Raw genomic sequence first — 144,179 nt, forward strand, 5'->3', positions numbered from 1 at the left:
CTCCCTTAATCCTCTTATTTCTCTGTTAGGTTTCTGTTTGATTGACCTGTCCATTGGTGAGAGAGGAGTGTTGAAATCTCCTACTATTAGTGTGTGTGGTTTGATGACTGCCTTGAGTTTTAGTAACGTTTCTTTTACATAAGTGGGTGCTTTTATATTAGGGGCATATATATTCAGGATTGAGATTTCATCCTGGTGAATTGTTCCTGTTATGAGTAAAAAATGTCCATCTCCATCTCTTTTGATTGATTTTAGTTTGAAGTCAACTTTCTTAGAAATTAGTATGGCCACACCTGCTTGTTTCTTAGGTCCGTTTGCTTGATAAACCTTTTCCCAGCCCTTTACTCTGAGTAGATGTCTGTCTTTGTGGTTGAGGTGTGTTTCTTGTAAGCAGCAGAATGTTGGATCCTGTTTTCGTATCCAATCTCTTAGCCTGTGCCTCTTTATAGGTGAGTTGAGTCCATTGATATTAAGTGATATTAATGACCAGTGGTTGTTAACTCCGGTCATTTTTCCTTTCTTTCTTTCTTTCCTTTGGTAGTAGAGTTTGTGTGTTTCCCTTCTTCAAGTTGTGCTGGTGAAGGGTCTTTAGATGTCTGAGTTATTGTGGGCATTGTTGGACTCCTTGGCTTGTGATTTTCCTTCAATTACTTTCTGAAGGGCTGGATTTGTGGCTACGTATTGTTTAAATTTGTTTTTATCCTGGAAAACTTTGTTTTCTCCATTTATAGTGAACGAAAGCTTGGCTGGGTATAGTAGTCTGGGCTTGCATCCATGGTCTCGTAGTTTCTGCAGTATATCTATCCAGGACCTTCTGGCTTTCATGGTTTCCATAGAGAAATCAGGTGTAAGTCTGATAGGTTTACCTTTATAGGTAACTTGACCTTTTTCCTTTGCAGCTCTTAATATTCTTTCTTTATTCTGTATGTTTTGTGTTTTGATTATTATATGACGAGGAGATGTTTTTTTTTGATCCAGTCGATTTGGTGTTCTGTATGCTTCTTGGACCTTCAAAGGAATATCTTTCTTAAGGTTGGGAAAGTTTTCTTCTATAATTTTATTAAATATATTTTCTGGACCATTGAGCTGTACTTCTTCTCCTTCTTCTATCCCTATTATTCTTAGGTTTGGTCTTTTTATTGTGTCCCAGATTTCCTGAATGTTTTGTGATGAGAATTTGTTGGTTATGCTGTTTTCTTTGATGAGAGTGTTTATTTTCTCTATGGTATCTTCAGTGTCTGAGATTCTTTCTTCTATCTCTTGTAATCTGTTGGTGGTACTTGTCTCTGTAGTTCCTGTTCGTTTATTCAAATTTTCCATCTCCATCCTTCCCTCGGTTTGTGTTTTCTTTATTACTTCCACTTCGTTCTTCAAGTCTTGAACCGTTTCCCTTACCTGTTTGATTACTTTTTCTTGTTTCTCTTGGTTTTCTTGGGTATCTTTGAGATATTTATTCATTTCCTCTACCTTTTTGTTTGTAATCTCTAATTGGTTGTGGCAGTTTTTCACCTCCTGTTTAAGGTCCTGTATTATTTTCATAAAATTCACTTTTGAGTCGAATTCTTCTAATTCTTCTGTATTAGGGTTTAGACTTCTCATTTCGGGATTCCTGGATCCTGGTGATGTCACGTTGCCTTTCAAGTTGTTGGGGGAATTCTTGCATTGGCGCCTGCCCATCTTTTCCTTCAAATGGAGCCAGGAGAGGCCTGATGTCTTGGACCAGTCTTTGCTGTGACTAACTCTCTAGGTGTATCTCCTCAGTGTAGGGGCAGGAACCGTTCCCTTCCAGGTGAACTCCTCAACACCAAAACATGGATGCGTGGTATTCCAATGACCCGCGTAAAGAAGGCCGAATGCAAGGGGTCGGGCGGGGTCCAGTAGAACACAGGCGACACTGCAGTACAAGCTGGAGGTGCCTGCGCTCCCTTTCGGGGGTTGCTGAGGCCTGCCCGCTGCTCTGGTTGGGTAGCCTTAGTGTAGGGGCGTTTGTGCTCTCTACCGGGACCGTCCGCCCCAGGATAGTACACACTCACCCGTCCCGATGAAACTTCTTGGCACCTACACAGGAACTCCTGGATGCCCCAATGAGCCAGGGACTAATGGAAGTAGGGCGCAGGCAGAGCAGGTCCAGCAGATCACAGCAGAGACTGCAGCCCCAGCAGCAGGGGCCTGCTTTCCCTGGCGGGGACCTTGAGGCCTGCCCTCTAGTCAGGGACTCACTGCTCTGGGTTGGTAGCCTTAGTGAAATGGCAGGAAACTGTTCCACAGCTAAGGACCTTGCAGACAAGGCAGGTTTGGGGGTGGGGGTGGGGGCGGGTGTGTAGGAGAGCAAGCCCTGCAGCAGGAGCTGGGGGAGGGGTGTTTGTGCTCTCTACCTGGACAGTCCGCCCCAGGATAGCACACACTCACCCGTCCCGATGAAACTTCTCGGCACCTACACAGGAACTCCTGGATGCCCCAATGAGCCAGGGACTAAGGGAAGTAGGGCGCAGGCAGAGCAGGTCCAGCAGATCACAGCAGAGACTGCAGCCCCAGCAGCCGGGAGTGGTTTTCTTGCATGAAACTTTCTAACCCAGCGTTGGGTTCTGCCATGTCTGTACTTTGTTGTTTGAGTGATAATCAGAAATACAATTAACAAGTTTTGTCAGAAAAAAAAAAAACGGAGAGACAGGAGGAGAAATTGATTATTTTTTCGACTATTCATAAGTTTGATGGGGTGGTAAGACAAGAATTTAAAACAACATGAAAGCCACTGATAAAAATAAAGTCACCATGCTTGCTGTTGCTTTCAAGCCACCATGACTGTGGTAGTGACTTTAAGGAGAACATGGGACGTTACTCATCAGGAGACAAGTTTAATCATCAAGAAGATGAAGTCGGTGACAAGCACATAAGGGATGAGAATTGGAGTATGCTGGAAATCAGCACCCATCCTCTGCTCTGGGCAAAAGGAAGAAAGCTTTTATTTGAATTATGGTTTAACTAGAATGGAGGAGGCACACTGAAATGTCTTGCAGAGAGAAAAGTTAATAGCAATAAGTATAACAAACTGCCCATATACTACACAATGGTGGTCACTTAGGAAGACGTGATCATTTTAAACAAAATAACCTTTTAGTCTACAAAGAAAAACGCTCCTTCCCTCCATAAAATGGATTAAAATTAAGATGGGTAGGAGATGGGGAGGATCTGGTAGGAGATTGGAGGAGGTTAAACACAATCAGAATATGTTATAGAAATTTTCAGTTAAAATTGACTTTTCCTGTGTAAAATATGCAACCATACAAGCATAAATTCGAGGAAAACTGAGAAGTATAATTTCAAAAGACAAGGAGTCATGAGATGTCAGATTGCCTGAACTTCTAATCTGTTGAGAAAACTGCAATTATTGCTCAGTTGTCCAGGGAGATGTCTCCAGTTAGTTCCTTGGGCAGCTGAGGAGAGGGAACCTGAGATGGCCCTATCCTATAGCCGTACTGATGAATATCTTGCATATCACCATAGAACTTTCATTTGGTGATGGATGGAGATAGAGACAGAGACCCACATTGGAGCACCGCACGGAGCTCCCAAGGTCCAAATGAAGAGCAGAAGGAGGGAGAACATGAGCAAAGAAGTCAGGACCGCCAGGGCTGCACCCACCCACTGAGACAGTGGGGCTGATCTATTGGGAGCTCACCAAGGCCCGCTGGATTGAGACTGCAAAAGCATGGGATAAAACCGGACTCTCTGAACATGGCGGACAATGAGGACTAATGAGAAGCCAAGGACAATGGCACTGGGTTTTGATCCTACTACATGAACTGGTTTGTGGGAGCCTAATCTGTTTGGATGCTCACCTTCCTAGACCTGGATAGAGGGGAGAGGACCTTGGACTTCCCACAGGGCAGGGAACCCTGACTGCTCTTTGGACTGGAGAGGGAGTGGAAAAGGAGTGGGGGGAGGGGGAGAGGAGTAGGGGCAGGGGGAAGGAAATGGGAGGCAGGGAGGAGGCGGAAATGTTTTCAATAAAAAAATTAAAAATAAAATAAATAAATATGCCTTTAAATAAAAAAAAAAACACTGTACAAAAGCAAACAGAAAAGCAAAGAACAACAGAAAATACCAATGCACACAGACAAACATAAATGCCCTCACTAGCATCTAACCTATAACATCATGTTAGATGAAGAGTAAGGTGTTAGAGGGATTTGAATATCATAACTTTTAGGAAGTTAACAAAGCTATTCTTCAGGGTTCAACATTCTAGTTCCAAATTGAAACTACTATATGAAGCACAGATTTTATTCATCTGGTAAGTGATAAATCTTTTCTATTTGCATAGTATGTTCTCTTGAACATTTTCAATTGGAACTGATTTTATATTTGAGACTAGATAAAACATGTGCTCAGGCTAGCTGATGGTAGTCTGTGAAGAGTGGCTTTATCCATGCTTTGACAAATGTTCATTTCAGCCCATCAGTATTTCTCTTTGGGCTGAGTGGGTTTGGGTAATAAAGATCACCTATGTTACAGAATACAATATGTTTGATAATAAACGTTTAAGCTCTATATATCTGCCTACACATTCAAAACCATTATTTTCTTGGATAACACTAGTACCTTAACTATTGGGAAAGATAAAGAGTGATATCAAAAGATACTTTGAAGAGAATTTGATACTTAGAATAAAAGTGGAATTGGATCACCTAAATTCATTTTCTCTGGTGTGCTTAGTGGTATTATATTGATTGATACTATCGTTGGTTGATCTCATACATAGGCATAGTGTAACTTTATGTGTGTTGTGAGCTATAAATGATTGTTTCCTTGTCATCAAAGAAATGAAGTACACTGCTTGAACCAAAAGACATCTGGTAATTACAGGTGATTTTTCCAATGACAGGGAAAAGAGAGAGAGGAAGTAATAACACTCTTGCTGCAGGATTTGAAGCTGCGTGATGATTACTAGATAATTTATGAGTAGCTGGCCTTCTTTAGATGTAAATGTGACTAAGGAGAGTATTTTGCAATTCTGGATTGGAGGTAAAATGCACACAATAATACATTATTTGTATTGTATTTTTGTGACAATCGATGTGCAAAAGAGCTTTGTGAGCCAAGCTGGAAAAGTGAGATGTGTGTGATATGTGTATGTGTTTGTGTGTGAATCTGCACAGGTGTAGCATTTGGTGCACGCGTCTGTGTAACTGTGTGGTTGAGTGTATGCATGCAGTATGAGGTATGTGGTGTCTATTCATATATTTATATATGCTTGTGGGGTGTGAAGAATGTGCTGTGTATATGATTGGTGGTGTGCGTGAATGGGCATTTGTCATGAATGCGTGTGCAGAATGTGCTGTGTGTGTACAATCTATTTGTGGTAAATAGAAGTATGTGTGTGTAGATGTGTAGAGTATTTAGTATCTGTGTGTATAGTACTTGATTTTTGTGCCTAGAATGTCGTGTGAGAGATGTAATTACATGTGTGTTTTGGTGTGTAAGTATAGTGTGTGTTTATGTGTGTTTGTATGGTATATTATTTGTGTGTGTATGTATGGTATATACGTACACATATATACCGTACATAAATACACGCATATATGTAATAAGAATAATGATCAGTGTCTCAGGAATGTCATGAATGTCATTTATTTGAGTTAGAGGGATATTCCTGTAGTTCTTCAACTAGTAAGTAGTGGAACTGATCCTTCTGTGTCCTACTAATTTTGGTTTATCACTGCAGTAAATATCCTTGCCTCTCCAGTATTCTTAGATGTATCTTCTATTGTGCGTACCTGTGATTCTTTTACATGGAATCTGAACTTTATCTTGACATGAAGTAATATTTATGAATTGGCACACTTATGAAAGAGATTGGTTCAAGATGGACACAAAGAAATAGGAGAAGTGTAAAGTTATTGTTATTTAATTATTGGGGTAGGTAATTAAATAAACAAAAGAAGAAAGAGCATTTGGCCACATAACTAATTTTACTCATGTTGAGAAGAACTCAAGACTTATTGGCTAAAAAAGAGTCTGTTTTGCAAAACACCAGGCAAAATACTGGATCAATATTTATCTGACTTTGTTGCTCCTTTTGAACTCAGCAAGTTGAAAAGTGAAATTCTGAAACATAATACAATTTGGTTTCAGATTTGTGTTGTTTATAATGAAAAGGGGTGGGAATGATGAATAAATGCTACTTTTTTTAGAAGCAAATTTCATAATCACATTTTGTCTTAAGAAAAAAGATGATGTGGAGTAAGGGGAACACTCATCTATTGCTAATGGGAATGCAAACTTGTGCAACCACTTTGGAAATCAGTGTAGCGGTTTCTCAGGAAATTCGGGATCAACCGACCCCAGGATCCAGCAATACCACTCCTGGGAATATACCCAAGAGATGCCCTATCATACTACAAAAGCATTTGTTCAACTATGTTCATAGCAACATTATTTGTAATGGCCAGAACTGGAAACAACCTAGATTCCCCTCAATGGAAGAATGGATAAAGAAAGTGTGGAATACATATGCATTAGAGCACTACTCAGTGATTAAAAAAAATGACATCTTGAATTTTTCATGCAAATGGGTAGAAATAGAAAATACTATCCTGAGTGAGATAACCCAGATGGAAAAATATGAATATGATATGTACTCATTCGTTAGTGGATTCTAGCCATAAGAAAAGGACATTGAGCCTATAGTTCACAAGCCTAGAGAAGCCAAACAATAAGGTGAACCTAAAGAAAAACATACATAGATTCTCCTGGAAATAGGAAGAAGACAAGATCACTGGGCAAAAGTTGGGAGCATCGGAGTGGGAGTAGAGTGGGAGGAATGGGAGAGGGGGAGAGAGAAGGGAGAAGGGAAAGATTGGGGAGAACTTGGGGGAGTGGGATGGTTGTGGTGGAGGAAGGGCGGATATGGGAGCAGGAAAGAAGATGTCGTAATTAAGGGTTGTCAATAGACTTGGCTCTAGAGTGGTTCCCAGGTGTCCGTGGGGATGTCCCCAGCTACGTCCTTGGGCAGTGGAGGAGAGGGTGCCTGAATTGACCTTGTTCTATAGTCACACTGATGACTATCTTGAATATCACCATAGAACCTTCAACCGGCGATGGATGGAGATAGAGACAGAGACCCACATTGGAACACTGGACTGAGCTCCCAAAGTCCTAGTGAAGAGCAGAAGGAGGGAGAATATGAGTAAGGAAGTCAGGACGGCCAGCAGTTGGTTCACCCACTGAGACAGTGTGCCTGATCTAATATTAGCTCACCAAATCCAGCTGGACTGGGACTGAATGAGCATGTGATCAAACAGTTCTCTCTGAATGTGGCTGACAATGAGGCCTGACTGTGAAGCCTTTGATAATGGCACTGGGACTTGTTTCTACTGCAAGTACTGGCTTTTTGGGGATCCTAGTCTGTTTGGATTCACACCTTCCTAGGCCTGGATATTGGGGGGAGGGCCTTGGACTTCCCACAGGGCAGGGTACCCTGTCCTCTTTTAGGACTGGAGGTGTAACAGATTGGCACCCGCGTGGATAACTGCATCCACAGAAAGCCTGAGAAAGCTTGAGAAAGACAAGAATAAAGCATTTTGGTTTTCAGCCGTAGCAGGAAAAAAAGCTGGCTGTTTTAAAATGCCGGCTTCCTGGGCCGTCCTGCCAGGGAAAACTCTGACTCTTTCAAGCAGGTGGTCCAGACTATGGAGCTATGGACACAATGTTGCAGCTTGCTTCCTGGAAAGGACCTTGAAACTCCATAGGGGCTTTTGCTTGTTGTTTATGCTTGCTGGCAGGGACCATAAAACGCCATAGAGTTGTTGCAAAAAAACTTCTCTATATTCCTTAGCAAATTAAAGACCCATGTGGTCAGAAAAAGAGAAATATACAGTAAAGAGAGATTCAAAGAGTAAGAAAACCTCTAAATGGTTTACAATGTGTTAAAAAAATATATATACAGGCTAAAAGTTAAAGTTCTCAGAGAAAGAAAGAAAGAAAGAAAGAAAGAAAGAAAGAAAGAAAGAAAGAAAGAAAGAAAGAGAGAGTAGCCTGGGAGGCAGAGACAGACGGATCTCTGTGAGTTCAAGGATAGCCTGGTTTACAGAGGGAATTCCAGGACAAAGATATACAGAGAACCTGTCTCAAAAAGCCAAAAGTTAAAAGTAAAAATAAAAGAAATAGAGGTTAAAATAAAGCCACGTAAAGATGGAAAATACACAGAGAATCTTGATACTGTATGTTGTTATGCTCTCTTTGAATTGTTTGAATGCTGAGGAAGGAACAATAGCTGCTAAAAGGTATTTGCTTATAAATGATGCAGATACCTATTTTGAAAATACCTTGGCTTCAAAATTGAAGTCAAAAGGTATGTTACTTTGGAGAAGAGATTTTGCTTTTGTTTCCACAGAAAATGAGAGGCTGTGGATTTATTCAGAATTAAGAAAAATCAAGTTTGATCAAGGAAGACCACCAGAGAAGTCTCCGGTAGAAACAAATGGCCCAGATGTCTGAGTTCTTCATTCAGAACAGGTTCAAGACTGCTGCCTGAGATTGTCAAGACTCATAGGATACTTCAATCAGGACTTAATCATAACTCTAAATTTTCTTTAGGTCCCTATAAGATTATCAGCTCCCCCAATCAGCTGGAAGTAGCCTGGAATACTACACCCACATTCCCAAAAAAATAAACTATGGATATTTTCCTTTTTATTTTTTTTAATGAGAGGGAAGTTGTGCGGGAGATTGTCTGTACTCTGTCAATCATGTTTTAAATAAATGCTGATTGGCCAGGAAGGAAATATAGGCGGGAAAACCAGACAGGAAATAGAAATGATGTATTGAGAACAGGAGAATTCTGGGAAGAAAGAAGTTGATTCCTCCCACTCCTGCCCAGACCACCAAAGCAACAGGATGTGATCTGCAGCCACTGAAAAAGGTACTGAGCCACATGGCTAACAAAGAACAGAAAAATGGGTTAATCAAGATGTGAGAGTTAGCCAATGAGAGGCTAGAGCTAATGGGCCAATCAGCTTATAATTTATGGAGACCAGTGTATGATTTTCTTCGGGGCTAAAACAGTTGTGGGATACAGGGCAAGACAGAAACCCAAACAAGCAGGCCTGGCCACCATCCTTCATGTTACACGGAGGGGTGAGGGGAGAGTGAGTGGGGGAGCAGGAGGGAAATGGGAGGAGGGGAGGAAGTGGAAATTTTGAATGTTATTTATAAAGCAATCAAAATTTTAAAAATAATAAAAATTATTTATTAAAAAATAGTAAAAATATATAAGACAAAAGGTAGTCTGTAGCACAAAAACAGAAGTTGGGATAAATGAAACTAAGAAAAACTGGCATGAAACAAGGTAATCTAAGGCCAAGCATTTATAATTATGAATAAGCCTCCATGTGTGATTTATTTGCAAGCAGGTTGTTGGGGCCCCCCCAAAACCACAAGTGTAAAACATCAAACAAGAGGATGTTTATCATAATTAAATATGAAATTTATTTTCATGGTAGCAAAGAACATAAGCAAGCCGTGCAAATTAATTCATCAAACATGGAACCAACCTATGAGGAAGTCATAGTGACCCTTATTATGTCACAGTGGAAACTGAGACTAAGATTCTTTACAAGAAGTAACTAATATCACACAGTTTGTAAATGGTGAAAAAGTTTCATATCCAAATCAATGAATCAGTCCTTCAAAATCCTTTCCACAGTCCCCCTATTTTAGAATGCTTTCTTTCCTATTTTTAAATAGGTTCTTTCAATTGTACGTAAATGAATTTGTCATATTTTAGAGATATAAGTTTATCATTTATAGTGTATTTCCAATTATTTGGGTGAAGTTCATACAATGTCATTATATTTTATTCAAATTAGAGAATTATTTTTAGCATTTCTTTTGACCTGTTGAATAACATCTTCATTGTCTTAGTGTATAAAAAAATTCTTGATATATGAAAAATGATTAATTTTTGAGAAGAGAAAAATTAAGCTTAAAAATCTCTTATGCACATGAGTCAATAGCTAGGCTTTGTGTCTTAAAATCTAATTGTGCCAACATTCTCTGACTTTTATATCTAATTAAATTATTTTTCTAAACAGTCACCTTAGTATATTTACCTATGGGAAATCTTGAAATGCCATTGATTATATTTTTATACTATACTTTCTGACCACCGAGTGAATTAGCTTTGATTATGAGATTTTTTTTGGGGGGGGGGGGAACAAGTTAAAGCCCTTTATTTTATTTTCACTTGTCTGTTTGGACAAAACCAAACCAAACATGCACAAAGAAATAGCAATTGCACGTTCTACTCAAAGAATAAATAGAAGTTGAAATTTCAAAAATACAGTCATTAAAATAAACTCCTGTGTTTCTACAAGTTCACATTTCCCATACCTTAATTTTTGTTTTCTTAGCTTCATTTATTTAGTATGTGATTCTATATATCAAACCCAAGGCATTGTACATGCTACAAAAATGCTCTACTTCCTAGACACATGACCAGCACCATGATGAGGCATTTTTATTAGTATATATTTATTGTACAAGTCAAAGATCACATATTGCCATTTTTATATAAGAATAAAATGACTATTGATCATAGTGACCCTCTTTATTAGTCTCTCATGCTCCTCTTCTTTTTTTATGCCTTATTCTTCCACATGTTGAGTACATTCTCTTTAGCATCATGACATTTTTCTCTATGACTTCTATATCTGAGTGGAAATAACTGATTATTTTTTGATACTGACTTACTTGATATAATGTCGATCTTCACTTCGACACCTTTTTTTTAGTAAATTGGCATATTGTTATTCCCATTTAAGGCTAAGTGTTGTTTGTTTTGAAATATTACTTTAAATATGTGTTGTTTTTGTTTATGCTGCATTTATTAAACACATTGTGTTGCATTTGTTTCATCTTGCCTGCTTAATGCACCTGATTGCTCTAATAAAAAGCTGAACATCCAATAACTAGACTGTAGAGAGATATGTGGGCTGACAGGTAGAGAGAGTAAGCCAAGAAATCTAGGTTTTCAAGAGAAGAGAAAGAGGGAGAAAAAGAAGGAGAGTCCCTGGGCCAGCAAGGCAGCAGCCAGCCAACCAGACATGGAAGTAGGAAGCATAGGATACACCGAATGAGAGAAATTTAAAAGGCCCAAGGCAAAATATAGATAAAGAGAAATATGGTAAATTATCAGAATTATTGGGACAAGCATAAGATAAATCCAAGCATTCAGAACTAATAATAAATCTCCATGTCAATACTGGGCAGTTGGTAGGTAACACAAAAGAAATCCTGCTACAGTTATTTTACTGGTACAGATACCACATATTGTTTATCCATTCATCATCTAAGACAACTAGAGCCACGAATCCATGGGCATACAAGTATCTATAAAGTAAGATGACTTTGATTCCTGTGCTATACACTGAGGAGTCACATACCTTGATGATGAGGAAGTTCTAGGTATACTATTTTGAGGAATGCAGTACTGATTTTCATACTGAACTTTCACTCACAGTGAGTAAGGTTCCCCCACTTATCATCACATCCTCAGAAATATTTCTTGCTTGTTTTCCTCATCATTGTGACTCTGGGGATAAGATCAAATGTCAGATTAACTTTGCTTTTCATTTCCCTTGTGGGTAATGATAGCCAACAGTTTTCATGTACATACTCTTTAGTCATATTTTAATTTTCTCAAAAGTATGTCTTTCCACTTCCTATTGTTTAGTATGTTTGCCTTTTCTTATTTAACTTTCCAAAAAATATTGTTATTTTGATCTAAGAATACAATTTTTTTATTCTCTCATACAATGCAGCCTGACCAGATTTTACTCCACCTCCACTCCTCCCAGGCACCCCTACCTCTCCCTTTTCCCATATTCACCTCTCCTCCATTTCCTTTCAGAAAAGTGAAGGCCTCACAGAGATATAAACTGCATATGACTTAACAAGTTACAATAAGATTCAGCATAAACCCCCATATTAGGGCTGGACAAGACAACACATTCGGAAGAAAATGGTTCCAAGAGCAGGCAAAATAGTCAGAGACACCCTCACTGTTAGCAGTCCCACAAAATACCAAGTTAATAACCAATTTTTATAATATATAAACACACATACATATATATTTCTTTAAATTCATAATTCTCCATTGCTATATTCTGGTAACAAATAAATTTTTGTCATGTTCAACATTAGAACCCATATAACTAAATCCTACAAATTGAAGACATTAAGAATTTTAGTTAAATGTACCTCTCAGGCTGAAATGCACTTCTATACTAGCCATGACAGTAAAACATAAAAATATTCTAAATTCTTTGTTTTATGGTATTTATAATATTATTATCTACATTTCAAGATATGTGTGTTATTAGATATGAGTGTAAATAGCAAAACATGAGTTAGCCTTTTCAATTTAGATTCAAAGTTCTCCTTTCCTATACCATGTGATTTACAATAAATGACGTACACAACAACTCTCTGGTACTCAATAGAATATGTGACATCTGACATTTGATGAGAAAATGCTAACCTAAAAATTATGATAAAGTGAAATGTAAGCAGGTGACTCAATTATTGGAATTATCCAATATGGACTTGATGACCACTATAATTAATATCTTCAAGAAAATTGTGAGACAATGGATAATTGTTCCCAAAATATTAAAGCCAGTAAAACCTGATTAAATGTCATTTATAAAACTAAAAGCAATGGAAAAATTGTAAAATTAAACTCATAGAGCTAAAGAGATGAATCAGTAGTTAAGAAAACTGGCGGTTCTTTCAAATGACTCAGTTTTGAATTCTAGTGACCAAATAATAGTCTATCATCTGTAACTCAAGTTCCAGGGTATTTAATGCTTTCTTCTGGCCTCCATAGTCACCAGGCAAGCTCATGGTGTAATGTTAAATAGATAGATAAAACATTCATAGGCATAAAAAGTAAACATAAAACATTAAGAATAAAGTAATATTACAAACAGTATAGAAATTGAACTATTGTCTACAGACAAGATACAATGATAGAAATATGAGATAGATGATAATATATATACATAATAAGTCATGGGCAACACCTATATTCCACAAAGTAGAAGACAAAGAGTTAGTGAAAAGAAATAATATTTTTATAAATCCATATGTGTGTTTGAGAGAGAAAGAGAAACAATATTTAAAAAGAAATGAAAAATTATCTGTTACTAAAAAATACAAATTGCCTACCTTATAAAACTACTTCAATCCAAAAAGAACAGATATTCAAATAATTAAAGCTAAATGTATTAGATATTATTAATTTCAATATCAATGGGAATTACTTTAAAAATATGAGAGACACAAACTTCATAGCTTGAAGTCAATAACCATTTATACCTAATACCTCAAAAGAAACAGATAATTCTTAGAATAGGACTAAATTATGGAAGAAGTAAATGGCATTATTGCTTTTAAACTCCAAATAATATAAGGAAATAATTTTAAGCTGACAATAGAAAAGTACAGTATATGCAAAATAGATATTTCTCATTAGTGAGCTCACACTAAACAGAATACTTGAAGAAACATATTTAAGGCCATGATGAATAATCTTAAATAGAAAATCAAAAATTTATGAAGAAATAAAAAGATGATAATAAATCTTCTGGCATATGCAAATATAAACAACAGCCAAAATGACAATAATAATGAGATTATGGGCAAGAAGCATTTTGATCATAGTAAGTACAATATAGGTTGGTGAAAGGCACAAAGAACTTATTGACCTGTTGCAAAACTATATTATCCATATTATATAGGAAAAATCAACATAATCCTAAAGTTAGGCATTAAACTTAAGCAGATTTAGTAAGATTTTAGATAGGGGAACATATTATAAACATGTATTTTCCATACTATGAACTAAAAACTATCAAATCACATTTTAAAATGTTGTTTTTACAATAGAATAGTGTGGGAATACATACAAATAAGTTCAATAAGAAATAAGCATATCTTTACCTGACTGAAATTAAATCTGACTGAAAGGAACTAAGAAGACATAAACAAGTTTTATTGTGTTCATATGTTGAAAAGACACATTGGAAATATATCCATTCTTTATTAATTGAGCTTTATATTCAAGACAAAGCAAAAGAAAAAAATTAGCAGTGTTTGAAATCTCTCTCTCATCTCCTCTCTTTTTGTATGTGGAAACAAATAATCTCATCTTAACATGTGCATGGAAATAAAAAGGGCCAAAATAACCAATATAATCCTAAGGATAACAAAGTTGGAAGAAGTCTGTTATCAGATATCAAGGCTTACAATAACACAACAAAAATTAAGAACATGTGCTTATAAACAATGATAGACACAATTCTGAATAAAAAAAAGAATAGTCAAACAATAGATTCATATGTCTATAATTACCTGATTTATAGCAAAAGTTATACTCAAGTGCTGTAGGGAAAACTTTTTAATTTTTGTAGTGTATGGGAGGAAGGGTATGTGTGTGTGTGTTGTTTTGTTTTAAGTAAATGAGAACCTAGTCAACTAGAAAATTAAAAGTACATATGGAATAAAATTGAATTTGTCTGATAACTTATGGTAAGAGAGGAGAAAACATCCTTATGAATTTGGTAGAAAGTGATGTCTCAGACAGCACATTTAAGAGTTTCAACTGTGGCCTTGGAGCAATGGGTCTGTGGTTAAGAATACGTTTTGTTGTTGCATAGTATCCTGGATCAGCGCCGAGCACTACAACCACCTGCAACTCCAGTTTCATATGACTTGATGTCCTCTTCTGACCTCCGCAGGAACAAGGCACTTGTGTGGAGAGCAAAGATACATTCATACATGCAGGCAATTGCTCATATACATAAAATTAAATAAATAAATCCAAATAATTAATAAAATTAAAAGCACCAACCATGAGGTGAAATGATACATGTTTATGTAAATAATCTCTTTGCTTTTTATTGTGAACCAAGAGTCCATAAAAATCATAAAACATCAACCCTAAATTTTGTTTATAAATGTTTAAGGACTATCACATAAATTGAATTTTTCAGAGCCTCCTGCAAGGGTAATCAATATAAAGCTATTATAAAAGAGAATACACTTATTAATATATAACTAAAATATGTGCATATGTAAAAATATGAGGTTTTTCCCATTACAACAACAAAAGTGTCAACTCAAGCAAAAATAATAAAGCACAAAAATTGTAACATTTTCCTCCAAGGGTTAAACAAATTCTGATAGATGTGCAGAAAATATTTACTGACATTTTTAAGGAACACAAATGAAATATTACCAAGTGAATTAGTACCACACAATCCATATAAAAGTTTGAATGCTGAAGTGCTAAGCATGCCAAATGCTTGGGGAATGGGTTTAACTGGACTTCACTAGTTTGTTCTTGAGTATTTCCTTTCTTTCTTTTTTCCCTTCTTTTCTCTCTCTCTCTCTCTCTCTCTCTCTCTCTCTCTCTCTCTCTCTCTCTCTCTCTCTCTCTTTTTGTTTTGTCATTTAGTAAAAGCATTTTGTAAAGCCATAAGGTCAAGAACCCCATGAAAATTAAAGTTAAAATTACACAAATACATTTACCATTATTACTCCTAGTAGCAAACTAATAGACTAAACACATAAGACTAACTAAAGCTATTCCTGAGAAAATTTATAATTATTCTATTTATAACTTTAAACTGAAAATCACTCAAAGCAAATCATGATCATCAAATGGATAAATGCATCCTATATTTTCTTTTAATTGCTGTTTCATAGAGCGACAATGCTGGTATCTGCAGAAGGTAGGCAGGTCTCAGTGTTAGAATACTAAGCAAAGGGAACATGAAAATCATCTGCTTGGGATGAAGGTCAAAATGATGACACAAATTTATAACATGAGAAGAGAGCAGAATGGTTGTCTTTAGAACAGTCACTGTGTGGAGGAAGGAGGTATGCTTCTAACTCACTGATCAAGGGGCCCAGAATAGAACCGTCCGATTATTCAGTTAATTAGGAGTTCATTACCTGGGGCTGCTCTTAATGCATGATTCATTAGTAAAACATTATCATTCAGATTCAGAATAATAATCTTTAATGGCATGTGTGTGTATGTTGTGTGTGCGGTCAATGAGTTTTTATATATTTGTCTGCACATGTGTACAGACATATGCTTGCACCTGTGTTAATACACCTGTGGAACACAAAGTTGACATTGTATGGCTTGCACCCATTTTACTTTTGATGCAGAATCTGTAAGTGAACTTGGCACTCACCTTTGTACCTGGTCTGGCTGGCCTCAGTCATTTGTCTCCATCTGCCCAGTGCTTGAGAAACACGTGAGCACTGCCAAGCCTCTCTTCTTGCATGGGTTCAGGGATCAGAATTCAAGTTCTCAAGCTTGCATGTCAAACGTTTGAACTACTCAGCCATTTCTTTGTCCCATTTCTTGACCAAATCATATTAGAATGGTACCAGTAATTCATTACTGCAGTTGTGATATTATGTGCATTTCTTTTGTTATCTAAATTACTTTAGTTTTGTAATTGGATAATGAGCTCTCTGGAGGCAGAGAACATAAGTATGTTTTTCTTATATCTTTAGTTCTAACATGCTATTTACCTCTTGTAGTATAAGGCAATATTTTGTTTCTTTGTTGAGGGCTTAACTCAGTAGTAGGATGAAAAAGGCAACTTAAGCAATTTTATCATTTGCAAATGGATCAACTTGTTGTTTACCATGTTATCCAGAGCAACATACATGCACACTGTAACCAGTATGAAAAGTCTATAGCAGGGTAACTATTGCAGATGCTTAAGATTATTAAATTACTGACAGATACACAGACAAAAAAAAGGTTCTGCCATTGTCTCAGTTATGGTTTCTATTTCTTCGAAGAAACATCATGACCATTGCAACTCTTATAAAGGAAAACATTTAATTGTAGTGACTTGCATATAGTTCAGTGGTTCAGGGTGTGGGAGAAGTGGCTGAGATTTTTTTCATCTTGTAGGCAACAAGAAATGGTCTAAAATTCTGGGTGTGGATTGAGCATATATGAGATCTCAAAGCCCACCTCCACAGTAACACACTTCCTCCAACAAGGCCATACCCACTCTAACAAAGACACGCCTTCTAATAATGCTATTCCCTTTGGGGGCCAATTTCTTTCCAACCCGAGCAGACATTATAGGGATCATATTTAGTTAACAGAAATTTACCTTTTGTTTTTATCTACACTAATCATATATACAAAAGTATAAATAGGTATCTGTATTTATTTATGCATATATAAATATGTGTGTGTGTATGTGTGTGAATTTGACTAAATGAATGGCTAGATTGGCTAGTAGCATTTATTTGTTCCCAAATATAAAAACTGAGGTAAAGTCTGCCTAAAATTAGAATAATAGTTATTAGAGATGGTAAAAAGTGAGTCCAGGTAGAGAAAAGAAAGTAGATTTGAACCCGAACATATAATGAACTGTTATTGTATAACCTTCATTATATTTTTTTCAAAAGAACTTTCTTAGCCAGCTGTATTCAAGCATGGATGTGGTAACTTTTATCACAGTGATATGGTTTAGCAACCGGGTAACTTATGTGTGCAACTTGTTCTGTTTATAAGGGATTGAGGAAGAGAACATGATAAGAAAGTTGAATGTTTCCATATTCAAATAAGCTAATTGTGTCCTGATACCTGGAGGTTTTCATTGCAAACTTTGCTAAAATGTTTAGTCCTCCAACTCTAGTATCAGATACCTTGAGAAACAGTCGCTCTTTTATCATTAATAATCAGCTTAACATTGGTCTCTAACTTTGAGATTTTAAATTTTCTTATTAGAAAACCTGCTTGGATAACAAAACTTCAAAGGATTTCTCTGAGCTATATCTTATAAAACTTTATAGGGAACTCAGGAGGCAGAGGCAGGCGGATCTCTGTGAGTTCGAGACCAGCCTGGTCTATAAGAGCTAGTTCCAGGGACAGGCTCCAAAACCACAGAGAAACCCCTGTCTTGAAAAACCAAAAAAAAAAAAAACTTTATAGGGAGATGTATGCCATAAATGCTAGTTGCCACAAAGACTGGTGCATATTAATTATGAGCAGTAAAGCATGTTTGATAGTGTGAGAAAATGGAGAAGAAATAAGACACAGAAATTGGTTGTTAAAAAGCTTAATTTTCACAAGAGGCCTTTGAGTAGTAGGTGGAACCAACAGAATTCAGGACTAAATATATCCAGGCATCCAGTGTTTCTAGTCTGCTTTCTGGGAGTCTATTGAATATCCAAAGCCTGTGAAAAGTTTTGGGAACTGTTTCCAAATGTCTTCCATTCCACCTAAGATTTGTCAAATATGGATTTGATGTGCTATCACTTTTAATTGATAGAGCTCTAGTAAACATATTGTGTGCATGTAGTCACTTAACTGGGCACAGGTTGTGGTAGTAAGAAAAACAATAATGAAGCAAGACTAGGTATAGGAGCCTTAGTAAACTCATTCCAGGAAGGCCATCCTGAGATGGTAAGCACGACAGCAATGCTATTTCTCTTTGAGTTAAACAGAAACGGCAGTTTAAAAAATGAACAAAACAGACAATTTTATAAGCACAGTGGGCAATGTGTCTGATATGCTGGCAAATAATAGTGTCAGGAAATTCTGCATGGGTAATTGGTTGTCACTGTGCATATTCACAGCAAATTGGGCCTTTTACTCCTCATTTAAATACCCATTTTTGCCTAATTATGTTGTGTATTTACATTTCACATTATCTTAGTTAACATGTGAAAATCCAGCTGGTGACCTAGCAGGAAGTCCCTTGAAGCTATAACTCTTAATTACCTTCCCTAGAGCACCAGTGGTTTGAATTGAGAGGTAGTCAGAGTGGGTTTACTGGAAGGATGTTGCAACTTCAAGTTCGCACAGATGTGCCAGCCCAGGTGTTTTGGATGTGTCAGCCCTTGCTGACTATTTTATGGATTTAAAAGGCATAGATTGTACATTCAGATTGAGCCAGGTTCAATCACAAGCTCGAACTTGAACTGGTTTGTATGGCAGGGCGAAGCATCTTAATCTTTCCGTGTCCCAGTGAGTCCAGTAATAAAATGGATAAATAGTGTTAGCCAAACTATTAGGGCTTGAGAAAAGAGAAATTTATAAAAATATGTAGAAACTGAAGTATAGGGAATGCCCAATTAAGAATAGTCTCTTATTATAGATTCCTAAATATAGTTAGAAAAAGTTATATATCACTCAAACTTATTAGTATGTAGCTTAAAGGCCAAAATTAATTAGTAATAACTGAAACACTAGTTCCCATTCTTAATCAAAAGGATTTATCAATTTGATGCTTTCTATTTTCATTACATATGCCATTGTCCCAGTGTTCTGTTTAAAGAACTGAAGAGCTGGCTCAGTAGTTAAAAGCAAGGATAGCTTTTACAGACGACCAAAAGTTGATTTCTAGAGCAATTTTTGGGCATCCCAGGACTCCTGTAACTTCAGTTCCAGGATATCTGAAATCTTTCTGGACTACAAGGACACTTGCACTCACATGTGCACTCACCCACACATAAAGACACATGTATAATAAATATATAATAATCTAAAATAATACCTCAAATCATAATTAAAAGATATTAGTATATTTTGGTGTGCTTGAAATATTCTTAAAATTCATTGCTCAGTGCCTAAATGATTTTAAACACTGTTATGTAACCACTCTAATGAAAAGTAGAGATGGCATTCAAAAATAAGAGCAAATTATATAATCTTGACAATTAAAATTCAACCAATAAAGATATAAAAGCACATAAAAATGCTTAATAACTCAAAAGAGTAATGACAGAAAAAGTTTGTGTGCTTTATCACAAAATTCAAATGCTGAAAGTATAGACAAAAGTTGAGGTAAGACATTTTTCAACAAGATTGGACAGCACTCATCAGCTGTAAACTGATTTAAATCTTGCCTCCTATAGAGCACAATAGCTTAGCCCTTGCTCAGAACAATGGCCATCCCCTACACTTATGCAAAACTACCTAAATCAGAGGTAGTATTATAATGAAACATTCACTGTCTCACTTGATTTATGAAATAATACTACTGAAGACAAAAAAGTAAATGGCACTATGTGTGTGCTTTGTGCTACTGTGGACCCGAAGGAGAACCTTATCAGACAGCCTAGTTTTATTACTTTTTGAGGTTATAGCATAACTACCCTCATTTATTTCTTGCTTTTCTTTTTTCCATCTGCCTCCCATGTACCTACAGCATTCTCTCATTTGACTTTATGGCTTCAACAAATACACATACATTTATATATTATATATAAATATTATATATATGTGTGTGTGTACATAAAAGTATTTTTTGTTAATAATTACATGCATATTATGTACATATACATAAATAAATTGTTCTTCCATATCTGAGATAACGAAGAGTAATTCATTTGGGTAACCTTGTTTTATTTTATTTTATTTTTTTTTTAATTTTATTAATTTTTTTTTTTTTTTTTTTGGTTTTTTCGAGACAGGGTTTCTCTGTGGTTTTTTGGAGCCTGTCCTGGAACTAGCTCTGTAGACCAGGCTGGTCTCGAACTCACAGAGATCCGCCATGCCTCTGCCTCCCGAGTGCTGGGATTAAAGGCGTGCGCCACCACCGCCCGGCCGGGTAACTTGTTTTAAATAAATATGAAAACACATGTTTCAGTTTAGGCATTTTAATCCCATTGTTGAAAATCATAATGTAACTGACTTTATGATATTATGCAACTGACATCCCACAGACAGTTTATAGTATAAATACTAATGTACCTAAATTGGAGTAAAAAAGCTTTGTGGAATATAAAAGTAGAAGTTCACGTATTCCAATTTTTTTTTCTACATTTAGTTTGAGACATGGGGGAGCTTTGCAATTGAGATGTGACCAAACATAATCTCTCACTATGCCTAACTTTTTTTACATGGCCAATTGCCAATTGCTAGTTCAGATCAGAGATTTTCTCAAAGAATTGAGTTGCTGTGGGAAGGTTTTACCTAACATGTGGTTGAAGATTTCATTCTTGAGAATCTTCAGTGGTTCAGGGTGTATTTGTTCTGCCTTTAGAAAACATATCTGAATTAAAAGGGACTACACCCAACACAAAAAAGGGAAACAAATGGATTTGCCGTTCGAAAATCTTGTTCCCCTCTACCTTTTTGTGCTCTTTTCATGTAACCCATTATTTTCCCCTTTAAGGGTAATTAATATTGGATTTCTGCAGACTGCAATTAAAAGTCTTTCCTATTTAAATTAATAGAGCTAAGTATATAGCCCACAATTAACATGGTTGTTAAGTTGTGTATGTGGGGATCAAACACAGGTCACTATAGAACAGTGATTATCAACCTTCCAAATGCTGTGAGCCTTTAATACAGTTCTACTGTCATGATGACACCCAAAATAATTTCACTGCTACTTCATAACTGTAATTTTGCTACTGTTATGAATTATAATGTAATTATCCAATATATGATTCCAGGAAGGGCTTGCAACCCACAGGTTGAGAACAGTTGCTGTAGAAACATAAGCGAGTTTTGTGATCATGGAAAATTCAAGAGATGTAATAGAATATATTTGCAATCAATTTTAATCTTGGTATTATTTTAATGCTGAACTATGGAAGGACTTATAGTTAGGAATACTTACCTCTTATCACATGTATGTTTTAAAGTACCTTTCCTAGCCTAAAGATATTTTTTGTCATGATATTTTATTCTATTTTTATTATTCCATTCAAAAATTTCTACTTCCTTCCCTCCTCCCATTCACCGCCTGCTCCCCCACTCACCCACCTCCCTCCCCTTCCAGTCTTAAGAGAGGGCATCCACCCTGCCCTATGGGAAGTCCAAGGCCCTCTCCCCTTCATCCAGGCCTAGGAAAGTATGCATCCAAATAGACTGGGATCCCAAAAAGCCAGTACATGCAGTAGAAACAAGTCCCAGTGCCATTATCAATAGCTTCCCAGTCAGGCTCCATTGTCAGCCACATCCAGAGAGTCTGGTTTGATCACATGCTCATTCAGTCTCAGTCCAGCAGGATTTGGTGAGCTCCCATTAGATCAGGTACACTGTCTCAGTGGGTAGACCAACACCTCGTGGTCCTGACTTTCTTGCTCATTTTCTTCCTCCTTCTGCTCTTCAACTGGACTTTGGGAGCTCAGTCCAGTACTCTGATGTGGGTCTCTCTCTCTATCTCCATCCATCGATGGATGAAGTTTCTATGGTGATATTCGAGATATTCATCAGTGTGTCTATGAGACAAGGCTAGTTCAAGCACCCTATTCTCCGCTGTTCAAGAACCTAGCTGAGGACATCCCCGTGGACACCTGGGATCTCCTCTAGAGTCAAGTCTATTGACAACCATAAAATGGTTCCCTTAATGAAGATATCTTCTTCCCTGCTCCCATATCTGCCCTTCCTCCACCACAGCCCTCCCACTCCCCAAACTCTCCCCAATCCTTCCCTTCCCTCTCTCCCCTTCTCCCCTTCCCCCTACTCTATCCGCACCCCCATGCTCCCAACTTTTGCCCAGCTATCTTGTCTGCTTTCAATTTCCAGGAGGATCTATATATGTTTTTCTTTGGGTTTATCTTATTATTTGGCTTCTCTAGGCTCGTGAACTATAGGCTCAATGTCCTTTATTTATGGCTAGAGTCCACAAATGAGTGAGTACATACCATATTCATATTTTTGGGTCTGGGTTATCTCACTTAGAATAGTGTTTTCTATTTCTACCTATTTGCATGCAAAATTCAAGATGTCATTATTTTTTTTTAACCACTGAGTAGAACTCTAATGTGTATATGTTCCACACTTTCTTTATCCATTCTTTCATTGAGAAGAATCTAGGTTGTTTCCAGATTCTGGCTATTACAAATAATGCTGCTATGAACATAGTTGAACAAACACTTTTATAGTATGATTGGGCATCTCTTGAGTATATTCCCAAGAGTGGTATTGCTGGATCCTGAGGTAGGTTGACTCCCAGTTTCCTGAGAAACCACCACACTGATTTCCAAAGTAGTTGCACAAGTTTGCATTCCCACCAACAATGGATGAGTGTTCCCCTTACTCCACATCCTCTCCAGCATAGGCTATCATTGGGGACACAGTGGTGAGTGCTAGTGCTGTAGGGGTTTCTTTATTCTACCGAGACTACAGATATTTTTTCATTGTTGATTTTATAATTTGCTATGCAGTAACTTTTAATTTGATATGATGCAATCCTGTTTATCTTTGCTTGCCTTTGTCAAATCTGTACTTGAGTCAAATGTGAAAAAAAATAACCTTGATATATTCCAATTTTGAATAGCTTTCCCCACATATTTTCTTCTGGTAGTTTTAGAATTTTGCAGTTTTACTTATTTTATATTGTATATGTGCATGGACTGGCCATGCTGTGCATATGAAAATGTTAGGACAACTATAAGAGTCAAGTATCTCCTTAAGCTGTATATTGGAACTTAGATCTTCTGGCATGACAGCAGATGTCTTAAGCTATGGAACCATCATGCCAGGTCAGATTTGGAATTTTGTTTTATTTTTATACTTTTATCTATTTTTGTTTTTTCAGTTTTTAACAGTTGTGGCTCTAATACACAAAGAGAAGCAGACAGTTCTTATTTTTAATAAAGTGTTACTAAAAATTATGTGATTGTACATCAAAACCACAGTGTATTATTACCTCATTCCTCCTCTCTCGAGACACAAATTAAGAAAGACTGAAGATGATCTTGGAAAACGATTTCCACATGCACCATGGATGGGAATGTAAGTGAAGGTTGCCACTGTGAAAAACTGAATAGAGTGTTTGCAAAACATTTTCAACATAGCAGACAGATGATCCAGCATGCACATGCCACCTTTTAGTCCATACTCAAAGACTTCCAGTAAGGGTAAGTAGAGTGTTTATTAGACTCCCTTGCTCATTGTAGCTTTATGTATAGAAGTCAAGATGTAAATGCAAGCTAAATGTCTACCAGCATATGGACATGGTACATATTTGCAATAACATAATTTTGGTGTTTGAAAAGGAAGAAGATTCTGTAATTTATGATAATTTTTAAGACGATGAAGAATATGTGAAAAGAAAAAATTAGAAAGAATATTTATTATCATAATATAAAAATCTAGTTAATCGAACTTACAGTAACAAACTAGATTAGTTATTAGAGGTTGGAGAATGACATGGGATCAAATTATCTTTTTCCATGTTATAAAGTTTCAGATTTAAGGTGGCTATTTTTCTTACCAATTATATACCTTGTGACCATAATTAATAATAATGTTTATTATTATTACATTATTACTATGGTAAATTTTAATGTTCCCCACCTAAAGAGGATGAGATGATGATGTGATGGACAACTGTTTAACTTGGGTGAAAAGTTGCATAATGTCAACACTTATTAAAACACAAGAATGTATTCCTTACCTGAATACAAGTTTAAAGTATTCCAAATCAAGGTGAGTAAGACAAATCCTTTCTAAGGATTACCAAACATTTCATTGCATCTTAATGTATCAAAAAGTGGGTAAAATATAATTCTGAGCACTCACCATAAAAAAATTTTACAATAAGAATTTTACAATGATCAATTAGTCTTTCATACAGATTTCAGAATAATCATGCTGACCTAATATCATTTCCAATAGAGCATCATTTGTACAAAAAAAAAAAAACAGAAATGCCTTTTCACAGATGTTTGAACTGTGCTGTTTTTAGACATGAGAGCTCATGAGAGCTCAGAACTAGAGAACTAGTTACATCCAGAAACATGAACAACAAATAGAAAGTAGAGCTGTAGTTGGTAAGTTGCAATAAGTAAGTCATTGGTATGTACAATACAACTAAGGCTAGTGATTGGGACATAATAATGGAATTGTATAATTTACTCTTTGGACATGGGAGTGAAGAACTTCTCTAAATTAGTAACAATGATAAACTTAAACTATTGACATATAAATATAAAATATGCTTGTTATTATGAATATTATGAGTTAGCTCAAGAACACAGCCAATGTTTTTAGGAAGCAATATTGTCAGGTTGTTTGTTGCCATTGGCATAGCAGACTACAGAGTCTGGGGTAAAAGTTTTCCCCAGGGAAGATGTTAGGATTCCATATTCTGTCTCCGAAAGTCTAAGGGGACTGGGATATTTCATGGTGTGCTATTAAACGTCATCCCACAGTGAGACAATATTTCATTTTAACTGTAGGCTGGAAAACAGAAATGGAGATGTTGGATTGGAAATATAAAATGTGCACCGGATGGGGGAGGAGTGCTTTTGAATGCAGAGGACCTCAAAAAAATATGTTCTCCCTGAAACATATGATTCCTTATGATTTCTGATCCTTAGTCTTGGCTACAGGAGACGTAGTGTTATCTTGATTAATGTCCCATCGTAAAGAGATGATGAATGAGAACTCATGGCCATTTTGTCTCTTACTCATCTTAAGATGATAAAAGTGAATATATTTTATTCTGCTTTGAATGTGTGGCTTATGTTGTGTAATGTGCATGGCTATGCTTTGAAGAGCTGCTACACTTTTACAAATATCTAGAAATAATGAAGAATTATCTTCTAAGGTCAAGGTATTTTTTCTTCTATATGAGAAATTTTCCTACTAAATGTGAAGTAGTGACAAAAGCAATAAAATGCATTTCCATTCTATTATCTATTCATGGAGTATTTTGAAAAATAAAAGAAAGATGATACTAGACACTTAAGGTCATGCTCATCCTCCTTAGCGATCAGGGAAATGCAAATCAAAACAACTTTGAGATACACATCTTACATCTGTCAGAATGGCTAAAATCAAAAACACCAATGATAGCCTTTGCTGGAGAGGTTGTGGAGTAAGGGGTACACTCATCCATTGCTGGTGGGAATGCAAACTTGTGCAACTACTTTGGAAATCAGTGTGGCGGTTTCTCAGGAAATTTGGGATCAACCTACCCCAGGACCCAGCAATACCACTCTTGGGAATATACCCAAGAGATGCCCTATCATATTCCAAAAGCATTTGTTCAACTATGTTCATAGCAGTATTATTTGTAATAGCCAGAACCTGGAAACAACCTAAATGCCCTTCAATGGAAGAATGGAAGAAGAAAGTGTGGAATATATACATATTAGAGTACTACTCAGCGGTAGAAAACAATGACATCTTGAATTTTGCATGCAAATGGATGGAAATAGAAAAGACTATCCTGAGTGAGGTAACCCAGACCCAAAAAGATGAACATGGGATGTACTCATTCATAATTGGTTTCTAGCCATAAATAAAGTACATTGAGCCTATAATTTGTGATCTTAGAGAAGCTAAATAAGAAGGTGAACCCAAAGAAAAACTTATAGTTATCCTCCTGGATATTGGAAGTAGACAAGATTGCCGAGAAAAAATTGGGAACTTGGGGGTGGGTTGGGATGGGAGTAAGGGGAAATGGGGAGGGAAAAGTGAGAAGGAGAGGATGGGGGGAGCTTGGGGGAGTGGGATAGTTGGGATAAAGGAAGGGTGGATATCGGAGCAGGGAAGTATATATTTTAATTATAGGAGCCATCTTAGGGTTGGCAAGAGACTTGACACTTGGGCAGCTGAGGAGAGGGAACCTGAAATGGCCCTATCCTATAGCCATACTGATAAATATCTTGCATATCACCATAGAACCTTCATCTGGTAATGGATGGAGATAAAGGCAGAGACCCACATTGGAGCACTGGACTGAGCTCCCAAGCTCCAAATGAGAGGCAGAAGGAGGGAGAACATGAGCAAGGAAGTCAGGACCACGAGGGGTGCACCCACCCACTGAGACAGTGGGGCTGATCTATTGGGAGCTCACCAAGGCCAGCTGGACTGGGTCTGAAAAAGCATGGGATAAAATCAGACTCTCTGAACATGGCGGACAATGAGGGCTTATGAGAAGCCAAGGACAATGGCACTGGGTTTTGATCCTACTGCATGTACTGGTTTTGTGGGAGCCTAGCCTGTTTGGATGCTCACCTTCCTAGACCTGGATGGAGGGGGGAGGACCTTGGACTTCCCACAGGGCAGGGAACCCTGACTGCTCTTTTGACTGGAGAGGGAGGGGCAAAGGAGTGGGGGGAGGGGAGAGGAGTGGGGGGAAGGGGAGGGAAATGGGAGGTGGGGAGGAGGTGGAAATTTTTTTTTCCGTAATAATAATAATAAAAGTCAAAATATGGTAAAAGATGAATCTTGAATGTAATCTTAGAAATAACATAGATCACTTTAATTTGCAAATGAGATGCTTAGGCCCACATAAATACTGTGATTTTAGTCTAAATTTTGCTTTCTCATTGTGAAAGTATACAATACATATATGAATTACATATATTCACATTATAATAAACTTTAAGTTCTTTTTAAATCTGAAAAAAAGAAAGATGATAGCACTCTTTATGACAACAAAACCAAGCACCTGCTTCTATATTCCTGGTATTTTAAGTTGATGTTTTAAACTTTCCCTAATTATGATAAAATATTTTCCTATTTTTTTTTTTACTGAGCACAGTCTTATAGTGAACACATGTTGTTCCTATTTACCTGTGAAAATTTAAAAAAAAATAGTGAGGATTTTCTTTTGAAAAATGTTTTAGTTTTTTTCTTTTTCATTTACCTTGAATTAGAGTTTAAAAAAAATGTTTCTTTGTCTGGCAGTTAATCTTGATTTTCAATTTGACAGCACCTACAATTGCCCATGATAAGAGTGTCATGGTATGCCTGAGAGACATAGTTTATATTAGGCTAGTAGTCTAGTAAGACTCACTTTAAATGTGGATGACATCAGTATACGGGCTGATATCCCAGCCTAAATACAATAGAAAAGGCAAGGATTAATAGATCTCCCCTTCTTGACTCTGGATACAATATGACAAGTTGCTTCCAGTTCCTGCTGCCATGATTACCATCATAATGAACTGTACACAGCCTTGAATCCCTTGACAATTAGATCTTTCTTCCTTTAAGACACATGTGTTGATATACAATAAGTAAAGACTGCTTACTGTAAATTTTCAAAACTATAGCTGTAGACAGTACATGTTACCTCTTGTAACCACAAGAAGGTATTTGTTTATTCTAATTGAACTTGGAGAAAATTGTGTTTCCTCGATTTTTCTCTTCATTTATTTTTGTTAACTTTGTCTTTTCTATTTGTTCTCAGGTTTCTCTCGTCATACCTACTTGAAAATAACTTTTCTAGTAATAAAATTATGTTTCCAAGCTCAAAGTACCCAAAACATTAAAAACAATTAATCACATTTATTATTTCAATGGACTTTGGTGCTTTATCATTTTAAAGGAAACTCTAGGTAGTCACACACATTATATATTTATATAGTTTACAAATTTGCATAGCTTAAGGCAATTTAGAATTTAGTTTTGCTTGGAAAGAGTCATCCTAATAGAGTACAATTAAAGGAAACATATTTTATAAATAACTCATCTTACATATATACTTTTAATTAATAGAAAATTAATTTTCCCTAAATAAAGCTAATTGAAAAAAAAGTGTAACTATTTTTCTTTACTCCTCACTTTTGTTTCTCATTCTTTTATGTAAATTTGTACAAAATAGAGACCTAGTTGTTAATAATTTTGTTTAGGCTCTTAGCTGTTTATACTGAAAATTCTACACTAAGTGATCAGCTATCGGAAATAAATATTCAAAATGTGCACCTATTCTTTCAAAATGCCCAGACTTTTCTCTTATGAGCACAAATTACATTCTTGAGGTTCAAATTTGATTTATTTATAATTTCATTTTAAAAAAAATCCACTCCAAAATTTCCATTTTTATCTAGAATAAATTATATATCCTGGAACACTTATTGACCCAGAATTAATAGATATTGTCATGAGAATATGACCAAAATGTTATTGACATAAACTGTGTTTGTATATGTGATTGTGCTTTGGGGATGTATTTTTTTATGTGGTAAAAGACAACCGTATTATATCAGGACCACGAGGCGTGCACCCACCCACAGTGACAGTGGAACTGATCTATTGGGAGCTCTCCAAGGCCAGCTGGACTGGGACTGAATAAGCATGGGTTGAAACTGGACTCTATGAACATGGCGGACAATGAAGGCTGATGAGAAGCCAAGGACAATGGCACTAGGTTTCGATCCTGATACATGAACTGGCTTTGTGGGAGCTTAGCCTGTTTTGATGCTCACCTTCCTGGGCCTGGATGGAGGTGGGAGGACCTTGGTCTTCCTGTAGGGCAGGGAATTTGGACTGCTCTTCAGTAGCGAGAGGGAGGGGGAATGGACTGGGGGGAGGAGAAGAGGAGTGGGGATAGGGGAGGGGAGAGGGGGGAGGGGGCAATGTGTGGGAGGAGGGGAGGGAAATGGGAAACGGGGAGCAGTTGGAAATTTTAATTAAAAAAGAATAAAAAATATATATATAATTAAAAAAAAAAAAAAAAAAAAAAAAAGATCCACTTCTTGTGACCCGTACCAGCAAATGAAAACCAGCATAAAAGTGGTTACCTGTGGCATTTTAGCTGATTAAATTTATATGATAAAGCTTAGAAATTCCATTTTCTATTGTAAAAATGAACAATGAACAAGTAAATATTGGTGAATATTATTAATTGTGATATCCAACTTCTTAGGATTGGGTATCCCATTTCAATTTTTTTTTTTTTTTAATTTTTTTTCCAATCTATCTTTTTTTTTTTATTCTTTTTTAATTAAAATTTCCAACTGCTCCCCGTTTCCCATTTCCCACCCCTCCTCCCACACATTGCCCCCTCCCCCCACTCCCCTCCCCCATCCCCACTCCTCTTCTCCTCCCCCCAGTCCATTCCCCCTCCCTCTCGATACTGAAGAGCAGTCCAAATTCCCTGCCCTACAGGAAGACCAAGGTCCTCCCACTTCCATCCAGGCCCAGGAAGGTGAGCAACAAAACAGGCTAAGCTCCCATAAAGCCAGTTCATGTATTAGGATCGAAACCTAGTGCCATTGTCCTTGGCTTCTCATCAGCCTTCATTGTCCGCCATGTTCAGAGAGTCCAGTTTCAACCCATGCTTATTCAGTCCCAGTCCAGCTGGCCTTGAAGAGCTCCCAATAGATCAGTTCCACTGTCACAGTGGGTGGGTGCACGCCTCGTGGTCCTGATTTCCTTGGTCATGTTCTCCCTCCTTCTGCTCCTCATTTGGACCTTAAGAGCTCAGACCATTGCTCCAATTTGGGTCTCTGTCTCTCTCTCGATCTATCGCCAGTTGAAAGTTCCTGTGCCATTCTTCTTGGCCTCTCGTCAGCTCTCATTGTCCGCCACATTCCGAGAGTCCGTTTTTATCCCATGTTTTTTCAGTAGCAGTCCAGCTGACCTTGGTGAGCTCCCAATAGATCGGCCCCAATGTCCCAGTGGTTGGGTGCACCCCTCATGGTCCTGACTTCCTTGTTCATGTTCTCTCTCCTTCTGCTCCTCATTATAACCTTGGGAGCTCAGTCCGGTGCTCCAGTGTGGGTCTCTGGCTCTATCTCCATCCATCGCTAGATGAAGGTTCTATGGCAGTATGCAAGATATTCATCAGTATGATTATAGGATAGGTTCATTTCGGGTTCCCTATCCTCAGGTGCCCCAATGAACTAACTGGGGACATTGCCCTGGGCATCTGGTAGCCATTCCAAGTTCAAGTCTCTTGCCACCCCTTAGGTGGCTCCCTTACCTAAGGTATGAGTTTCCCTGCTCCCCTATCCAACCTTCCTTTATCCCCAATCACCCCGATTCCCCCATTTCCCCTCATCCTCTCCTTCACACTTTTCTCTCCCCATCACCCCTCATCCCCATCCCACCCCACCCCCAAGATTCCAATTTTTTGCCCATCAGTCATGTCTATTTCCCATAGCTGGGAGGATATCTATATGTTTTTCCTTGGATTTACCCTCTTGTTTAACTTCTTTAGGATCACAAATTATAGACTCAGTGGCCCCTATCCATGGCTAGAAACCAATTATGAGTGAGTACATCCCATGTTCTTCTTTTTGGGTCTGGGTTACCTCACTCAGGATCGTATTTTCTATTTCCATCCATTTGCATGCAAAATTCGAGAAGTCATTGTTTTTTACCGCAGAGTAGTACTCTAATGTGTATATATTCCACAATTTCTTCATCCATTCTTCCATTGAAGGGCATCTAGGTTGCTTCCAGGTTCTGGCTATTACAAATAATGCTGCTATGAACATAGTTGGACAAATGCTTTTGTCATATGATAGGGCATCTCTTGGGTATATTCCCAAGAGTGGTATTGCTGGGTCCAGGGGTAGGTTGATCCCAATTTTTCTGAGAAACCGCCACACTGATTTCCAAAGTGGTTGCACAAGTTTGCAGTCCCACCAGCAATGGATGAGGGTACCCCTTTCTCCACAACCTCTCCAGCAAAGGCTATCCTTGGTGTTTTTGATTTTAGCCATTCTGACAGGTGTAAGATGATATCTCAAAGTTCTTTTGATTTGCATTTCTCTGATCGCTAAGGAGGTTGAGCATGACCTTAAGTATCTTTTGGCCATTTTAACTTCTTCTGTTGAGAATTCTCTGTTCAGTTCAGTGCCCCATTTTTTAATTGGGTTAATTATCCTTTTGAAGTATAGTTTCTTGAGTTCTTTATATATTTTGGAGATCAGACCTTTGTCTGTTGCAGGGTTGGTGAAGATCTTCTCCCAGTCAGTAGGCTGCCTTTTTGTCTTAATGCCAGTGTCCTTTGCTTTACAGAAGCTTCTCAGTTTCAGGAGGTCCCATTTATTCAATGTTGCCCTTAATGTCTGTGCTGCTGGGGTTATACATAGGAAGCGATCTCCAGTGCCCATATGTTGTAGGGTACTTCCCATTTTCTCTTCTATCAGGTTCAGTGTGTTCAGATTGATATTGAGGTCTTTGATCCATTTGGACTTGAGTTTTGTGCATGGTGATAGATATGGGTCTATTTTCATTCTTCTACAGGTTGACATCCAATTGTGCCAGCACCATTTGTTGAAGATGCTTTCTTTCTTCCATTGTATACTTTTAGCTCCTTTATCAAAAATCAGTTGTTCATAGGTTTGTGGGTTAAAATCCGGGTCTTCTATACGATTCCATTGGTCGACTTCTCTGTTTTTATGCCAGTACCACGCTGTTTTCATTACTGTAGCTCTGTAATAGAGTTTGAAGTCAGGGATGGTAATGCCTCCAGAAGTTCCTTTATTGTATAAGATTGTTTTGGCTATCCTGGGTTTTTTGTTTCTCCATATAAAGTTGATTATTGTCCTTTCAAGATCTGTGAAGAATTTTGATGGGATTTTAATGGGGATTGCATTGAATCTATAAATTGCCCTTGGTAGAATTGCCATTTTTACTATGTTGATTCTCCCAATCCAAGAGCAAGGGAGATCCTTCCATTTTCTGGTATCCTCTTCAATTTCTTTCTTCAATGCTTTAAAGTTTTTGTCAAATAGATCCTTCACTTCCTTGGTTAGAGTTACCCCAAGATATTTTATGCTGTTTGTGGCTATCGTGAAAGGTGATGATTCTCTTATTTCTCTCTCTGCTTCCAGATCCTTTGTGTATAAGAGGGCGACTGATTTTTTGGAGTTGATCTTGTATCCTGCCACATTACTAAAGGCGTTTATCAGCTGTAGGAGTTCTTTGGTGGAGTTTTTGGGGTCGCTCATGTACACTATCATATCATCTGCAAATAATGCAAGTTTAACTTCTTCCTTTCCAATTTGAATCCCCTTGATCCCCTTATGTTGTCTTATTGCTATTGCTAAAACTTCGAGAACTATATTGAAGAGGTATGGAGAGAGTGGACAGCCTTGGCGTGTTCCTGATTTTAGTGGAATGGCTTTAAGTTTCTCTCCATTTAATTTGATATTAGCTGTCGGCTTGCTGTATATAGCTTTAATTATATTTAGGTATGACCCTTGTATCCCTAATCTCTCTAAGACTTTTATCATAAAGGGATGTTGAATTTTGTCAAATGCTTTTTCAGCATCTAATGAAACGATCATATGGTTTTTTTCTTTCAGTTTATTTATATGATGGATTACATTGATAGATTTGCGTATGTTAAACCAGCCCTGCATCTCTGGTATGAAGCCTACTTGATCATAATGGATAATTTTTCTAATGTGTTCTTGGATTCGGTTTGCCAGAATTTTGTTGAGGATTTTTGCGTCGATGTTCATGAGTGAGATTGGCCTGTAATTCTCTTTCTTGGTTTGGTCTTTGTGTGGTTTTGGTATCAGAGTTACTGTAGCTTCATAAAAGGAATTTGGCAATGACTCTTCTGTTTCTATATTGTGAAATACATTAAGGAGAATAGGTATTAGGTCTTCTTGGAAGTTCTGGTAGAATTCCGCATTGAAACCATCTGGTCCTGGACTTTTTTTGGAAGGGAGGTTTTTGATAACAGCTTCTAATTCTTCACGACTAACAGGTCTATTTAGGTTGTTCACCTGGTCCTGGTTTAACTTTGGTAAATGGTATTTATCTAAAAAAGCGTCCATTTCTTTTACATTTTCCAGTTTTGTGGCATACAGGCTTTTGTAGTAAGATCTAATGATTCTCTGAATTTCCTCTGTGTCTGTGGTTATGTCTCCCTTTTCATTTCTGATCTTATTAATTTGCAAATTCTCTCTCTGCCGTTTGATTAGTTTGGATAGGGGTTTATCAATCTTGTTGATTTTCTCCAGGAACCAGCTTTTTGATTCATTGATTCTTTCAATTGTTTTCTGTGTTTCTATTTTGTTGATTTCAGCCCTCAGTTTGATTATTTCCAGTCTTCTACCCCTTCTAGGTGAGTCTGCTTCTTTTTTTTCTAGAGCTTTCAGGTGGGCTGTTAAGTCTCCAATGTGTGCTTTCTCTGTTTTCTTTAAGTGGGCAGTTAGTGCTATGAACTTTCCTCTCAGAACTGCTTTCATAGTGTCCCATAGGTTTGAGTATGTTGTTTCTTTATTTTCATTGTCTTCAAGGAAGAGTTTAATTTCTTTCTTTATTTCTTCCTTAATCCAGGTATGGTTCAGTAGTTGACTATTCAGTTTCCATGAGTTTGTAGGCTTTCTGGGGGTAGCATTGTTGCTGAATTCTAGCTTTAATCCATGGTGATCTGATAAGATACAGGTGGTTATTAATATTTTTTTGTAACTGTGGATGTTTGCTTTGTTACCGAGTATGTGGTCGATTTTTGAGAAGGTTCCATGAGCTGCAGAGAAGAAGGTATATTCTTTCCTATTTGGGTGGAATATTCTATAGATGTCTGTTAAGTCCATTTGATTCATTACCTCCATTAATTCTCTTATTTCTCTGTTAGGTTTCTGTCTACTTGACCTGTCCATTGGTGAGAGAGGAGTATTAAAGTCTCCTACTATTAATGTGTGCGGTTTGATGGCTGCCTTGAGTTTTAACAATGTTTCTTTTACATACGTGGGTGCTTTTATATTAGGGGCATAGATATTCAGGATTGAGACTTCATCTTGATGAATTGTTCCTGTTATGAGTAGAAAATGTCCCTCTCCATCTCTCCTGATTGATTTAAGTTTGAAGTCAACTTTGTTAGAAATTAGTATGGCCACCCCTGCTTGTTTCTTAGGTCCATTTACTTGATAAGCCTTATCCCAACCCTTTACTCTGAGTAGGTGCCTGTCTTTGTGGTTGAGGTGTGTTTCTTGTAAACAGCAGAATGTTGGATCCTGTTTTTGTATCCAATCTCTTAGTCTGTGCCTTTTTATAGGAGAGTTGAGTCCATTGACATTAAGTGATATTAATGACCAGTGGTTGTTAACTCTGGTCATTTTTTAAGTTGTAAATTTTGTGTGTTCCCCTTCTTTGTGTTGCGCTGGTGAAGGGTCTCTAGTTGTCTGAGATATTGTGGTCATTGTTGGACTCCTTGGTTAGTGATTTTCCTTCTATTACTTTCTGTAAGGCTGGATTTGTGGCTACGTATTGTTTAAATTTGTTTTTATCCTGGAACATTTTGTTTTCTCCATTTATAGTGAACGAAAGCTTGGCTGGGTATAGTAGTCTGGGCTTGCATCCATGGTCTCTTAGTTTCTGCAGTACATCTATCCAGGACCTTCTGGCTTTCATGGTTTCCATAGAGAAGTCAGGTGTAAGTCTGATAGGTTTACCTTTATAAGTAACTTGGCCTTTTTCCTTTGCTGCTCTTAGTATTCTTTCTTTATTCTGTATGCTTTGTGTTTTGATTATTATATGGCGAGAGGATGTTTTTTTTTGATCCAGCCTATTCGGTGTTCTGTATGCTTCTTGAACCTTCATAGGTATATCTTTCTTTAGGTTGGGAAAGTTTTCTTCTATAATTTTATTAAATATATTTTCTGGACCGTTGAGCTGCGCTTCTTCTCCTTCTTCTATTCCTATTATTCTTAGGTTTGGTCTTTTTATTGTGTCCCATATTTCCTGAATGTTTTGTGATGAGAATTTGTTGGCCTTGCTGTTTTCTTTGATCAGCGTGTTTATTTTCTCTATGGTATCTTCAGAATCTGAGATTCTTTCTTCTATCTCTTGTATTCTGTTGGTTATGCTTGCTTCTGTAGTCTCTATTCGTTTACCTAGATTTTCCCTGTCCAGCTGGCCTTCTGTTTGTGTTTTCTTCTTTGCCTCCATTTCAGTTTTTAAGTCTTGTACTGTTTCCATTATCTGTTTGATTGTTTTTCCTTGGTTTCCTAGGGTATCATTCACTGATTTACTCAATTCTTCAAACTTTCTGTTATACTTCTCATCCATTTCTATAAGGGCATTTTTTACATGTTGTTTAAGGGCGTCAATCACTTTCATAAAGTCAATTTTATCTACCTCTTCATGATTAAGGTGTTCATGTCCACCTGTTGGGAGGTCGCTGGGTTCTGGTGGTTTCATATAGTTTTTCAGATTGTTAGGTGAATTCTTGCATTGGCGCCTGCCCATCTCTTTCTCCGAATGCTCCCCTCTGGATGTTCTTTTACCGGATCAGGTCTCCTTGCCTACTGATGTACCTTCCCAGTGATGGCTCTCTGCAGTGCTAGCTCTCCTGGTGTTCTAGTGATGTCTCTCCTTGCTTGTTGTAGGCAGGCCAGTGAAACAAAGGAAGTCTCGCCTGCCTACTTGCCCTGAGGATTTGCCCCCAGCGCCAGACAGACTGAGCTGGATGGTGTTATGTGCCCAAAGAGGAAAGGGGGCAGAAGGAAGAAGGGTTCTGGATGCAAGCTGGGTGGGACAAGAAGAGAGAGACAGTATGCGGGGTATAGCGCCCCTGCAGGGAGCCCAGGGAGTATAGGGAGGGGGATGAGGAACTTCAGAGTTCCCTTTCCAGGGCTGCTTCCGCTGCGCTGGTCACAAACTCACCGCATTGCTGTCTCTCCCGGTGCCGAGATCAGATCTCCGTGCAGGTTGGGTAGTTCGTAAACAAAGCGCCTACCTTGGTTGGTGCAGGCGGGCCAGTGAGACAAAGGAGGTCTCGCCTGCCTATTTGCCCTGAGGATTTGCCCCCAGCACCAGACAGACTGAGCTGGATGGTGTTATGTGCCCAAAGAGGAAAGGGGGCAGAAGGAAGAAGGGTTCTGGATGCAAGCTGGGTGGGACAAGAAGAGAGAGGCAGTATGGGAGGGTAGAGCCCCTGCAGGGAGCCCGGGGAGTATAGGGAGGGGGATGAGGAACTTCAGAGTTCCCTGTCCAGGGCTGCTTCCGCCACCGCTGGTCACAAACTCACCGCACTGCTGTCTCTCCTGGTGCCGAGATCAGATCTCCATGCAGGTTGGGTAGTTCGTAAACAAAGCGCCTACCTTGGTTGGTGCAGGCGGGCCAGTGAGACAAAGGAGGTCTCGCCTGCCTGCTTGCCCTGAGGATTTGCCCCCAGCGCCAGACAGACTGAGCTGGATGGTGTTATGTGCCCAAAGAGCCCATTTCAATTTTTTTAGAACTATACTTCAATTATGAAAATTCATCTATCAGTCATCCTAAATTTTAATTATGTTTCTATGTCAGTATACTACGGTTCAAAATCTTGAAATTCAGCAGACCTAATAACACATATAATCCCTATACATATCTAGCTCCATCTACAAAATGAAAAGTATTTGCAGTGCCTTAATGGAATCAAGAAAGGAAATGACAGAATGAATAGTCAGGTTGCCCATGGGGACCCAAGTTGTACTTAATGGTATAGTGGCCTCATAAAATATGATGTACATAGCAAGGAAGGATACAGACTTTATTTCAAAAAGGGAATATAGAATGGTAACATTTTCACAACTGTTATGTAAGATGGTGTAAAAATCAACTTTTTTGTTGTTATTGTTTAATGATTTTTATTGAACCCTATATTTTTCTCTGCTCCTCTCCCTGCCTCTCCCCTCCCTTCAACCCTACCCCATGTTCCGAATTTACTCAGGAGATTTTCTCTTTTTTACTTCCCATGTAGATTAGATCTATGTATGTCTCTCTTAGTGTCCTCATTTTTGTCTAAATTCTCTGGGATTGTGATTTGTAGGCTGGTTGTTTTTGCTTTATGTTTAAAACCCACCTATGAGTGAGTACACGTGGAAACTGTCCTTCTCTGTCTGGGTTACCTCATTCAAAATGATGTTTTCTAAGCTCCATCCATTTTCCTGCAAAATTCAAAATGTCGTTTTTCTTTTCAGCTGTGTAGTACTCCATTGTGTAAATGTACCACATTCTCCTTATCCATTTTTCGGTTGAGGGGCATTGAGGTTGTTTCCATGTTCTGGCTATGACAAACAATGCTGATATGAAATGCACTTTGAAATGGAACATTTCAGAAGGCTTTTAATAAATTAAATAATATTTAATCACTGTTTCATATATATATATATATACACACAATGTACAAAGTGATGTACATTATAAACTAATCACTCTTGAATTTGTCAAAGAAAACAATTCTTCAGTTGAATAAACTACCCATGATAAGGAAAGTTCAGGAAATTTGTTTTTATCTAACAACATGAAACTGATTTGGGTCCACTTTGCTTTTGTAGTGGTTTGCTAGTCTCAGTTTATAGGTTGGTTATCTACTACCCCAGTGAGACAGCCTGTAGCAAATTCTGGGAAGGAATAATGTTATGTGGAATAGTGTTCTGTTTGGCCTAATGTGACAAAATTTTTGACAAAGAAGCAATCTTTGTTTTTCTTTGTCTCTCTCTTACTCCTTCTGTCATGTAATATTCAATTACAAAGTAGTATGAATAAAGAATGGTGTTGAGGCCGGGCGGTGGTGGCGCATGCGTTTAATCCCAGCACTCGGGAGACAGAGGCAGGCGGATCTCTGTGAGTTCGAGACCAGCCTGGTCTACAAGAGCTAGTTCCAGGACAGGCTCCAAAACCACAGAGAAACCCTATCTCGAAAAACCAAAAAAAAAAAAAAAAAAAGAATGGTGTTGAATCACCTTTCAGATCTGTCAGTGCCTTGACTTTGAACTTTTAGCCTTTAGAACATTAAGAAAATATATTTCTGCTGCATATAAAATATTTAAACTCTAATATCTACTACAGCAGTTCAAATGGTCCAAAACAGCGTGCTATGGATCAAACTTGATCTCTTCAAGATTTGTATGTTGAAATCCTCAAACCTGAGAACCATCAGACTCATACAATAATGAATTTTACCACTAAATATTGTCTTCCATCAAATTCAATGGTGGGAAGTGATCATCTTACAAAGATAGTCTTTTCTACAGATTATCTTAATAATGCAGTTTTATATTTTTATCATATCAACATCTTGTTAATAACCATACATAGCATTTGCTATATATCATTCTTCTAACTTTTCTCGGTCTGTGTTATTGATTCCAGGTAAGATAAATTGTCGTTAAGTCAGTTTAAGGATTTTGCATACATACATGGTCTGTGAGACACAAAACTAGTGACTGAAATCACTCCATATGAAATACTTTGTTTTGAAGATGTTGTTGTATTTGCATATGTCTTTCTTTTTAGAAAGAGATTCTTAGTGAGAGGTCAAACTGCCAAAATCTTGAATAAAAACAAGATGAAATTGCCAGCTGAATGAATTACTCAAAGGTTTTCCTGTCACATTTAGACTGGAATAAATTGATGATGTGTTACAGAAGAACTCAAGTTCATTGTTGATGTTTTCTAAAGAAAGGATCTCTTGTTAGTAAATTCATGACAATGTCCAATGTGAATCTTTCTTTCTCACTGTATGATTTCCATTTTAGACACAGGATCTTACTCTTTACCCAAGCCTGAGAGACTGGGCTGCTCTTGTCAGAGAACAACATCTCTGGAACCCTAAATTTCAATTCTCATGATAAATTTCTCAATGTTCCAAGTTCCCAATTAACATGGGAGCCTAAGGGTTGCTTTCAGTTAAGAAAATCTTTACTTGCAGAATAAAGAGAACCTTTATTGACTAAAAAAATGAAAACAGGTGCTATGGGCTTACTGTCACAGTTTCACAGTTTGCTGCAAATGGGACAATGTCTTTGCTGACTTTGGACAGGTACTGTCAAATAAGTTGAGTATAGGGATATATATCAGTTACTCAGTTCTCCTTGGTACAAGTTAGATTAGTTTAAGTGATACATAAGCACAAAAAGATTTTTTCAATCCTCTACTTGGGTTAATTTTATTAGAATCCTACTATCCAAAGAAGTCATGAATCAAAATGCTATATTCTAGCATAACTAATATAAATGCATGTCTGAGAGAGGCATAGAGCTGTTGGGCTAGCTAAATTTCTGGAACATTCTAGGTTTCATGTCATACTTCTCTATTAACTATTTTCCATTTTGGTAATGCCTCTTTATATTTTACTCTCTCTTGTAACTAACCCCACAGCTGTAAGTTCCTCTCACCTATTTTCATATCCATTTAGAATTTTCTATGGACACTTTTCATTTTCAGAAATATTTAATTTACTTTTGTTATAAACTATAAACACAGCACAGTGGATGTATAGAAATGAATCTAGAAGGTGTGTTCTATTTATTTCCATGTGTCTTTACACCTATATCTACCCACTCACTGCCATGAGAACATCAGTTTTCAATAGATATGTTTAGGCAACCGAGGCCTTATTTCTTTAAAACATTCTTTCAATTTATTTTGTCCCACAATCTTAATATAGAAAATAAACTAATCTTTACTCCTGATTCATCTCCACCTCATAGCTTAGCTCAGATGATGTTTTTACGTCAATGTATCTTTCTCAATGTTTAAATCACAACATAAATTTTATTTTAGTCTTTCTGGCTCTATTTTATGTTGGCCCCACTCTGTCTTTATGTCTTATTTATTACTACTTCTATATAAAGAGTAGATTATCATTCAGTCTCTTCTTTTGAAAGTGTGTAGCACATAATTTGGTCATTATAGCTGAAGAATTGGATCTATATTTTGAACAAAATGAGCATGACACTCTGCTTAGTTTTTAATTAAAATAATATATACTTCATCATTTTTATCATTGGTTTGGGCATCTCTTGACTAGAATGCCATATCATTTCAATTTAAAGCTCTCTTCAATCAAATGATAATGGAAAACAAATTCTAAAGTTTTTTTTTTCTCAATGATGTCATTGTATGTGTGAGGATAGGGAAAGAAAAAAAAAAAACAAGGGGCTAAGGTGAAATGTAGCAATCACCAGGACAGAAATGTTTACTATAAACTGAAATGCGCAAGGAACAGATTGTTCATCTGGGAGCAATATTGCCTTTCTGATGAAAGAGGGGAATGGGAATCTTCAAGTAGAAATGGAGAGAGAAGATGGTAGTGCAGAAGAATTGAAGCACAAAGGAACAAAACAGTCAATATTTTCTGGAGCAATCCATGTCTTTTATTGTCAGGATACAGATTAAGTGGTCCTATCTAAGCATGAGTTGTATTTTAAGATTCTTTAGACCTACCTAAGAACTTTTAAGCATGAGAATAACAAGTCCAAGTTTACCCTTCATAATTAGAGTAAAATATAGGTCTTGAGTCCTTGGAATATAGGGTACTGCATCTTGGAATCCTTAATCTATTTTTATTTCTTCCTTTTGATCTCAATAATTGTACTGTTAGATATCAGTGTTTGTTGGGGACCTCTAAAGGGGTTCCAGCATTGTGTGTCCTGAAACAAGAGTTTGAACAGACACATGAGCTGTAGGGAGGAAAGGGAAACTGCTTATTATAAAGGAATATTCTTTCTGAGGGAAGAATGGAACAGGAGCAGAGAAATGGCTTTCTATACCAGTGGTAATGATATATGATGATGTAGGGCTTTTATTTCCAACTGTATGAAATAAAAAGCCGTGCATTTCATGTATGCCCCATCTGTTACTGTAGTTCTACGTGCAACCTTTCATTAGCATCTTAAACCTCCACTCAGGTATATGTGTTATGTTAGCATAGTGAATCTCTAGTCACCTTCAGATACCCTGAATAGTCACGCTTCCTGACACAGTTGCTCTCGTAAGCTCTAATCAGTCATGCCTTGGAGTTTACAGAATTCAATTTTGCCACTAGGTTTTCCTCATGCTAGTTGTGCAACCCCTGTGTGCCACCTTCATGATCTTACTCTTCGGCTGGCTGCATCATTTGCCTCAATAACTGAGTATCTGCCTTGTTCATGCGTTTCATGTTTTTCTCAGTTGGCCTTCTTCCCGATATATGGCATGTTAATGTTACTCTTCCATAAACATTGGGAAAATAAAAGCAAAGTTTCCAATTATATGGGAAAATGTTATAAATGCTAACTATGAAATAATTCACTTCCAAGTTCTGGTGGTGGTGGCACATAACTTTAATCCCAGAACTCAGGAGGCAGAGGCAGGCAGATCTCTGTGAGTTCAAAGTCAACCTGGTGTACAAGCGCTAGTTCCAGGACAGGCTCCAAAGCCACCGAGAAACCCTCTCTAAATAATAATAATAGTAATAATAATAATAATAAATAAATAAAATAATGCACATCCTGGGGAAGCAGAAATCATGAGCTTTGTGATTACTAACACAAAACTTTTTGCTAGTGGTTACTAACCAAGACAAAAGGGTTTGGGATATGTAAAAAATGAAATCACCTATTGATTAAATTATTTTAAAGACCATTGATTAATAAGTGTGAGTAAATCAATGTTTTTCTATGACTATCACAGAAAATAGGTTTTTATATTTTGAAAGAAATAGGGCAATTTTTACTTTTATTTTGGTCTGTAAAAATATGCAGGAAGGGCTAACAAATGGCTCAGCGCAGGTAAAGTTGTGCATCTGAGTTTTATCCCCAGGTCTCTGACATGTTAGAAAGAGAGAACCAACCCCTGAAACAGACCTCCAGAGAGGTGACATTGCATGATGGTGTACCCCTCGACCTCAGCAAACAAAAACTATACTCGGGCACGAGAAGTAGAAAATGGAATCAGTTTATATAGAAAGCACAGTTTTGTTTGAAAACCCAGATTAACTCCCAGTTTTTGTATGAAATATTACTGCCTGTCTAGCTATTATATTATGTGTTCATAATAAAATAACCCACATGTGCAAAATGAATTTGTCACATCAAGAGAAAAATGTTTAAAATGCCAAGTAAATACCACAACAAATGCTTGTAAAAGGCTTAGCTGAAGGTTTCACTTTGCAAATTCTTTTGATGTCCTTCTTCCCCCACATTTCTGGTACAGCCAAAGCAAGGGACCTGGTTTTGATAAAGGAATACTGCTTGTATGTATTTTTACATCCATTGAGTTTGTATTTAATCATAAGCTTAGCAGTTATGGTCGATAACTTTTATAAGTATGTATTCCAGAGCAAGATCATTGTTAAGTCTCTTTCTTTTTTTTTTTCTCTTGCTGATTTTTTTTATTAATTAATTAATTTAATTATTAAAGATTTCTGCCTCTTCCCCGCCACCACCTCCCATTCCCTCCCCCTCCCCCAATCAAGTCTTCCTTCCTCCTCAGCCCAAAGAGTAAGCAGGTTTCTCTGCCCTGTGGGAGGTCCAAGGACCACCCACCTCCATCCAGGTCTATTAAGGTGAGCATCCAAACTACCTGGGCTCCCACAAAGCCATTACGTGCAATAGGATCAAGAACCCATTGCCATTGTTCTTCAGTTCTCAGTAGTCCTCATTGTCCATTATGTTCAGCGAGACCGGTTTTGTCCCATGCTTTTTCAGTCCCCGGCCAGCTGGCCTTGGTGAGTTCCTGAAAGATCATCCCCATTGCCTCAGTGTGTGGGTGCACCCCTCGCCGTCCTGAGTTCCTTGCTCGTGCTCACTCTCCTTCTGCTCCTCCTTTGGATCGTGAGACTTCAGTCCAGTGCTCCAATGTTGGTCTCTGTCTCTGTCTTCTTTCATCGCCTGATGAAGGTTAATATTCAGGGGGATGCTTATATGTTTATCTTTGGGTTCACCTTCTTATTTAGCTTCTCTAGAGTCACGAATTATAGTCTCAATGTCCTTTATTTATGGCTAGAAACCAAATATGAGTGAGTACATCCCATGTTCCTCTTTTTGGGTCTGGCTTACCTCACTCAGGATAGTGTTTTCAATTTCCGTCCATTTGTATGCAAAATTCAAGAAGTCATTGTTTTTTACTGCTGACAGAGACTTTTCAACAGAAGAAGTTCAAATGGCCAAAAGTCACTTAAGATCATGCTCAACTTCCTTAGCAATCAGGGAAATGCAAATCAAGACAACATTAAGATACCATCTTACACCCGTCAGAATGGCTAAAATCAAAAACACCAATGATAGCCTCTGCTGGAGAGGTTGTGGAGAAAGGGGCACTCTCATCCATTGCTGGTGGGAATGCAAACTTGTGCAACCACTTTGGAAAGCAGTGTGGCGGTTTCTCAGGAAAGTCGGGTTCAACCTACCTCTTGACCCAGCAATACCACTATTGGGAATATACCCAAGAGATGCCCAAACATACAACAAAAGTATATGCTCAACTATGTTCATAGCAGCATTGTTTGTAATTGCCAGAACCTGGAAACAACCTAGATGTCCTTCAATGGAAGAATGGATGAAGAAAGTTAAGTCTCTTTCTTAATTTCTGCCTGTCTTTAACTTTTACTCCTTTAGTTTTCATTGTTTAGGATAAAGTTTAGAGGACCAAACTTCACTTCCCTCCTTTAATCTAAGGTTTCTCTTCTTTGTAAATATTCATTTGTCAAATTTCACCCATTGTCACACAGGGTTTCAATTTGAATTAATTCAATAATCTATCTGATAGTAATGTGTATTGCCCCGAGCTTTAATCATTCATTGTGACATTTCTGCCCTGCTTGTCCAAAGTCAGGAGGGACCTTTTGCTTCATAAAAGACTTGTTACTTGACAGCTCATAGCCTCCCCCACTTAAAGTATCAGCCAGTTTGTCTTTAATTACTGATTTATTTATTGTGGTGTGTGTCTGCACTTGCACACTTAGGTATATTATGTGTTGGGTCATGTATGTGTCAGAGTGTATATGTGGAGGTTTCAAGAAAACATGAGAATCTGGTATCATCTTCTGCTATGTAGTTTTTAGGAACTGAACTTAGACTGCCAGCTTTGGCAGCAAGCATCTATCTGAGATGTCATCTTGCTGGCCCAGTATTTTATTATTGTTCCTTTTCTAAAAGAATAGTATTTATTTTATTTTATGTGTATGAGTATTTTGATTACATATATGTCTATGTACTATGTGAGTACCTGGCACCTCTAAAAGTCAGAAGTGAGTTTTAAATCTCTTGAAACTGGAATTACATAGTTGTAAGGCACTATGTGGGTACTGGGAGTCAAACCTGAGTCCGCAGGAAGAGTAGTCTGTGCTCTTAATGACTGAGTCATCTTTCCAGTCCACTTTTTAAATTTCTACCTTTAAAAAATGACAATGATTTGAATTTTTTCTTTGCATTATCTATTGGCATTCCACTTCAATTTTCTATTTGATGCTTAGGATCTTATTTTAGTTTTCCTGATTCAGTGTCTGACTGAATGGTAAGGCAATTTAAACCACCTTTATTGGGTCTTCAGCTGACAAGTTTTTATGTTATAAACTTTAGGTTTACCACAGTCGTGGGATTAAAGTTTATGTAAGGTTAGGATTCTTTCAACACTGCTTTATTTGTAGTAAACTCTGTATTTGATGTTTTAAGGAAACATGGAAAAAGATAGCTTAGATAGACTAGAGACTTTATTGCACATGTTAGCATTTTTTTTTTCAGACTTTTACCTTCCTCCCTATACAGTTCAGTCCATATGTGAAGGACACAGACTATGATATTCAGTAAACCTTGGTACTGACTTTTTCTCTGCTACTTATTTGTTATATTATTCTACTGTATATTTATTCCAAGTTAAATCCAGTAGTCGGTGCTTCTGTTTTGCCAGGTCTGAACTAGATTATTTCCCAAAACACAATCTTTTGACTTAGTTATTAATGCAATATATTACAATATTTTAAAGAATAAAATAAACTGCCTCAAGACATTAAAGAAAAGCAAGGGAGTTGTGACTCATTACATCAATAGAAAGATGGACATGGAGGGAAGCCCAGGATCACAAGATTTCTAGGTGCCATTTGCTGATTCCCCTCAAATGTATCTTAAGTTATAAAATTAAAAATAGTGTACTTTCATTGAAAGAGTTCCTGGATAAATCAGACAGAAAACTGCTTCTCAAGTTACCATTTAAAATGAAAGATTATGATAAAGTGTGTGCCCTTTTAGTTGAAATCATGAAATACTACATTTAAGAACAATGGATTGGTGTGGACCACACGGCAACCACTGTTGCTTGACCAAGTCCCCGCATTTTGACTTTGAGGATCGCAATTCTCCAGCACCCTTTTTTTTCATTTGTAATGATTCTTATTATATGTTATGGGAGTTCCCTTGTGCCTTCTCCATTTGGAAATTTTGTTCAGGCTTTAAATGATGAAAATATATAAAATGGTAGCCTTCTTAAACAAAAAAAAGATTCTTAGAAAAAAAATTTTTTTCTACCACGGAACCATACAATATGAGGACTCTGCACACAGGAATCCCATTGTGCCCCCTGATTATTCCACGAACAGAAAAGTTAAAGATTTACTAGCTGGGCACACCTGACCCGAAGGATGAAAAGCATACAATCCAGATTTGTATGGTATAATGGACAAAGACTAAGACATAAGGACTTTCACTTTTGAGAGCATATGAGGTGAACAGGCCCATAGAGTAAGGAAAAGGAATGCAATTAGGAAACAGCACTGTGTTTATTAGGCCTACATAGCACAAATAGTGCATCATGCTTCTTGAGGAATGAAAATTGCTCATAAATTGTAGTGAGTGTCTGGTCTGCAGAGTTAAGTCTTTTTTTCCAAAGTCAGGCATTTGGATAAGGGCCTTCATTCCCTCAGGGGCTTGAGAAAAGTTCTTGCTTGCTTAAGTGAAGTATTCTCCTTACCTCTTGTGGGAAGAACTTATGGTCCTTCCATTGTAAGATGATACCTGGTGGAGTTACTGTACCATACATAACAATAGATATTTAGAAATTTGCAGAATTTATTGCTTTCATGTCAGTTAAAATGTTGCTATAATACGTTGAGTCTGCTTTCAATCTTGTCTGTGGCTAAATTATTGTACAGTTATAGAGTAAAAAAGGTGTGGTCTTTTTTCAACAATCAGGCAACCATCTAGATTTCTTCTCATTGTCGGTCTACTCCTTCCCCCTGCTGCCTACACATTTACTCATTGGGACCTGTACTCCATTGAGAGATTTAAGTTCAGCTAGCCAAACCCCTCTTCTCAAGCAAAATTCGATCTTCTACAGGGATTGTAATGGTACACATAGCTTCAGATCACTTCTATATTCTCAAATCATGTTTAGTACTTAGTCAAAACACTAATAATGACATCTCTTATTGGCACCTTTGAGGAACAGGATGCTGTTCTTTGTCTGGGGAAAGCTCGTCATTCAAATAATATTATGAGCAATAGGGACACATGAAAATAAGTACAAAAATGAAAGGTAAACCTATGAAAACTTATTATTATTATTATTATTATTATTTTGGTTTTTCGAGACAGGGTTTCTCTGTAGCTTTGGTGCCTGTCCCGGAACTAGCTCTTGTAGACCAGCCTGGCCTCGAACTCCCAGAGATCCACCTGCCTCTGCCTCCCGAGTGCTGGGATTAAAGGCGTGCGCCACCACTGCCCAGCCTATGACAACTTTTTAAACTGAAATAAGCACTCTTTTCAAGAAGAGTAGCTGCAAGATAACAGGAGTGCATCATAATACATGGATGATGCTCCATGGGGAACTTGTTATCCAAAGGCAGATATGACTGTGGTCTGTGACCTTCAGTCTCTCATTTTGCCTACAGCAGGGATGAGTTATTGAGTGGTCAGCAGCCAGAGCTAGGGTATTTTCAAATGAGAATACATTACTGTTGATCTAAGCCTACAAAAACTTTGTATATTATCAGAATGCTTCCCTGGCATTCAAGGTCTTGGAAATTTGCTCAGAAGAAAGCTTTCTGTTTTTGCTATCAGATCTTCTTGATTTTAGGTGCAGAAGTAGCAGCTTGAAAATATGCTATAGAAGGAACCTCATGAGGTGGTGAGAAAAAGAAATATGTAAATATTTTTAAGCTTCAAATTACTTAAGTTGCATATTTGATAAAGTTAAATGTGTACCATATCCCTAGAATGTAAATGGAAAAGACATCATAAAAGAATTCAAAATAAAGCAACCAGAAATGCTAGGAATTAATCTATTTCATTTCACAAATAAAGTGGGTTGCTTATAGGTATTTATTTTAGTTTAATTTTATTCTTTTAACATTTTAAAATGAAAATTTTGAGATGATATAATTTTAATTTGTTACATAAATATTTTAATCAATTTGTTGTAGTAATGTTTACTTTTATTTTAAATAATGTTATATGACAAAAGTCAAAGTCTTAATGGTTACTTTATGGTTATAAAATTTGAAAATAATAAAAAAGTCAAGGCGTTCATGGTAGATCAATTAGAATAAAAATGGGAGAAATATATTAGTGAAAATCAAATTTAAATAAAACATTGACATTTACCTGAAAATTATAGCAATCTTGAAATTGGGTATGTTTAATACCTCATTTACTGCAAATAAATAAAAAATAAAGAAGAATACTAGAAAAAAATGCCATAATAGAGAGTGAGAATTAGGAAAATAGAAGAGTTCAAAAATATTGGAGAACTGATAAGTTCAACATGTGCAAAAGATGACCAGAGCTAAAGAGGAGGGAGAGAGCAGAACATTATGGAGAGTGGTGATGGTAATTAACGAGAAACAGGATAGATTAGCTGTTAGATTGGGGGAGGACTATGACTCCCGTCAGGCAACATAAAAAGAAAACTACATGAGGTACAACGTGTAAAACTACCGAAAACCAAACCCACGTGGAAGCACACAAAAAGCATCCTGAGAATATAAAATGATGTGCTATAAGGATAAGGTAGACTGTGAGCTTAAGTCCACATTGAATTCATGCAAACTTGAAAGACATACCACGTTAATAATCTATTCATTTCATGATAAAATCTGAAAATAAATATGAAAGACTTTCCTCACTGTCAAACCAAATGACAATTAGAAACTACAATAAAGGAGTAGCTGTGGAGGTTCTTGACAAGAAAAGCTGATATATTTAAAAGGAGGGTAGAGACAGAAAGAAAAAAGAAACAGATTTGCTTATCTTGCTGTTCTCCTGCAACTTACCCTGTAGATCAGACTGGCCAAAACCTCACAGAGATCTGCCTGCCTCTGCCTCTGCCTCCCTAGTGCTGAGATATAAAGACCTGCACCACTGACACCTGTATACATGCAATAAAATTTTAAATAAATAATGTTATAGTGCAATGCATAGCAAGTAAAAAAATAAACAAACATTGCTTGGTGTTGCCTTCTAGAAAATTTCCAATGTTCACAAAATAGTAAGAAATAGTATTTTTTGTTGTTGTTGTTAAGAATCATTTTCTCCTAACAATAGATATGAAACTACAAAGATAATACATGTGGGGAACTCAATCATCACTATCTTCATGTGGCTGAATATTCAGGGGTATACTTTGAATGAAAAAAAAAGACAAGAAAGAACATGAAGAGGGCAGAAACAAAATGAATCAATACCAATAGAAATAATCAAGTATATCAGTTGAATCAGTTATTTACATTTTTATATAATGTCCATTATTTAGGTATCTGTTGAAAGATATTTCAGTTTTAGCTATTTGCATTTTCTGATGCTGTGACTAGGGTGCCTGTGAACATGGATGTGCAAATGTCTGTATATGAGATCATATTGGATATATACCAAAGAGCAATATCGCTGGGTCATAGGACAGATTTATTTTTGCTTATTTGAGTATTCTCCAAACTGATTTTCAGAATGGCTGTACCAATTTGCCTTCCAAACAATGGTTAATGAAAATTCCTTTTCTTTACATTCTAGCCAGCATTTTTTTTTTGTCCATTAATTTGCTGTGTAAGCCACTGTGGCTAGAAAGAAATGAAATCCCAGATATTTTAATTTGTATTTGCCTAAGGATGAAAAGCACATTTTTATTTTAGGTATTTCAACCATTTGTATTTCTTCCATTGAGAACTCTCTATTTTTGTTCTTAGCCCATTTTTTTTTTTAGTTGGGTTATTTGTTTCCTTTTTTCTTTCTTGTATTTTATAAATTCTGGATATTAATCCTCTGTGCATTGTATAACTCTCAAATATTCTCTCATATTCTCCAAATTTTTTCTTCACTTTTTTCATTGATTATTTAGCTTTTCAAAAACTTTTTAATTTTATGAAGTCCTAATTGTCAATTACTGGTCTTAATTCTTTTGTAAAAGGAGTTCTGTCCAGAAAGTTCTTTCCTAAATCTGTGTCTTCCAGGGTTTTCTTCTATTGCTTTCAGTGCTTCCAGATCATGTCTCTGTTTCACTTGGTCTAATTTTATCAAGGGTGATAGATGTGGGTCTAATGTCATTCTTCTGCATGTTAACATCTGACTTTCCCTGAGTCATTTGTCAGTTTCTTGCTAATGAATATTTTGACATTTTGTCAAAACTTAGATGAGTGTAGCTATGAGTACCAACATTTAAATACTCTATTTCTTGTCACTAGTTTCTATATCTATTTTCATGCTCATACTTTTTTTTTAATTTTGTATCTCTATAATACAATGTAAAGGCTGGAATAGTAATCCTTCCAGTGTTCTTTATCCTCAAGTTTGCTTTGGATATCCAGGGACACAATGCAGAAATCAACTGGTCATGGGGATACCCACCAAAATGGATGCATTTACATCACAGTTCCTATGTCTATGACACAGGGAACATAACAGAAGAGGGAGCAAAATTATTTTAAGTGCCTGAATATCAGGAAATCTGCTGTTATACTTTCCCTCCTAGAAATAAGACAAAACAATGGCACTTTCAATGGTCACGATTACATAGAAAAGTTGTATCGTATCCTACACCTTGACAAAAACATAAGTAACTAATGACAAGGAGAAAAGGAGAACTAGCTTCTTTTGGGAGTAAGTGCTCTCCTTTGTAGATAAGACCAATTAAAATGCACTCATCTGATCATGCTTTTGTAAGATTGTCCTTATATGCTATTATATATGTACATATATAGAAATAATAATCACTGCTAAGTAGATTATCAACTTTAGAGTAGAGGGCATGAGATGGGCTCAAGGGAGGGAAACAGGGAGAGGCTGGAAAAAGGAAAGTAAGAGGCAAAGTAATGTAATTCTGCTTCAACTGAAGACATGCTTTTTAAGAAGATGTAATCATTGTCAGAGATCATTCAGCACAGGAAGGAAAAAAATCTTAAAGAAGAAGGAAAAGCACAATAAATAATTAGTGTATTTGACATGATATGTATTAACAGAGGGCTGTTCTATGTAAACTTCAACAAAATTAGAATAAGCATTTTTTCCAATGCAAATGGTACATGCGTAAGTTTTGATTATCTGATTGTGAGGCTTGTGGATGTAAGTTTATCACAGCAGGCTAGTCTGTATGAACTTCAGAGACTTCCTGACACAACAGGTGTCTTAATTTTAGTACTAGAAGTCACTGTTATGCAGTTATTTCCTTTAAGTTTAAATAAACCCCTTATAAGAGGAAAATGGAAGACAAATTTCCCAATAAAGTTACAAGAGTCATGAACATACCACTCTCATGTTATATAAGCAGTGATTGTTTACTGGAATAAAAGAAACTCCTCTTTACATCTGTCTATCCATTGTTCATGGAAGTCCTATGGTAAGATTCGTGAGCTGTGATGCTTGCTGTTTTAAGATTGGTTTATTTGGTGACACAGCTGTGATCCTGTAAGTAACCACAATAAACTCATTATTTCTCCATTGTAGACTGTGTGTGCTTGTTTCTCTGGCCAATGGATATGCTGTAAGTTGAGTGAAAGACATTTATTGACATTTTCTCTTGACCTATAATCTCTGCAACAGTGAAGCAAAGAACCAAGTAGATATCTCCAAATTACAGAATCTGTGCAGAAAGAAATGAGGATGATCTAAAGTTATTAATTTTATTGTAGTTTTTTTACAGAACATAAAATGTTAACATAGTCCCTGTTGCTGTAAAATCTATCATGTAGGAAATCTTTTTTTTTTTTTTTTTTTGGCTTTTCGAGACAGGGTTTCTCTGTGGTTTTGGAGCCTGTCCTGGAACTAGCTCTTGTAGACCAGGCTGGTCTCGAACTCCCAGAGATCCGCCTGCCTCTGCCTCCCAAGTGCTGGGATTAAAGGCGTGCGCCACCACCGCCCGGCTCATGTAGGAAATCTTAAATTAGTTTTAGGCGTAAGCAAGAAAATATATTATCTAAGCTTTATGATATTTTCCCAAAGACCTCCCAAGTGGAGGAGAGGTTCAGTAGAATGGAAGAGGAGAATGATTGAACATCTTGTAGTGTTGCGTTGTTCATGACTCTGCACTCTTCAAGTCCCTCCTGGAGTTCAGAGTAGAAAATGGGAGAAACTGTGCCTTCTGTCTGAACTGAAAACTGGGTGGCCATTCTTCCTTAAGAAATGACTCAACACTTTAGAATTTTAAGTAAGTTAAATATCTTCTTTTTACTTATAGCTAACATTTTACCAAGTCCACTGGGAAACAAATAATGTGTACTTACTCAAATACAATCTCCTGTAAACAATAAAATTTCTTGTGTTTGCATATTCAGTTTTCACCAGCATACATTTCAAACTAATAATTCATAAAAAGCATGATTGGTGCAGGGACAGGAGTGGGGGGGCAAACAAACAAATATAATTTTTTGTTGTTTGGTTTTTTTTGTTTGTTTGTTTGAATCTTCGAATCTAAAAAAAACTTCTTTAAGCTTTGGTTACCTAGTGCACCCAGTTTTATGCTGGGTCTCTTAGTATTTCTCAACATTGTCCTGGGCACCATCCTTAGAACAATGAGTGAGTTGATCAAGATGTTCTTATCTCAGCACAGTCAACGTATAGATCCAATTTGAGTATTGAGCATCGAAAGAGAAAACCAAACTCTGGAAAGATTTAAAAACAGTTAAACTTTAAATTTTATCTGATTTACTTAATACATGTGTCAGATACAATTTTCACCAGTAAGAGCCTTCAAATTTCTGTCTTAGAAATGTGTAAAAGGAAACCTAAAGCTTCCATTCATCATCATTTTGCTTTTGATACATAGCCACAATTCAACTGAGCAGTTTATAGATTATTCTTAGTTGAGATTATGGCTTGGTAGGTCTTTCTCTGGCTCTTGAACCCATCTAGGAATGGATCAAGTCAGATAACTTTATCCCAAGTAGTGGATGTGGAGTAGAGTACCAGTTTGGACCAGGGGAGAACTTTTGCTATGTACTTCTGATCACTTAATAGCTAAGTCTAGCTTATGCTTGTGAAGGCACTGACCTGAATTCCATGTCTCTGAGTGCAAATTTATAATACATTTTGTTCCTATTTTTGAGTATTAATGGTCAAAAAGGTGTGGTTAAGGCCAGAGCAATTAAATGGCTTTTATGATTAGGGACCACAAAGGTCATAGATAGACACATATGAAGTGAAAAACTAAGTGTCATTAATCTATCAATAATATGCCATATCATAAAAGTATTGAATCAATTTTAACACAGTATGAAGAAAGGCATTACTTGAAGCATCAGGCATTGATTTGAGTAGTTGATGGATTTGAATGGTCGAGATAACACTTATAGTGTATCTATCTCTGATTTGAGCAGCTTTGCCTCATATTATTCTATGTTGTTAAAGGTTCCATCGTGTTAATTCTGAGCAGTTTCTTTTCATGCAGAAGGATCATAACTGTGGGAACATTGCTGTCTTCTCCACAGTCCCCCTCACTATTCTTAAGACAGCAAAAATGACTTTTTGATAAATGCACAAATATGTTGGGTACTTCATTACTCTTACAATAAATTTGTCGGGGCACCAGATATGTTTTTTTTCTCATAGGAAAAGTAGATCCCTGAAAGATGAACCTGAAAAATTTGCCCAGTTCTATAGATTAAAATTCTGACGACCAATGATCCATTGGCAGATACATCTTCCAACATCATTTCATATGTAATAAAGGTATGTTTTTATCACTTGTCTGCCATTTTGTCTTATTTTCTTTCTTATTTGGATCATAACTTGGGTACTTTCAAACTAGCATTGGCTATATACCATATAAAATTGATCCTAGCTATGCCTAAACAGGAAATAATGTTTGGACCCCATATTGCACTCTTGCTGTCTTTGGGTTTCTTTACTTCAGTGTTGGATGTGCATATAGCAATAAGATGATCTGGAATGTTAGCCGAAAGTTGAGATTTCTGTACTTACTCACCATGATTGAGTCTTTCAGAGTTAGGTTAAAAGAACTGACCGTCTTTAATGAGTACCTAAGGTGCCCATATATTTTTAATTACTTTTTTTTTAAAAAAAATTACATTTTTAAAAAAATGTAAGTAACAATATAATCAGCAAATTTAAAAATGTATTACATTATTATTTCATGGGCTGTAAAAGATAACCATCATTTTTACATAAATTGTGGTCTTTTCCTCAACATTTTTGTATAGTGTATCTGCTGAAGAGCAATGATTATTTTGCATATGATTTTTGCATTACTTGAGTCAATTAAACTCTTCATTCAAGACTAATCTCTATGAATACATTCACTACACACTGCATTAATATATCATAAAATATATCGCAAAGTAACCATTAAATGCCCATGTTTGATTTATGTACAAAACCTTTTTGCAAATAAATCTATCTAACTTTTTTCATGGAAACATAATATTCTATATCATTAATGCACATTATTAGTCATCTCCCTTTTTACATGTTGGTTTCAATTATTTTGTATCTTTATAAAAATGCATTTATTTACTTATTAGTTTGTTTGTTTTACATTCCAGCCACAGTTTTTCTTCCTATATCTCTTCCCAATTTCTCCCTCTATCCCCCCTCTGTTCTTACCCTCCAATCTACTACTCCTCAGTTTTTTATTAGAAAAGGACAGATTTCTGATGAGTATCAAGAAAACATGATATACAAAACTGTAGGAGGAGAACTAAGCACTTCCCTATAGCAGGAGGGGGCTTCTTGTTCGTCTCAGCTACCCGGCTAGTTTAGATCTAAAATAATCACACAGAAACTGTATTAATTAAACATTGCTTGGCCCATTAGCTCTAGCTTATTGGTCAACTCTTACATCTTAATTTAACTCATTTCTATTAATCTGAGTATCACCATGAGTTCTTGGGCTACCAGCAAAGTTTTAGCACATCTATCTCCGGTGGAAGATCCATGGTGTCTCCCTGACTTTTTCCTTCCCCCAACATTCAGTTTTTAGTTCTGAATGAGGTAACTCGGACTGAGAAAGACAAACACAGTAGGTACTCACTCATAAGTGGATATGGGTTATAAAATAATGAATAAATATTCTACAAGCAACAGACCTAGAGAAACTAGGTAACAAGGAGGATTTATTGTGACAGGGGGATAACAGATCTCTCTGGGAAAAAGAAATAGAAGAGATTTCATGAGTGGGCTGAGGGCAAGTGGGGATGGGAACATGAGCAAGCAAGTTGGGGGTTGGTGAAGTTAGGAAGAGTGCTGAAAAAGAGTACTGGAAAGGTGGCATGTTTCAGGGTCAGGTAAAAACCTGGTACAAAGCAATCTCCTAGCAAAAGAGGTTATATATAGATTGAACTGGCCACCTTCTATGACCAGATTGGTGCCTGGCCTAGTTTGTAAATCTATAAAGAAAGCAGTCAATTTATTATTTATCTATTTTTTTTGTCTTTAGGAAGTCTAAAAATGGAACTTACCAAAAATGGCTAGATTGCCTGGCTAAAGGACTCCAGGACTTCCCTGTCTCTGTCTTTATAACTGTAGGAATAACAATAGACAATCATGCCTTTTTTTTTATGTGTACCCTGGGGAATGGCGTCAGTTCATCTTGTCTGTGCAATAAGCATATTTCTGACCAACCTATCTTTCTGGCATCCTTCTTTGGCTTGGCTATAAAAATCTACATTATCTGATAATCTTTTACTTCAACATTCACGCTTATTTCGACTTTCTTTACAAATACCTCATAGAGAAATAAATCAGGGAGAACCTTTCTACACCAACATTTTAATTGTTAGGTTAAAAGGAGGTTTTATTCATTCTGGGACCAAGCACTGGCAAACCACAGCAGTCTAATATATACATATATATTATATGAATGTACTTTTCTTAAGCAATCCTGCCATTCTCCCCTTTGTCATAAGTTTTTAATGTCTAAATGCTGGTAGAAGAAAGGTGGAAAATTAGTTAACTTTCTTGATTGAGCTCTAAATAATTTTTTCACTGCATTTGAAATTGGAAATATTGTACTCATGTTTAAACATAGTGAATATAAATATGATTTGTTGGCATTAGCTTGGGCAGGGACTTTACTCACTAATAAGGGAGTTGAGCAATGAACAGAAAAATAGGATGAATTGTCATTTTAAGGAATTTTGTGATATTATAACGTGAGCTATATTTGCTTTTAAGAGGATGGAGAAATAATTTTGCTATTAATTGAGTCTCAAATCCTCCCCTCAGTTACAAGAGCTTTATGAACTTACTTTCCGTGCTCAGAGTGTCCATTCCCAAGGCTGTGAAATTTTGTAAAAAAATCTTATGAACCCTAGAAGCAAAAGAAAGTATCTGAAAATAATCAAAGTCTTGGAAATGGATAAAGCATCCCAGGAGTGATGAGATGAATCTACCTTCAAATCGCCTTCCCTGGAAATTTATTTGTATACTCTAATAATGAATAGCTGAATCCTTGATCCAATATCCCCATTGTGGGAAAGTTTTCTCTGGGTAAGTTATCTTTCCTGCATTCCCATCTGTTTCCCTTCCCTTGGGATCTGAGTCTGATTTTCACAGGTTATTCTGTCATGCTAGTTAGAAATATTTCTGTCTTGGGGTTTCATGAGTATATCACTTTGAAAGGAAAATCAGATTAATATAAATTGATAATGAGCTAACACCCAAGAATTTTCAAATACATTTTACTTATCTTTTATTTATATTTATTAATACCTATGTTATTGTTTTGTGGTGTAGGAGGTCCTTCTGTATTTGTGTTTCTTTCATTGGTTATTAAAGAAACTGCCTTGGCCTAGTTGATAGGGTGGAACTCAGGTAGGCAGGAAAGACGTAATAGAATTTTGGGAGGAAGAAGGCAGTGTGCCAGACGCCATTAAACTCCTGTCTGAGACTGATGCTGGTTAGAATATTTCCCAGTTAATCACGACCTCATGGTGTTACACAAATTGGTAAAAATGGGTTAGATCAGGATGTGAGAGATGGCCAAGAAGAGGATATATATAATGGGCCAGGCAGTAATTTAATTAATACAATTTCTGAGTGGTTATTTCGGGGGTTCAGATAGCCTGGGAGCAGGACGCGGCCCATTCCTCCTTCTACAGTTATGAGTAATAATTCACTATATTTTGTATATGCAATCTTTATTCCTGTTGTAATAAGAACGGCGGGGCTGCGTCCCCGGCACCTGGCCACCCGCATGGCTTATGCCCCAAAATAATTACACGGAAACTGTATTCTTTTAATCACTGCCTGGCCCATTAGTTCCAGCCTCTTATTGGTTAGCTCTTACATATTGATCTAACCCATTTCTAATATTCTGTGTAGCCCCACGAGCTGGCTTACCAGGGAGGATCTTAACCTGCGTCTGTCTGGAGTGGGAGAATCATGGCGATTCCTGACTCAGCTTCTTTCTCCCAGCATTCTCTTCTGTTTACTCCACCCACCTAAGGGTTGGCTATCAAATGGGCCTAGGCAGTTTCTTTATTAATTAACCAATGAAAGCAACAGATTAATACAAGACCCACCTCCATCACATTCCTAAGGATAATATTAAAAGATAAATAGAATATTTTTCATTTGTTGATAATTCTGAAACATTTTTTTTAATCTTGAATGAGACACATGGCCAATCAGAAGAATGTCCTTTTCAAGCCGTATAGGATTTGGGGGGCTGGAAACCTTCTCAAATTAGCTATTTTGTCTCAACTGTGTATGCACACGTGTCTGTACGGCAGAAAGATACAGAAACATGAACTCCTATTCTATCATTTGGCTTATCTGGCTTATTTGTATGTGACTTTGGCAGAATATTGCCAGATTCCTGATGCGGTTTACATACCTGCAAAGTGTGTGTAATAACAACATGGGGTTCTTGTGAAGACCAGTTCATAAAATATATATTCTGCAGGGCTTTGGGTGAGAGAGCTTGCATCATCCTTTCCACCCAGACTTTGCATCAAAAAAAATCTCTCTTGCTAGTTGCTTAATGCACCTACCCCTCATACTGGTACTCTCTTTACTATCTTGAATGAAACAAAAGATGTTGTATTTCACACTCTCTGGCAAATATAAAACAGAACATACATGAGCAATACTTATGCTACTGTTGCCCTGTGAAGCTCATTACTGACAAGGAAACCCACTATCTCTACAATCATATATATATATATATATATATATATATATATATATATATATGAAGAGTCACTTTTTTCTGACTTTTTTTTTGAAACACCTTATTAATGAAGCCTAAATGTCCTTGAAGTGTATATAATTGTATATAATAGGTAAGACATTGGACTAAAATCAGACAACAGCAGGATGCAAATATTAGGATGTCGACATGACTTAGTCAGACAACTGTTGTCTCAGAGGGTCCACATCCTATGGACACTTCTGAGACATTCTATTTAATTCAAGGGGCTAGAGACTATAGATATTCTCCATAAATTGCAGCATCTACTTAGATTTATTTAAGAAAAACTTGGATGATTCTTCTAAGAATTGCCCTAAGCCTTTAATAATACATATTAACTTATTAAATCATAAGAGTTGCCTGCAATAGCTCTTATTTGTATTTTTACCTAACACATGTCAGTATTGAAAAGCAGAGTGCCACATCATTCACTTAAGAAGTTGTGGTCTAGGAGTCCAGCACGAGACCCACAAATCACTAGCAGCCACAATGAAAACTACAGTGAATACAATGTACACACACCTGGGCCTAAAAGGATCATTTCAAACAGAAAAATAATCCGTTAGATTCAGCAGAGGACTCCATGACTGCATTGTCTCCATTTCTCTAAGTAGAAAACCGAAGGTCCATAGGTTCAGGATTCTGCACAGGGTCTTACAGCAATTTTACAAGGAGAGGCATCACCAGTCCTTTACTAGTTTGAAGGCCCTCCGTTGCTTTGTTAAAATTTGTAAGTCTTTCTTTAGCACCATAAGCTGATGAAAAGGTCTCATTGTGGAAATCAGTAAAGTGCTTCATTTTGGTGTTAAAAATGATTAAATAAAGTTAATCTAATATCAAGACTGTTTCCTTTCAATTTCAAAATGTATTTTTTTTAAATGTTGTCCTCATTCCCTAAAAAGAGCTCATTACCTGAAAACTAACACGTTTCACATTTAGTGACCATTTACTAGGAAGGGATTTCTCTAGAGACAACCATGTATTTTCCTGGGGATCTTTGTCTTAGGCTACACAATGCTTCTTGCAGATACTAGGAAGAAACTAGCAAACAGAAATACAAGAAGTATAATACATCTTTAAAAGCTGTGTTTGCAGTATTTTATTTGTAGACTTAGAGGCCATAGCTCTTCTTCGGTCTTATTTTCAGCTCCTGACATATGAGGCTGACTCACTGTGGCAGTCAGACAACTTAGGGCAATCTGAGGCTCAGCAATATTTCACACATCTCCCATTGGATTCCCCCAAGAAGATTTGCCAATTAATATGTCTGGCAGAGTTCTGACTTAAGCACTCAGAGAGGCTGTAAAAGACACTCACCCAGGGTGACAAGCATGGGAAGTGACTGCTTGTGAAGGCAAATGACTTGGGTTGCCTGTGGAGCACAGCAGCTCTAGGGAGTGATAAAAGTAGTTTCTTTGAATCAAAGTGGGATACTCTTCAGGAATTTACATTTTTTATAACCAAGTCTCCAAAAAGACTATAATAACTTTATGTGCCATTTCTTCTTTAAAGTCTCATCTAATATTATAAAAAGATTAGCAATGGTGTGATATCTTGTCCTTATTTTAGTCTAGATTGTCTTTTTTGGCATTTTATTCGAAGTAAACTGGTCTTAATTTCATTTAGCAAAAAAATAATAAATAAATAAAAAGACAGACAAGCAAAGTGAATAGAAATTAATGAAAAATAAGGCAATGCATTTGAAAGAGAATAAGGAAGGTTATATAGAAGCATTTTGAGGGAATAATAAAACAAGAAATAATTTAATTATTTGTTCTAAAAGAGATAGAAAGAATGAGAGGAGACAGAGTGGGGACACGGTTGTTTTCAATGATTGTAGCCCAGTTTGTACTCAGAGAAGCAAAATTTGAATCTTGACTCTGCTATACGATTTTGCTTAATTAATATTTGCAACTATCACTTGCTCTTGACAGTTCCTAAATAGAGGTGGTATTTCTATGGAAGTAGTCATATACACACAAAAAGAAATAAAAGCAATACAGTGTAGAAAACACTTAGGAAATTACTAGGCCCATGAAACCATCAAGTCAATGCTTATTGCTACTTATTAAATTACTACCATCAAGTTCTCATTCATGCTCCTTGAAAAGCAGGATTTTCTCAGGAAAACCCTTCCAAAAATGAGATTATTTTATTAAGTAGACGCACGATACTCGGGACTCTCCTGTCCAAAATGAAGCTATTTTAACTCCTGAAACACAAAGGAAAAGCAAAGTCATCTGGAAAGGAGAGAGATAAGAATGGGAGGAAAGTACAATGACTGAATGTACAAAGTTAGAGCGGTCAGGAATGCAAAGAGAGAATTAGCAAGGTGACTGAAGGAGGAACAGTAAACCATAATTCCCAGAGTGGGAAGTTGATATTAAATTCAGGTTTTACCCAGGAGCTCTGCAACCATTTACCTCTGCGTTCATTTGTTTTAGAGAAAGGACCTCTAAGGCATTGTCTTAATTTCTCAAGGCTTAAATTGTTGCAATCGGTGTAGTGATTAATATCAAGAGAAGAAGAAGAACATTAAAAATGCCAGAAATATAGATCTATGTGAAGACAATAGAGGTTCTTGTCTGAAGGGCAACAGGTGAAGTTAAAAGATAATATGATGAGAAATTGCAGAGGAAAGGGTATTAGAAAACTTGAGTTCTGTCCCCTGAGAGTAAAAGACCTTGGTGGTGGTGGTGTAAGGGGAGGCAACCGCTTGAAATCAATGTATATCAGAACTTGGGATTGCCTTATCTGCTGTTCCTTTTGCCTCCCATTTCAGAAACACAGGTTGAAAATGTTATGTTAACACAGAGAGAAAGGTGAAATTGATGGGCTGTAAAGAGAACTGTGGGATGGTCACACAACCATAATTTTCTCTTGCTGTCAATTTTTCCCCCATGAATTAAGTGATTTGACCTTGGACAAATTGCTTAAGCTCTTTGAATATAAATGTCTTTTGCCATAAAACCAGGGATGTCACACTTATCCATAAAAGGCTTTTGTGGCATATTTAGCACACTTCAACAAGAATGTATGAGCATGCTATAAATTCATTTAACTAATATTTTTCATTCTGAAAATTAAGCTTGCTGCAGCAGAATTGGGGGTTCACACTGAGGGTTATTTCTCTTGGTATGTGATCTACCTGTGCCTGGGCATTTTGTGTCTACTTGTCCTGTCAGTCCCCCAGATTCAGAATAGTGCAGACTAGCACAATACTCTGTAATCTGACCAAACTGAACGAGTCAATTGATAGGTCATGTGTACTAACCGCAGAACCTACGATAGGAGTTTGCCCACAAAGACAAAGCAAGTAAATCCTTGCACTTGAGTACAAAAAGACTCAGTGACTGAATCATGACTACACACACACACACACACACACACATAGACACACACACACACGCACACACACAGAGATCTTTCATTTTACTAGAATTTTAAAATTAGATACATATTTTATTTATGTATGAGTATTATTAAGTCTTGAGAGTTTTCCCACAATCAGAAAGATATCCATTACCTAGATGAAAGAAGGGAAGGATCTTTCTTAACTGTTTGAATGTTATACACGTTTTATGTCCCCATTAAGTATCAGATTCTGAATATCATCAAGAGCATCCACCGAAAGTATAATGTCCTTAGTTGTCATTTTAAGAAATGAAAAATTTCTGCTTAAGCACATAATTTTATTATAATTAAAACCTTAAAAATTCAGAATGTTATTGAAATAATTTTGTTACATAACAGCTACTGCATATAAAGGATGTATCACCAGTGGAGTTTGAAGTAATTTATACATGTATCTTAAAATTATATAGCTATAGTTAATTAGTTACAGTATATTTAAAACATTTCCCCAGAACCCTAGTTGAGTCTTGTTTTTGTAACATGAATTATTAGTCATTATGACTTCTAGTAACGCTAAAATCTGAATGAATCAAAGGAAAATTGTCTCCTAGAACACCATCTTTGGCTTTACCAATAAACCGAAGGTATAACCATTGTCACTCTTTTTATAGATCAATTTCTCTTCTCCAAAATAAATTACCAACTAGGCAAAGTTTTTGAGGAATAGTCTAAGGTCAGAATCTTTCAGTCTTAATGTCACCCCTCTTCCACTGTCCATGTGTTAAAGGAGGGCTAGTAAAATTTTAGGAAATGGTCCCTTATGGAGTCTACTAGAATACTGCATTATGCTCTTGGATGTGATCTTAGGGTTGCGGCCTTCTGCTTCCTCTGTCTTTGTGGCCTAGCTGCCCTGCAGTTGAAAAAGTTCCTTTACCCACCCATGATGACCTCCATCCACACAGGCCAAAAAGAAATTGTGTGGACCAAGCATGAAAGAAAAAGCTCTAAAACTGTGGGCTAAAAAGAATTCTGTTCACTTTGTGTATCATTTTATGAGCAACATTCCTTTCAGTAACACACATCTAACCAATGCAGAAGTCCTTAGGACACTTTAAAAGCTGAGATGTTCCAAAGATTCTATAATACAGGAAACATCAGGAGAATTTTAATCTAACAGAGTACTAGTGTTTGACTGTGTAAAATGGGAGTGATTAAATGCAAATATTACTGACTTTTGCTCTTGATTTCTTTGTAATCATGGGGATTCTAATATGCTGCTCAGGCTCTATATGTGCTACATTAAAAAGAAGCAGTGATAACTGTCAGAGTTTTGATGGTGGGTCACCAAATACAAATCTATAAAAGGAATATTATGAATAAATTTCAGATCTACTTTAAATCTGGTCTCTGTTGTGGTTTTCATCAAAGTCTTATAGGAGATACCATCTTATTTATGCTGACTCATTCTTTTTCTTGGCTTTATCAGAAGTGGAATTTTATGACAATTACCTGTATACAGAGTGAACATACCAAGACTGTAATATAGGTAACAAGTCTAGTAAACATCTCCTCAGACACACACACACACACACACACACATACACACACACACACATATATATATATATATCCAATAAGACTTTCCAAACCTCTGAGATTTCTCTCTTTTTTTTTTTTTTTTTGGTTTTTTGAGACAGGGTTTCTCTGTAGCTTTGGTGCCCATCTCAGAATTAGCTCTTGTAGACCAGGCTGGCCTCGAACTCCCAGAGATCTGCCTGCCTCTGCCTCCCAAGTGCTGGGATTAAAGGCGTGCGCCACCACCGCCCAGCCTTGAGATTTCTTAATATGCATATAATGTCGAGGCTCTCCAGGGGTACTATACATGTGCCTTGGCTTTTCATATGAATATGGCAAAGTGATGGAGACTGGCGGATGGCCCTTCTTAAGGCTCCACTCCTCACTCCTCATTAAGTGTCTTTCTTGACCCCCGCAGCATTAATTTTCATTAAGGTTTTGCAATTTTATTCAATTAACTATCAACAAGTCTTTAGAGTTCTGAAATTTTATTTTGTTCTGTTCTTATTTTATTTTCTTTACTTATTTACTTTTCTAACAAAGAAGTTGAGAATGACCAAATTAACCCTTTCTATTACCAGGGCTAGGATGTTGCCTCTAAGATTGATAAAAGATTTCATAATTTTATACATTGAATCATCTATGTGCAGCATAGTTTTATATTGCATATTCTTACCTATAACCAGAAAAGATTATGTATATTTGCTGGCCCTTGTATAAACATCTGCTTTCCTACGTGAGGAAAATTTCAAATATATCATAATCTACATATCATAATCTTCTCTCAATTGATATAATCTGTTCTTGATATAACCAGTCCTAATATATCTAATTGGAACCATAAGTGTCCCAATTCTAAGTATCTGGACGTGTCTGTAAGTACTAGAGCAGTGTACCCCGTGCTTCTCATGCCTGGCTAGGCAGGAAGAACAATGATAACAAATTGGGAAAAATTCCCACTCCCAGTACCTTTACTCGTAAAACAAAATGACCACATGCTATGCATGGTTAAAACAAAAGATAACTTCTTGTTGGAGGCTTATTCCTATCCTGTAGATTTATACCTGAGGCTGGTCCATAGCTGTCTTTGTAGTCCAAGCTGGACTTGGGTTATCAACAAATAGTCCTACTGCTTGAGCTTCCCGAATGTTGAACTTATAGATGTGAACAATTGAGTCCATTCCAAAGATTATATCTAAGTTCCAAAACTGTAGGGAATAAGAAGAGGTTACTGTAGTGGATATGGTTTTTAAAGTTGGAAAGAATTCAAATTAGTTTGCATGAAGACCTATTAGTTTGGATTTTTCAGGAATATTTCTTTTATTATATTTCTATTTATTTAGTTTAAATGTGTATGTTAGGGAGAAGGAGACATGTGTGTGCCACACTTGTCTGGAGGTTAGAAAACAACTTGCCAGAATCAATTCTCTCCTTCTACCATTTGGATCCCTGATTTTGAACACAGATCAAGCTTGTTGGCAAGGGCTCTTATCTACATAGGCTTCTTGTCAGTCCAGAGACACATTCTTGTATCATATGTAGTCAATTGACTTCTTAGCCTCACTGCTTTCAATTTTCAAAGGGACAATGCCATTGTTCATGTGTGTTCTTCATGGTTGTGAGCAAAGGTTACACTAGGAAAGATGCAGGTGAAGACACTAGGGAATGCCTCATTGGGCACTCTGACAGGATTGGGAATAAAGCCAGATGTTCACCAGAAACTACCTGACAAAGGAGAGAGATAGAATATCTCTCTCACACATGCACAAATTTACAGAGCAAGATGTTTGGTGTTGTGCCTGAAATGTGAAATGTCAGGGAAGTTCCAGGCAAGATACAAATTCTGAGATCTGCCCTGAAGCATGAATAGAAGTGGCATAAGGCAAAAGAAAAAAAGCAAGCAAACATATGTATGGAGGAATAAAACAGAAGTAATCGGGAAATTTAGCAACATTGAATAAATCAGTATTCTCTGCAGTTAAAAAAATATGGAGAGTTGTAACATAATGAAATAGAATCTCAGTAAAGAACATAGTATAGACCAAATTATAATCTGGGCTTTTCATGTAGAAAGAAGCAGCAATGGGTGTAGCAAAAAATATGCTTTGTAACTTAATGTGTAACTCTCTTATCAGTGTAGAGGAATCATGATGTCATCATCAGAAAGATCACACATGAGCTGGCAGTAAATTAAGGGCAACAATGAATGTTAAGTATAGTATCTTCTCAACAGGGGCAAACTCCCTACCCATCCATACACATGGAACATGTGTCAATGTCTGGAGACGTTTTCTTCTGTTAACAAATGGGAAGTAGCTACAACATCCAGAGGATGGCCAAGAGCCTTGGATGTGCTTCTTGGGTTACACATGTACAGTCTGCATTTTAGTTATCTCATTCACCACATACTCTGTGTTGCACCTTAAAAGCTAGTGAGGGTGTGACATGTAATGGAATCCTTAGCTAGGAAAACTAATGCCATCCACATTCACTCTATTTAAAATAACCTCCTGTCTAAAATCATCCTTGTAATTATGCTAAAAACTTCTTAAAGACTTTTTCCATTTTTCCTTTACCCATTTTTAAACACCATATCAAAGATGAAATTTCATTGAAATTCCTCCATAAATTCATCAGTCTTGATTCTGATTGACTGTCCTGGGATGACAGTCATCAAAATCTATATTGTGAGAAAGAAGAGAATTATTTTTTCCACGAAAGAAGGGACAAGGAAAAGGAAATAGAGGAGAGGGATAAAAGAAATGAGAGGGTGAGAGATTTGAAAATTGTTGAACCAGAGTGCTGTGTTCAGGGACAAATTTTAATGTTCTTTATATATTTGTTTGTGATTAAAACTTTTTATAACTATGTACTCTTAATTCTTCTGAAGTTGCCATGCCTTAGTGGTCCATTACTGACACAGTGTTAGAGTGAAAGTAATAAATTTTAACATTCTTAAACTACGATAGGATGTATAAAGAGCTTGCTATAGCAAGATTTGCATCTGTAGCTGACAAAAAAAAATTAAAAGGCTTATAGACTTGTTTCTAATCCCTAGACACACTCTGTGAACTTTTGGAAAGAAAGACCTGCATATCTGTTCTGGGGATATGGGTTGGACACTGACTGGCTTTCTATGTGGGATTTGGAGATTTAGAAGCACATCCACTTTGCCATCTACCCAATCCTAGAATTCAGCATCTTTGAAGGACTTCTAGAACATTGATTTAATCAGACTGTAAGCCTCTGTTTCCTATGATTCTTACTGGAGTTTCCCACATGGCTTCATATAATATTATTCAACATTATAAAGGTTATTTTTAAGGAAAAAAAGATTTAACAGAACAGACTGCCAGGCTACTGCATAAGGGGACATTGTAGACAGTACAGTGTTGTCAGGGATTTTAGCACTGAAATTGTGCACATAAGCCTGTCTTCATTTAACATAAGAAGTAATACTTAGTCCTAAATGTCTTCAACTACTTATTTCCCATCATGCAAAATCACCTCTCACCAGCCCTAGCTATTTCATGTCTTGGTTATATAAAGTCAATTATTGACAACTGCAAACACTTAGTTGTTAGAAGTGTATCCACATTGCCCTGGAAATATAGTTCAGTTGGTAAAGAGTTTGCCTAGCATGCACACTGTTGATACAAGCTTGCAATCCCAGGTTTAGGAGATGAAGCAGGAAGATCAGAAGTCTGAAGATGTATTAAGATAGTCATTTCCAGGCCATCCTTGGCTACATGAGACACTGTCTAAAAAAAATAATCTTTACATACCATTTGCACAATTGTTCCCATACACAGTATTATTTTTTTCTGCTAGATCCTCAAAATGACAGAAAAGGGAAAACAGCTGATCATGTGCAGATATTTGTACTTAGGAAACCACATGCGTTTTAGCAATGATACCCGGCCAATGATACCTGTTGTCTGGATAATAAATATCCCTCAATAGAAAGTCTCCTGTCCTGACCAGGATCACTCTTACAGTCTCTCTGCCATATCTATTTTCAAAGGAATGCATACGGAACGATATATGTGATGGAAGAGTTCAAGGAGAGAAACCTAAGTGTAAAGTCCAAGTTGGTGAGAGAACTTGTCACTCTATGCTCATCTTTCCTTCTTAAAATATTTTTTAACCTCTAGGATAGGTTATAGATTTCAAGATAAGTCTGCAGAAAGTCAGTTTGATGCCTGAGCCTCGGTTTTCATATATCTCAAACAGAGTATCATTGTCAACCTGATATGGTTATGATACATTTTAGAAATTGTTTAAAATAGCTATGCATTTAGCAATGCAGTAGCCAAACTATAAAACTGACATGAAAGGTTAATGTTAATAGTGGATTTGGATTTCCTATTTTTCATCTTCCTAGTGAAAGATTTCTGAAAACTATTGCATAGTAAATATTTGTGGCACTGGGCTGCATTTTATGCATTACCCTGAGAACGGGCCCCAGTTTAACGTTTCTGAATCATTAAGTATATTCAGTGCATTCTAAACAAATGACAACCTGTACTTTGCATATGTTTATGCCTCCCAGGACCCTACAGCCTATTTAAGCACACATTGAATGCAAGATGGCTCAACACAAATTACTTCAGAATAATTGACCCATTCACAGTACTAGATTGCCTTACATGGCATTGAAGCCTATGGTGTAGCAATCACCTTGTGTGATAGGACATCATGTGCTCCGGGACAAATGGTTTACAGAACCCTCAAAGGTTAAGGCTTGTCAGTGCCTGAATATGCCTATTGTGTTTCAGTAATTGCCACTTAGTATTTGATTTAATGAGTGCTTAGGACTAAAGAATGTTTCTATATAGACATGGCTGTTATGCTAATTTTTACTATACCCTTCTCTCTCTTTCCAAATTGCATTTATAAACCCCCATTTTCTATTATAGAATGGCTCTCACTCCCCTTCTATGCTTTATGCATACATTCTCCAGTCTCAGTGGCCTCATTGAAACCAGCTAGAGTAAATTATAGGGTTCCTAGTTAACTAGCTTGTCCTGTTGAGATCTAAAGATGCAAATTCTATTGTAAAGACAGGATAAAATAGATTCCTGTCTTCCCTACCTTTTAGGTTGCCCAATTTTCTTTACAAAGTACTGTTTCTGTGGAATTTGTTATGTTTTTCTAATTGTCTGGCTCTTAGAAGGAACCTGGCTATACACATTAATAAACACCTTGGCCTATTCTCTGAAGTTCTAACTAGAAAAACTATTCGGGGTTTGTTTAAAATGTGCACTGATGTTAGAAAAGTTGGAGAGTCTGTAAGGGGCTACTTTCATCCCCAAAATTCCTTCAAATTCTAGAAGTTTCTACAGGGAATACCAGTCAAAATATTCACTACTGATTTCTTACAGGAACTGAAATTTAAAACTCTGAACAAATGAGCCATCATTATATTATCGTCTATTCTTTTATTTCAAGTTGGTCTTGTATAGTTCAATTAACTGGAAGGCCTAGGATCCCGAATCAATTTTCTTACTAATGTTTACAGTGATTTTTATGTACAGACAACATTTAGGTATTAACTACACCTTATTAATTGTAAAAGGACATTGATCACCTTACCATACACTGTGTGTCCGAATGTGCATGAAGAAATTGAATGAAGGCAAAGAATATAAAAGTCAAAATGCTGAAAAAGAGTTTTGACCCGTTTTTGTGATGGCAATCACTTTTTAACTTTCTTAATGTCATATTAAACCTATTCTCTATTTTTTTAATCTAACTGGAACCAGGAGTCAAAATTAGAATCTATATATAAATTAATCTGCTTTCTAAAGAAATTGTGCATGCTACAAAAATTACAAGAGCAGAAGGCTCTGTCTCTTAGGATAAACATCAAACAAACTCTTGTAGACCCTGACCAAAGCCCTTCAATTGAAATTCTTTTCCCTTCTCCTTCACTGCCATTTCTAACTCAGTTGCCCTCTATGACCTACATCGTCATAGCCATGATAAGGCAGCTTCTGTAGATAATATGGCTATTTGGACATACAACTCCAGAAGGAAGAAACCAGAAACTAGTACATGACTCCCTGAGGATGTTTTATCTTCTCGTTTTTAAAAACTCCCTTTAAACTCTAAGTATCTCCTCCCCATTTGGCAGACACATCTTTCCCACAGGAGAGTGTCTGTTCTTTGCTGTTTGAAATAAATCGTCCTGTTTGTTGAGGTCAAACTGCAGTCTCCTGTATCTCCTGTCCCATTAAGCTGCCTCAGAAATCTAACAGTATGGGCCACAGTTTTGAGGAACATCAAAGCACCAGAGGCTTCTCAGGAAAAAGGATAAAGAATATTTCTGAATTACCATTTGGAATCTGATCAAATTACTTCAAAACCTTATAGAGGCTATTTTGAACAGTGTTCATAATTAACAACATAGTGACTACAGTTAGAGAGACTTATTTATTTTTAATAAACCAACCCACAGCTACAGATAGCTCATTAGTATTATATAATATGTAAATTGAAAAAAATTATATCATGTATCTAATTTTTAATTTTTGTTACAATGTGAAGTGACTTTCTGAATGACTTAAACAGGCAATGTGTTCTGAGCATAATCAAATGAGTACTTAAAAACCAAGAAGTTTCCAAATAGTTCTAGTACAGAATCACAGCTTCTGCCAAACTTTAGAATCTGAGGCCAGAAAGCACTGTGTATAATTGTCACCAAAAGTATGATATGACCTTCCTTCAAAAAGGAACTGAACCCTAACAAAAATTGAGCAAATATTAAGGATACATAATCAGACCCTAGAAATTAGGGAGACCAAGAAGATGAAATTGGCAGGAAGAGAAAATAATAACCTGATCAAATAAAGAACAACACGACATCAATTTCATATCAGTTCACATCAGAAAAATCATACTGTGGAATGGATTTATAAAATTACAAAGCCCCATTGAAAATTCATTGCTCCTATAATATAGTATTTTTTCAACATGTTCTGCCTACCTACCACTTTTTGCATTTCATGCTGGGGAAAATTTTGTAAGATAAATGGGGTAAAAGGGGCTTAATCACAAGACCTGGGTGTTTCTTGCTTTTCAATTTGCAATTGATTATTAAAATAGAAAACACACCTGTCTATCCTTGGCAGACATCAAGCTTACAGTGCCACTACGTGAAAACAACAAACTCTCCAAAGACACTCCCTGTACCTGAATGGGGAATCAGAGATCTCTCCTGACTCTGGATGAGTCTGAATGAAGCCTTAGCAGACAGTGACAGGAAAGAGATAAGAAATCAAAGCTAGTGAAAGAGTGTACAGCATGGTAATCAATAGGTCATGCACAAGTATTTCCAAGGCAATGAGGCCAGAATTCCCTGGGCAACAAATCCTTTCAGAGAAAAACTGCCTTCTACAGAAGCCTGGCTCTCAATAAACTCAACAGAGGACTCTTCTGTGTCTATCTTAGTGCTTACCCAGTGGTTTAGAACTTTCTCTTCTTTAGCATAGATAGCACTTGTTTCAGACTTTTATGTTTCCAGTTGTAAATCACATGCTCAAGAGCACTTTCAGTAACTCCTATCTTTTATTCTCTCATTTCTTTTTGATTTTCATTCCTGAGATGTCCTTTGCTCGGCACAGGGCTTCTTCTCCAGACCACAAACATTTCACAGTACTTTCAAGTACAGTTTATACTAAGTGGTCATTATGGGCTATTTGACAATAGAAGAGAACACATCTGTAGGCCCACAAATTCCTCGGTAGATATTTACTTTCTTTTAACATCATGGTCTATTGAATTAGGACTAATATCAATCAGAAATGTCCTCTTCTTAATGTTATTAATTTATTAGATTTCCTATTGGCACATACTCATTTACTTACTATGGTGAGTATGCCGTTTTGCTGGTCAGGGTCTGGGCCAGGTTTCCTGGTTACTGGTCTCTTACGCACTGAAATTAAAATCTCACAAGATTTCCTAAAGAAGCAAGATAATTTTCCCTGAGTGAAGCAATAGTGGATCTTAAGGAGCAATGCACAGTCAAGATTGGCAGTGTTCTTAAGCACCCCATTATTTTTTAAGACTTCCTTTTATGGGATTCAAGAAGAAGAACATGGCTTCTAAGAGATATCATTTTGTTATTTCTGCGTTTCTATTTATGGTTTAGGTTATGTATTCATTTTTGGTTGCTGAGCATGTACCTTTTCTAATGTATCTGATTTTAATCATCTGTATGATATACTACCAATAAACTTAGGATGGAGAAAATAGGGATTATCTTAAAAGTTCACTTTTAAGACAAGATTTTCTTTCATTTCCTTTCTAATCTAAAACTATTCAGACTGGATTGGTTCTCCTAGTCTTAGTCACAGATAGGTTGGGAATAAACTTGAACTGAAACTGTCAATATTTGACTGTTACTGGGATTCAGAAGCCTATAATATTGTTCAGAGCTGAGAGTTGGAGCCAAGATATGCATAATATACATAAATTGGTGCTCTGAGACTGCTAGGTCTATTGCATAAAAAGGATTCTGTCTACCTAGGATGTGCTGATGAAGAAGCTATGCTTCTAAGTGCATTATTACTATGTAGGGGATATGGAGAACCAAAATCAAATGGGGTCCCTGGCTCCATCATCTCCTGTACTGTTTTAGTCCTATTGTTATGCCTTGCTCAGCTATCCTATTCTTTTTCATATTTTTAAACTTCCTTTGCATCTTCATTGTTTTTTTTTTAAATTACTACTTCTAAAACAAAGCTTTGAATTTGTCATAAATAAACATACAAGATAGAAAACATCACACATATTTTATTTTGGACTCTTAAACTGGATTATAAAAGAAGACTTGCATTAAGAATATTAAGGAGTTTAAATCTACTTTGGTTAGTTAAAGTGGGGGGGACTTACAGAGAATTCATGGATCTCTTTGGGAGGGGGAAATAGAATACATTTTGCCAGTGGACAGGGGCAGTTGGGATGAGTAGCTGGGTTGAAAAGAGTGGGTGTGGACTAGAATTAGGGGGCCATTTGGAAATCTAGCACAGTGGAAAATTTTTTGATCTCTGAGTGGTATCCTAGTGAGGACACCTAGTAAAGGGTCATACTTAATCTCATCTAGGTTTACAGTGGCAGAACTGTGTTGCATTCTGTTGAGCTGGTGGTCAAGGGAGTCTGTCTATAGCCAGTTGTTTTGTGCAAGCTGACAACTGGGCCCCATTGCCTAGGACAACATCTCCACAGCTCTTTGAAAAGGAGACCTTCAACTGGTGATTGTAAGGACCCTTCACCCCTACATTCTAGTCTCTTTGGTGTGAAAAGGTACTCTACATGTGGCACAAAGAGAAACGTGGACACCCACTCAGCCACAAAACTTTTACCAGCAACCTATCCTGACTGTCAGATATGCTGCAGCTATGGTGGCACAGAACTTGTAGGAGTGGCCACTCAATGTCGGATTTAACATGAGGGCCATGTCATGAGAGGAGTACCATAGTCTACACTGTTTGGACATCCAGGAACCTGAGTCTGGATAGATAGCAACAGATAGCTTTGAGACATCAGGTAGAACCAAAATGACTGATACATATACATACATAAATATACATACATAAATATATATATGTGTGTGTGTGCATATATATGTGTGTGTGTGTTTCCTAGTGATTTTATGGTATTCTCATAGATCAGTGCCTTGTTCAGTTCAGTTGTCTTCAGAGAGGCTTCCTTCAGCAGCCGAAGAGAGCAGATGCAGAGACACACCTCCAGACACTATGTGGACAGAGTCTGAACTGTAGGTTTCCATTGGATCCCTTCCCTTGGAGCTCGGGAATTCCCCAGAAAAAAAGGGCCTAACAATTGTAGGAGTAAGAGAAATTTGTGAATACCAGAACAACATGGCCCACTGACAACTAAGCAGAGCACATATGGGCTCACAGAGACTGAAATGGCTAACACTGAGTCTGCTGAAATATACTCCAGGTCCTCTGAATATATGTTGCGGCTGTCAGCTAGGTGTTTTTATTAAACTCACAACTATGAGAGCAGATGTGTCTCTGATTCTTTTGCCTGCTTTTTAGTTCCTCTTGTTTTGTTGCCTTGTCTAGCTTTAGTCTGAGGGCTTTTGCCTAGTCTTAGCATAGTTTGTTGGGTTTAGTTGTTGTTTCTTGGAGATCCACTCTTTTCTGATAGAAGACAGATGAGGAAGAAAGAACTGGGGGAGGAGGAGCTGGGAAGAATGGAAGATGGGAAAGATGGTCAGGATGTATTGTTTGAGAGAAGAATATAGTTTCAATTAAAAAGTAAAAGAAACATGATAATTATATAAAAATAAATATATATTTATATATACACAAAATAGAGAAAAAAGAAAAGAAAGAAAAAGAGAATCCATTAGTATTGCAGGTATTTAATGCAAAGTCTAATGAATGCTGAGAAGCTAACCAAACCACAACTTTTAATAATTAGATCCATGAAAGCTAGAGGGTACTTCTTAGTCACAATAATATGATTTAATAAAGTTGCATGGGTAATGGAATAACTGTGGACAATGAAGCTGATTCAAGTCACACAGAAATATATCTATTTTTTCAGTAAAATACGTGTAGCATTCACTATAATCCTAATCGACACAGGAGAATGCCTCAGTTTCCTTTTTAGTCAACTTTTTCTTACTTTCTTTTTATGTAGGTATCAAAAATCTTTATTTCTGTGGCGAATTCAAAGTAAACTAGATCACAAGGTAATATAGATAGTTAAATACCATAAATTTTCTCAAAGAGTGTTGACATGGTGAGATATAAGTATTTAAACTGAGTGTGTGAATGGATTCTAATTCTGTTGAGTGGCGTGTTTCTATTCTTACTCATCAGGAATTTTGGAATTTCTGTATCTATGTATGAGCTGAGACTGTATCTGTCTTAATGATACTATAATCACAAATTTTGTTGGTACATTGGAGCTCTCCTGTAATGACTTATTTCTTTTCTCTCTGGAGCTTTGAGCCATGGGTATTATATTTTCCTTCATTTTTTGAAAAAAAAATTCTTATAACTAATCAATGGTATTTATAGTGAGAGGTAGGTTGAACCAGACAGAAATTACTATGCTCTAGAAGATTTACCTCTCACAAAACAAATTTCATAAATATCAGTGCAGTGCAGTATAAATAGATAATAAAGACTATTCCATGTGCACAATGTTAAGAGATATGACTTTAGAGCATGTTCAAAGCATTTTTATTTCCTTGTACAACTTTAAGCCCTAATTATATGCAAACCAAATTTCCAAGTGTTCTTAGCATTTAAATGCTCTTTAGGGAACCCTTAGGTGCTTCAACTCTGTGTGTCAGGGATACGGGGTGACAATGAAAAGATACTGATGTGGGATTCCCTTCTGCATGCTGTGAATACATTTATTACCATTGGTTAATAAAAAAGCTCTTTCTGCCAATGGCTTAGCAGGGCAAAGCTAAATGGATAATCTGAACAGAGATATATAGAGATAGTAGGCAGAGTCAAGGAGATGCCATGTAGCTGCTAAAGGAGGCAGATTCTATGTAGCAATTCAAAAAGCAAGAGGTAACAAACCACAAACCTCTTGGTAAAATATAAAATAATAGAAATTGGTTAATTTAAAATGTAAGAGTTAGTTAATAAGAAGCATGAGCTAATAGGCCAAACAGCATTGTAATGAATATAAATTTTGTGTGATTATTCAGATCTGAGCAGCCAGGGAATGAAAGAGCAGTCTCTGCCTACAAGATACTAATGGCAACCTCCATTCTTCTAAAGGTTTATACTGGCCTCATTCTGACGAAATCAAAATCTATTTTCTATGATCAACACTATTTTAAAAAAAATGCAATGCTAAAGATTTATAATTTATCGTTATCTTCTATTGAAAAAAATCCCTTATGAAGGTTAAGCAACACACTGCTCTTACTCAGGAAAACTGCTCCTGGCTCCTTTCATTTCACTGAAAATTCATAATTTTTTTAACAGTTGATTAACATACATTATGTACATAGACCACATTTTCTTTCTCTATTCATCAGGCGAGGAACATCCCAGCTGCTTCCAATTTCTGGCTATTGTAAATAAAGAAACAATGAACATGAAAGAGCAAGAAGTATGTGACAAATATCTACCCCTTTGTCCACATCCTTGATGGCATGTGCTGTCATTTGTTATTCTGATCTTGGTTATTCCATCTAAATTTATATGAAATCTCAAAGTTTTCTAAGCATTCAAAGTCTGAAAGAAATGTTTTTATTTGAGAAGGCAGAAAGATTCTAATCATCAGAAGTCATGGATGACACCAAAGAAACAGCATCTTCCAGATACAACAGGACTAATATAAATGAAATCACAGAGACTGTAATAGCATGCAAAAGCCCTATACATGTTAAAAACCAGAAAAATCTCAAAGAAAATGGACACAAAGTCCCACCTCTAATCAGGAAAATGTTTGCTATTGCTGTGTATTGGGAAAAGGAAAACTTAGTCTTCTCAAAGAAGTGTTTTTGTGTATATTAACCACACTACAGGGCAGGCCCCATGCCCAGGAATACTTGAAAAACACAAAATGGAATACTTGTTGGATTAAATTTTTTTTAGAGAGAAAGATACAGAGCAAGAGAGAGGTGGAAGATTTACAAAGGACTTGAAGTTTGTTGATGGGGGGGGCGGATCTGGGAGAAGTTGAGAAGATGAGGGGAAAGGGTATGACAAAAATATATTTTATAAAAATACATTTTTAAAATTTTAAATATACTTATGAGGTGACATTTAACCTTATTTTTTGTTAAATTGTAGGTAGGGTATTATTTCAGTAGATAAAGACATGTGATTGTGATATTGTGGACGGAATGGTTGAAGTCTTCGAGAAGCAATTGCTTAAAGTAGAATGAGAAGATGTCAGAAATAGGGATTCATGATAACAAGAAAAATATCAGGAGAATAGCCAAGAAAAGAGACCAGAAAGTTTCTTGAAGGATTTTGGGCTTTCTCTTAAATTCAGGCATGTACATGTTTATTCAGATTTGTTTGGGAATTAAACAAATGGTTTAAAGCAGTTGTCACCGTAGTAAGAAATCAAAAAATACTTGAAGCAAAGCTAGAGCAGAGACAGGTTACTACCATGACACTGTCAAAGGATGCTCAGGCAGAGGTTTGAAGAGTGGGAACTTGACACATCTCACACATCTTAAGAATTCTCATGAGGGATGCCTAAACCCAAGGCATGGGCGCTGCCATGCATCCAAAGCAGACTGCTCCTAAAAGCCTGATTGGAGTGACAAGGGAATAAAGAAAGGACCAACACAGAGATACATGCACTACATGCAGAGAAAATCTGGTTTTAACTGGATCGTGCTCATTCTGATGGAGTGCCACTAACTATGCAAGCACCCATGATCCTCAGCAAGCTTGTAAGAACTTGATTTGTACCACATTATGTACCACAGAGAGGAGGAGGTAGTTGGTTTAGGTAGAAGGTCTCTGTAAGGGATCAGTCTCAAGCAATAAACAGCTCCCTTGAAATTACAGTCTATTTTTATACATTCTATCAGCCTTAATTATGGACCAGAGGGAGAGTTTGACAATTTCTTGCCTGACCTAAGAAAGGCGTAAACAATTTCCATGTTTCTGAGGCATTGTTCCATGGCAAAGTAAAACATTACTTAGGACTTCATCTGCTTCATACACATTCACTCAGGGATTCATCCCAACCAAGAGTGGCATGTCACTCAGAGGGGCTAATGTCACTTTACATCCCAGAAGGCAAGTTTAAGTTTCCTTGGGTTATCAAATTCTAGTTGTTCTGTAACAACTGCATCATCATTTAAGATGAGGAGATGTGGAAAATGGACAAGTATCCAAGTCCCTCCGCTAACTCTTCGTTTGTAATGCATCTTGTCTTTCTGGACCTCAGTCTCCTCATTTGAAATATGAAAACATCAAGCATTTTATGCTGCAGAGGAATAGTGATTTAATCCTACAAGTCAATGCAAAAGTACTTGACAACTGACAAAATAAGATGTAAGTTATTAATATTGTACATAATCTTGAACCTGTCTATTCACAAACTAGAAGAGAAAACACAAAGCTATTATAGTGCTTTTGCACATAGAAATATTACATTACTGTCTCCTTTTCCACTATGAGACTTTGGAGGTTTTAATTCTAAGCCTTTTGTATGATGCTTTGAACCCTGTGGATACTAAATAATTACTTCCAAATGACCACTTATTAGATGTTACTTTTAATCACCTTGCAGGAGGAATTGAAAGTAAAATTTAGTAGGACAAGCTTGATAAAGAATGGGTTTTTTAAATGCCTCCTAGTCAGCTAGATTACACTTGAATTTGTGAGCTATAAAAGCTTCATTTTGTTCGAGCAAAGCTAGGGCTCAATGAACTTTTCTCTTTATAGTAAAAGTTTTGAAAAAAAAAAAAAACTTCTCAGAGAACAATAATTTTGTTCATGAGTTGACCTTGCTTTCAAACTCCTCTGGCTGGTAAATCTTCTGAGTTTTAAGAGGGAAAAATGAAGTCTGTTGAACAGCCCCTGCATTACCCTTCCAAACAAAAGAAAGGACAGAGATAATATGAAAAAGTGTTACATGAAACACCCCATATCCAAGGGCAGATCATTAAGAATCTGTCTGCACATAAGCATTTACTCCCACAGCCCATGAAAAGCTTCTTTTCCATTACAGCGTTTTTTTTGAGTACTAGAGGCTATAGATTCTGAATGACGTTGCCTTTCCTAAAACTTGTGGATGAGCTCAAGTTAGATATGTGTCATGGTTTTCTTCCTGGAAAATCTCATCTTGCTACTCAATGAAAGAATGGTAGTCTAAATCTTTGACTAATAGCATATTTTGTTTCAGTATTCATGAAAACGTGGAGTAATTTGTTAATTGTTCAGATGCTTGGTTTTCTTAAGTACAAGTTCTAGATAACGTGTAAATATCTAGGGATCACATTTTCTAAGTTCTAATAGATTTTGGATATCAGACCTAGGGACCAGCAGTGTTCAAAACTTTTGTCATTAACATTATGGCTTTGAAATTAGAAATGGTAAACCATGATCAATTAAATATTAAATCTCAACAACTCTGTACTTGACAGGATTAACACCTGGGATATTTAACAGTTAATCTCCTTTAATCCCAGCACTCGGGAGGTAAAGGCAGGCAGATCTCTGTGAGTTCGAGGCCAACCTGGGCTACAGGAGCTAGTTTCAGGACAGACACCAAAGCTACAGAGAAACCCTGTCTCAAAAAACAAAAACAAAAACAAAAACAAGCAAAGCACTTAGAGCATTAACTAAACAAGGAAATACTCTACACCTGCCAATTGTTTTTAATCAATTTTATCAAAGAGTTGGAGTAAAAATAAATGTTTTTAGAGTGGCTTGCACTAAAACTGACCATAAAATTGTTAGTCCTCTTATTATTCATTACCTTGAGTTAATGAAAGCTACATAAACTATTCCTTGATACAATAAAGTTGCAAAATTGCTATATTTTAGTTGATGAAATTATCTATGTACAGTTATATAATATCCTTTATTGGGTTAGAGAGATGACTCAGCCTTGAATGTAAAAAGCTCTCAACTAAATATGATTAATTACCATTTATAAATACACAAATTCTACAAAACATAATCTTTATGTTTTTATAGTAAATTTGGAGCATTCTAATGACTCAGACTTTGCATTAAAAATACTATACAAATTCATGTATTCTTATAAAAATATATAGTAGGATGGTTCGAAGACTGTCCAGTAATGTAATTATTCCTATCTATTGTTGAATAAGAAATTGTGACAGGCTCAGTAGCCTACAATACTACCATTCAGATATCTCACTACTTCTGTATTCAATGCTCAATTGGGATTTTTATTGAAAGTTCATACAAGTTTTCTTGGTTAGTCTTAAGAAATAACAGAGAAGATATTTGAAAATACAGAAAATTATGTTCACAGTACTGAATCTTAAAATGGGAGAGCAATATGTTATAAATCCCAATTTCATATGAGCCATTCCCTTCTCTTGTCAATGGATTTCTCTTCTTTGCATTTTTACAAAGTCATTTCCCTGTAGAAATTCATACCAAATGACTTCTGTACAGTTTTCTCTTCTTATAAAGACATCATTCAGACTTAATTGAGCACAATACTAATAATCTCATTTCAATTTAATAATTTATTTTAAGGACATGTTCCTAAATACAGTCACAACATTAACGTGAATGTTGAGGAGACTCAATTCAGGCAATAAGAATCTCTCATATAACCAAAACAAAGGAGTAATACACATATCGCATGGGACTTACTTTAGCAGGATTTCTAATTGGTCTTAATAATAAAAACCCAGAGTCAGATATCCAATGGTGAAAGTTGAAAGTTAAGAGAAGCAGAGCAGCCAGCCACTAGTTCTTACCTCCACAAAATCCTCAGACCTAGTGGGTTATCCTATATCTGTGAGTCCTCAAACTGAAAGCCTTCTTTATAAAACCTCAAATTAAAAGAGGTAAGATCCTGTCTCCATGAATCCACAGATTTAATGGGGCTGAGCTCCTGTCTCCTCCAGCCTTATATTTCTCTCTCCACCCAATCAGATGACTTCCTAGCTTCACCTCCCTAGTGCTGGGATTTAAGGCATATGACTCCCAAGTACTATGATTAAAGGTGTGATCCACCACCATCTGGCTCTGTTTCCCTTTGAGACTGGATAACTAGTATAGCCAAGGTGGTCTTGAACGCATAGAGATCCTTCTGCTTTTACCTCCTGGGCTGCACTACTGCCTGGTTTTTATGGCTAACTAGAGACTCGTTCCAAACTCTGATCTTCAGACAAGCTTTATTTGCTATAGTACAAATAAAATATCAATACATTTGTTCTTCTAAATTTGTTAGTTTTAGATAAGGTCAGTTTCAGCTGGGCAGAGATGTTAAGAAAGGTAATAATAAATAAAAAGACATTTTGTTGGTTAGTCCTTTTAGTTTTTATACCTGTTCAATGACAATCAAGCATTTGCAGATTGCTATTTATGCAATCTTTGCATGATACTCCCTTATGTGATTGCAGCATACTTTGAGACACAAATATTCAAGAGCACAGCATGATTAGAATTTCCCTACCTCCCCTTTTCAACCCCTTGCTTTCCGTTTTGGTTCTGCTGCTCCTATATGTCCACTATATTCCCAGAAATATTCTATGCTGTTTGTTCAGGTCCCTATGTGCTGAGGCAAAGAGAAAAATCATTTCCTGTTTGCTATCCAAATTGTAAGTAGAACCTCCTTTGTACAAAGCAAGCAAACACCTCCACTTTTAGCATACTTAATTTAGTTAGTGCCAACCTTTTTCTTGTTCTGGTGTGCCACATGCTCCACTTGAAGTTAAATTGTTATAAAAGTCCTTACAAGAATGAAGGATGTGGTACAGGAGCAGAGGTAAGGATTGCCAAGGCCTAGGAAAGAGAGCTGGGGTAGAAGCAGCAGGCTGGTTCTGCTATCTCAACAAACTAATGCGGGTTAAGAGTACTGAATGTTGGGGACAAATACCTGGTGGCAAGCACTTAGTCATCCTTTTTGAAAAGTTGCTTAATGGCTCTTCCTATCCTTTTCTTCATCTATATGTGAGAATCATATATGCATATATGAGATATGTATATATTATATCAAATATATTTAATATATAGATTTATGAGTAATTTTTATACCTTTGTGTGATGATAAGCTACCAAATGCTAAAGAACAAACAAGGTAAAAGGCAAATGATTTGTGAGAATATTTGCTGTTATTCTGATTGATTTGGGAAGCTATAGGTTTTACATAGAGGCCTGTGAGATCTGGCATACTGTTGAAGTGGAAAAGTATTTGATTTCTGTTTCTTTCTCAGCTGAAAGCTGCTTGGGAAACTACTTTGAGGTTCAAATGTAACTTTTCATTATTAACTTCATTTCATTGTTGCAAGTTTTGACACCTGAATGGCAAAACTTTTAGGTTTTAAATATCCTCAAGGACTTCAAAGGGCTAATTTATTCTCTACCACTTGTTATCTTGGTAGCAAATTGTAAAGTACCACACCCATTTTCTCTGTAACTACAACAAATGATTATTTCTTAACTTCCCGACCTGTGCATTCCTCATCTATATTACAGGATACACATGTTTTCTCAGCTTATCTCACTGTGTTGTTCCAATGCCAGCTGAAATGAAATATATATGAACTCAGAAAAATTACTCGAAGCATAGAAACAAATGGTTGATAACCTACCAATTTGGCTGGCCCTTTAAAGACTTAAAGTGTGATAAACACATTTTCATATCACCATTTTTAGTTAATAGATCTCCTAAGAACAGAAGAGATCTATTATTTCACAGATACGAAGCTAAATTAGTACTGAAACTATCGTTAAAAGGTCAAGTGTACTCTTTCTGCAGTGCTGAGGGGCATGGTCGTTCTTATCATAAGGGCCTTAGGGGTGTGTGTTATGTTTCATTTCCTCCACCTGTTCTGCCTCCTTCAGTCTGACTCTGTTCTTTCCAAAACTAAAGTTTGCTGAAGTACTCATTTATTCTTACTCACTGACTGTCATTCTTTTACATTTCACTTTTTGGGGAAAATTGGGATGATTTCCTATTTGCTTACAAATGCTTCTAGTCACTACATGTACTTTTACAGTGGTGGTTATGCCAAGGTATATAATTTATTTTTCTTTCACTTTACAAGTTAATCTCAGAGTTAGACGCTTAATTTTGAATACTGAAATTGTTGTCTTAGTGCTGGGCAAGAAATATCTAGAAAATTGCAGAGCTGAACTTATCTAAAACAAAAATATCACTTTTGAAATGCTTTAATATTTACCAAAGTCTACATCAGAACATAAGTCATGCTCACTTACACAGGTTGTTTTGCATATCTGAGTGCAGACGTGAGTACCAACAAAGACATACATGTTAAGTCCTTGTCAAAACTACAATTCTATGAAGACATATCCTGACTTCTCCAGATTAAAGATAAAGAATAAGAACACAAGTAAACTATGATAATGTTCAGTTTTGGAAGGCAAAAAAATGCGATTAAATGCTTTAATTAAGTAGTTCATGCTTTTTTATCTTTTTGTTTGATTTTATTGCAGTTGATGTTGTTTATAGCCTGGAAAATACACATCAAAAACTGGTTTAAATTTTCACAAAAATTTGGCAAATCTTGTATCTATTTTATCCACTTTCTAGTGTCTAACATTCTACACTTATCATATTTGTTTATTTCTTTTATTATAAAATAACTTATTTATTTATTTGTCTCTCATTAAGAGATGTACTTGTTATAAGGAGCAAGTGTCTGGGAATTTTCAGCTGGGTACTTTATTCTTAAACAATAGCAAGGAAAAGGGGATGGTTGATATTAATGTGTAACAGGTCATATTGTTGAGTTTTTAAATTTTATTTATTTTTTTTATGTTACAGCCACAGTTTCTCAGCCTTCCTTTCCTTACAGTCCCTCCCGCTCCCAATTCCCCTCTGTTCCTACCCCCAAACAACTCTTTGAGGTGGGATGTCCATTTGTACACCATGAATATATGTTGTTCCCATTGGTTAATAATTTAAGCTGCTCTGGACCATGGCAAGACTGAATATAGGTAGGCAGGATATCCAAACAGATCTACAGGAGAAGAAGGGCTGGGTCAAGAGGAATGTGAACCAGCTACCCAAGAAAGGAGATGCCAGCAGCAATCTAAGGAGATAGATACCAAAACAAAGGTAATGCCACGGCCACATGTTGATACAAACTCAGTAGAAATGGTTAATTTATAAGAGAGAACTAGCCAATAATAGCCCAGGCCATTGGCCAAAGAATTATATTTAGTATATACCTGAGTGATTATTTCTTTTTTTTTTCTTTTTTTTTTCTTCTTTTTTATTTTTATTTTGCTCCCCGTTTCCCATTTCCCTCCCCTCCTCCCAAATATTGCCCCCTCCCCCCACTTCCCTCCCCCTATCCCCACTCCTCTTCTCCTCCCCCCACTCCATTCCCCCTCCCTCTCGATACTGATAGCTCAGTGGTTAAGAATCCTGGCTGCCCTTCTGAGTGATTATTTCTTAAGTGGCTTCAGGGAACAATGGGCAGGAGAGATACGGGTTCAGCTGGATCAGACCAAACAGAGAAAATTTCATGTTACAGCTCCTTCTACCATGAGTATCAGCAAAACTTGCCATATCAAGTTGCAGAAGATTAAGCTCCCCTCCCCCAATATATGAAGACTGGGCAAGAAGACCCAGCATGAGGAGGAGGGTCTCAAAATCTGGTAAAAGTGTCTGAGACAGCTCCTGCTCCCACTGTCAGAGTCGCATAAGAAGACCAAAGTGTACAATTATAACATGTATGCAGTGTCTAGGTCAGTCTCATGAAAGCTTCCTGGCAGTTGGTTCAGTATATGCTTCTTGAACATTTTCCCTGACTTCATTTAATATTCTTTACTTATTCTGTGTGTTTAGTGTTTGGATTATTATGTGCCATGGGTATTTTCTTAACTCATTTAATCTATTTAGTTTCTGTAACCTTCTTGTACCTTTATAGGCATTTCCTACTTTAGGCTGAAAAAATTTTATTCCAAAGTTTTGTTAGATATATTCTATGGATTTCTGAGCTGAGTTTCTTCTCCTTCTTCTACTCCTAATATTCTTATGTTTGTTATTTTCATAGTGCCCCAGATATCCTGGATGTTTTCTGCTAAGGATTTTTTTAGAAATAAGTTTCTTTAACTGATGAATCTATTTCCTCTAATATATTTTTAACACCTGAGTTTCTCTACTCTATCTATATCTATTTTATTCTATTGGTGATGCTTGCATCTGTAGTGCCTGTTCAATTGCTCTGATTTTCCATTTTCAGAACTTCTTCTGTTTGTATTTTCTTTACCTCTTATAATTCCAGTTTCAGGTCCTTCACCCATTATTTCTTTTTAACATTCTTTTAGGTATGTACTGATTTCCTCTAATTTTCTGGTTATCTTTTCTTGAATTTTTTAAATGATTTTTTTTCTTGTCCCCCTTAAAATATCTCTATCATCTTCATAAATTAATTTTTAAGGTCATTTTCTTGTGTTTCAACTGTATTGAATTGATCAGGTCGTCTGTCATAGGAAAGTTGGGCTTTAGTGGTGCCATATTGTCCTTTATGTTATTAATTGTGTTCTTAGGCTATCATTTGGCAATCTGGACTTGAAATGATTATAGTTCTAGGTGTTGGTTCTTCCATTTGTCTTTGTTGGATAGGTGTTTTGTTCCTTGGTTTCTATTTCCTCTTTGTTCTTCTGGCCTAAAGATCCACGGGTTCTGGTGATTAGTGAGTGTTTAGATCCAGGAGGTTGTCTCTTCTGGTACTTTTTGACACCTGACATCCCCAGATCTAACCTGACCTCTAGTAGACTCAAATCTGCTTCAAACATATAGAACAGGATATGGAGCCCAGGGGACAGGGTATAGTCTATGAATGTTGGGTGAGCTTAAAAGGGGTTAAGTGGGTGTCTTGTGGTATCTTACCAGGAGTCCCTAAGAAAACTCTAGTCTCTGGAAAAACTGCCAAATCTATGGAGCTTATGGGAGGAGGTGCAATGTGGGGTTGTTGGGAAGTATTTAAGGATAGATATCGGACTGTGTGCAGTGTCTTACCTGGACCCAGCATTACCACTCTTGGGAATATACCCAAGAAATGCCCTATCATACAACAAAAGTATATGCTCAGCTATGTTCATAGCAGCATTGTTTGTAATAGCCAGTACCTGGAAACAACCTAGATGCCCTTCAATGGAAGAATGGATGAAGAAAGTATGGAATATATACATATTAGAGTACTACTCAGCAGTAAAAAACAATGACTTCCTGAATTTTGCAGGCAAATGGATGGAAATAGAAAGCACTATGCTGAGTGAGGTGAGCCAGACCCAAAAAGAGGAACATGGGATGTACTCACTCATATTTGGTTTCTAGCCATGAATAGGGGACGTTGAGCTTATTATGCGTGATCCTAGAGAAGCTAATTAAGAAGGTGAACCCAAAGAAAAACATTTAGGCGATGAAAGGAGACAGAGACAAAGACCCACATTGGAGCACTGGACTGAAATCTCAAGGTCCAAATCAAGAGCAGGAGACAGAGCATGATCAAGGAACTCAGGACCGCGAGGGGTGCACCCACACACTGAGACAATGGGGATGTTCTATCAGGAACTCACCAAGGCCAGCTGGCCTGGGTCTGAAAAAGCATGGGATAAAACCGGACTTGCTGAACATAATGGACAATGAGGACTACTGAGAACTCAAGAACAATGGCAATGGATTTTTGATCCTACTCATGTACTGGCTTTGTGGGAGCCTAGGCAGTTTGGATGCTCACCTTACTAGACCTGGATGGAGGTGGGTGGTCCTTGGACTTCCCACAGGGCAGGGAACCTGGATTACTCTTAGGGATGATGAGGGAGGGGGATTTGATGGGGGAGGGGGAGGGAAATGGGAGGGGGTGGCGGGGAGAAGGCAGAAATCTTTAATAAATAAATAAATAAGTAAATAAAAAAATAAAAGAGAAAAAAAAAGAAAAACCATCTGTTAACTCTAATTTAAAAAAAAATGGTCAACACAGCCATTGAGTAACATCTCACTTGTATAAATGTCTACAAAATGGGGGCACTGGATGCAGAATCTAGAAACTGATTACAACCTTCTGTCACATAGATATAGATACAGATACAGAAACAGATAAAGATATAGATATGTGTGTGAAGGAATTTAGAGAACCTACTGGTGTGCATATATAGTCATATAGTCATTCAACAATAAAGGAATTGCACTTTAAAAAATTGAATGTTTCCTAATCTCTTATGGTTTTATTCTCAATGTAGTTAAGATTCTTTTTAGATTCTATCATGTCTGGTAGTTTTCATAATTTGCCAGTGCTTGTATTTTGACTTTCTCGGAGGTGAAAATTAACCATGCTGGGTCCTTCTGAACACAACTGAGAACACTTGTGATTCATGGTGTCAGAACTGGAATGTGAAGACAGACACAGTTTAGATAGTGAGTCAGTAATAGCTAGGTTTTAATTCCTGCCTTGTAGTTTACAGTGTGTAGCAGAATGTAACTTGTCCATGCTATTTCCCATTGCTAGAATTCAGTTGTCTCAAATGCAAGATGATATTCATGTAATATCTCAGTTGTTAAGACCTGATATTGTGTGAGATATTCCCACTTAGTGAAAGCATTGAAAAAACATTCTGTGTCATTGCAGATCTTAAGCTGCATCATTCTTGAGCATTACAGTTAAATAGTATGGGATAATGTTGGAATTTTTGTTTAACTCATTACCAATAAATTTTAAAAAATGAGCATGTAAGAACTAGATTAAACTTCCCCTTCTGAGGTTATATTTAGTCTCATATGAAAGCATTGCTTAAAACTAATTATGTTCCCATTTTTTACTCTAGTTTTGTTGATGATGACAGTAAACATTTTTCTTGGCAAAGGCTATGTAGTTTATAACTAGGGGGAAGGAAGTCATTTACAGTGTCACTAATATGCATATTAGTTTCAGTGAGAAACATTTGATTTTGGAACCTTTTTTATATAGAGTAGAAGAATCCAAATTGCCATCTTTTCAGGTTGTTATCAACTCATTTTCTCAAGTGTCTATGTACACCCTAGCATCCAGCATTAGAACATTTCTGTGCTTGCCATGATTTACATGGCATGATTAATTTCTGAAGCCTTTTCAAAGAAGTTGTCACTGGGAGTTTTGTAGCATAAGACAGTTTACATCAGCAGGGAAGTAAAGTAATTTCAAAGCCTTAGCTTTTTACTACAAAGTAGATGTCAACATTGCATAAAATACATCCATTAATGGAAAATACTGTTTCAAAATCAGCCTGCTCATGATTGTGTATTCATCTGCATATGTGAATATATTTGTGTTCACTGCCATGTATGCCTTGAGTCAGTGAACACAGATGCCTTAATGTGGGCTGAAAATATTGCTTTAATAAATAGAAAGTGACATCCTGAAATGCTGTCTGCACCCTGCTATACCTAATTCTCAATCGAAATGTTCTCATAAAAGGAAATATAATTGTGCGATTCATTTATTAGCTTTAGCTAGAGAATGTGTGACTTCACGTAGCAGTTGAATACCTTTATTGGTATTTGAGTTTCTCTGAGTGAACTTACACATTTCAGGCAGGAGACAGTCACCAGGATCTTGTAGCAAGTGTTGCAAAAAGAATAGTTAGAAAAACAGGGCTGCTCGTTTCCCAATTTGGTTCTTTCAGTCCTGTTACTGAAAATGGGTCACACAAAGGCCCTTGAAACTGGACAAATATTTGGAAATGGGTGAGCAGATTCTCTATTTCCCTTAGCCATAAACTCTTCACAAAACAAACTATTTCACATAAGAACAATCAAAAACATTAAAAAAAAACTGAATAAAAACATTGATCCTTCTAAACTCAGGTACTTCCTTGGGTAAGATCTTATGCTTAGTTCTGAATCCACACGGATAGAATTCATTTTCTGAAAAGGAAACATGATAGCAATTCCTTTCAAAGATATGAGAATAAGACTTTTGAAGCAAACTCATTATCAGCCCCAATTGTTGGAGGGAGCGGGCTGCTTGTTTGTCCCAGCCACCTGGCTAGCTTACACCCAAAATAACAACACAGAAACTGTATTAATTAAGACACTGCTTGGCCATTAGCTCTAACTTCTTATTGGCTAACTCTTACATATTAGTTTAACCCATCTCCATTAATGTGTGTATCACCACATAGCAGTGGCTTACAGGAGATTCTAACCAGCGTCCATCTCAGGCAGAGGATCCATAGCTTCTCTCACTCTTCCCTTCTTCCCAGCATTGAGTTTTGTCTTCTCCACCTACCTAAGTTCTGCCCTATGAGGCCCAAAGCATTTTCTTTATTCCTTAACCAATGAAAGCAACACAAGAACAGAAGAACCTCCTACACCACCCAATAATATGTTTTGAGGGTTGTTTCAATTATTTAATGCTAAGTAACAAATTGATCCTTAGCTAAGTGTCTCCAAACACCAGTTTTGTTATTTGGTCATAACCATAGAAGCCAGCAGTGCTCAGAGCCAAATCATGTGAGTTACCTTTTTGATGTCATGTTGTCTAAGGCATAGGTACTGTTGGAAGTTCTGTTGTGACCTCATTGATAACATCTTAGAGATGTGACTGAAGACTGAATGTATGAGTAGTGTAAGTAAGTGTTTCTCTCTCACAAATTCTTATTTTTGTGGCTACATTTATGTCTTCATGGTATGGTAACTTGATTTCAGGAAGAAATATTTCATGAAGAAAGACAGAAGACTATTGAGTATGCATGAGAATATGAAAAATCTTGGCCCAATATTGCAAAGATGCTAAGTTTTGGAGCTCAAAGTAATATACAATATTTGTTTTATTCTTTAAAAAATAGTGATAGTAATATATTATTTTAATATATCCTTGAAATATCCTAACACATGCTTTATCTTTCTGAGGCAGATTTTAAGGATGAAATTTAACATTTGACCATGGCTTTGTAATCTTGAGACAGTAAAGATCACAGCTTAAAAAATGTGGGGTGGGGTGAGAAACTTCCAGACAATGTTTATGGCACGATGCCTAAAAATAAAGAAAGAAATGTCTTTGATCATGCATGGTGATTTGGTCCTGTTCCACTGAGACTAGGTGCAATCACATAAGTATTTTTCTTTAGTACAGGTTTGACAAGTCCAAGATGCTGGTAAAGATTCTCATGCCGATTCTACTACTCAAACAGTAATGAATACAGCTGCATCAGAAGCATACTTAAAAATCCCAGCCCTCTATCATCACCAAAAATGCACTTATTCCATCTCTCCTATTTTTAAATACCAAAGACCTCTCCAGACCATTATGAAATCTCTTATTATTTCTGTCTAAACTGTGGGAAAATTCACTGGTTTTAAATGATTTACTTACATATGACACATAGAGACAGAATGTAGTTGAAGTTCTGATTTCCTTGTCTTTGTGAAGAGTTACCCCCACCCACCACTGCTATATACTGCCAGACCTATTATGTTTAATTAAATAAATTCCCAAGTGAACAAAACCTTACTGTTAATTAATTGATGATGTCAAGTTCAAGACATGTTAATGATCTTAATTACTAACCATGAAGTAACATCTTTTTAGTTAAAGGTAAGGGTTCATCTTGATAATTAAAATAAGGTACACCAAGTCAAGAAACACCTAGTTAAAAACAGAAAAAAAAGTAAGTATCTACTAACCCATCTTATGTGCTCTCTCCCTATACAACCTGAGAAAAGGGCTGTTAGGAGACACATGCAAAGGCTGATCAACTGAAAGCTCCAGTACCATTTAAAGGACTATTGTTGTCACTAAGTTGTCAGGTAGCCCTATGTGTCTAGTGCAGTCAATTCCTTTGGATTTCCAAATGCCAGAAATCCAAACTTTTCCATGCACTCCCATATTTTTAAATGTTAGCAGTAATTCAGAATTAAAGCAGCGTGTGGGCAAATTATTTACAGATAAAAAAAATTATGGCAAATAAAAATGACAGGCCATAGATTTGCAAGGACAAATCAAGTACTATACATTAGGTTTACGTTTGCAATTCTCACACAGTTTCTGCTAAGAGAAATATTAGAAAAATATAAATGAAAATAAGTACTAATGCATAACATTAATATATACATACAAATACTAGTGTGGTTTCCATGGCACACTAGATACCTTGGTGTGGTGGATTTCCAAAAGCATCACAATCTGTTCCTCCTTGCATATTTATGTTTGCTTCTGTTTCTATCATAGGAGAAGGCCACTTTTTTATTTTCGAATCTGAACTTTACCATATGAATTATTTAGTTATTGATATGATAGTTCCTTTGATGGAATTACAGAACCCCAAAATGGTTACATACAATATTTTCCTCTCTGACTGCTTTATTTATGAAGTTGCTGTGACATCTTGTGAGATAAACTGGAGGAAGAGTTCAGATATTTTAGATTATCCAGCAGATTCAGCAAAGATGGTTGAAACTCAGTTGTGTGCCAGCAAATCCTAGTGCATCCAACGCAGCTATACAGCTTATAATAGAATAATGTGAAATGAATGGAGTATGAAGTCACTTTGATCTACATACTCTTAAAGAAAAATGCTAAGTTTTAGTAGAAAACATTTATCTTATTGTAGAGATATAAATGGAGGTTTCTCCTCTGCCTGTTAGTTCCTGAATTTACAGGCTTGTATTAATTATAAAAGTTTTGGGCAATAGATCAGGCTTATTACTAACTAACTCTTACTTATAAATTAACCCATTTCCATTATTTTTTATTTTACCACACATTCCATGACTTGAAACCTATGTCTTGCTTCTCTAACAACTTCTCGTGTCTTTCTCAACTTCACGTTCTTTCTCCCTATATTCAGTTTGACTTTCCTGCCTAGCTATATTCTGCCAAAACTTCTTTATTCATCAACTGATAAAAGCAGCACATATTGCAGCATACAGAAGGGCATTCCATGTCATTGAGACAGTTCAGGAAGTCTACTTGAGTTTCTGTAAATTTTGGTTTCCCTAGTAAATTCCAACAAAATATGTGTGTGCAAAATTATACATAATTTTACATATCTATATCACCAGTACTATATTTTAATTCAGAATATTTGTCTATCTATCTATCTATCTATCTATCTATCTATCTATCTATCTATCTAATATATCATTTACCTGTGCATGTATCTTCATCAACATCCTATTTATTTATCATTTTCTCTATGTCTATGCCGTCTACTTGATATTTAACATAGTTTTGTATACAAACATATGGGATATTCAAGGTGAGACATGATAGCTTTCTATATCTGTAATTTTTGAAGTATTATTTGGATGATGTTAATAATATAGATTGTTATATACTCCCACAGTAGTTTCATAAATGTATTTATATTTTATACCTCCCGTGTAGATATGGAAGTTTTTGTCCTGACCAATGTCAAAACCATTCAGTCCCAAAGTAACACACAGATAACTTACATTAATTAGAAACTGTTTGCCCTATTATCTCAGGCTTATTATTAACTAGCTCTTACAACTTACATTAACTAGCTCTTACAACTTACATTAACTAATTCTTACAACATAAATTATCCCATAATTATTGTCTATGTTCAACCATGTGCCTTGGTATCTTTTCTCAGTGAGGCAGTCTCATCTTACTTCCTTGGTATTTGGCGAGAGACTGTTTCTCTGTCTTCCTCTTCCCAGAATTCTCCATATCTGATTGCCCTGCCTATACTTTCTGCCTAGCTACTGGTCATTCAGCATTTCATTAAGCCAATACAAGTGACAACTTTTTACAGTTTACAAAAGCAGCAGCTCACCTTTTATTCTTTTCAAAGCAAGATCCTGAATCTAATCTCCTTTGTTTAGCCTTTTTTACTGAACATTGTTCATAAGAACTTAGAACAAACATTCTAAACCAAGACAAACATCCATAATCCATTTTTTTTGAGGGGGAAGGGATGTAGAGACTTGAACTTGGAGTGGCTACCAGGTGACAAGGGCAATGTCCCCAGTTAGTTCCTTGGGCATCTGAGGATAGGGAACCTGAAATGAACCTATCCTATAGCCATACTGATGAATATCTTGCATATCACCATAGAACCTTCATCTAGCGATGGATGGAGATAGAGACAGAGACCCACACTGGAGCAGCGGTCTGAGCTCCCAAGGTCCTAATGAGGAGCAGAAGGAGGGAGAACATGAACAAGGAAGTCAGGACCACGAGGGGTACACCCACCCACTGAGACAGTGGGGCTGATCTATTGGGAGCTCACCAAGGCCAGCTGGACTGTGACTGAAAAAGCATGGGATAGAACCGGACTCTCTGAACATGGCGGACAATGAGAGCTGACGAGAGGCCAAGGACAATGGCACGGGGTTTTGATCCTACTTCATGTTCTGACTTTGTGGGAGCCTAGACAGTTTGGATATTCACCTTCCTAGACCTGGATGGAGGGGGGAGGACCTTGGACTTTCCACAGGGCAGGGAACCCTGACTGCTCCTGGGACTGGAGAGGAAGGAGAAGAGGAGTGGGGGGAGGGGGAGAGGGGCGGGAGGAGGGGGAGGGAAATGGGAGGCGGGGAGGAGGCGGAAAATTTTTATTTTCAATAAAAAAGAAAAAAAAGAAAAAAAACTTGAAGTCAGGATTGGGAATATATTCTATTAAATTTGATCATATAATTTAATCATTTGATTATCTGGTACAGAAGCTTTGTGTTCTATAATTCTAACTTTTTAAATTAAACTTTAATTTCAAAATTTAAAAAAATGCACAATGTCATAACATTTTTGTGAAAATCTATCTAGCATTTGGATCATAAATTTAAGTTAAATTTTTTGAAACTAGTTATAAATAAAATTTTATTCCTGGATGAGGAGTTTTCCCAGATGATCTTCTGCTACAAGAGCTAATGCAGAAGATGAAAATGGAGACTGAAGAACTGATTCTAATCAGATCAACATATTTTCATCTTTGGGGTATATCATGATGGAACTGACTAATGATACACTGAATATATTTAAGACAGACTGACACATACACACATATACATGCACACACACACACACACACACACACACACACAGAGAGAGAGAGAGAGAGAGAGAGAGAGAGAGAGAGAGAGAGAGAGAGAGAGGAGAAATCCTATGCACTTAGAAAACAGATGCCCTCTTTTCCATTTAAGAGTATCAGTGGTTATACAGCAAAACAGATGTAACTTGTTTCTTCATTCTATTTGAGTTTTTGAGCCCTTACCTGCTTTTATATCCTGATTCTCTTTTAACTTCCGTATGTCAGTTTTGTCTTCTGCAACACCATTGCCTTAAGTATAGCCTGTTAATAATTGGGTTTTCCTTTTCTTAGATCCTTCTATAGCACTCTCTAAATATGGATAATAGCTCAGCTTGTTTGAATTAGTTTTCTATTATTTTGCCTTATATGACAAAAAACCAACCCAGGGACATACATATACATTAAGTCTTGTGGGTGGTTTATGTTTTGCAGAAGTTCATGTCTACTCATTGGCTTAAATTTCAGATAAAATATTCATCAGAATACAAATAAATGTGATCTTTACTTATGATTATAATTCTAGGATTTATAGAACCAAAGCTTTGTTAGTGATATTCCATTATTGTGGTTTATATGTTTCTTTGTTTTAATCAATGTGTTTTGAGCTGTTAAAATACCTCCATTTTTTCTTCATTCTCCCTCTTCTGCACATATGGGGTTGTCTTACTATCATCAACATCTGGTCTGTGATTCTTAGAATTCAGCTATAAACTTGCTTAAAACAATACATGTGCTCGAAACACAGCTGTCTTAACGTTTCTTTTGATCCTATTGCAAAAGAAGCTACATGTCATTTTGTGATTTGAGGCATTTCAAAGTGAGGGAACTAATAGATCTTGAACTTCTCAGGACTGTCCTTTTCATCTTCCTCCTAAGGGCACAGCATGTGCCAGAATTGTGGGCAGAAAGAAATTCTTCCATGCATTAATGATTATGTTATCGTTTGATGGAAAAATAACTTGGACAAACTGAGACATTCATTTGCTCTCTTGGTCATTCTTCTAAGGCACCCAACCTCGAACATGTTTCAAATTTGTTTTTATTTCTGTATTGGGCTTTGGAAGAGAGGAAGATACATTATGTGAATTTATTAAGTGATCAGGCTAATTTCAGCTTTAATTTCCTGGAAAATGAAGATCCTACATTTCTGAACTTATCAACTGATACCATAAATATACTTCTAAAAGCCTACCTCCTCTCTTTTTCTCTCTTTCCCTTCCATTCCTTCCCCCTTCTCTGAAAATCAGTATCAACTGACATACTGTCTTTTTTCTCTTGTTTATGCAGAATTGAACAAAACATAAAGTTAGAATCAGTAAATTTCATGGGGTGGAAATCAAAATTACACAAGTAAGGCAGACCTGTCAAAACTCACTCTCCTAGTATAGAGACAAGACGAGGAAAATATCAATACTGTTTACACTTTGTTTAAAGGATAATTTTGTTTACTCGACATGAAATTTTCATTGATATAGTATTTTTAAACAGAAAAACAGGAGTATCTTTTCAAATTTAGCAGTCAAAAATGATTATAAGGAGGGTATATTTTAAAAACATATTTTCTTTAAAAATAAGTTATAACAGACCAAATATAATTCATCAAAGTCGTTAAATAAATTAGAAAACATATACTTTATATTTTGTAGCCTTCAGACAGTTTACCTTGTAACACTCATCTTACTAAGAAAAATCACTGTGGTGTAAGCTGATAAATTTTCTAATTGTTTGGAAAGTGTTTGAGGAGATTTTGCTTATCTAAAGCTGAATAAAGCTTCAACTTCCCAATTGATATAGAATAAAATGTTTTTTTCTAGTTTTTTAAATAAAATTCAGATTTTCTTTATTCCAGATAGTGTGGTACAAACTAGAATAAAATGTGTAAGTATAAATTTAAATATGTTAAGTATGAATTTTTGTTTCCAACATTTTATTTCCAGATATTAATATATTTTGCAAAACTTAGCCAAGAGGTCTTATTTGGTAGCTTTAAATTTTATAAACTATATTATAGAAAGCTAAAAATAAAATAAATCAAATACCAAAATTAACCACAACTATTACCAATACAATTTAATGAACTTTGTATGGTTAAAAAGGAATTCAAAACAGAAGATATGAAGGTTCATATTAAATTTACTCTTTCTGTATTGAATGCACAAACACTAAAAATTATAACATTATTAGAAGTATAAAACAATTACCCTTATGTTTCATTTTCTGCTCTGTACCAAAGGTTTAACATTACACTATATACGATTCTTTTTATTTTTGTTCTTTTTAATTTTTAAAACATTATTTTACATACCAGTAACAGTTCTCTCTCCTACCTGGCCTTCTGTTTACCCCATCCTCTTCAATCCATTCCCCTTTCCACTCCTCAGAAAGGATGAGGCCTCCCATGTGGAGTCAACAAAGTCTGTCCCATGGCTTGAAGCTGTACCAAGGCCCCCCCTCCTGCATCTAGGCTAAGCAAAGTCCTGCTAGTGGCCTCACAAAATGTCCTCGTCACACGACTGTCACCCGCACTCAGAGGGCCCAGTTCAGTCTTACACAGGTACCCCAGCTGTCAATCCAGGTTAGTGAGCTCCCACCAGCTTGAGTCAGCTGTTTCTGTGGGTTACTCCATCATGGTCTTGGCCCTTTTGCTCATAATAGCATTCCATCCTCTCTGTGGTTGGACTCCAACAGTTTGGCTCAGTGCTTAGCTGTGGATCTGCTTCCATTAGTTACTGAATGAAGATTCTATGATGACTGTTAACAAAGTCACCAGTCTAATTACAGGAGAAGGGCATTTTAGGCACCCTCTCCACTATTGCTTATATCCTTAGCTGGGGTCATCCTTGTGGATTCCTGGGAATTTGCCTAGTGTCCGGTTTCTCGCTAACTCCACGATGGTTTCCACTTTCCAGGTATCTTTTCCCTTGCTCTCCCTCTCTATCACACAACCTGATCTTCCCAATTTCTCGTGTTCTCCTCCTTGCTCCCCTTCTCTCCTCCCCACTCACCTACCAACCTTCACTATCCCTCCATGCTGCCTCTTTTCTAAAGAGATCTTGTCTACTTCCCCATCCCAAGGGATTCATGTATGTCTCCCTCAGGGTTCTCCTTGTTTCCTTTTTTCTATGGAGTAGACTATAGGCTGGTTGTACTTTGCTTTATGTCTAATAACCACTTATGAGTGAGTACGTACTGTGTTTGTCTTTCTATGTCTGGGTTACTCCAAAAAGGACTTTTTTTTTTCTCCTTCCAACCATTTCCTGTAAATTTCAGGATGTCATTTTGTTTAATCATTGAGTAGTACCTCATTTACTTTATCTATTCTTTGTTTGAGGAGGTCATAGGTTGTTTCCAGGTTCTGGGGATTATGAATAATGCTTCTCTGAACACAGTTGAGCAAATGTCCTTGTGGTATGTACATCCTTTGGGTATATTCCCAAGAGTGGTATTGCTGGGCCTTGAGAAAGATCGATTCCCAATTTTCTAAGATACCATCACCCTGGTTTCCAAAGCAGTTGTACAATTTTGCACTCCCATCAACATGGAGGAGTGTTTTACTTACCCCACATCATCTCCAATATAAGCTGTCTGTGGTGTTTTTGATCGTAGTCATTCTAAATTTGCTACTCTTCCATTGAGATTTCTCTATTTAGATCTGTACCCCAGTTTTTGATTGGATCATTTTGTATATTGATGTCTAGCTTCTTGAGTTCTTATATATTTTGGGGATCAGCCCTCTGCCTGATATGGGGTTGGTGAAGATCTTTTCCCATTCTATAGGCTGCCATTTTGTCTTGTGGCCCATGTCCTTTGCTTTACAGAAGCTTCTCGGCAGCTGGGCGGTGGTGGCGCACGCCTTTAATCCTAGCACTTGGGAGGCAGAGGCAGGCGGATCTCTGTGAGTTCGAGACCAGCCTGGTCTACAAGAGCTACTTCCAGGACAGGCTCCAAAACCACAGAGAAACCCTGTCAAAAAAAAAAAAAAAAAAAAAGAAGAAGAAGAAGAAGCTTCTTGGCTTTAGGAGGTCCCGTTTATTAATTGTTGTTCTGAGTGTCTGTGCTACTGTGGCTATATTATGATGACCATGTATTCAAGGATACTTTCTACTTTCTCTCCTATGATGCTCAGTGTGGCTGGATTTATGTTGAGGTCTTTGATACATTTGGACTTAAGTTTTGTGCATGGAGATTGATATGGAACTATTTGCTTTCTTATACATGTTGACATCCAGTTATATCAGCACCAATTGTTGAAAATGCTTTATTTTTTCCATTGTATAATTTTAGCTTCTTTTTCAAAATCAGGTGTTCATAGGTATGTAAATTAATTTCTTAGTATTTGATTCAATTCCATTGGTCCACCTGTATGATTTTATGCCAATACCAAGATGTTTTCATTACTGTAGATCTGTAATAGAGCTGAACGTCAGGCATAGGGATGACTCCAGAAGTTCCTTTATTATAGAGGATTATTTTAGCAATTGTGGCTTTTCTATTTTTCCATATGAAGCTTATTGTTGTTCTTTTGAGGTCTGTGATGAATTGTGCTGGGATTTTGATGGGTGTTGCTTTGAATCCGTAGATGGATTTTGGTAGGATTGCCATTTCTATTATGTTTACCCTACCTATCCAAGAGCATGGGGAATCTTTACATTTTCTGATATCTTCTGCAATTTCTTTCTTCAAAGACTTATTATTTTTGTCACAGAGGTCTTTCACTTTTTGGGGTAGTGTTATCCAAGGCATTTTATGTTATTTGTGGCTATTGTAAATGGTGATGTTTCACTGATTTCATTCTCAGCACTCTTTTTTTTTTTTTTTTTTTTTTTTTTTTGATAATCTTGTTTCCTGCCATATAACTAAAGGTGTTTATCAGCTGTGGAGTTCCCTCACAGAATTTTGGGGGTCACTTATGTATGCTATCCCTTTCATTTGTCATCTGCAAATAGCAAAAGTTTGCCTTCTTCATTTTCAATTTGTATATTTTTGATCTTCTTTTGTTGTCTTGCTTTAGCTAGAACCTCGAGTACTATGTTGCTTAGATATGGAGAGAGTGGACAGATTTGTCTTGTTCCTGATTTTAGTGGAATAACTTTGAGTTAATTTGATATTGGCTGTTGGCTTGCTGTATAATGCTTTTACTATGTTTAGATACAATCCTTATATCCCTGCTTTTTATTTTATTTATATGGTGGATTAAATTGATAGATTTTTGTGTGTTGAACAATTCCTAATCTCTGGGATGAAGCCAACTTGACTATGGTGGATGATTTTTCTGATGTGTTCTTGATTCTGTTTGCCAATATTTTATTGAACACTTTTGCATTAGTGTTCATGAGGCAGATTGGTCTGTAATTCTCTTTCTTAGTAATGTCTCTGTGTAGTTTGGGTACCAAGGTAACTGTTGCCTTGTGAAAAGTGTTTGGCAATGTCCCTTTTGTTTCTATTGTGTGGAATAATTTGAGGAGTATTAGTATTAGCTCTTCTTTGAAATTCTCATAGAATTCTGTGTAGAAACCATCTAGCTCTGGATTTCTTTTGGTTGGGAGAACTTTGATGTCACTTTTATTTTGTTAGGGGTTATATATCCACATAAATTGTTTAGCTAGTCTTGATTTAATTGTGACATGTGGTACCTTTCTGAAACTAGTGTTACTGTGGAATTCTAACTTTAAGGTGTAGTATTCCCATAAGATACAGAGGGTTATTAGATGTTTTTTTGCATGTGTGTGTATCTGTTGAGGTTTGCTTTGTTACCAAGAATGTGTTCAATATTAGAGAAGGTTCCATGAGGTGCTGAGAAGAAGGTATATTCTATTCTATTTGGGTGAAATTATCTATAAATGTCTCTTAAGTCCATTTGAGTCAATTTATCTGCTAGTTCTCTTATTTCTCTGTTAAGTTTCTGTCTAGTAGACCTTTCCTTTGGTGAGATTGTGGTGTTGTAGTTTCCTTCTATTTGTGTGTTGGGTTTGATGTGTGATTTAAGCTTTAGTAATGTTTCCTTTACATATGTGCGTACTCTCGTATTTGGGAAACAGATGTTCATAATTGATACTTCTTCTTGATCTATTTTTCCTGTGATGAGTATGAAGTGTTCTTCTCCATCTCTTTTGATTGACTTAGTTTGAAGTCTATTTTGTTACATATTGGGATAGCTACATCTGCTTGTTTCTTAGGTCCATATGACTGAGGTAACATTTCTTTGTAGTTGAGGTGTCTTCTGTATTCAGCAGAAGAATGGATACCATTTTTGTTTCCATTATGGTAACCTGTGTCTTTTCATAGGTGAGTTGAGTCCATCGATATTAAGAGATATTAAAGACCAGTGATTGTTTATTCCTGTTATTTTTCAGTGGTAGTTTTTGTGTGTTTCCCCTTCTTTGGGGTGTGCTAGTGTGAGGTTACTTATCTGTGTTTTCTTGAGTGCAACTAATTTCTTTGTGTTGGAGTTTTCCTTATAGTACTTTCTATAATGCTGGATTTGTGGATAGATAATGTTTAAATTTGGATTTGTTATGGAATATCGTGTTTTCTTTATCTATAGTGATTAAATTCTTTCCTGAGTATAGTAATCTGGGCTTGCATCCATGATCTCTTAGTGTCTGCAGGACACCTGAGCAGGACCTCGTGACTCTCAGAATTTTCATTGAGAAGTCAGGTGTAATTCCATTAGGTTAGCCTTTATATATTACTTGAATTTTTCCTTTGCAGCTCTTATTCTTTCTTTATTCTGTATGTTTAGTGTTTTTATTATTATGTGGCAAGAGATCTTTTTTTCTTTCAATCTCTTTGGTGTTCTGTAAGCGTCTTATACTTTTATAGGCATGTCCTTCTTTCAGTTTGGAAAGTTTTCTTCTATGATTTTGTTGAATATATTTTCTGTGCTTTTGAGCTGGAGTTTTCCTCCTTCTCCTATCCCTATTATTCATAGGTTTGGTCTTTTAACAGTGCTCCAGATTTCCTGGATGTTTTGTGTCAAAAATTAATTGGCTTTAACATTTTCTTTGACTGATGAATCTAATTATCCTATGGTATGTTCAACTTCTAAGATTTTCTTTTCCATCTCTTGTAATCTGTTGGTTATGCTTGTATCTGTATTTCTTGTTTGTTTACCCAGATTTCCCATTTGCAGAATTTCCTTGGTTTTGTTTTCTTTATTACCTCCATTTCCATTTTCAAGTCTTAAAACGTTTGAGCTGTATGCTTCACCTGTTTGATTGTTTTTTTTTTTTTTCTCCTTGGATTTCTTTAAGAAATTTATGGATTTCTTCCAATTTATTTATTTATTTATTTTGCTTTTTCTCCATTTCTTTAATGGAATTTTTCATTCCCTCTTTAAGGGTCTCTATCATCTTCATAAAGTTATATGAAAAGTCATTAACTTCTGCTTCTTCTTGGTTAGAATGTTCAGATATTTCTGTTGCAGGACCACAAGATTCTGGTGGTGCTATACTGGTCTTTATGTTGTTGGATATTTTCTTACACTTCCATCTTCCCGTGTCTTTCTCCAGTGAGTGCAAGTCGAGGCTGTGCTTCAGTGTGTCTCTCTTCTTCTAATTGGTGAAGGTGGGGACTGTGGCCTAAGTGGTTGCTCTTTCTCTGGGTGCAAGCATGACTGTGCCTCTAGGGGATGTTGGTAAGGCTCTGGAACTCTTCTCCAAGGGCAGTCTGGTCTAAGGCTCAGGTGGTCACAGATGCGGTGAAGAAGGGTAGCATTTGTGCATCAATAGGTATCTTTTAAATCTGGTTCTGTTATAGAATATCTTGTTTTTTCCTTCTATGGTGATTGAAAGCTTTGCTGAGGATAGTACTGCCATGCACCGGGCCTCCATGTCTGCGCTCTGTGCACTGGCACCCAGTTTGCAAGCTTCGGGTAAGGGGGCTGGAGGTTAAAATACACAGACACACACAGACAGAGAGACAGCAACACGGGTCATCCTTGAATTCCCCAAGCATGTCCCCTTTATTGTGTTCAGGGGCAGATTATATAAAGATAGCCACGCCCCAGCCAAACCCACCAGAAACCGCTCTCCTGCCATGAGGAACTCCTGAAGGTCTCGTGCTCAGAGCAGCTGAAGGCACTCAGATCAGTGGAAAACAAGTTAACAAGAAATTCAGGATCTGGGGTCTCACTGCTCCCAACATAGTAATATGGGCTGTCATCCGTAGTCTCTTAGTTAAGTCTGCATAATGCCTGACCAGAGCCTTCTGGCTTTCATTTGAGTAATTCTGATAGGTCTGCCTTTACATGTTACTTGGCTTTATTCCTTTATTCTTTTTTTATTCTCTAAGTTTATTGTTTTGATTATTGTGTGGCAACAGGGTAGGGTGTGGAATGTGCCTCTAGAAGCTTTTCTCCAGTTCATGACTGTGATGCAGACACTCACCTTTCCAGGAGCATTCATGACCAAAGTTCTTGTGGGCACACATGCCATGAAGGACAGTTGTGGGTCTGAGGAGGTTGCTCAAAGGTCTCTTGGGCTCCCTGGGTGGGGATGAAGAATAGAACATGCCTACAGGGTCTAGGGACTAGAGGTCAGGGCTCTCAAACAGGGAACCCAGACACTCACTTCTTCAAGTATAGGCAGGGCCATGATTCTGGTGGTCTCAGATGCCTAAGGTAGTGGTTGGGGGTGTTGGGAGCCTGCTTTGTGGTATTTGAGGCTTTGCTGGTTGGGACAGAGCATAGGATGTACCTAGACAGTAAGGCCCTACAGCTGGGGTCACAGACACTTACCTCTCCAGGTGGTGGCATGCCAATGTCTGGTTCTCATAGAAGCTATGAAAGGGTAGTTGGGGCTGTGATGAGGCTGCTACCAGATCTCTGGGGCTCTAGTGGATGGAGGTGGGGCACAGGATGTGCCTCTGGGGCGATGGCCTAGCGAGAAGGGCCCTCTAACTTGGGAACTAGTAATCAGCTCTTCAGGTGAGGACTGGTCCAAGACTCTGGTGGTCTGAGATGCCCTGGGTGATGATTGGGCATGTGGAGAGGTTGTTTCCAGGTCTCTGGGACTTTGTTGGATCATGATTGAGCATGGGATGTGCCTCTGGGGAAAAGGCCAGAGAGTATGACTCCCTAGCTGGGACATCTAAATACTCACCTCTCCAGGAAGGAGTAGAGCCAAGGCTCTGGTGGTCTCAGGTGCCATGGGGGTTGGTTAGGAGTGAACAAAGGCTGCTCCCAAGTCTCTGGGGCTCTGGTGGATGGGGATGAGACATGACTAGCAAACACTGTGGACTAAGTACAAATGGAACTTTACATTGAAGGTGGTTAGAACAACATAAAGAAAGAACTGAAAAAATATGAAGAAGTTAGAATGACAATAAAATTAGATGGAGCTAAATAGTTTCCTTCAATAAATTGATGCTACTTTCACATATACACAGAAAAATAGAAATCTTTATGTCTAATTAAATATCTTTGGAGATTTTCCTAAAGTACATAATGGTAGGCTAGACTATTTTCTGGCAATGATCTGATATTTTTAAGTTGACATAAAGATATGACCAAAACTATGTTCAATGGTATGTTACCTGTGTGCTCTGTAGAGAAAAAAAAGGCAGCCCATGTATTGTAGAACATTAGTTTAAAATGTGTTACATTCATTTATGCTGTGGAATATTTGTTTAATAATTTGAAGATGCATTTTATTCTATTTTGTTTCACTTGTTTAACTCTGTAAAGCTGTGTTACCTTGCCTATCTAAAATAAGCAATTGGTCCAATAAAGAACTGAACAACAAAAGCTAGACAGGAGAGATGGATAGGTAGGGCTGCAAGGCAGAGAGAATAAATAGGAAGAGAAATCTAGGCTCAATACAAGAAGAGAAATGAGAAGAGGAGAAGGAAAGGGGGGCCCCAGGGCTGCTACCCAGAGACACAACTAACCATGGAGTAAGAAGGAAAGAAAGATATATAGAATAAAAAGGGAGGAAAGCCCAGAGGAAAATATAGTTAAAGAGAAATGGGATCATAAAAGTTAGAAAAGCTGGAAAGAAACAAGCCAAACGATAGCCGGGCATTCATATGTCTCAAAACTCATGCCTACATTGAATAAATGGGACCTCCTGAAACTGAGAAGCTTCTGTAAAGCAAAGGACACTGCCACTAAGACAAAAAGGCAGCCTACTGGCTGGGAGAAGATCTTCACCAACCCCACAACAGACAAAGGTCTGATCTGCAAAATATGTAAAGAACTCAAGAAACTAGACGTTAAAATGATAATTAACCCAATTAAAAAATGGGGCACTGAACTGAACAGAGAATTCTCAACAGAAGAAGTTCAAATGGCCAAAAGATACTTAAGGTCATTCTCAACCTCCTTAGCGATCAAGGAAATGCAAATCAAAACAAATTTGAGATATTATCTTACACCTGTCAGAATGGCTAAAATCAAAAACACCAAGGATAGCCTTTGCTGGAGAGGTTGTGGAGAAGGGGGTACCCTCATCCATTGCTGGTGGGACTGCAAACTTGTGCAACCACTTTGGAAATCAGTGTGGTGGTTTCTCAGAAAAATTGGGATCAACCTACCCCTGGACCCAGCAATACCACTCTTGGGAATATACCCAAGAGATGCCCTATTATATGACAAAAGCATTTGTTCAACTATGTTCATAGCAGCATTATTTGTAATAGCCAGAACCTGGAAGCAACCTAGATGCCCTTCAATGGAAGAATGGATGAAGAAAGTGTGGAATATATACACATTAGAATACTACTCTGCGGTAAAAAACAATGACTTCTCTAATTTTGCATGCAAATGGATGGAAATAGAAAAGACTATCCTGAGTGAGGTAACCCAGACCTAAAAGAAGATCATGGGATGTACTCACTTATAATTGTTTCTAACCATGGATAGGGGCCACTGAGTCTATAATTTGTGATCCTAAAGAAGCTAAACAAGAGGGTAAACCCAAGGAAAAACATATAGTTATCCTCCTGGCTATGGGAAATAGACAAGATTGCCGGGCAAAAAATTGGAATCTTGGGGGTGGGGTGGGATGGGGGTAAGGGGAGATGGGGAGAGAAAAGTGTGAAGGAGAGGATGAGGGGAACTTGGGGAAATGGGATGATTGGGGATAAAGGAAGGTTGGATAGGGGAGCAGGGAAACTCATACCTTAGGTAAGGGAGCCACCTAAGGGTTGGCAAGAGACTTGAACTTGGAATGGCTACCAGGTGCCCAGGGCAATGTCCCCAGTTAGTTCCTTGGGCATCTGAGGATAGGGAACCTGAAATGAACCTATCCTATAGTCATACTGATGAATATCTTGCATATCACCATAGAACCTTCATCTAGCGATGGATGGAGATAGAGCCAGAGACCCACACTGGAGCACCGGACTGAGCTCTCAAGGTCCTAAAGAGGAGCAGAAGGAGGGAGAACATGAACAAGGAAGTCAGGACCACGAGGGGTGCACCCACCCACTGAGACAGTGGGGCTGATCTATTGGGAGCTCACCAAGGCCAGCTTGACTGTGACTAAAAAAGCATGGGATAAAACCGGACTCTCTGAACATGGCAGACAATGAGAGCTGACGAGAGACTAAGGACAATGGCACGGGGGTTTTGATCCTACTTCAGGTTCTGGCTTTGTGGGAGCCTAGACAGTTTGGATGTTCACCTTCCTAGACCTGGATGGAGGGGGGAGGACCTTGGACTTTCTACAGGGCAGGGAACCCTGACTGCTCTTGGGACTGGCAAGGGAGAAGAAGAGGAGTGGGGGGACGGGGAGAGGGGCGGGAGGAGGGGGAGGGAAATGGGAGGCGGGGAGGAAGTGGAAAATTTTTTTTTTCAATAAAAACAAAAAACAAAAAACTCATGCCTGTGAAATAGTTAATCCAACTATTTCACATCTCTTAATCCTTTTCAAAATAGCTTTACCCCAAAATGACCAAGTATTCAAACAGAAGAGCCTGAGGATCAATCTAATTCAAATACTATATATTATGAACCATAAAATGGTATGAATAACTCACCCAGTAAAAGATTATTTGAGAATGGGGTGATGACTCAGTGTGTAATGTAAATACTGAGCAAGTGTAAAGAAGTGAGCTCTGATACTCAGAACCCATGTAAAAGCAGGTGCTGGAAACATGCCTCTGTATCCCCATGCTCCTAAAATAAGATGGGAGGTTGAGATAAGAGAATCTCCAGAAACTTTTGAGCCTGCTAGCCTGGTAAAGAAAGTATCAAACAACAGTGAATAAATTCTCTTTCACACATGTTCATGCACCACACACATATACACAGACACACAGACACACACACACTCGGGGGTGGGGATAATATGAGTGTACAGAAAACTCACACATCCAAGCAGAAATTTGATGGGTTAAGTACAATAAGGAAATGCTTGGCCCCATTGGAATGGTTTGGAGTATTATTTAGTGAAAACTAATGGTGAAAGAAATCATATAGGATTTACTTCTTACCTCGCTGTGATATGTTAATCATCACCATCATCATAATAATAATAAATGAAAGTGAAGAATGACCATTTAAAACTGATTTATTATGCTAAATGGCTACTAAGGAATTACATGGAATTCAATGTACAGTGTAGTTTAATGAGAAGCCCTAATCCTGAATTTGGAATAGCCGAAGCCTCTTATCATGTGAAGAAGCTTAATGCTTTGCAACTAAGAATTCAGTAACATGCTTTCAGAAATACATTGTTTTCCTCTATCGGTCTGAGGAGACAATGTAGAGGCAGAACAACAAGTCTTTATGACAGAGAAAGACCAATGAGTTATGAATAAAAAAGTAAACATGATGGTAAGACTTAAACATTTAGGAGACTTTATTTGGAGATAAACTATATCTTAGGCCATATTTTGTTTCTGCAGTAGAATAGCTGACACTCAATAACTTATAAAAGAGAGAGGGCTCATAGACTAGAAATTCAATAACATGGCAGTGACACCCAGTTGGTTTGGCTTAAGATTTCCTGATTAAGACAACTAAACTTCTTCAATAGTCCATTCTGGTGAGGAAAATGTTAACCTATTCACTAGTGCAGATTTCTCTTAATCTTGTAAATCTTTAAAGTCCCCATCTCCACCAACCAACATCAATATCTTGGGTGGGTGGGGCCAAATATTATCCTAAGATTTAGAGGACAGAAGCAGAATTGAAACTAGGGAAATGATACTTATAAACAGAGAGGATTGATAAGTAACCAATCATTGCTCACCTTCAAGGAAGAGGATACACCCAATTTTTTGAGATCAGCGGTCAGGTGCCAATAGCAAATTTACTCTGTAAATATTAAGCACATGTCTGATTGTTTTTACTGCGTATTTATAAATCTCCTAATTGAAGTCATTTGACTGCCTAGAAAAGGAGATAATTTTTCTTCATCATACATTGTAAGGTCAATATCACTCAGTGAAATACAATTTCTTTAGAGGTGAGAAAAATGGTAGAAAATATCCAGTACAAATATGTGAATGAGAAAATTCTTCTTCCATGGGCACAATGTCTAGAGTTAGTTTCTAATGAAATGTAGACAAAGATCTGATGATTTGTTGGTCCTAGAAGTGTAGGAGCCATCTTGGTAGACCTTGATTCCATGAACCTTATGCTAGGGTTGTTTTTCTCCCAGCAGAGATCTTTCAGTAAGTGATCTTATGGCTGGCATTTTTACAGATTAGAAAATAGGCCAGCTGGAGGTCAGACTAAATTAAACTTTGCTGAGCATCAAGGACAGCAGCCCAGACGGCATCAATACAGGAAAACACAGGTGTCTACATAGAAACAGATTAGTTTATGTCTTGTTCAGCAAATGTGAAAAATGCTTCTTTGTGGTGTATCCTTCAGGAAGAAAATCGGGCAGTATAGAATGTAAGAGAATATTAACAGTTTGCAATCACTTTGCTTGTCATTTCATTCACATATGTAAATAAAGGAAACGATGAGTTCATGGATGTTTTGAGGTCTGTGCACACCCTTTCATTATGTTAAGTAGATTTGGATTTTGATGAAATAGATACCACTCAAGTCAGTGTATGAGTGAGCTGATTATTTATAATTTACATGGTTGGCACGGAGGGGGAGAAGACATGTGTATTTACTTAGTTAAAGATAATTGAAAAGTAGTTCTACTAGCCAAAAGTTTAGCATTTTAACACACTTTAAATAACACTGGGAAAATGAAGTCATTCATTTATTCAGTTGTATAAAATGTGTTATATTAAAAATATGCACATAGATTCAAGGATATATAAATAGGCAGATCTACATACCCTTAAGTCTATGGATTATTACTGGTTGCATATGTCATTAATAATGGTTTTGGCATAAGATATAGCCATAAGAGTTGAGAGAACCATGATACTCCTTCCTCCAATGTTCTAAGAGAAAATATCTAGCTAAGATAAGAAATTAAAAAGCAGAAACTTCTGGCTGCTAAAGAAAAAAGGAAAAAACTATGTATGTCTTAAGTTTACCAGTATTAATGTACTCAAATCACATCAGAAGTGTCACAATATACTTATTTCACAAAAAGAAAACAGAGAATATTTGGCTTATAACTACATCATCATCATTATTACTGACTCTGTCTAACACTCAGCTCATTGACTACTGTCACATTTTTTTTCTCATGACATTGGCTTCCTCCAAGAGTGGATTGTTAGAAGTTTTTAAGAAAAATTTAATTTCTGTTCATTGGTTACTTGTTATCTATCCATTTAATATTAATATTGATATTGATATCTTTATTCATAAGCAAATATATTTTCAGAACTTGCTGTTTGGGGGATTGAATAGCTGAAAAACTGGATTACTATTGGGATGGATGGATAGATGGATGGATGGATGAATGGATGGATGGATGGATGGATGGATGGATGGATGGATGGAAGTGAGGTTGGATGTGTGCATGAGTGGGTAGATACGCGGAGAAACAAACCCGTGATTGAGCATGTTCTACAAGGAACAGCACATTTTCTTCCCTCTCACCAGCTCTGGTGTGAAATGATTAGGGAGGAAACTCAGAGAATGAATGTACCTTTATGCAACAAAAGGGCAAAATCAATCACAATAACATTTGGGTTTCTGTGGAATCAATTTGGTAGAAATCGTTTGCCTACCAGTCGACATTTCCTCTGAATTGCTAAGTACTACCCACTCTACTCTCATTGAGAACAGCTTCCTATACATGAGATCGGCATATGCAAATTAAAATACCAGTGACTAAGGTGACATATGGCTTAATCTTTGCTGTAAGTAAAATCTTATCAGGCGTGAAAATGTTTAGTTGGAGATAGAATTCATCCTGACAGCATGAACTTTAGATGTTTTCTCTCTCTCTTTTCTGAGCAGCAGTTATTGGTTTATCTCTAGTTTAATCAGAGGCAGACAAAAATGTGTTTGTTTTAGATCCTCTGTGCAGCTCCACCTGCAAAATCAAGAATAGAATATCGGAAACAAAGCAGACAGTGACACGCAGAGATCGATGGCTAATTCTGTGCCCCTGTTCTCAGCTATGCACGTGGAGGCAGCTTCTCAAGCACTTTGAGAGACTCTCTGTAGTTTGCCAAGCACAGAAAAGATAAAAGAAAAATTTTGTCTTTACTGTACATATGCCAGGAATCTGTTCTCCTAACTGACAGTCTGTCGTTTGATATTTCTCCACTACTAACATTGCAGAGGAGAATCTTCTTCTCTGACTCCCTTTTATCTCTACTCGATAACTCTCACTTCAAGGATGTAAAAGTGATCACTATCTCTCTTTCTTCTTTACACTGATTTCCTTCTATCTACTCTGTTTTCAACAGGATTTCATTAATGTCCCCATTGCTCTCACTTCTGAAGTTAATATTTCCAGTGATTAGATAGGGAGAAGGCACATAACTTATATGGTCTTTTATTACTAATAGCTGACTCATATACAGAAGGGAAGGGAGTAAATACAATTTCTTAGGAAGCCATTGCATTGTTGAATACATTTAGGAACTGTTCACATATGACCGTCTCAGTTGTCATTATTAGGTATTAGCTAATTCATGTCTCCAGATAAGGCATAAAATAATTCATTAGGAATCTCGCAATTAGTGATGGTCAACAATGATTGTTATTAATTGTCATGTAAGTGAGAATGTAGTCTTCTTATGATAAACATTATGTTATGAGCAATGAGATTTCCCAGGCCACCACAAGGGATCAGTAGGCACTTATCAAGTCTGATGATCTGAGTAAAATCCACACTCAAGACCCACATGATCAAGTGAGAGAACTGAGTCTTTCAAGTTGTCCTCTGACCATACAGGGCCACTGTGGAACACATGCACAGTAGGAACATACTACATAAACACACACACACACACACACACATACACACATATGTGCGTGCATAAAGGAATAAAGATACACAAAAAAATAAAAGGAATGTTTTAGAAATTAAAACAAAAATTATGAAATATATTCACATTACTTTCTATAATCAAAAATTTTGTTTTGAAAACTCTATAAATACATGTACTACATGTGCGCACACACACACACACACACACACACATATATATATATATATATATCAGTAATGGCATTATGAATAGAGTACTCTTTGTATCTGTCTTTTCCATTTTTGTGTGACAAATGTGTATTTATTGGTAATAACAAATGTCATTAGTTATGGAAGAATAATCCAATAGATTTGTGTACATTGACACTAAGCTGTTTTTGTCATATGGAATTTTAATGATGGAGATTTGGTAAAATACTAAGCATTGCTCTATTTTTTATATAAAAAAAGGGTGTTCATATTAATGTCATTTTATGACTATTTTTTCTGCATGTAATTATGTGTACCATATGTATTCCTGATGCCAGTGGAGGCCAGAGAAGGTCATTTCATAACTGGAACTAAAGTACCAGGTATTTATGAGCCACTGTGTGGGTTTTTGGGACTAAGCCTAGTCCTCTGCAAGAGCAGCAAGTTCTCTTAACAGCTGGTTAATCTTTCTATCTCCACATGACTTCATACAAGCACACAAACGTGTTTGAGCACACATCTGTATGAACCAATATATTTTTTCTGGGTCCAGCCTATTCATTTGTGTTCCTGCTTTATATTTTAATGAAGAAAATGTTACTAAGAAAGTCACTTAAAGTATTATCAAATGGATGTAAGGTCAACAATTAAGTCACTGGAATGCATATTTCTGTTTAAGTGGAACACAGTTGTATGATTCATGTTTTTGGTAAAAACTGCAGCTTCTATGTTGTCACAATTTCTATTTCTCATGATCAACTTTTTCAGTTTATAAATGTATCTTGAGTCTTCAGTCTATACTATTAATATTACTTCTGGGATCTCAGAAATGCAAAAACTTCATCTTTTCATTTGATTTTTTTTAAATCCTATTTTAGTATCTTGTAAAAAAATTCAACTAGTGATTTCCTGTGTAATAGTTGGGAATGCGTGATTATATACCCCAACATTGAAAGACAGAGACAAGAAGCTGCCAAGAGCTTGTTGCCTATTCAACCAATCTGAAGTAGAGCACTTCCGTTTCATTAAGACACCATGGCTGAAGCAACAAGGAAAAGAGTCATAGAATAAGTTGTCTAGCTTCTTCTTCTGCCTTTTCTACATAGGCACATAGTATTGCACATAATACCCACATACTTACATAATACAGCATACACACACACATACACACACAAATCAAACCATTAATTTCTTACCTCAGATGTAGTGATGGAAAAATAACTAACACAGTACAATAGATAGTATGAAATGTCAAGAAAAAATTTGAGATGAGGACGATGGAGGATCCAAACCACGTTGTTAATAAACGCTTTCTTGAGAAAGTGCCTTCAGTTATTTCTTACCTATATACTACAGTATAAAATGTGCTGAAGTAATGGTACTCAAAAATAACTTGACAAAGCAAAATGAAATACAGAATTACAAAACAAGAAAATAATTTTAAAGTTCACATTAAAAGACGAGGCTACTACCTCCATTTATGAAGCACTTATAACCTCACAGGGGATTCTGGAATATTCAGTGTGGAGTCAACCAGCTGTGGTGATTTATTATAGCTTCCAGCTTCAGCATGCTCCCACGCATAAAATGCATCTCACACTGTGTTAAACTGCATTGTACACGATCTTAAGCATTGTCAGAAAATGAGTTAATAAAGGATATGTGACAATATCTCATTATTCTGGCATCAAAAGAAGGGCACAGTGGTACTCTTCAACAATATGAATGCACCTGGAAGGCATTATGTTAAATGAATTAAGTCAAGCACAGGGGACAATGATCTCACTAATATGTGGAATAAAAATAACAAATCAAAACAAAAAATCTTGAAAAACAAAAGTCCTGTTTGTACGATTAGGGAAGAGAATAGTTGGCGCCAAGAGTTGAAGTCATTTAGGAAGGGCTAGATGTTCATTTTGAGATGGTCAAGGTACATTAAATGTCAGTGTGAGTCAGCTCTTAGCCACCAGCAGCATTTACATGTAGAGAGTTTTGGTGGAGGGCACCATATGTAAGTTTTGCTTATTCTAATTTTCACTAAAGACACATTTGAGAAAGTACTACTTTTCAAGAGAAGCTTGTTTCATTTACATTCTGTGAAATAGCAGGAGGAAAAAAAAAACCCTGGGGTTTTCATGCCCATGGTGCCAGGAACTGACTTTTCAAATCTCACTGGTGACTATACACGACAGTCAACCCAACTGACACCTGTGAGGGTCAGTGTTCTTCTGTTAGATCCAAGCTTCTATCTTGGTCACACTTTACTAGTTAAAATAAATACAGCAAGGCTCCTCCTCCCCATCTTATTGCTTTTTTTCTTGTTCTCTGCATTTTTCTCCCATCTCTCATCCTTCTTCTTCTTGGCATCAATGCTCTAGAAAAGATGTACTTACAGATTTACAAGTTATCCTTCTTTTGGTGATACAAGAGGATAAGAATTTTGACTAGATATAAGGAAGCTTTCTTCTGATGAGACACTCAGAAATTGCGTATGAAATGGGAATTTCATGGTGAAAGATGAAACAATATGCTCTCAGGATTAGTACTTGTTTGCTGACTGCCTGGAAGTCCCTGCCAGGGCCAGGGTTGTTGGGTCCCTGGTCTGTCAAAAACCCTGTATAACCTTGTCTTGTTGTTCCACTAGCTCTGAGCATTTAATTTGTGAAATGAGTATAATCAGGGTGTCCTGACATGAATCACCTAAGGGTTAATTAATGGTCATTTGTTAAGTGTGCCGAAACTGTCAGATTAAAGCATTAGGGAAGTGTCAAGTTTGTGTTATTATGTTATTATTTTTCTTTGTTTGGTAGGAAATGCCATTTCGGTGTAATTTACTTGAACAGTAAAATAAGCCATTTTAATCAGTGCACAATCAAGCCCTTATTCACTGAGGACAAGGGTGCTTACAGTCCGCGAGGAGACTAGTGTCAGCTGACACAAGGGCAGGCATCTGAAAAGTAGGCACTAGACACAAAGAAACCCAGAAAATGAGACTTGCGGCAATCATTTGCTGAGTGCCCAGGGGGCTCAAGTTACAGACCCAATATGAACTACTAATAACAGAGGAAACAGAAAATTTGTAATCTTAGCAACAAGTACTCCCTCCCTAAAAATTTTCCATGTCACCAAGACATTTTTGAAGTATTTGTATATATGACTTAGTAACTGTGTCAAATGTTTCATTAAAATCCAAAAGGGGCTTTGACATACAGAGTTATGAAACACTTAACAGCCCCAAGCCATAAATATTTGTGTATAATTTTTATTTGTATAAATATACATTAGCTGTAACTTAGTCTTCACAATTTTGCTAATATGAGTTATCTTTTAATTTTCCAAAAAAAATTGGTTGTTTTAACATTTAAACATTATTTGGCAACTTACATAAGTTACAATTATTTTAAGATACGGTTTTTCTATTACACATATTACTACCTATAATAAATAGGCCACTAAGCATATTCACTAAATATCACTTAAAATGAGAAAATTAACTTGACATATGTAACACTTAATTGATTCCTGATAGTCATTTTCTAAACAATGTGTAGCAAAAATGATTATCATGTGTTGTATCAAAAGATATTTGATGATTCCGTGAGCTTTAAGAATAATATTATAGTTACATAAAATTCTACAAGTTTTATAACCTTTTTTGGCATATAAACTGACTGTTTGGTCTAAAGGTGTCTATAAGCTTCTTTGTAGATGCAAGGATAAACTTGACGTTTAACCCTTGTATCAACACAACATAATGAGAGAACTATTTTCATAGTTCCCTTGGGTAGTTTTAGAGGAGTCTCATGGGTCTCTATTATACCCCTTTAGCTTTACAATCTAGTTGCAAACAATCCCTGCTCATCTCTTTAAAGTGAAGGTCAGATGCTGCCACAGCACTATTTTAAATGAACTGGTCAGTCACAAACGACTTTCCTCTGTACTCTGTAAAAGCCATTAAGGTCCTACCTGTAGCATCCACAGTGTGTTTTTGAACTCTGTTCTGAGTTGCCTTGTCATGGAAACTACTGTAGACTTGTTGTTTCTCTTGGAAAAATCTCAGAAGCAAGATGTGAATTTTCCCTATGGCATTAGTTCTTTCTGTTCTTTTCGTGGGTCTTCTGCTTCACTTCATTTGAATTTCTACCCAGGCATTATCTAGACATGTTTTTCTAGCCACCTGCTGGATACCACTTACAACACCTTACCAATACATTATTCTGCTTATATCTTCTTAGTAATACAGTCTATAATCTGTTTAATGTACATTCATCTCTCTTAGTGAACAGGAACTTTGTGTTACTCACTTTGTTGGTGTATAATGCAAATGTGTGGAATAATTAAATGATTAATGTAAATACTTTTCTCTACATAAAAAGGTTCTATCAACAATGTTGTTCCCTCATATTTTTTAGCAACAAATTGTTGCATAGTAAAACCCAATATCAGAAAAAATAGCTTTCTGAAGACATACACATATTAATATGTGACAAAATTATATCAAATTTGTTTAATTTGACAGTTTATTATACAATGAAATTATATATAATTATTAAATTTAATCACTGCTTACAAGAAAAACATCAATTAATTATAGTCAAATAGCTTACTATATAAATTCAAATGTTATTCATTCAATATTTTACTTTTTCACAATATATGCAATATAGTTTTCCAATAAAGCGTCCAATGTAAATATATGTATTGAATTCTGGAAGATTTTTGCTTCTGTAGAAGAACAATCAAATATAACATAGATATTTTCCGAGTGCATCATTAAAATTTTATATAAGTCCAAATATTCTTTTATTCTAACGGTTCAGAAACTATTTTAAGCCCAAATAAGTGAAGTCAAATATTATATCTTTAAGATCCATATCTCAAATGATATTTATTCTTATATATAATGGAAAGCTTATTTTAATATATTTGTATATTCTATCCAATGGGGCATACTTTGAATTCAGTACATTAAGAATATCTTGGGGGAGTAAAATGGCTCAGCCAGTAAAGAAATGTGCTGACAAGATTGATGACTTTTATTCAATTCCTGGAACGCACATGGAGAAAAAGAACCAACTCTCATAAGTTTTCATCTGACCTCATGTGCAAACACTGACACGTGTTCCCTCATATATACAGATACACACACAAGTATTTAGCATCATTTTTAACAAGAACATGTCTGTAGGGTATTCAAAAGGTGAAAAAGACTTTTAGAAAGCAATGATATGCTTGTATTGTTTTGTGGTGAAGCATTGAGGTAATTTTAGTTGAAACATGATATGAAGCTAGCATCTAGGAAAAGCAAGGAAAATAGAAGTGTCACATGGGGAGGGGAAGAGAAAAATCTTAGAGAATGGGATAACAGGAAACAGATGCTATACGGGGCATAATGGGAAAATGGGGAAGGGTGATGATAACTGAGTAAGAAGTCCAGGCATGGGGGGGATAATAATGCTCCTTAATTTAGTTACCTAGAGGTTTATTTTTCTATGCTATTTAAATTTATTAACTTTATACTATTTTTTGGTTACTTAATAAAATGAAAGAACGTTTCTTACCAGTTACCTAAGAACTGTTAGGATAGGATAGGAGGAAGGATAATACAGGTAGAGAAGGAGGAAAGTAAGGCAATCAACAATAAAGACATTTAAAATCCATAAATACTATTTTATGAACTTACTTAAAATTCATATATATATATGTGTGTGTGTGTGTGTGTGTGTGTATCCATGCATAGATACCAAAACCAAAATTTAGATAAGGTTTAGCATAATAGAGTTGGAGCTGCCTTGGAAGCCTTCTCCTTGAGAACTAGCTCTCATGTTATCAAAACATGATTATAAACTGCCAAGTGAGAGGCACACTCTGTAGTCTCATCTAGCTGTAAAATCATGACCATAGGAATTCCTGACCACGCAAGATATTCCACTGATACAGAAAGATTTTATTTGGGGGATAACGCACAGTTGTCTAATGGACTTAAAGCATACTGGACAGGAGAAAATTCATGCCAGGTTTTGTAATCTGTATTCTAGAAAAGAACCTACTGCTGATGTTTTCCTAAACTAATGTAACCTCTAAATGGTTTCTAAATACTATTATATTTAGAGAGGTTTAATTTTCAATCCTCATCAAAGAAATTTTTTTGTCCAACTTTTGGAGACAAATGCAGAAATTCACAACTGTTAAAATCCAAATAAAAATGTCTATGTATTGCCCAAGTAAATTAATGCAACCCCAAGGCCACACCTACACCTAAAGTTTAGGGAAAATCACAGAAAACAATATAAGGAATAGATTAAAAGAGCCAGATGACAAAGAAAGTTACTACCAGATACTATCTATCTTCTAGACTTGGTGAGGAAAATGCACATAGGAACTATGAAAAATGTGAATGCCTGAAAATACTGACCTGGTAGCATTATTTGATGGGAGAAAATTCAAAAGATCCTGTCCCCTGATGAAGACTATATGTGATCAATGGTTACTGCGAGAGTAACTGTCAGACATCTTAAGGTATGAGTTCCCATACATGTTGTCTAATCTAACACGTTAAGCTCTAAACACTTGTATATATGAGCAATGTTAAATGGACTTATTGGATGTATCGCTCTCTCTATATATGTATATATAAATATATATATATATATATATATTTCCATAGGTCTATCATTTATCTATGTATATCTCATGTATGTTTTTGTCTCTCACATTTTTTTAAAAAAAAAAGGTTTGAATTTGGAAGGGAAGAGACACAGGCATAGGCAAGGAGAAGGAAATGTGCAAGTGGTGTTGATGTTCTACTAATCATATATGAAGTCCCAGAGGCTATAAAATTAAGATAAAAATACAAAGGTATGTGTAGTGTGAATACATCTGTGTTTCTTCATATAGGAAACATATGAAACACTATAAGCTAAGACTCATAAGTGTCGTTGCATGATCCCGGGGTCTAGAGAGCTCAAGAAGTGGTTCCATAGAATTTACAGTTTTGATGGATGATAAAGAAAGTGTCCGGGTCTTAAGGTTGACTCATAGAAGCTTTCAGGTTGCAGAGAAGTTGGATTTTCATAGCAGTTGCTTCACCATCTTCAGGCATGCCTCACTTTGTTCTGCTGTCTATAATAAAACATTACAAAGTTTCAGCTTTGGAGACCACGGAATTGTTCTGACTATGTAGACAGACATATGGTATCATTGACATTTTCATCTACAATTCCAGTAGTATGCAATAATCTGTGACTGTATTTGTTTCTCATTTGAGGTCAGGAACAAAAGAGAAGTCCTATCTTACAATATGGGAATTCTAGTATTGTCAACTATGACTAGCCCTGTTTGTCACTGAGTTTCTTCACAGTACATGTGACCAATGCTTAAGGCGGGGATTTATAGGACTTGGGATTTGCATAATTTTCTCTTGTGAAACATAGGTTTTATTTACCTTAACAAATGTAATCATTTTTTGGCATGTCCAAAATCAGATTACCATGAATTTAATATTCTCAAATTAAAATAACTCATTTTGATGTGGCTTAACAGTTCTTAAAAAGAAGTCAGCATTCTATTAACAGGCAGGTGTTTGGAAAATATCAGGAGCTGAGACTTAATGTTTTATTTGGCAGCAAGTTGTAGGTGTGAGGGCTTTAAATTATCCCAAATACACTAGCAAAGAAGACACCCACACACTGAGCTCCAGAACTCAATACTCACAGGGAAAGCAATCCCTTACTTTGTTATGCTATATCCTGCTTCAGTCCTTTTATTTTTACGTTTTTAATGCATCAAGGAAGCCCAGGCATGGGAGGGATAATAATGCTCCTTAATTTACTTATCTATCATTTTAATTTGTTATGCTATTTAAATTTTAATTAACTTGATACTATTTTTTGGTTCCTGAAGAAAATAAAAGTCTCTTACCACTTACCTAAAATTTTAAAATTGCAGTTATCTTTAAAAATCAGTTTGAAATGATGCTCTGCTCTTTATTGATCTTTTCTAATGTCATCTTCTTATTTCCCATCTATGTGCATGAGAACAAGTGATGCAGTACATGACAAATTATATTTCTGCCTTGTTAACAACACTGTGAGTGAATTCAGGCCAGATTCCAGGCCATAGTTATTATCTATCTGCCATATATAACTTAACTTGTAGCCTAGAGCAGCTATTTAATAAGTGTTCTTTGAAGTTTTACAAACACGGGCATTCTAATGGGTTGGTTTCTTATTCATCTGTCTTCAGTGTACATCCGCTCCAATTGCTTTATGCATGAGCGAGCAATTAAAGGCACCATTTAGAACCTCCAGGAATATGTTGTAAAATGACCTCATCATTGTTGTCATCAATCATATACATGTTAACTAAACACATATGATAACTCTGGGTGGCATATGTTTTGCTCTGTGTCACCCAAAACAGTAGTGAGAGCTAGAAAATGCAATAATGTTAGGAGTATCATTTTGTTCATTTATTAGCAGATGATTCAAACAAATTTACCATATTAGAATGATAGATTTTCCTCATTGGAACAGAGAACTAGAGTTTGGAGGATAAAGTTAAAATTTTACATTTGTTTAAGTTCACTTTATGTAAATTATTTCCATATCTTTATTATTATGTAGAAAGAGCTTATAAGTGAATTACATCTATGAGAAATAGCCCAAAGATGTCCATATCCTAACCTATGGACCCGGTAAATATGTTGTAACTCTTATAAATAGGGAGGTTAAAGACAGAATTTTTGTTAAACACCATCAGGTGGAAATTGTATCCTGGACCATTTGGATAAGTCGAACTGAGCTCACAACTATTCCAAAGCCAAAAATTCTTCTTGATAATGGTAGAAAAGGGAGGTGTGACTATGAGAGCCTGGTCAAAGATGTCATTTTGATTGTAGAGAGACTGAGATCTAGCCAAGTAACATCTATATCTCAGAGGATGCAAATACAAGATACTGGATTCTGAAATGATCTTCCTCAATAGATGTGGCCTTGCTAATAGTTTATTTTTATCTATTGTAAGCTGAATGGATTTTTTGCTTACAGAATTATAAAGAAGTGAATTTGCAAAATCTTAAGTCTCTGTTTTCCTAGTAATTTGTTATAGAAGACATGGAAAGTTACCATACTATTACCTTTGGGCTTGACAATTCCCTGATTTCAGGTTTAAATATGCTTTCTATTTTATTTCTTATTTTCATATCTTTGGTCTATTTAAAATAAAATATGTTCATACCTGAGGCTTTTTTACCCAAAATTATGTATTTGATACACTCCAGTAAAACCTCTCACTTCAGTGCTTGAGCAAAGGATTTTGTAGCAAACACCCATCCTTTCACACAATAGAAATCAAAGCTTGCAAAGCTCATGTCATTTACTTCAGCTGAAATCTGCATGACGCGTAGCATGAGTAACAACATAATAGGGCCCTTGTATTGTAATCTGGATAGATGTCTGCGATGCTTTGGAAATCAAATATTGTTCCCCTTGACATTTTGACAAGTAATTTCTACAACAATATACATTTGGCTAACTCATGAATGTAGTACTTCTCATCCTCTGGATTGTGCAGGGTTTGCACTATGCTAAGAATGACAATTATAGAACTGACTTGCATCTGCCAAGTGAACAGATGGTCTTGGAGTTTAGTGGAACAATAGTGAAGAAAGAAAAGGCAAAGGGGTGTGGTGAAGGAAGATGGTGGAGTGGGATAAAAAAAATCCCTCAATCCTAAACAACACAGATGAAATGTAAGAAGGATTCAGACAAAGCATGCTATGGAAAGTTAAGAAAAACTCAAAGAAATCTCTTGTTTACTTACCTCCCCATAAGTGACTAGGAAACATTGTTGACCATCCACTTGAGACCCACAAGTTATAAAATTATAATGTTAACACTCTCACTTGCAGAAAGAACTAGTTTAAAATGTAATTCATGTAATCAATGATAAGTTAAGGAGATGTGGCAATTTTACCTTGAAGAGATTATATGTGTTTCTATTTTTAAAGAATGTTTATCTTTGCTACAAACATCAAAAACAAGAAGAATTAAATCCCCCCTCATTCAATCCATTTATACAGATTATCTTTGTAAGGAAAATGAGGTAGCTGTCCTTTTTTATGTTCTGGGGAATTGTAGAATTGTAGGCACCCCCTTACTTCTTGCAAATCTCTCTGTCTCTCTCTCTCTCTCTCTCTCTCTCTCTCTCTCTTTCTCTCTCGGTGTCACAGGCAATATTTGCTTACTTCTAGGCTTTACAGTGAAAGTTGAAAGGGTGCTTTGCTAGCAAAACATTAGGAGGAGAAAGATAAAATTAGTGGTGATAGCCTGTGTTCACAAAAGATCCTTTTCTCTCCTGTTCAAGAAGACATTGCCTTGGGCAGTCCTCTGGGAGCTTCTGGCTATAGAATTCAGTATAGTGGTTTTTCAGAAAATTGGGAATCAACCTACTTCAAGACCCAGCAATATGACTCTTGGGCATATACCCAAGAGATGTTCAATCATATTACAACGACATTTGTTCAACTATGCTTATAGCAATATTATTTATATTAGCCAGAATCTGGAAGCAACCTAGATGTCCCTCAACCAAAGAATGGATAAAGGAAATGTGGCACATTTACACATTAGAGTACTATTCAGTGGTAAAAACAATAACATCTTGAAATATGCATGCAAATGGATGGAACTATAAAACACCATACTGGGTAAGGTAACCCAGACCCAAAGATCAATATGGTATGTACTCACTCATACGTGGATACAAGTTATAAACAAAGAGTATTGAGCCTACAGTTCATGATCATATAGAAGCTAAGTAACAACTTTTGAATTCATATTATGAAACCCAGAAAAATTCTTTCATAGCAAGCAATATATTAAAATGTCAAGGAATTTGTGGATTAAAAAAAAATAAAATTAAGTAACAAGGTATCACAAAAAAGTGGTATAATTTTAGGACAGGTCCTAAATCTTTAAACTTAGAATATTTATGGCTAGAACAAATAGATTTAATTAACAGATAGACACAAAGCATGAAACAATAATAGGAGCTACATGGGATGCTGGTAAAGGGAGAATATAATGTGGGGCTGAGAGAAGTTTTAATAGAATTAATATTTGATTCATTTTTAATGATCCAACCTGAAGGTCTTGTAGATTAGTCTTCTCAGAAAAAAATATATTGAGTCTGATTGTGAACGCAAATGTAGGGATAGAAAACCTATAAAGAGTTGAAATTGAATTTGGCATTATCGAAGACAATGGAAACTGTCGGATTAAATGGCATAAATATGGAAAGGCAACAAAAACTGAAAAAAGGAATTTTTTGGAGCTAAAGAAATCATTTCTTCTCACAAATGCAAAGCAAAAGAAAGCATGACACAATGCACGTCAAATTGACAAAAGAAAATTTTAAAAATACACACATCTTGAATTTTCTTTGTAGTATTGGTACCAAGTATAAAATTACTTACACAGTATCTTGAACATTTATTTGTCATTGTAAAATTAACACCTACTGAATATTTTCTTTGTAGTAGAGATTCTGTATATTGAGTATGTGTATGTTTAAAAACTCAGCTATCTTGACATATTCAGAAAAAATTGTAAATATTTTAGACATAGGAGGAGGTAATTCCATTTATGACAATAACAGACACTGTAAAATAAGTTTTGACGTTGAGCAGAATTCAGAATTAAACTTAAAGACTTAGGAATTCATTCTTCTATAGTACGTAACTCATTTTTTGATGTTGAAAAGTTCTGGAAGCTTTTATTTATTTTTTATTTTATTTTAAAACAATCTTTTCTCATTTTACATACCAATCCCAGTTTCCACCTCCCTCTTCCAGCTCCCACCACCCTATCCACTCCTCAGAGAAGGTATGAATTTCCATGTGAAGTCAACAAAGTCTGGCATATCAGTTTTAGGTAAGACCAAGGCCCTCCCTTGGTATTTTTCCATAAGGAATGGGTTCCAAAAAGTGTGTTCAAGCACTAGGGATAAATATCCTGGTCCCACTGCCAGAGGCCTACCAACTGTCTCAGCCACACAAGTGTAGCTCACATTCAGAGGGACTAGTGTGGAGCTATGTAAGTTCCCCTGCTATCAGACTGGAGTCATTGAGCTCCCATTAGATCAGGTCAGCTGTTTCTGTGGGTATCCTCATCATGGTCTTGATCCTTTGGCTCATATTATCGCTCCTTCCTCTTTTTGACTGTATTCCAGGAGGTCAGTGCCATGCTGAGTTGTGGATCTCTGCATCTGCTTCCATCAGTTACTGGATGAAGGTTCTATAGTGGTAATTGAGGTAGTCATCAATCTGATTACAGGGGAAGGCCAGTTCAGGTAGTGGGAAGCCACTTGTTTGTTCCTGGCTGCCCAGAACCACAATTATCAAACAGAAATTGCCTTAATTACTACACTGCTTGGCCTACTAGCTTATGCAAATTTTTAGGTTACTCTTATCTCTAAAATTAACCCAATTCTACTATTTTATATTTTACCACAAGGCTCATGGCCTACAGGTAATGTTTCAGCTGGCAGCCTGTGTGTGTCTTTCTCCTCTGGCTGCTCCATAGCATCTCACTGACTCTGTCTTCTTTCTCCCAGAATTCAGATTCATTTTCTCCACCTAGCTCTGCTCTACCTTATCACAGGCCAAGGCAGATTCTTTATTCATTAACAAATAAAAGCAACACATATACAGAAAGATCTGCCACACAAAAGTCAGGTACCCTCTTCACTATTGCTTAGGGTTTTAGCTGGGCTAATCTTTGTGGATTCTTGAGAATTTCCCTAGTGCCAGGTTTATGGCTTACCCCAATATCAAGGTATTTTTTTTCTTGATTTCTTTCTCTGTCCTTCACCCATCTCAACCATTCCATGCTCTTCCATGCTTCTCTTTTCCCTTTTCACTCCTCTTCCACCCTCCCATTTCCCACTCATTCTCCCAGTATACTCAGGAGATCTTATTCATTCCCCATCTGAGGGGGATCTATGTATGCCTCTCTTAAGGTTCTTCTTATTACCTAGTTTCTCTGTGGTCATGAACTACAGGTTGGTTGTCCTTTGCTTTCTGTCTAAAGTCCTCTTATGAGTGAGTACACATTATATTTGTCTTTCTGGGTCTGGGTTACCTCACACCGGATGGTTCTTTTCCAGTTTTAACCGTTTGTCTGCAAATTTCAAGACATCATTGTTTTTCAACTCTGAGTAGTATTCCTTTGTGTAAATAAAGCAGACATTATTTGTCCATTCTTCAGATGAGGGGCACCTAGATTGTTTTCAGGTTCTGGCTACTATAAATAATGCTGTTACGGTCACAGTCAAGCAAATGTCCTTATGGTATATGTGTACATCTTTTGGGTATATGCCCAAGTGTAGTGTTGCTGGGTCTTTTTTTTTTTTATTCTTTTTTAATTAAAATTTCCAACTGCTCCCCGTTTCCCATTTCCCTCCCCCTCCTCCCACACATTGCCCCCTCCCCCCACTCCCCTCCCCCATCCCCACTCCTCTTCTCCTCCCCCCACTCCATTCCCCCTCCCTCTCGATACCGAAGAGCAGTCCAAATTCCCTGCCCTACAGGAAGACCAAGGTCCTCCCACTTCCATCCAGGCCCAGGAAGGTGAGCATCCAAACAGGCTAAGCTCCCACAAAGCCAGTTCATGTATTAGGATCGAAACCTAGTGCCATTGCCCTTGGCTTCTCATCAGCCTTCATTGTCCGCCATGTTCAGAGAGTCCAGTTTCAACCCATGCTTATTCAGTCCCAGTCCAGCTGGCCTTGGAGAGCTCCCAATAGATCAGTTCCACTGTCACAGTGGGTGGATGCACGCCTCGTGGTCCTGATTTCCTTGCTCATGTTCTCCCTCCTTCTGCTCCTCATTTGGACCTTAAGAGCTCAGACTGTTGCTCCAATTTGGGTCTCTGTCTCTCTCTCTCGATCTATCACCAGATGAAAGTTCCTGTGCCATTCTCCTTGGCCTCTCGTCAGCTCTCATTGTCCGCCACATTCAGAGAGTCCGGTTTTATCCCATGTTTTTTCAGTAGCAGTCCAGCTGGCCTTGGTGAGCTCCCAATAGATCGGCCCCACTGTCTCAGTGGTTGGGTGCACCCCTCATGGTCCTGACTTCTTTTTTCATGTTCTCTCTCCTTCTGCTCCTCATTATAACCTTGGGAGCTCAGTCCGGTGCTCCAGTGTGGGTCTCTGGCTCTATCTCCATCCATCGCTAGATGAAGGTTCTATGCCGATATGCAAGATATTCATCAGTATGATTATAGGATAGGTTCATTTCAGGTTCCCTATCCTCAGGTGCCCCAATAAACTAACTGGGGACATTGCCCTGGGCATCTGGTAGCCATTCCAAGTTCAAGTCTCTTGCCAACCCTTAGGTGGCTCCCTTACCTAAGGTATGAGTTTCCCTGCTCCCCTATCCAACCTTCCTTTATCCCCAATCACCACGATTCCCCCAGTTCCCCTCATCCTCTCCTTCACACTTTTCTCTCCCCATCACCCCTCATCCCCATCCCACCCAACCCCCAAGATTCCAATTTTTTGCCCATCAGTCATGTCTATTTCCCATAGCTGGGAGGATATCTATATGTTTTTCCTTGGGTTTACCCTCTTGTTTAGCTTCTTTAGGATCACAAATTATAGACTCAGTGGCCCCTATCCATGGCTAGAAACCAATTATGAGTGAGTACATCCCATATTCTTCTTTTTGGGTCTGGGTTACCTCACTCAGGATCGTATTTTCTATTTCCATCCATTTGCATGCAAAATTCGAGAAGTCATTGTTTTTTACCGCAGAGTAGTACTCTAATGTGTATATATTCCACACTTTCTTCATCCATTCTTCCATTGAAGGGCATCTAGGTTGCTTCCAGGTTCTGGCTATTACAAATAATGCTGCTATGAACATAGTTGGACAAATGCTTTTGTCATATGATAGGGCATCTCTTGGGTAAATTCCCAAGAGTGGTATTGCTGGGTCCAGGGGTAGGTTGATCCCAATTTTTCTGAGAAACCGCCACACTGATTTCCAAAGTGGTTGCACAAGTTTGCAGTCCCACCAGCAATGGATGAGGGTACCCCTTTCTCCACAACCTCTCCAGCAAAGGCTATCCTTGGTGTTTTTGATTTTAGCCATTCTGACAGGTGTAAGATGATATCTCAAATTTGTTTTGATTTGCATTTCCTTGATCGCTAAGGAGGTTGAGCATGACCTTAAGTATCTTTTGGCCATTTTAAATTCTTCTGTTGAGAATTCTCTGTTCAGTTCAGTGCCCCATTTTTTAATTGGGTTAATTATCCTTTTAAAGTCTAGTTTCTTGAGTTCTTTATATATTTTGGAGATCAGACCTTTGTCTGTTGCGGGGTTGGTGAAGATCTTCTCCCAGTCAGTAGGCTGTCTTTTTGTCTTAATGACAGTGTCCTTTGCTTTACAGAAGCTTCTCAGTTTCAGGAGGTCCCATTTATTCAATGTTGCCCTTAATGTCTGTGCTGCTGGGGTTATACATAGGAAGCGATCTCCAGTGCCCATATGTTGTAGGGTACTTCCCATTTTCTCTTTTATCAGGTTCAGTGTGTTCAGATTGATATTGAGGTCTTTGATCCATTTGGACTTGAGTTTTGTGCATGGTGATAGATATGGGTCTATTTTCATTCTTCTACAGGTTGACATCCAATTGTGCCAGCACCATTTGTTGAAGATGCTTTCTTTCTTCCATTGTATACTTTTAGCTCCTTTATCAAAAATCAGTTGTTCATAGGTTTGTGGGTTAAAATCCGGGTCTTCTATACGATTCCATTGGTCGACTTCTCTGTTTTTATGCCAGTACCACGCTGTTTTCATTACTGTAGCTCTGTAATAGAGTTTGAAGTCAGGGATGGTAATGCCTCCAGAAGTTCCTTTATTGTATAAGATTGTTTTGGCTATCCTGGGTTTTTTGTTTCTCCATATAAAGTTGATTATTGTCCTTTCAAGATCTGTGAAGAATTTTGATGGGATTTTAATGGGGATTGCATTGAATCTATAAATTGCCTTTGGTAGAATTGCCATTTTTACTATGTTGATCCTCCCAATCCAGGAGCAAGGGAGATCCTTCCATTTTCTGGTATCCTCTTCAATTTCTTTCTTCAATGCCTTAAAGTTTTTGTCAAATAGATCTTTCACTTCCTTGGTTAGAGTTACCCCAAGATATTTTATGCTGTTTGTGGCTATTGTGAAAGGTGATGATTCTCTTATTTCTCTCTCTGCTTCCATATCCTTTGTGTATAAGAGGGCGACTGATTTTTTGGAGTTGATCTTGTATCCTGCAACGCTACTAAAGGTGTTTATCAGCTGAAGGAGTTCTTTGGAGGAGTTTTTGGGGTCGCTCATGTACACTATCATATCATCTGCAAATAATGCAAGTTTAACTTCTTCCTTTCCAATTTGAATCCCCTTTATCCCCTTATGTTGTCTTATTGCTATTGCTAAAACTTCGAGAACTATATTGAAGAGGTATGGAGAGAGTGGACAGCCTTGGCGTGTTCCTGATTTTAGTGGGACGGCTTTAAGTTTCTCTCCATTTAATTTGATATTAGCTGTCGGCTTGCTGTATATAGTTTTAATTATATTTAGGTATGACCCTTGTATCCCTAATCTCTCCAAGACTTTTATCATAAAGGGATGTTGAATTTTGTCAAATGCTTTTCAGCATCTAATGAAATGATCATATGGTTTTTTTCTTTCAGTTTATTTATATGATGGATTACATTGATAGATTTGCGTATGTTAAACCAGCCCTGCATCTCTGGTATGAAGCCTACTTGATCATAATGGATAATTTTTCTAATGTATTCTTGGATTCGGTTTGCCAGAATTTTGTTGAGGATTTTTGCGTCGATGTTCATGAGTGAGATTGGCCTGTAATTCTCTTTCTTGGTTGAGTCTTTGTGTGGTTTTGGTATCAGAGTTACTGTAGCTTCATAAAAGGAATTTGGCAATGACTCTTCTGTTTCTATATTGTGAAATACATTAAGGAGAATAGGTATTAGGTCTTCTTGGAAGTTCTGGTAGAATTCCGCATTGAAACCATCTGGTCCTGGACTTTTTTTGGAAGGGAGGTTTTTGATAACAGCTTCTAATTCTTCACGACTAACAGGTCTATTTAGGTTGTTCACCTGGTCCTGGTTTAACTTTGGTATATGGTATTTATCTAAAAAAGCGTCCATTTCTTTTACATTTTCTAGTTTTGTGGCATACAGGCTTTTGTAGTAAGATCTAATGATTCTCTGAATTTCCTCTGTGTCTGTGGTTATGTCCCCCTTTTCATTTCTGATCTTATTAATTTGCAAATTCTCTCTCTGCCGTTTGATTAGTTTGGATAGGGGTTTATCAATCTTGTTGATTTTCTCCAGGAACCAACTTTTTGATTCATTGATTCTTTCAATTGTTTTCTGTGTTTCTATTTTGTTGATTTCAGCCCTCAGTTTGATTATTTCCAGTCTTCTACCCCTTCTAGGTGAGTCTGCTTCTTTTTTTTCTAGAGCTTTCAGGTGGGCTGTTAAGTCTCCAATGTGTGCTTTCTCTGTTTTCTTTAAGTGGGCAGTTAGTGCTATGAACTTTCCTCTCAGGACTGCTTTCATAGTGTCCCATAGGTTTGAGTATGTTGTTTCTTTATTTTCATTGTCTTCAAGGAAGAGTTTAATTTCTTTCTTTATTTCTTCCTTAATCCAGGTATGGTTCAGTAGTTGACTATTCAGTTTCCATGAGTTTGTAGGCTTTCTGGGGGTAGCATTGTTGCTGAATTCTAGCTTTAATCCATGGTGATCTGATAAGATACAGGTGGTTATTAATATTTTTTTGTAACTGTGGATGTTTGCTTTGTTACCAAGTATGTGGTCGATTTTTGAGAAGGTTCCATGAGCTGCAGAGAAGAAGGTATATTCTTTCCTATTTGGGTGGAATATTCTATAGATGTCTGTTAAGTCCATTTGATTCATTACCTCCATTAATTCTCTTATTTCTCTGTTAGGTTTCTGTCTAATTGACCTGTCCATTGGTGAGAGAGTAGTATTAAAGTCTCCTACTATTAATGTGTGCGGTTTGATGGCTGCCTTGAGTTTTAACAATGTTTCTTTTACATACGTGGGTGCTTTTATATTAGGGGCATAGATATTCAGGATTGAGACTTCATCCTGATGAATTGTTCCTGTTATGAGTAGAAAATGTCCCTCTCCATCTCTCCTGATTGATTTAAGTTTGAAGTCAACTTTGTTAGAAATTAGTATGGCCACCCCTGCTTGTTTCTTAGGTCCATTTACTTGATAAGCCTTATCCCAACCCTTTACTCTGAGTAGGTGCCTGTCTTTGTGGTTGAGGTGTGTTTCTTGTAAACAGCAGAATGTTGGATCCTGTTTTCGTATCCAATCTCTTAGTCTGTGCCTTTTTATAGGAGAGTTGAGTCCATTGACATTAAGTGATATTAATGACCAGTGGTTGTTAACTCCGGTCATTTTTTAAGTTGTAAATTTTGTGTGTTCCCCTTCTTTGTGTTGCGCTGGTGAAGGGTCTCTAGTTGTCTGAGATATTGTGGTCATTGTTGGACTCCTTGGTTAGTGATTTTCCTTCTATTACTTTCTGTAAGGCTGGATTTGTGGCTACGTATTGTTTAAATTTGTTTTTATCCTGGAAAATTTTGTTTTCTCCATTTATAGTGAACGAAAGCTTGGCTGGGTATAGTAGTCTGGGCTTGCATCCATGGTCTCTTAGTTTCTGCAGTACATCTATCCAGGACCTTCTGGCTTTCATGGTTTCCATAGAGAAGTCAGGTGTAAGTCTGATAGGTTTACCTTTATGAGTAACTTGGCCTTTTTCCTTTGCTGCTCTTAGTATTCTTTCTTTATTCTGTATGCTTTGTGTTTTGATTATTATATGGCGAGAGGATGTTTTTTTTTTGATCCAGCCTATTCGGTGTTCTGTATGCTTCTTGAACCTTCATAGGTATATCTTTCTTTAGGTTGGGAAAGTTTTCTTCTATAATTTTATTAAATATATTTTTCTGGACCATTGAGCTGCGCTTCTTCTCCTTCTTCTATTCCTATTATTCTTAGGTTTGGTCTTTTTATTGTGTCCCATATTTCCTGAATGTTTTGTGATGAGAATTTGTTGGCCTTGCTGTTTTCTTTGATCAGCGTGTTTATTTTCTCTATGATATCTTCAGAATCTGAGATTCTTTCTTCTATCTCTTGTATTCTGTTGGTTATGCTTGCTTCTGTAGTCTCTATTCGTTTACCTAGATTTTCCCTGTCCAGCTGGCCTTCCTTTTGTGTTTTCTTCTTTGCCTCCATTTCAGTTTTTAAGTCTTGAACTGTTTCCATTATCTGTTTGATTGTTTTTCCTTGGTTTCCTAGGGTATCATTCACTGATTTACTCAATTCTTCAAACTTTCTGTTATACTTCTCATCCATTTCTATAAGGGCATTTTTTACATGTTGTTTAAGGGCGTCAATCACTTTCATAAAGTCAATTTTATCTACTTCTTCATGATTAAGGTGTTCATGTCCTCCTGTTGGGAGGTCGCTGTGTTCTGGTGGTTTCATATAGTTTTTCAGATTGTTAGGTGAATTCTTGCATTGGCGCCTGCCCATCTCTTTCTCCGAATGCTCCCCTATGGATCTTCTTTTACCGGATCAGGTCTCCTTGCCTACTGATGTACCTTCCCAGTGATGGCTCTCTGCAGTGATAGTTCTCCTGGTGCTCTAGTGATGTCTCTCCTTGCTTGTTGCAGGCAGGCCAGTGAAACAAAGGAAGTCTCCTCTGCCTACTTGCCCTGAGGATTTGCCCCCTGCGCCAGACAGACTGAGCTGGATGGTGTTATGTGCCCAAAGAGGAAAGGGGACAGAAGGAAGAAGGCTTCTGGATGCAAGCGCACTGCTGTCTCTCCTGGTGCAGAGATCAGATCTCCGTGCAGGTTGGGTAGTTCGTAAACAAAGTGCCTACCTTGGTTGGTGCAGGCGGGCCAGTGAAACAAAGGAGGTCTCGCCTGCCTACTTGCCCTGAGGATTTGCCCCCAGCGCCAGACAGACTGAGCTGGATGGTGTTATGTGCCCAAAGAGGAAAGGGGACAGAAGGAAGAAGGGTTCTGGATGCAAGCTGGGTGGGACAAGAAGAGAGAGGCAGTATGGGGGGGTAGAGCCCCTGCAGGGAGCCCAGGGAGTATAGGGTGGGGGATGAGGAACTTCAGAGTTCCCTGTCCAGGGCTGCTTCCGCCTCTGCTGGTCACAAACTCACCACACTGCTGTCTCTCCTGGTGCCGAGATCAGATCTCCGTGCAGGTTGGGTAGTTCGTAAACAAAGCGCCTACCTTGGTTGGTGCAGGCGGGCCAGTGAAACAAAGGAGGTCTCGCCTGCCTACTTGCCCTGAGGATTTGCCCCCAGCGCCAGACATACTGAGCTGGATGGTGTTATGTGCCCAAAGAGGAAAGGGGGCAGAAGGAAGAAGGGTTCTGGATGCAAGCTGGGTAGGACAAGAAGAGAGAGGCAGTATGCGGGGTATAGAGCCCCTGCAGGGAGCCCAGGGAGTATAGGGAGGGGGATGAGGAACTTCAGAGTTCCCTGTCCAGGGCTGCTTCCGCCTCCGCTGGTCACAAACTCACCCTGCTGCTGTCTCTCCTGGTGCCGTGATCAGATCTCCGTGCAGGTTGGGTAGTTTGTAAACAAAGCGCCTACCTTGGTTGGTGCAGGCGGGCCAGTGAAACAAAGGAGGTCTCGCCTGCCTACTTGCCCTGAGGATTTGCCCCCAGCGCCAGACAGACTGAGCTGGATGGTGTTATGTGCCCAAAGAGGAAAGGGGACAGAAGGAAGAAGGGTTCTGGATGCAAGCTGGATGGGACAAGAAGAGAGAGGCAGTATGGGGGGGTAGAGCCCCTGCAGGGAGCCCAGGGAGTATAGGGAGGGGATGAGGAACTTCAGAGTTCCCTGTCCAGGGCTGCTTCCGCCGCCGCTGGTCACAAACTCACCGCACTGCTGTCTCTCCTGGTGCCAAGATCAGATAGATCTCCGTGCAGGTTGGGTAGTTCGTCTGCTGGGTCTTGAGGTAGGTTATTTCCCAATTTTCTGAGAAACTACCACACTGATTTCCAAAGTTGCTGTACAAATCTGCTTTCCCACCAACAATGGAGGAGTGCTCTCTCTATTCCTCATCCCCTCCAGCAAGAGCTATCATTGGTGGTTTTGATCTTAGCCATTCTGACTGGTATAAGTTGGTGTCTCAGAGTCATTTTGATTTTCCCTTCCCTGGTGGCCGAGGATGTTGAGCAGTTCCTTACATGTCTTTTCGTCATTTGAGGTTCTTCTGTTGAGAATTCTTTGTTTGGATCTGTACTCCATTTTTGAACTGGATGTATTGGTATTTTGATGTCTAGTTTCTTGAGATCTTTATATATTTTGGAGATCAGTCCTCTGTCTAAAATGGGGTTGGTGAAGATCTTTTCCCTTTCATTAGGCTGATTTTTTGTCTTATTGACTATGTTTTTTGTCTTACAGAATTTTCTTAGTTACAGGAAGCCCCATTTATTTATTGATGTTTTCATTGTCTGTACTAATGGTGTCATGTGTTCAAGGCTAGTTCCCACTTAATGTTCTGTGACACTCAATGTTCTGTGTGGCTGGGTCTATGTTGAGGTCTTTGATCCATTTGGACTTGAGTTTTGTACATGAGGATAGATACAGATGTATTTGCAGTCTTCTACATGTTGACATCCAGTTATACCAGCACTATTTGTTGAAGATGCTTTCTTTTCTCCATTGTATAGTTTTAGTTTCTTTGTCAAAACTCATGTGTTCATAAGGGTCTGGATTAATATCTGGATCTTTGATTTGATTCCATCGGTCAACCTGCTTGTTTTCATGCCAATACCAAGTTGTTTTTATTACTGTAGCTCTTTAATAGAGCTTGATGTCAAGAATGTTGAGGCCTATGAAGTTTGTTTATTGTCCAGTATTGTTTTGGCTATCTTGAAGGTTTTTTTGTTTTTTCAAGTGATATTGAGTATAGTTCTTTTGGGGGGTGTGAAGAATTGTGTTGGAATTTTGATGGGGACTGCATTGAATCTTTAGATTGCTTTTGATAAAATTGCCATTTTTATTATGTTGATCCTACCCACCTAAGAACATGGGAGAACTTTTCAGCATTTGATACCTTCTTCAATTTCTTTCTTCGAATATTTGAAGTTCTTGTCATACAGGTCTTTTACTTCTTTGCTCAATTTTGTTCATATATTATTTATAATAGCCAGAAACTGGAAACAACCTAGATGCCCCTCAACCAAAAAATGGATTAAGATAATGAGGTAAATTTACTCAATGAAATACAACTCCGCAGAAAAAAAATGACAGGCTGAAATTCGTAGGCAAATGGATTGAACTAGAGGAATCCAGCATGTGTGAGGTATCACAGACCCAGAAAGACAAACATGGTATGTATTCACTTGTAACTGGAAGTTAGATGTAAAGCAAAGGATAATCAGCCTGTAGTCCATGATCCCAGAGAATCTAGGTAACAACAAGAACCTTAGGAGGTTCTATGTGGAAAGAGGAAATACTCCTGAGAAAATTTGGAGCATGGAAGGCAGAAAGAAGGGTGGAAGAAGAGAGGGAGGGAAGAAGGGAAGGAGGGAGGAGAACATAAGTGAATGACATGGCTGTGAAAAGGGAGGGACAGAAAGTGAGAGCAAGCAAAAGACATCTTGATTCAGGGAGCCATTGTGGCACTAGCAAGAATTCTGGCACTTGGGAATTTCCCAAGAATCCACAAGGTTAACCCCAGCTAAATACCTATACTGGCCTTCCTCTGTGATATGGTGGATGGATACCCTAATTGTCATCATAGAACCTTCATCTAGCAACTGGTGGAAGCAGATGAAGTGATACACAGTTAACACTGGTCAGAGTTCTCATAGTCCAATCAAACAGAGAGAGGAGTGATAATATGAACCAATGGGTCAAGAACATTATGGGGTTACCCACAGAAACAACTAACCTGAGCTAGTGGGAGCTCAATAACTCCAGACTGACAGTGGGGGAACCTGCATGAATTGAAACTAGGCCCTCTGAATATGGGTGACAGTTGTATAGCCTGAGCAGTCTGTGGGACCATTGGCAATGGGAATTGGATTTATACCTAGTGCTTGAACTGGCTTCTTGGAGCACATTCTCTTTGAAAGGATACCCTGCTCAGCCTAAATATAGGAGGAAAGCCTCGGTCCCATCTCAAAGTGATATTCCAGACTTTATTGACTCCTCTGAGGAGGAGTGAATGGGGAGGTGTGGTATATGGGGGATATGGTAGGAAGGGAGAGAGAGGGAACTGGAATTGGTATTTAAAATGAAAAAACACTGTTTAAAACATTTCCTGAGGCACAATGCCTGCATTTTCCATATTTCCACCAAATCATCTCTTCCCCACAAAATGCAATGTTCCAATGTACTGTTATAATTATTTAGAGATATGACTAAGCTGAATATCACATGAAACATGCTTTAATTTCAGTTATTCCATTACAATGTGGAAGGAAAATGTCTCAAGACTAAAACCTTAACCAAAAATTGAGTGTGTTACCATTGGGACTGACAGATGAATAAGCATGGAGTCAAATTGTTCTTCCCATTCCTAATACCCAGGTTTGATCGTGATTTTGACTTACAAATCTCAGAAGATATAACAGGAAAATTGAAAAGAGGAACATCAAAACAAACGATTAGTGGACGCTAAGTTCAGTCATGACTGCTTATTCAAGCAGTAATGATGAGTGTCTTTTTTTTTTTTGCTTTTAGACATGTATTTGGTTTTGCTTCATATATATAGGTGTTTTGCCCTCATGTATGTCTTTGTACCATGGGCTTGCAATGACTATCAAAGCCAGAAAAGAACATCAAATTAACTGAACAGAAGTGACATGTTACTAAATTGCCTTTTACCACTTGGCCATCTGTTCAGCTCATGAGTATCACTTCTTAGTAGGCTATTTAGGTATGCATTGCTTTTGTGTGGTAAGATGGTGGTATTGTATAGGGTATATGTATATGTATTAGGTGTTCCAAGATATATTTGGTTTTTGTGGATATTTCCTGAACATCTAAACTAATTTTCATCATCTGTGGTTGTGAATATCAAGGTAATAAATATCTCTTCTTGTAATCACTGATTCAAACTGTATTAATAATAATTTAACTTGACTGTATAGGGAAGGAATTTAACATTAAATCACATTTATACAGTTAAATTATAAAATTTGTAACACATTATAATATTTCATTTAAATTATAGCTTCATCTTTACAGAAATAGGGTGAACACTTTAGACAATAGAAATATGTAATATAGCCAGAAAGTCTTTGAAAAGTCAATACTAGAAATGTCACATACCATATTTTTATTCTTTCAATGAAGATTCAACAGAGGAACAACCTTTGACTTGTGGGTTTCTGTAATTCATATGTAGAATTATTCTTGGGATTGGATATAGCTGTTGAGGAGAAAGACTCAATTCTTTCCTTTCCTGACATTTTGGCTTTATCATTCAGTGATTCCAAGTTAATAACTTATGCTCCAAGAATAAATTTAGAGTGTCTTTAGTACCCAACAATAAGCAGGCTAACACTGAATGTATTGAATAGTTAGTTTTTTAAATTGAGAATAGGTATAGACAGCAAAGATGTATAAGGAAAAACTGAAGTCACTTCCCTTCATTAGAGGTTTTTTTTTTTTCAAGTCTCAGGTAAATTTCTTTATGTTGCTTAACTTTGATTATTACTTTTAAGTTTTTATTAAATACATACTGCATGGAAAGAAATCAACATTTAACTTTCGATACTCTAGGTGTGTTTTACAAAATGCAGGCTTTAAGTTAATTTAGTACATGCATCGTTACTTAAAATATTATTTTAAGAATTTAGAAGAGGGTAAAAAATAAAAGCAAAAGGCTGCTCACAGTGGCAAAAGCCTTTGAAAGCTATTTCCACAGATAGCATGGTGGAAATCAGCATTTTCGAAGCAGAGGGTAGATCTATGTGTTTAAGTTCACCCTGACCTATAGAATAAATTTCAGGACAGACTACACTAGACAGGGAAAATGTGTCTCAAGATAAAAAAAAGAAAGAAAGAAAAAAGAATTTAGATGAGAAAGACTATTAGTTTTGCAAATAATTTTTGCAAAATTAAATATCTGTATGCAAACAAAATCACAATTTAACTCATATTTGACTATTAAACAATAAAACTTAGAACTATTAATTAAATAACTAAATGAAAAATGAATATCATAAATTAGAAAACACAAAGGAGGGGGCAAACTTTGTAATCTTCAGTTAGGGAGAAATTTCTTATTTATTACAAGTCTGGTTCTTCAATTTATGATATGAATTTGAGCTTTCCTTCATAAGCTGTGTTTAGACTATGACTTCCTGGGTTGGTGACACTTATTAGGAAGCTGTGAAACTTAAGACTGTGGGGTCTATTGGAGGAAAGATGTCCTTTGACAAAAACCCAGCCCATGTTCTTTCTGTGCTCTCTTTTTCATGGTCTGCTGTGACAGGAACAGACTCTACCAAGTATTACTTTTTGGCATTATCTGAGGTGTTCCCTCACACCTTCACCAGGATGAAGTAAGTATGAGGCAAAATAAGTCTCCCTTTCTTTAATCTTTTCTGTCTGAAATTGGCATCCCAGAGTCACAGAATGAACAAATATGCTGCAAATGTAGGAAAACTGAACATCAGAAGAGTTGCAATCTTCTCTTCAAAAACAATAAAAAGAAAGCAATATGCAAATTGCTGCAGCTTATGTATCTACTGTGGGATTTGTGTGCCCAGTAAAAGTTCTAAACATAATCAGGAAAGGAACAACTTGAGGTAAATGTATTTTAAAAGTTTAAGCAGATATTTTACCCAAGAATACACATGGATACCAAATAGTCAGTTATTCAGTTCAGCATATTTGTTCCTGAAGAAATAAGAATTAATAAGACCATGAACCATCACTTTGAAGGTGACAGACCCAAATGGAATAACACTAAATACAGTAACCACACCAATGTGATCTGAATGGGAAGGGAGAAATATTCCCATATTCTGTTGACTACAGGGTGAAGTGATATGCTTTTGAAAATTGTTGGTAGTTTTTTTCAGAATTTACTCAGAAGATTTGTTATTGAAGATCATGTTATCTCCGAATATTCTACCATATGTGAAAATACACACAAGAAATTCTATATCCTGCCACAAAATTGATTGAGGATGGTCATTGGTTAATTAATAAAGAAACTGCTTGGCCTCATAGGTTAGAACATATGTGGGTGGAGTAAACGGAACAGAATGCTGGGAGGAAGAGGAAGTGAGCTCAAACGCAGGGCAGCTCCTCTCAGAGAAGACGTGATGAAGCTCTGACCCAGGATGGACGTAGGCTAGAATCTTCCTAGTAAGCGCACCTTGGGGTGCTACACAGATTATTAGAAATGGGCTAAATTAATACGTGAGAATTAGCCAAGAAGAGGCTAATGGGCCAGGCAGTGTTTAAAAGAATACAGTTTGTGTGTTGTTATTTTGGGGCATAAGCTAGCCAGGCAGCCGGGATCTGGGTGGCAGGAAGCAGCCCTTCGACACGAAATATTTGCTCACATATGTTCATTGTTGCACAGTTTACCATAGCTATGAAATAGAGTCACCCTAGATAGTTTATCAACAGAAAATTGATAAGTTAAAAGGTAATTAACAGAATTGGGAAGGTAAATATGAATGCTTTCTCTCATACACAGATTATAACCTAGATGGGATGTGTATATGTGTGTGTGTGTGTGTATGTGTAGAATATCGGTATGAAATATGAGTTAAACAAAAGAGGTTAAAAGAAACAGTTTTACGAGTCAATAGAATACATATGACATGAACTAAGAGAAAAGGTTATTTGGATGAAGAAGGCCAGCAGACAGAAAGAAGGGTGTTTAGGTTTGGTGGTAGGAGTGGGGAAGGGAGTCAACAGCAATGAAATGAAGGTATGGTAATGCCTTAATGAAATTCATTGATGTGTATATTGTAGCTAATTGAAAACCAATGAAAAAGAATGACGAAATGGGATACGCTTCTCTGACCAATATGGTAGGCTATTCATCATACACTAAGATATTTGCTTACGTGAAAGAATTCCTAGTGGATTTCTTTACAGTGGTCCCAAACTGGAAACACATCAAATGCCAGTTATTTTATGGGTGGGTAAAAAAACTGGTATATCTATACACAAAACATTCATTTTATAACAGTGATTCTGGACATCCTTAATGCTGCAATTCTTTAATACATTTCCTCATGTTGTGGTGTCCCCCAGCCACAAAATTATTTTCATTGCTACTTTATAATTGTAAGTTTGCTAATTCTAAGAGTCATAATATAACTATGTATTTTCTGATGGTATTAGGAAACCCCTATGAATGGTACATTTGACCTTCCAAGGGGTTGTGAGCCATATGTTGATTTAAGGTAATGAACAATTCATTCATCATACAATGTGGATGAAATTTAAATAATTAGACACAAAGAAATAAGAAAATGTGCATACTGTGTGTAAACACACGTATGCACTTGTAAACACACACACACAATTTCAGAAGTGGAAACAAATATTGACCCAGATAAAACCAAACCAAGTAAGTGGTTAGCAGACTTTCGGTATAGAACATTATGGAACCTAACTAAATACATAAAGTACATGTTGGCTAATTTTCTTATAAGATTCATTTAAAATTTCTTTGCTAAGGATCTCATAATTTGGAGATTATCTTCTAGGTCTCTGAACTTCTAGACGTGTGAAAAAGGCTGTATTCTAACAGATGATTTCTCCAACCTATGCTATATATTTAGTCATGGAAATACTTCTTACATCTTTGATTTGTATATATATATATATATGTGTGTGTGTGTGTGTGTGTGTATGCTTATGTTTGTATGATTTATATGTTGTGCTATGCAAATAAAACAGATGGTTTAGATTAGCTACTATCTGTTGATTCAAATTTGTATAAGCTACAGTAAGTTGTTTGCTTTTATTTCTGACTTCATTTTTAAATGCATGGTGACTAACTCTATTAATTAAATGTGTATTCTAATTTTTTTCTAGGAGAAAATTATCAACCTAAAGGCCATAGCCATGAAGGCAAAATTTACTCTATGTGTCCTTTTTTTTTTTTTTTTTACCAATTCTGAAATGCTATATTTTCTGTCTCTAATTACTCAATTGAGCAAAGGTAAAATGAGAAAATGCAAAAACAGAATATTCTGGCCATGTAGTCAACATAAGTTTACTATGAACAAATCAAAGCAATTATACCTGGGTTAAGCCTTAAAAGAAATTACTGACTAGAAATGAGTGAAGTTGAATTTAATCCTGGCTGCACATCACAGTCACATCTGTGGCTTTGTGAAAATACACATACCTGAACCTAATTTCAAAGCCACTGATGTGGATTAAAAAAAAGGGGAAACTCTGGGAAAAGATTTGTTCAATACACAAATGGTGATTTAGAAAAGAAAAATTAGACTGAAATATGTCTCTTAAGTCTGGTAAAGAAAGGAGCACAATCAACCTGTCAGCTCTTCTATTATTCTAAATGAATTCTAGACCTTGCTTGTGGAGAAAAAGCACAGCCACAGTAGACCAGAAGTCTGGTACTTTGACAAGGAGCTTCTCAGCCAGGCAGGGTGGAGAACACACATTCTAGCAATTTGCCTTTGAAACTAGACACTCATACTATAATTTCCTTTTACACAAACTCAAATTTCTGATTCACTGAGTGTTGCCTATTGAGACCAAGAAACTTTTTAATCCCTAATGTATGCCTGGAACCACTGAGTTATGAGATTTTTTTTTTATTTCTAGATGTCTGTCTTTTTTTTTTTTCTCAATCTTCAGGAACTCTGAAATAGGGCATTGATTGACTTGACACAGAAAAATAATTTTATTTCTTATTTTCATTTAAGGAGATATTATACATAAATACATACATACAAGCACACATATAAGGAGATCTTACTATATATTTAATAATGCTGATGCTTTGCGTGCTTTATGTCTTAACAGTCTGAATCCAATCCCTCACACAACATATTATTATATATATATTTTTCTCCTGATTATCACGAAAGGCCATGGAGTAGGTATTATTATCTCATTCCTTGCTTGACATACAGAGAGGACCAAACTCTTACCACAATGTCTTCAAAGCGGCAGGGAAAAGATTCTGATCTACATTTATTCAACATCAAATTTCTACTGGCTTTCTATGAAATCTGAGAGCAGCTTTAGAGGTAGTTTGAGCTTACACCTCTGAGACCATGGATATTGAAACTCAAGATCTGAAGGAACTATAGGCTTTCTGTCTCTCATGTAAGCTCTGGCCTGCTGTAATCAGCATCTGATGTCTTGGGGCTCTTTGGAACCCATGTGTTTACTGAGCAAAGAAGCTGGCGGGAGTTTCAATATTCTGTGACTCTAAATCTTTCTTTGGGGAATTGCTGTAGTATACCAAGGCTATAAAGGGAACTCAAGATGAAACTGAGGTGATGTTATAAAGGAGAAAAGAATGACTTTATCCTAACATTTGAAAAGGCTTCAGGGAAGAGCAAAAGTGATAGGACAAACCTTACCAGTATTGCTTCCATACTACCTATAATACCAAATGTTTAACTACAATGGAGTAATAATAAAACAAACAGGTCCCTAGATTTTAACTTTTGACTATACAGTACCTCATGTATTCAGATTCTCAGTTATTTTGCTCTGGTTTCAAAACCTTTGAGTGCCTTCCTTGAGAAAAAAAAAGTACCTAGAATTCTAGTACTGAATGTGTATTGATGTAAGGTAATTATCAATTATCAATTATCATCTCATTTCTGGTAGAAGAAATGGGGAGATAAACTTAGTATATAGACTGCATGACTCAATCTAAACATAATAAGAATATCTCACTGCTTTGATGAATTATTTATTCATTGAAATAACTTTGTACTGTATTATTAAGCCAGTAGACAGTTAAACAATGCTTTCCTCTGATTTGACTTAGGTCATTTTTTATGTTTTAGCATTTTCAAAAACAAGAAAATATATATCAAACATTTAAGCATTTAGGATCATTATTGACAATAATTATTGACAGTATATTTTTGTATTATGCCCTAAAAATAAGTTTCTATGACTTGCATAAGTAAGGTGGTTTAAGTTAGTGATTTTTAAGTAGTATGGGGTAATCGAGCATTTTGTACTTTGTAGCAAATCTGTATTTCCTACAGGGTAGGTTGTGATTAACTGACCTGATGTATAGGAGATCAAAGAAAATATGGATGGACTAAGAGTCTATCATGACTTTTGTCTTCAATAAAAGCAAAATTCCCTTCGGTGAATCATGACTTGCTTCTTGTTTAAGTTATAAATTGCTGCGTACATATTTTTACACACAACTTTGTGTGGGCTAGCTATTTCTCTTTGTTGTCTGCGCTGAAGTTTTTTTATTTCTTGTTGCACATTGTAGTTCTGCTGGGAGCTGTACTCAGTGAGTCAGAATGACTGGACATCTTTCTCTGTGTGGTCTCCCTGACTTCTTTCCCACCTGGTGAGTCACCTCGATCATCTTTTAACATGATGGTAAGTTTATAGAAAAAGCGATTGATCTGGATATTCAGCTGATGATGTGCAGTGTAATGCCTCCTTAGTCATGACAAGTCACATGGCTAAGACATGAATCACAGAGCTAAAAACGAGAATCACTATGGGAGGAAATTCTGTAGATCAAGGATATCAAGTACCATCGTCTATACCAAGGCTTTATAAAATAACCCAAGATACTCCACAAGCAGCTCTAGAGATGCTTATTGCATTAGTGGTAGGAAAAATAAATATCAGATACAAAGGAAGAAAAATATTCTGAAATAGTCAAGCAAATTGCAAAATGAATTTTAAAATAATAGATGTCATTGTTTGTAAGCACTGTGGTCTCAACATAAAGCACATTGCCATTAAAGCAGTTTTGTAGATCCATACAATATTGCACATAGATGATAGATGTATTTAGTGAACTTTTATTTAAATAGTCAGCATGTTTTAATTGGTCTAGTCCTGGCCTCTGGTATTTGATAGCTTTGGATTTTGAATAGTCACTAAAGTATTCTGGTATCACTTTCCTGTTGTGAAATCACAGTCCTTATTCCATGGAGATGTGTGAGGATTCATTTGGGTACTGGATGTAAAGTCCCTGTGAAGCCGGCAAAACTCCCAGCCCATGGTAAGGTCAATGTAGTTAGTTATTTCCACCATTACCATCATCATGGTAATCACTGCACATTTTGCTACTTATTTTTCTGTAATAGTTTTATTCTCTGTGAGATTATCTCACATAACATAAATTGTCTACACTGTCTTGAGACTGGAGAGATAGCTCACTAGTTTTGAAGACTTGTTTCTCTTGCAAAGGACATATATTTGGGACATGTTTTCTGACATGCTAGAATCAACATAATGAGTGTGTTTAACAATGTAGAGTGGGCTATTAGAGGATGCACAACAAATGAAAAGGCTTGCTGTTCCTCCATATCAAGAACTGTGTATGACTATCAAGGCTGTGATTTTAGTATGAATGTCAGCAATAATAAACCCTGTATCCGTATACCCATGGCCTATTACGTATTTGTGACTGGATGGTGTCAGGAGGAGAGGACAATTCAGAAGAAAACCACATCTGCAAGTGTTCCCTTGATCAATGGTTCTGAGTTGTACAAGTTTCTGAGTTTTTCACTGTTATTAGTGGTAGTGAAAAGAAGGAAAAATTATTCAACATTGATTTTGATATATTATAAATTAAGGATAAAATACAACATTTCTAGAAAACTTTTTAAATTAAAAAACCCTACATTGGCAAAAAATGTAAAACAACAGACTCTTTCATACATTGTGAATATAGGGTTATATAGCATATGAGATAGGAAGGTTTCTTTTCCTCCCAAATCTTTTATTTTTCTTTTTATAGAAAATAGATTTTTTTCTCACATAACATGTACTGGTTATAGCTTTCCCCTCCCTCTACACCTCTCAACTCCTTCACAACTGTCCTCCCGTACAGATTCTTCAATTTTCTAATAATACAAGTATTAGAAAACAAACAAATAAGATAAGACAAAACATGACACATTGGAATTGGACAAAAATAAACAAAAGGAAAGGAGACCTTGAGAAAGCACAAGGAACAGAGACCCTCTTTTTCCCACACAAATAATCCCATAAAAACACTAAGCTAGAAGTCATGCTGTATAGCCAAAGCACCTGTAGGATAAACAAAGAAAAGAAAAAATACATGAATCAATAAAATTGAAATAGAAATTGAGATAAAATGAAAAACAATGGACCCTTACATGACATAATGAGAGAAGGAGATTTCAAAGATGCCATTGAGTTCATTTTCTGCTGTCCATATACTTCTATCATGCAGCATACACTTAAGAGTAGTTTGTTGCCTCAATCAGACTTTCTTGTTCCCTTGGAGGAAAAAAAAATTGCATTTGCAAGTATTTATCAATTGGAGATTCGTTCTGTACTCTAGGAATGGGGGCATATGTACTCTTATCCTTTCAGCTCTAACTGAAACAGATCCATGAGGGTCCTGGGTATACTGTTCTAGCCACTAAGAGTTCATATGTGAATTGACAATGTTTATTTAGAGGGTCTTGTTTTCTTGGTGTCATCCATCCTCTCTTGCTCTTACATTCTCTGCCTCCCTTTCATAGGGAGTTCTAATTATACTCCCCTCCCCAAATCCTTTACTCTGTTTCTAATCTCTGTGGTTCTCCTGACTGTAATTTGGCTGGTATCATTTAAAAGCTAATAATTATACTTGTTTCCCTGAGTCTGGGTTGTCTCACTCAGGATGATTGTTTTCCTAGTTCCATACACGTACCTGTGAATTTCATGATTTTGTAAAACAGATGAGTAATAGTCTATTGTGTAAATGTATTACACTTTCTCCATCAATTCTTCTGTTGAGGGATATCTAAGTTTGTTGTTTTCCATTTCTGGCTGTTAGAAATGGAGTAGCAATGAATAAGACTGAATAAATTCTTTGTGGTAGGATGAAATGACCCTTGGGTATATGTCAAGTGGTATAGTTGGATCTGGAAGAAGATCAATTCTCATCTTTCCAATAAACCTCCACACTCACAACAGCAATAGATATGAGTGTTACCCTTACTTCACATCCTTGGCACCTGGAGCTGTCACTTGTGTAATTGACCTTAACTATTCTGACAGGTGTGAAATGAAATCTCAAAGTCGGTTTGTTTTTCATTTCCTTGATGAGTAAGAATTGTTTTTTAATTATGTGTATTCCCTGTTTAGATATGCATTCCTATTTTAAATTGGATATCTGTTTTCATGATAACTAATTTTGTGGTCTGCATCCATTTTGGATATTAGCATTCTGTTAGATGCATAGTTGATAAGAATCTTTTCCTATTCTGTAGGCTACAACTATATCTGAATGATGGTGTTTTGCTGTATGAAATCTTTTTGTTTAGTTTTACTATATCTCATTTTAATTGCTTATCCTAGTACCTGTGAAAACAGTATTCTGTTTAGAAGGATTTTTTCCTGCGTCAAAGAGTTCTCCACTTTCTCTTCTATCAGGTTCTGTTATTTGATTTTATGTTGATGTCTTTGATCCATTGGAGTTGATTTTGTATAGAGTGATAATTATGGATCTCTTTGGGTTCTTCCACATGCAGCCTTTTAGCTTGACCCATACAATTGATTGAAGATTCTGTATTATTTCTAGTGTGTATTCCATCTTCTTTATCAAAAGTTAAACATCCATTGGTGTGTGGCTTTATGTGTATATCTTCAATATGATTTCATTGATCAATATGCCTGTTTTATGCCAATATCATGCTCTTTTTATTCTAATTCTCTATAGTACAATGGTGATGCCCCTAGCAGTTAATTTTTATTCAGGTTTGTTTTAGTTATCCTGGTTGTTTGTCTTTGTGTGTATGTGTATCCATTTAAAGTTGAAGAATTTCATTTCATCTGTGTTTTGATGGGATGGTCATTTTTATTATATTTAGCCTACTGACCCATGAGCATGAGAGCTCTCTTTATTTTCTTTTTTAAAATTTATTATTATTATTATTATTAATTATTACAAATTTTCACCTCCTTTCCTCCTTCCATTTTCCTCCCCCTCCCTCCATTCCCCCTCTCCCTCCCTCTCCAGTCCAAAGAGCAGTCAGGGTTCCCCAAGGTCCTCCCGCCTCCATCCAGGTCTAGAAAGGTGAGCATCCAAACAGACTAGGTTCCCTCAAAGCCAGTACATGCAGTAGAATGAAAACCCAGTGCCATTGTCCTTGGCTTCTCAGTCAGCCCTCCTTGTCAGCTACGTTCAGAGAGTCCGGTTTGATCACATGCTCATTCAGTCCCAGTTCAGCTGGTCTTGGTGAGCTCCCATTAGATCAGCCCCACCGTCACAGTGGGTGGGTGCACCCCTCGTGGTCCTTACTTCCTTGCTCATGTTCTCTCTCCTTCTGCTCCTCATTTGGACCATGGGAGCTCAGTCCAGTGCTCCAAGGTGAGTCTCTGTCTCTATCTCCATGTAATGTCTTCTTCAATTTCTTTCTTCAAGGTCTTAAAACTTTTATTGTACAAGGTTTTCAATTGCTTTGGTACAGTTACACCAAGATATTTTATATTACTTGAGGCCATTGGGAAAGGTGTTGTTGTTTCCATGATTTCTTTTTCGCTTAATTTATCATCTCTATATAGAAATTTTGTGATTTTTCTCAGTTAATTTTGTATCCAAATACTTTACTGAAAGTTATTTATCAGTTGTAGCTGTTTCCCAGTGAAATTTATATGGTCACTTATGTATACTACCCTATCATCTGCAAACACATAATTTT

The sequence above is a fragment of the Chionomys nivalis genome, chromosome 10 (assembly GCF_950005125.1).
Source record: "Chionomys nivalis chromosome 10, mChiNiv1.1, whole genome shotgun sequence".
Taxonomy (NCBI): Eukaryota; Metazoa; Chordata; class Mammalia; order Rodentia; family Cricetidae; genus Chionomys; species Chionomys nivalis.